Source organism: Oreochromis aureus, linkage group 15 (genome assembly GCF_013358895.1).
Source record: "Oreochromis aureus strain Israel breed Guangdong linkage group 15, ZZ_aureus, whole genome shotgun sequence".
NCBI classification, from domain to species: domain Eukaryota; kingdom Metazoa; phylum Chordata; class Actinopteri; order Cichliformes; family Cichlidae; genus Oreochromis; species Oreochromis aureus.
The window spans coordinates 28,497,510-28,641,688 of record NC_052956.1 but is presented as its reverse complement, the minus strand read 5'-3'; the positions used below and the strand labels follow the sequence as shown (position 1 = coordinate 28,641,688).

General features: G+C 40.1%; 2 protein-coding genes across 5 annotated transcripts; one reads left to right on the top strand and one right to left on the bottom strand.

Annotated features, from left to right (window-relative positions):
• The first annotated feature begins 29,114 nt into the window (after positions 1-29,114).
• Positions 29,115-33,201, top strand: LOC120433112. The gene is made up of 2 exons (XM_039598697.1): positions 29,115-30,619; positions 32,318-33,201. Exons 1-2 carry the CDS (start codon positions 30,239-30,241, stop codon positions 32,813-32,815), a joined length of 879 nt encoding a protein of 292 aa, XP_039454631.1. The 5' UTR covers positions 29,115-30,238; the 3' UTR covers positions 32,816-33,201.
• Positions 33,202-42,295: 9,094 nt separating this feature from the next.
• On the bottom strand, positions 42,296-132,057 carry LOC116314635 (CD2-associated protein). 4 transcript variants are annotated; one of them, XM_039598889.1, is made up of 19 exons: positions 131,633-132,051; positions 108,268-108,425; positions 97,965-98,133; positions 96,311-96,411; positions 95,909-96,038; positions 93,656-93,834; positions 92,018-92,105; positions 88,901-88,995; positions 86,522-86,620; positions 85,399-85,470; positions 79,537-79,573; positions 77,038-77,100; positions 72,595-72,742; positions 71,652-71,752; positions 68,302-68,417; positions 67,314-67,394; positions 62,761-62,972; positions 62,223-62,286; positions 42,296-45,369 (listed from the first exon to the last, which is right to left on the bottom strand). In XM_039598889.1, exons 1-19 carry the CDS (start codon positions 131,634-131,636, stop codon positions 45,328-45,330), a joined length of 1,959 nt encoding a protein of 652 aa, XP_039454823.1. In that variant the 5' UTR covers positions 131,637-132,051; the 3' UTR covers positions 42,296-45,327. The 4 variants fall into 4 exon arrangements, with proteins under 4 accessions (XP_039454823.1, XP_039454824.1, XP_039454825.1 ...); XM_039598890.1 differs by having other exon boundaries at positions 85,399-85,452; positions 131,633-132,047; XM_039598891.1 differs by lacking the exon at positions 77,038-77,100 and having other exon boundaries at positions 131,633-132,057.
• Positions 132,058-144,179: the final 12,122 nt, after the last annotated feature.

Genomic DNA, 144,179 nt, shown 5'->3' with positions numbered 1-144,179 from the left:
ACTCTACCTCAAGAGACAACACAGGTGTAACAGATGACATAGTCATAGCTCAATATGTATAGAAAATACTTTTATGAAGCGGTTTCAGTATAGAATAAGCAGTGAATGGATTTAAATTGCTATCTTGACTACTTACTTTTCAGGTATTCAGACAATGTTAAATAGCACACACTGTTGTGTAGACCACTTGCTAGCTGTTACATACATAAAGTAGTTCATCTTCAGACTGAGTGCAAAAACTAATTATAGGTTATTAAAAATAATTTTAGGCAACTCATGATTTATTTTTATGTGTGCCTATGCCAAGAGGCACACATATTACTATTCCTCGGATTTATTATTATTATTATTATTATGTGTGTGCCTATGCCAAGAGGCACACATATTACTATTCCTCGGATTTATTATTATTATTATGTGTGCCTATGCCAAGAGGCACACATATTACTATTCGTCGGATTTATTATGTGTGCCTATGCCAAGAGGCACACATATTACTATTCGTCGGATTTATTGTGTGGATGCTGGAGGCATCCACACTATTGAGTTCCTGTTTCTCTTTATTCTTTATTGTGTGGATGCCCTAAAGGGCTTCCACACTATTGAGTTCCTGTTTCTCTTTATTGTGTGGATGCCCTAAAAGGGCTTCCACACTATTGAGTTCCTGTTTCTCTTTATTCTTTATTATACTTTATTCTGGTTGCTTCCGTACGTTTTTTGTCGTCTAACTACTCCTTCAGTTTTCAGCCGATTTTCTCAGTTCAAACTTTAAAAAATTCTGCTCTTTCTGCTAATGTTTGCTATGACTTTTGGTGCTCATAACTTCTATACTTTTTGAGATATTGAATTTTTTTGCAATATTTTTGCCCATTTTGCACATTATCAGTGGCCTCACTAGTTTTCCTTGCCGGTTGAGCCGTGTTTTAGCTCAGTGAGATAAGCAGCCGTTCTCAGACTGGGAGGCCGGGTTCAAATCCCGCTTATGGCAACATTTCTTTCAGTTAACACTTAAACTTTTTAACTCAATTTCAGCTTTTCACCCTTTTCAGCTAAATTTTCAGTTTTTTCACCACTTTTCAGCACAAATCCCAGCTTGTTCAGCTATTTTCAGCAAAAACATCTTTTCAGCAGAATTCTGAAAAGAGTTCTGCAGAACTCTTTTCAGCAGAAATTCTGCTGATTGAACTCTTTTCAGCAGAATTTGCACTTCTTTTCAGGCCAAATTCTGCTTATTCACCTCTTCTGCAAAATTTTCAGCCTTTTCGTCACCTCTTATTAGCACAAATCTCAGCTGTTTTCAGAAAAAACAGTTTTGAGCAGAAATTCTGCTGATTCACCTCTTTTCAGCACAACTTTCTGCTTCTTGACCTATTTTCAGCAGAAATTCTGCTGATTCACCTATTTTCTGCAAAATTTTCAGCCTTTTCACCTCTTATCAGCACAATTCTCAGCAGCTTCTGCTAATTTCAGCAGAATTGTCCGTCTCTCCACCTCTTCTTTGTGAGAATGAGTTTGGATCAGTGAGATGAGTAGCTGCCTTGAGTCCAGGAGGGCCAGGTTCAAATCCTGCTCAGCGCAATTTTTTTTTTTCACCACCATGCAACTTTTCATCTTTTTCATCTTTTCAGCAGACAGCTTCAGCGTAAAGGCATCCACACAGCATTTTCGCAGGAAATGCAAATTTTTCTAGTTCTTTATTATGTGTGCCTATGACAAGAGGCACACATATTACTATTCGTCGGATTTATTATGTGTGCCTATGCCAAGAGGCACACATATTACTATTCCTCGGATTTATTATTATTATTATTATTATTATGTGTGCCTATGCCAAGAGGCACACATATTACTATTCCTCGGATTTATTATTATTATTATTCTCCAGTTTCCGCCTGAAATTTTGCAGCGCGAATCTCGCCCGCAGTTTTGAGACAAGCTTCATATATGTTACCTCATTTTGTGCGGCGGATCTGGAATGGTGTGCTATGACTTTTGGTGTTTATGAATTTTATAGTTTTTTAAATATTAATATTTTAGTGAAAATTTTCCCACGCTCCTCTGCCAAACAGTTTTGACATTAGGGTTACATATGTTAGATCATTTTGTGCGGCTGGAGCTGGACTATTATGTTATGACTTTTGGTGTTTATAACTTTTATAGTTTTTAAATATTAATATTTTAGTGCAAATTTAGGCCAATTCATCTTTTGGCGCCAAATAAACAGACTTCATTTGTGGTGTCTTGGCTCTCTCTAGTGGTATACCGGGAGTAGTACAGCCGAAAAGATTTATCCTTGTGTTGAAAACTCCATATCCCACAATTCATAGCACGCCTCTACAGAGTGAACAATGGCGCCACCACTTCGCTTTTATATGTCTTTTATTCGTGTTTCTAGGTCACAAAATAAGCTTTTAAGATATTTTCAGGCGAGAATGTAGGTGTGTAAACTTCAAATATCTGCTTGTTTTATCAAGACATCCCATATTTAGCGACAGTGCTCTGACTACGTCGGTCCTGCCTGACAGCTAGCCGGCTACCTAGCTAGCTGCCGCGCTTGGCTGCAAATGGATAGCGAGGGACTCTCTCTGTCGTTTCACCTCCCGGTCTCTCGCAAATGCTCGCATAGAATCGGAGTTACAGCTGGATGTGGAAAAAATAACTGAGTTGTTTGGTGGTGCTATAACGCCGAGCTACAACAGTGGGCAGCTATCCACCGGTGTATGACAGAAAGGACATGCCGCGAATGAGACATATGAGGCAGGCGACCGGTGTTTGCTAACGCGAGGTCAATCGTGGATCAGGAAAGCGAAGGCAGGAGCGTGAGGTGAACTGAATTTGAGGTAAGAAGTTATGACCTGCACTCTATTTGGGTCAGATATAAACCGAGTTTAGGTGTAGTTTATTTAGCAACAGTTCTCTTACGTGTTGCTGATAGCCGGCTAGCTAGCTAGCGCTGCTAGCTTAGCTAGCTAGCGCCGCTAGTGAGCCTTCGTGAAAAACCACCCAGGCTTGGCTGATAGTGAGGTAGCTAAAATTTGTTTCATCGCCCGATCGCCGGGCAAGGGTCTGTGTCTTAGCTGGACTTATTTTTCATTTATATGGGCCGATGATGCTGGTCGATGTGGAAAAAATAACTGAGTTGTTTGGTGGTGGATCTACAACAGAGGGCAGCTATCCACCGGTGTGTGACAGAAAGGACATGCCGCCAACGAGACATATGAGGCCGGGCAGGCGATTGCTAACGCGGTGGTCAATCATGGATCAGGAAAGCGAAGGCAGGGCGTGAGGTGAACTGAATTTCTGGTAAGAAGTTATGAACTGCACTCTATTTCGGTCAGATATAAACCGAGTTTAGGTGTAGTTTATTTTCGTTGTGCTGACTTTTTCAATCACTTACAATAACTCGTACTGCGTTCTAGCTAGCACGACGGAGTTTCTATACAGCTGTGTGCGCATGTTGAACTTTATGACAGCCTCCCCTGTCATTCTCTCGCCTGTTGAAACTTCAGTCATGAAACTGATCAATGATCGGCGTTTCTCTCTTGTTTGTTTATCGCGCAAAACAACAGCAGCACGTTTAAGCTTGATCAGCTGTTGTTCGAATTCATTTCCTTTTAATTTCTGGTATCAGCTGATGTTTGCTGGAGCTACAGCTGTAAAAACGGCACATGTCCTTACTGAATCATCGGAGCTGAACTGGTGATGGAGAAACAGGTTTACTCTTTAGGTGACATGAATAAGTTGAAGGGAAGTTATGAACTATTTTTGAGAGACAAATACAGGGAGTGCAGAATTATTAGGCAAGTTGTATTTTTGAGGAATAATTTTATTATTGAACAACAACCATGTTCTCAATGAACCCAAAAAAACTCAATATCAAAGCTGAAAGTTTTTGGAAGTAGTTTTTAGTTTTAGCTATTTTAGGGGGATATCTGTGTGTGCAGGTGACTATTACTGTGCATAATTATTAGGCAACTTAACAAAAAACAAATATATACCCATTTCAATTATTTATTTTTACCAGTGAAACCAATATAACATCTCCACATTCACAAATATACATTTCTGACATTCAAAAACAAAACCAAAACAAATCAGCGACCAATATAGCCACCTTTCTTTGCAAGGACACTCAAAAGCCTGCCATCCATGGATTCTGTCAGTGTTTTGATCTGTTCACCATCAACATTGCGTGCAGCAGCAACCACAGCCTCCCAGACACTGTTCAGAGAGGTGTACTGTTTTCCCTCCTTGTAAATCTCACATTTGATGATGGACCACAGGTTCTCAATGGGTTCAGATCAGGTGAACAAGGAGGCCATGTCATTAGTTTTTCTTCTTTTATACCCTTTCTTGCCAGCCACGCTGTGGAGTACTTGGGCGTGTGTGATGGAGCATTGTCCTGCATGAAAATCATGTTTTTCTTGAAGGATGCAGACTTCTTCCTGTACCACTGCTTGAAGAAGGTGTCTTCCAGAAACTGGCAGTAGGACTGGGAGTTGAGCTTGACTCCATCCTCAACCCGAAAAGGCCCCACAAGCTCATCTTTGATGATACCGGCCCAAACCAGTACTCCACCTCCACCTTGCTGGCGTCTGAGTCGGACTGGAGCTCTCTGCCCTTTACCAATCCAGCCACGGGCCCATCCATCTGGCCCATCAAGACTCACTCTCATTTCATCAGTCCATAAAACCTTAGAAAAATCAGTCTTGAGATATTTCTTGGCCCAGTCTTGACGTTTCAGCTTGTGTGTCTTGTTCAGTGGTGGTCGTCTTTCAGCCTTTCTTACCTTGGCCATGTCTCTGAGTATTGCACACCTTGTGCTTTTGGGCACTCAGTGATGTTGCAGCTCTGAAATATGGCCAAACTGGTGGCAAGTGGCATCTTGGCAGCTGCACACTTGACTTTTCTCAGTTCATGGGCAGTTATTTTGCGCCTTGGTTTTTCCACACGCTTCTTGCGACCCTGTTGACTATTTTGAATGAAACGCTTGATTGTTCGATGATCACGCTTCAGAAGCTTTGCAATTTTAAGACTGCTGCATCCCTCTGCAAGATATCTCACTATTTTTGACTTTTCTGAGCCTGTCAAGTCCTTCTTTTGACCCATTTTGCCAAAGGAAAGGAGGTTGCCTAATAATTATGCACACCTGATATAGGGTGTTGATGTCATTAGACCACACCCTTCTCATTACAGAGATGCACATCACCTAATATGCTTAATTGGTAGTAGGCTTTCGAGCCTATACAGCTTGGAGTAAGACAACATGCATGAAGAGGATGATGTGGACAAAATACTCATTTGCCTAATAATTCTGCACTCCTGTAAACACCAAGCTCCTTTTTTTGTGTAGCTGACAGCTGGTAACTGTGCAGGGGCGGATCGAGCAAAGCTTTTGCCAGGGGGCCAGGTAGGGCATTAACAGAGAAAGGTGGACATAAAGATATACTTTTCTTTCTTACTCTCATATAAAATATTTAGCTTTTATTAAATACTTATCTGAATCTTACAACCAAAGTTTGTATAATAATACACAAGATTGGCTGTAGACCATTGTTCATCATTCAGAACACTGTGTAAAAATAACAAAAACAAAAAGTGAATGCATGTGTGAAAAGTGGTCCATAATGTAATGCTTCAAAGCGTGTTCATGCAAACATTGTCGGGTCTGCCGTGGTACAATGGGACTTCTGCTCATGAACCTGTGTGCACAGGCGTCTGCAAATCGGCGCTGTAATGGTAACTTCATCTTTACACAAAACTGTAAGCTGTCATCTGTGAAGCGTGAGCGGTGTTTGTTTTACCATAGTTCATGGTGGAGAATGGCTGCTCTTCTGAGTTTTGCTCTCTGTAGCCGTATGAATGGCAAACTACAGTGATTAGCAGCGGCATAGGCACACACATAAATTTCTTCTGAAATTTTCGCTTTCTAGTTATGTGTGCCTATGACAAGAGGCACACATATTACTATTCGTCGGATTTATTATTATTATTATTATTATTATTATTATTCTCGTCGGATTTATTATTATTATGTGTGCCTATGACAAGAGGCACACATATTACTATTCCTCGGATTTATTATTATTATTATTATTCTCCAGTTTCCGCCTGAAATTTTGCAGCGAAACTCGCCCCGCAGTTTTGAGACAAACTTCATATATGTTACCTCATTTTGTGCGGCTGGATCTGGAATGGTGTGCTATGACTTTTGGTGTTTATGACTCTTATAGTTTTTTAAATATTAATATTTTAGTGAAAATTTTCCCGCGCTCCTCTGCCAAACAGTTTTGACAATAGGGTTACATATGTTAGCTCATTTTGTGCGGCTGGAGCTGGACTACTATGGTATACACTTTTGGTGTTTATGACTTTTATAGTTTTTTAAATATTAATATTTTAGTGCAAATTTAGGCCAATTCATCTTTTGGAGCCAAATAAACAGACTTCATTTGTGGTGTGTTGGCTCTCTCTAGTGGTATGCCGGGAGTGGTACAGCCTGTCTACCCTTATTTGGATTACCGTAATGATGACAATTTCAACGGTGCGCACAGTCGCTGCTTTTCAGGAGCCATTGGAATTTTTAAGGTTGCGCAAATCATTCAAAAGTTACGGTAATGCTTGGTGGAAAACTCAATATCCCACAATTCATAGCACACCTCTGCCGAGTTAAACAATGGCGGCCACCACTTCGTTTTATATGTCTTTTATTAGTGTTTCTAGGTCACAAAATAAACTTTTAAGATATTTTCAGGCGAGAATGTAGGTGTGTAAACTTCAAATATCTGCTTGTTTTATCAAGACATCCCATATTAGCGACAATGCTCTGACGACCTCGGTCCTGCCTGACAGCTAGCCGGCTACCTAGCTAGCTGCCGCACTTGGCTGCAAATGGACAGCGAGGGGACTCTCTCTCTCCTTTCACCTCCCCGGTCTCTCGCAAATGCTCGCACAGAATCGGAGTTACAGCTGGATGTGGAAAAAATAACTGAGTTGTTTGGTGGTGCTATAATGCGGAGCTACAACAGTGGGCAGCTATCCACGGTGTATGACAGAAAGGACATGCCGCGACCGCCGATCGACCGGTGTTTGCTAACGCGGAGGTCAATCGTGGATCAGGAAAGCGAAGGCAGGAGCGTGAGGTGAACTGAATTTCAGGTAAGAAGTTATGACCTGCACTCTATTTGGGTCAGATATAAACCGAGTTTAGGTGTAGTTTATTTAGCAGCAGTTCTCTTATGTGTTGCTGATAGCTGGCTAGCTAGCTAGCGCCGCTAGCATAGTTAGCTCGCGCCGCTAGCGACCCTTCCGTGAAAAAAGCACCCAGGCTTGGCTTATATTGAGGCGGGTGAAACTCGTGTCAGCACCCGGTCGCTCGCCGACAGTATGTGTTTTACCTGGACTTATTTTTCGTTAAAACCGAGTATAAACCGAGTTTAGGTGTAATTTATTTTCGTTGACCTTTTACAATCATAATGCCACGGGAGTTTATATACAGCTGTGTGCGCACTAAGTTACTGACGTTGGACTTTATTTTATTCATTAGGGTTAGTTCATAGAGTTGCCGTGCCGCACAAAACGGAATCGTCCCACATTCAGAGAAAACATTATGATTTATTCTGTCGTTACTGAAGCCTCCCTGTCATTTTCTCGCGTTTGAAACGTCAATCATGAAACTGATCAATGATCGGCTGTTCGCTCTTATTTATCGCGCTAAACAACAGCAGCACGTTTAAAAGCTTGATCAGCTGTTGTTAGAATTCATTTGCTTTTAATTTCTAGTATCAGCTGATGTCGATGTGGAAAAAATAACTGAGTTGTTTGGTGGTGGAGCTACAACATAGGGCAGCTATCCACCGGTGTGTGACAGAAAGGACATGCCGCGAACGAGACATACAAGGCGGTGAGGCTACCGCCGATCGACCGGTGTTTGCTAACGCGGAGGTCAATCATGGATCAGGGAAAGCGAAGGCAGGGCGTGAGGTGAACTGAATTTCAGGTAAGAAGTTATGACCTGCACTCTATTTGGGTCAGATATAAACCGAGTTTAGGTGTAGTTTATTTTCGTTGTGCTGACTTTTTCAATCACTTACAATAACTCGTACTGCGTGCTAGCTAGCACTACGGAGTTTGTATACAGCTGTGTGCGCGCTAAGTTACCGATGTTACCGATGTTGAACTTTATGACAGCCTCCCTGTCATTCTCTCGCCTGTTGAAACTTCAGTCATGAAACTGATCAATGATCGGCTTTTCTCTCTTGTTTGTTTATCGCGCTAAACAACAGCAGCACGTTTAAGCTTGATCAGCTGTTGTTAGAATTCTTTTGATTTTAATTTCTAGTATCAGCTGATGTTTGCTGGAGCATGAAGATGAAATCAGGAGATGTCCTTACTGAATCATCAGAGCTGAACTGGTGATGGAGAAACAGGTTTACCCTTAGGTGACATGAATGAGTTGAAGGGAAGTTATGAGTTGTTTCTGACAGACAAATATACACCAAGCTCCTTTTTTTGTGTAGCTGACAGCTGGTAACTGTGCAGGGGCGGATCTAGCAAAGCTTTTGCCAGGGGGCCAGGTAGGGCATTAACAGAGAAAGGTGGACACAAAGATATACTTTTCTTTCTTACTCTCATATAAAATATTTAGCTTTAATTAAATAGTTATCTGAATCTTACAACCAAAGTTTGTATAATAATACACAAGATTGGCTGTAGACCATTGTTCATCATTCAGAACACTGTGTAAAAATAACAAAAACAAAAAGTGAATGCAAAAGTGCATAAATATTTATTTTACGTATTTGATGTGTGTGGCGGGCGTGGTCTGCAGTGCCGCTGCAGGGAGGTGGACCCACCTGAGCGGCACCTGCAATCACGCCTCTCGGGCGTAGTCTGTGCTCTCTCGGCTGTTTTTGGGTGTGTGTCGGGCTGTGAGTTGAAAAGCTATAGCTGGCTGTTTGGGTACACCAACCATGTGTGAAAAGTGGTCCATAACGTAATGCTTCAAAGCGTGTTCATGCAAACATTGTCGGATCTGCCGTGGTACAATGGGACTTCTGCTCATGAACCTGTGTGCACAGCGTCTGCAAATCGGCGCTGTACGAAGTAACTTCATCTTTACACAAAACTGTAAGCTGTTATCTGTGAAGCGTGAGCGGTGTTTGTTTTTACCATAGTTCATGGTGGAGAATGGGTGCTCTTCTGAGTTTTGCTCTCTGTAGCTATATGAATGGCAAACTACACTGAATAGCAGCGGCATAGGCACACATAAAATTTCTTCTGAAATTTTCGCTTTCTAGTTATTATTATTATTATTATTCTCCAGTTTCCGCCTGAAATTTTGCAGCGAATCTCGCCTCGCAGTTTTGAGACAAGCTTCATATATGTTACCTCATTTTGTGCGGCCGGATCTGGAATGGTGTGCTATGACTTTTGGTGTTTATGAATTTTATAGTTTTTTAAATATTAATATTTTAGTGAAAATTTTCCGCGCTCCTCTGCCAAACAGTTTTGACATTAGGGTTACATATGTTAGATCATTTTGTGCGGCTGGAGCTGGACTATTATGTTATGACTTTTGGTGTTTATAACTTTTATAGTTTTTAAATATTAATATTTTAGTGCAAATTTAGGCCAATTCATCTTTTGGCGCCAAATAAACAGACTTCATTTGTGGTGTCTTGGCTCTCTCTAGTGGTATGCCGGGAGTGGTACAGCCTGTGTACCCTTATTTGGATTACCGTAATGATGACAATTTCAACGGTGCGCACAGCGTCGCTGCTTTCAGGAGCCCTTGGAATTTTTAAGGTTGCGCAAATCATTCAAAAGTTATGGTAATGCTTGGTGGAAAACTCAATATCCCACAATTCATAGCACGCCTCTACAGAGTGAACAATGGCGGCCACCACTTCGTTTTTATGTCTTTTATTCGTGTTTCTAGGTCACAAAATAAGCTTTTAAGATATTTTCAGGCGAGAATGTAGGTGTGTAAACTTCAAATATCTGCTTGTTTTATCAAGACATCCCATATTTAGCGACAGTGCTCTGACTACGTCGGTCCTGCCTGACAGCTAGCCGGCTACCTAGCTGGCTACCTAGCTAGCTGCCGCACTTGGCTGCAAATGGATAGCGAGGGACTCTCTCTGTCGTTTCACCTCCCTGGTCTCTCGCAAATGCTCGCATAGAATCGGAGTTACAGCTGGATGTGGAAAAAATAACTGAGTTGTTTGGTGGTGGAGCTACAACAGAGGGCAGCTACCCACGGTGTGTGACAGAAAGGACATGCCGCCAACGAGACATATGAGGCCGGGCAGGCGATTGCTAACGCGGGTGGTCAATCATGGATCAGGGAAAGCGAAGGCAGGAGCGTGAGGTGAACTGAATTTCAGGTAAGAAGTTATGAACTGCACTCTATTTGGGTCAGATATAAACAGAGTTTAGGTGTAGTTTATTTTCGTTGTGCTGACTTTTTACAATCGTGCATGAAACTGCGTGCGTAGCTAGCACGAGGGAGTTTATATACAGCTGTGTGCGCAGCTAAGTTACTGACGTTGGACTTTATTTTATTCATAATGGTTAGTTCGTAGAGTTGCCGCACAAATTTTATTCATAAATCGCGCCACATTCAGAGAAAATATTACGATTTATTCTGTCGTTACTGAAGCCTCCCTGTCATTCTCTCGCCTGTTGAAACTTCAGTCATGAAACTGATCAATGATCGGCTTTTCTCTCTTGTTTGTTTATCGCGCTAAACAACAGCAGCACGTTTAAGCTTGATCAGCTGTTGTTAGAATTCATTTGCTTTTAATTTCTAGTATCAGCTGATGTTTGCTGCAGCCACAGCTGTAAAACGGCTGTTCCAAACCAGATATCCTTACTGAATCATCAGAGCTGAACAGGTGATGGAGAAACAGGTTTACCCTTAGGTGACATGAATGAGTTGAAGGAAGTTATGAACTGTTTCTGAGAGACAAACACCAAGCTCATTTTTTTTTGTGTAGCTGACAGCTGGTAACTGTGCAGGGGCGGATCTAGCAAAGCTTTTGCCAGGGGCCAGGTAGGGCATTAACAGAGAAAGGTGGACACAAAGATATACTTTTCTTTCTTACTCTCATACAGGAGTGCAGAATTATTAGGCAAGTTGTATTTTTGAGGAATAATTTTATTATTGAACAACAACCATGTTCTCAATGAACCCAAAAACTCATTAATATCAAAGCTGAATGTTTTTGGAAGTAGTTTATAGTTTTAGCTATTTTAGGGGATATCTGTGTGTGCAGGTGACACTTCCTGTGCATAATTATTAGGCAACTTAACAAAAACAAATATATACCCATTTCAATTATTTATTTTTACCAGTGAAACCAATATAACATCTCCACATTCACAAATATACATTTCTGACATTCAAAGACAAAACAAAAACAAATCGGCGACCAATATAACCACCTTTCTTTGCAAGGACGCTCAAAAGCCTGCCATCCATGGATTCTGTCAGTGTTTTGATCTGTTCACCATCAACATTGCATGCAGCAGCAACCACAGCCTCCCAGACACTGTTCAGAGAGGTGTACTGTTTTCCTCCTTGTAAATCTCACATTTGATGATGGACCACAGGTTCTCAATGGGGTTCAGATCAGGTGAACAAGGAGGCCATGTCATTAGTTTTTCCTTCTTTTATACCCTTTCTTGCCAGCCACGCTGTGGAGTACTTGGACGCGTGTGATGGAGCATTGTCCTGCATGAAAATCATGTTTTTCTTGAAGGATGCAGACTTCTTCCTGTACCACTGCTTGAAGAAGGTGTCTTCCAGAAACTGGCAGTAGGACTGGGAGTTGAGCTTGACTCCATCCTCAACCCGAAAAGGCCCCACAAGCTCATCTTTGATGATACCAGCCCAAACCAGTACTCCACCTCCACCTTGCTGGCGCCTGAGTCGGACTGGAGCTCTCTGCCCTTTACCAATCCAGCCACGGGCCCATCCATCTGGCCCATCAAGACTCACTCTCATTTCATCAGTCCATAAAACCTTAGAAAAATCAGTCTTGAGATATTTCTTGGCCCAGTCTTGACGTTTCAGCTTGTGTGTCTTGTTCAGTGGTGGTCATCTTTCAGCCTTTCTTACCTTGGCCGTGTCTCTGAGTATTGCACACCTTGTGCTTTTGGGCACTCCAGTGATGTTGCAGCTCTGAAATATGGCCAAACTGGTGGCAAGTGGCATCTTGGCAGCTGCACGCTTGACTTTTCTCAGTTCATGGGCAGTTATTTTGCGCCTTGGTTTTTCCACACGCTTCTTGCGACCCTGTTGACTATTTTGAATGAAACGCTTGATTGTTCGATGGTCACGCTTCAGAAGCTTTGCAATTTTAAGACTGCTGCATCCCTCTGCAAGATATCTCACTATTTTTGACTTTTCTGAGCCTGTCAAGTCCTTCTTTTGACCCATTTTGCCAAAGGAAAGGAGGTTGCCTAATAATTATGCACACCTGATATAGGGTGTTGATGTCATTAGACCACACCCCTTCTCATTACAGAGATTCACATCACCTAATATGCTTAATTGGTAGTAGGCTTTCGAGCCTATACAGCTTGGAGTAAGACAACATGCATGAAGAGGATGATGTGGACAAAATACTCATTTGCCTAATAATTCTGCACTCCTGTAAACACCAAGCTCCTTTTTTGTGTAGCTGACAGCTGGTAACTGTGCAGGGGCGGATCTAGCAAAGCTTTTGCCAGGGGCCAGGTAGGGCATTAACAGAGAAAGGTGGACATAAAGATATACTTTTCTTTCTTACTCTCATATAAAATATTTAGCTTTTATTAAATAGTTATCTGAATCTCACAACCAAAGTTTGTATAATAATACACAAGATTGGCTGTAGACCATTGTTCATAATTCAGAACACTGTGTAGAAATAACAAAACAAAAAGTGAATGCATGTGTGAAAAGTGGTCTATAATGTAATGCTTCAAAGCGTGTTCATGCAAACATTGTCGGGTCTGCCGTGGTACAATGGGACTTCTGCTCATGAACCTGTGTGCACAGCGTCTGCAAATCGGCGTTGTGCTGAAGTAACTTCATCTTTACACAAAACTGTAAGCTGTCATCTGTGAAGCGTGAGCGGTGTTTGTTTTACCATAGTTCATGGTGGAGAATGGCTGCTCTTCTGAGTTTTGCTGTCTGTAGCCGTATGAATGGCAACTACAGTGATTAGCAGCGGCATAGGCACACATAAAATTTCTTCTGAAATTTTCGCTTTCTAGTTATTATTATTATTATTCTCCAGTTTCCGCCTGAAATTTTGCAGCGAATCTCGCCCGCAGTTTTGAGACAAGCTTCATATATGTTACCTCATTTTGTGCGGCGGATCTGGAATGGTGTGCTATGACTTTTGGTCTTTATGAATTTTATAGTTTTTAAATATTAATATTTTAGTGAAAATTTTCCCGCGCTCCTCTGCCAAACAGTTTTGACAATAGGGTTACATATGTTAGATCATTTTGTGCGGCTGGAGCTGGACTATTATGTCATGACTTTTGGTGTTCATGACTTTTATAGTTTTTAAATATTAATATTTTAGTGCAAATTTAGGCCAATTCATCTTTTGGCGCCAAATAAACAGACTTCATTTGTGGTGTGTTGGCTCTCTCTAGTGGTATGCCGGGAGTGGTACAGCCTGTCTACCCTTATTTGGATTACCGTAATGATGACAATTTCAACGGTGCGCACAGCGTCGCTGCTTTCAGGAGCCATTGGAATTTTTAAGGTTGCGCAAATCATTCAAAAGTTACGGTAATGCTTGGTGGAAAACTCAATATCCCACAATTCATAGCACACCTCTGCCGAGTTAAACAATGGCGGCCACCACTTCGTTTTATATGTCTTTTATTAGTGTTTCTAGGTCACAAAATAAACTTTTAAGATATTTTCAGGCGAGAATGTAGGTGTGTAAACTTCAAATATCTGCTTGTTTTATCAAGACATCCCATATTAGCGACAATGCTCTGACGACCTCGGTCCTGCCTGACAGCTAGCCGGGCTACCTAGCTAGCTGCCGCGCCTTGGCTGCAAATGGACAGCAAGGGACTCTCTCTCCCTTTCACCTCCCGGTCTCTCGCAAATGCTCGCACAGAATCGGAGTTACAGCTGGATGTGGAAAAAATAACTGAGTTGTTTGGTGGTGCTATAATGCGGAGCTACAACAGTGGGCAGCTATCCACCGTGTATGACAGAAAGGACATGCCAGCGACCGCAGATCGACCGGTGTTTGCTAACGCGGTGGTCAATCATGGATCAGGGAAAGCGAAGGCAGGAGCGTGAGGTGAACTGAATTTCAGGTAAGAAGTTATGACCTGCACTCTATTTGGGTCAGATATAAACCGAGTTTAGGTGTAGTTTATTTAGCAGCAGTTCTCTTATGTGTTGCTGATAGCTGGCTAGCTAGCTAGCGCCGCTAGCATAGTTAGCTCGCTACCGCTAGCGAACCTTCGTGAAAAAGCACCCAGGCTTGGCTTATATTGAGGCGGGTGAAACTCGTGTCAGCACCCGGTCGCTCGCCGACAGTATGTGTTTTAGCTGGACTTATTTTTCGTTAAAACCGGTATAAACCGAGATTAGGTGTAATTTATTTTCGTTGACCTTTTACAATCGTAATGCCACGGGGAGTTATATACAGCTGTGTGCGCACTAAGTTACTGACGTTGGACTTTATTTTATTCATTAGGGTTAGTTCATAGAGTTGCCGTGCCGTACAAACGGAATCGTCCCACATTCAGAGAAAACATTATGATTTATTCTGTCGTTACGAAGCCTCCCCTGTCATTCTCTCGCGTGTTGAAACGTCAATCATGAAACTGATCAATGATCGGCTGTTCGCTCTTATTTATCGCGCTAAACAACAGCAGCACGCGTTAAGCTTGATCAGCTGTTGTTAGAATTCTTTTGATTTTAATTTCTAGTATCAGCTGATGTTTGCTGGAGCATGAAGATGAAATCAGGAGATGTCCTTACTGAATCATCAGAGCTGAACTGGTGATGGAGAAACAGGTTTACACTTTAGGTGACATGAATGAGTTGAAGGGAAGTTATGAGTTGTTTCTGAGAGACAAAGACCAAGCTCCTTTTTGTGTAGCTGACAGCTGGTAACTGTGCAGGGGCAGCTAGGGCATTAACAGAGAAAGGTGGACACAAAGATATACTTTTCTTTCTTACTCTCATATAAAATATTTAGCTTTTATTAAATAGTTATCTGAATCTCACAACCAAAGTTTGTATAATAATACACAAGATTGGCTGTAGACCATTGTTCATAATTCAGAACACTGTGTAAAAATAACAAAAACAAAAAGTGAATGCATGTGTGAAAAGTGGTCCATAATGTAATGCTTCAAAGCGTGTTCATGCAAACATTGTCGGGTCTGCCGTGGTACAATGGGACTTCTGCTCATGAACCTGTGTGCACAGCGTCTGCAAATCGGCGCTGTCTGAAGTAACTTCATCTTTACACAAAACTGTAAGCTGTCATCTGTGAAGCGTGAGCGGTGTTTGTTTTACCATAGTTCATGGTGGAGAATGGCTGCTCTTCTGAGTTTTGCTCTCTGTAGCCGTATGACTGGCAAACTACAGTGATTAGCAGCGGCATAGGCACACATAAAATTTCTTCTGAAATTTTCGCTTTCTAGTTATTATTATTATTATTCTTCAGTTTCCGCCTGAAATTTTGCAGCGAATCTCGCCCCGCAGTTTTGAGAAAAGCTTCATATATGTTACCTCATTTTGTGCGGCTGGATCTGGAATGGTGTGCTATGACTTTTGGTCTTTATGAATTTTATAGTTTTTTAAATATTAATATTTTAGTGAAAATTTTCCCGCGCTCCTCTGCCGAACAGTTTTGACATTAGGGTTACATATGTTAGATCATTTTGTGCGGCTGGAGCTGGACTATTATGTTATGACTTTTGGTGTTTATAACTTTTATAGTTTTTTAAATATTAATATTTTAGTGCAAATTTAGGCCAATTCATCCTTTGGCGCCAAATAAACAGACTTCATTTGTGGTGTCTTGGCTCTCTCTAGTGGTATACCGGGAGTAGTACAGCCGAAAAGATTTATCCTTGTGTTGAAAACTCCATATCCCACAATTCATAGCACGCCTCTACAGAGTGAACAATGGCGGCCACCACTTCGTTTTATATGTCTTTTATTCGTGTTTCTAGGTCACAAAATAAGCTTTTAAGATATTTTCAGGCGAGAATGTAGGTGTGTAAACTTCAAATATCTGCTTGTTTTATCAAGACATCCCATATTTAGCGACAGTGCTCTGACTACGTCGGTCCTGCCTGACAGCTAGCCGGCTACCTAGCTAGCTGCCGCACTTGGCTGCAAATGGATAGCGAGGGGACTCTCTCTGTCGTTTCACCTTCCCGGTCTCTCGCAAATGCTCGCATAGAATCGGAGTTACAGCTGGATGTGGAAAAAATAACTGAGTTGTTTGGTGGTGCTATAACGCGGAGCTACAACAGTGGGCAGCTATCCACGGTGTATGACAGAAAGGACATGCCGCGAATGAGACATACGAGGCAGGCGACCGTGTTTGCTAACGCAGAGGTCAATCGTGGATCAGGGAAAGCGAAGGCAGGAGCGTGAGGTGAACTGAATTTCAGGTAAGAAGTTATGACCTGCACTCTATTTGGGTCAGATATAAACCGAGTTTAGGTGTAGTTTGTTTTCATTGTGCTGACTTTTTACAATCGTACTGCGTGCTAGCTAGCACGACGGGAGTTTGTATACAGCTGTGTCTTGGCGCTAAGTTACTGACGTTGGACTTTATTTTATTCATAAGGGTTCGTTCGTAGAGTTGCCGTACAAACGGAATCGTGCCACATTCAGAGAAAATATTACGATTTATTCTGTCGTTACGAAGCCTCCCTGTCATTCTCTGCCTGTTGCAACTTCAATCATGAAACTGATCAATGATCGGCTTTTCGCTCTTGTTTGTTTATCGCCTAAACAACAGCTGCACGTTTAAGCTTGATCAGCTGTTGTTAGAATTCATTTGCTTCTAATTTCTAGTATCAGCTGATGTCGATGTGGAAAAAATAACTGAGTTGTTTGGTGGTGGAGCTACAACAGAGGGCAGCTATCCACCGGTGTGTGACAGAAAGGACATGCCGCGAACGAGACATAAAAAGGCGGTGAGGCTACCGCCGATCGACCGGTGTTTGCTAACGCGGAGGTCAATCGTGGATCAGGGAAAGTGAAGGCAGGAGCGTGAGGTGAACTGAATTTCAGGTAAGAAGTTATGACCTGCACTCTATTTGGGTCAGATATAAACCGAGTTTAGGTGTAGTTTATTTTCGTTGTGCTGACTTTTTCAATCACTTACAATAACTTGTACTGCGTGCTAGCTAGCACGAGGGAGTTTATATACAGCTGTGTGGGCGCTAAGTTACCGATGTTACCGATGTTGAACTTTATGACAGCCTCCCTGTCATTCTCTCGCCTGTTGAAACTTCAGTCATGAAACTGATCAATGATCGGCTTTTCTCTCTTGTTTGTTTATCGCGCTAAACAACAGCAGCATGTTTAAGCTTGATCAGCTGTTGTTAGAATTCATTTGCTTTTAATTTCTAGTATCAGCTGATGTTTGCTGCAGCCACAGCTGTAAAAACGGCTGTTCCAAACCAGATGTCCTTACTGAATCATCAGAGCTGAACAGGTGATGGAGAAACAGGTTTACCCTTAGGTGACATGAATGAGTTGAAGGAAGTTATGAACTGTTTCTGAGAGACAAATATACACCAAGCCCCTTTTTTGTGTAGCTGACAGCTGGTAACTGTGCAGGGGCGGATCTAGCAAAGCTTTTGCCAGGGGGCCAGGTAGGGCATTAACAGAGAAAGGTGGACACAAAGATATACTTTTCTTTCTTACTCTCATATAAAATATTTAGCTTTTATTAAATAGTTATCTGAATCTTACAACCAAAGTTTGTATAATAATACACAAGATTGGCTGTAGACCATTGTTCATCATTCAGAACACTGTGTAAAAATAACAAAAACAAAAAGTGAATGCAAAAGTGCATAAATATTTATTTTACGTGTTTCATGTGTGTGGCGGGCGTGGTCTGCAGTGCCGCTGCAGGGAGGTGGACCCACCTGAGCGGCACCTGCAATCACGCCTCTCGGGCGTAGTCTGTGCTCTCTCGGCTGTTTTTTTGGGTGTGTGTCGGGCTGTGAGTTGAAAAGCTACAGCCGGCTGTTTGGGTACACCAACCATGTGTGAAAAGTGGTCCATAACGTAATGCTTCAAAGCGTGTTCATGCAAACATTGTCGGATCTGCTGTGGTACAATGGGACTTCTGCTCATGAACCTGTGCACAGCGTCTGCAAATCGGCGCTGTACGAAGTCACTTCATCTTTACCCAAAACTGTAAGCTGTCATCTGTGAGGCGCGAGCGGTGTTTGTTTTTACCATAGTTCATGGTGGAGAATGGCTGCTCTGCTGAGTTTTGCTCTCTGTAGCTGTATGAATGGCAAACTACACTGATTACCAGCGGCATAGGCACACATAAAATTTCTTCTGAAATTTTCCCTTTCTAGTTATTATGTGTGCCTATGCCAAGAGGCACACATATTACTATTCGTCGGATTTATTATTCTTATTATTATTATTCTCCATCTTCCGCCTAAATTTCGGCACGTATCACGCCCCGCAGTTTTGAGAAAAGCTTCATATATGTTACCTCATTTTGTGCGACTGGATCTGGAATGGTGTGCTATGACTTTTGGTGTTTATGACTATTATAGTTTTTAAATATTAATATTTTAGTGAAAATTTTCCCGCTCCTCTGCCAAACAGTTTTGACAATAGGGGTACATATGTTACATCATTTTGTGCGGCTGGAGCTGGGCTAGTATGTGTGACTTTTGGTGTTTATAACTTTTATAGTTTTTGAAATATTTAGATTTTAGTGCAAATTTAGGCGAATTTCTAGGCTCCTGAGAAAGATTCTGCTTTTGGCACCATAGAAAGAGACTTCATTTGTGGTGTGTTGGCTCTCTCTAGTGGTATTCCGGGAGAAGTACGGCCTAAAGGGTGCCATGCTTGGTGAAAACTACATATCCCACAATTCATAGCATGCCTCTACCGAGTCAAACAATGGCGGACACCACTTCATTTTATATGTCTTTTATTCGTGTTTCTAGGTCACAAAATACACTTTTAAGATATTTTCAGGCGAGAATGTAGGTGTGTAAACTTCAAATATCTGCTCGTTTTATCAAGACATCCCATATTAGCGACAATTCTTTTAAGTGTTGCTGATAGCGGCTTAACTAGCTAGCGCCGCTAGCTTAGCTAGCTAGCGCCTTCGTGAAAAACCACCCAGGCTTGGCTGATAGTGAGGTGGCTAAAATTTGTTTAATCGCCCGATCGCTCGGCAAAGGTCTGTGTCTTAGCTGGACTTATTTTTCGTTTATATGGGCCGATGATGCTGGTCGATGTGGAAAAAATAACTGAGTTGTTTGGTGGTGGAGCTACAACAGAGGGCAGCTATCCACCGGTGTGTGACAGAAAGGACATGCCGCGAACGAGACATACAAGGCGGTGAGGCTACCGCCGATCGTCCGGTGTTTGCTAACGCGGAGGTCAATCGTGGATCAGGGAAAGCGAAGGCAGGAGCGTGAGGTGAACTGAATTTCAGGTAAGAAGTTATGAACTGCACTCTATTTGGGTCAGATATAAACCGAGTTTAGGTGTAATTTATTTTCGTTGACCTTTTACAATCGTACTGCCACGGGAGTTTATATACAGCTGTGTGCGCACTAAGTTACTGACGTTGGACTTTATTTTATTCATTAGGGTTAGTTCATAGAGTTGCCGTGCCGTACAAACGGAATCGTCCCACATTCAGAGAAAACATTATGATTTATTCTGTCGTTACGAAGCCTCCCCTGTCATTCTCTCGCGTGTTGAAACGTCAATCATGAAACTGATCAATGATCGGCTGTTCGCTCTTATTTATCGCGCTAAACAACAGCAGCACGTTTAAGCTTGATCAGCTGTTGTTAGAATTCTTTTGATTTTAATTTCTAGTATCAGCTGATGCTTTGCTGGAGCATGAAGATGAAATCAGGTGATGTCCTTACTGAATCATCAGAGCTGAACTGGTGATGGAGAAACAGGTTTACACTTTAGGTGACATGAATGAGTTGAAGGAAGTTATGAGTTGTTTCTGAGAGACAAAGACCAAGCTCCTTTTTGTGTAGCTGACAGCTGGTAACTGTGCAGGGGCGGATCTAGCAAAGCTTTTACGGGGGGCAGCTAGGGCATTAACAGAGAAAGGTGGACACAAAGATATACTTTTCTTTCTTACTCTCATATAAAATATTTAGCTTTTATTAAATACTTATCTGAATCTCACAACCAAAGTTTGTATAATAATACACAAGATTGGCTGTAGACCATTGTTCATAATTCAGAACACTGTGTAAAAATAACAAAAACAAAAAAAGTGAATGCATGTGTGAAAAGTGGTCCATAATGTAATGCTTCAAAGCGTGTTCATGCAAACATTGTCGGGTCTGCCGTGGTACAATGGGACTTCTGCTCATGAACCTGTGTGCACAGCGTCTGCAAATCGGCGCTGTACGTAGTAACTTCATCTTTACACAAAACTGTAAGCTGTCATCTGTGAAGCGTGAGTGGTGTTTGTTTTTACCATAGTTCATGGTGGAGAATGGCTGCTCTTCTGAGTTTTGCTCTCTGTAGCCGTATGAATGGCAACTACAGTGATTAGCAGCGGCATAGGCACACATAAAATTTCTTCTGAAATTTTCGCTTTCTAGTTTCAACATCAAATATCAGCTTGGTGAGTGAACTCAGGTTTGTCTTAATTAGGTATGAGCATGTTCACCTAAAAGTGTTGGTAATGGCAACATCTGATTCACAGTCACATTGATCAGTGCACCAGAAACTGAGTAGATGATTGTAGACATGGACAGTGAACTGTAATACTAGAAAGTTATTAATGTTTTACACACATCATTCAGGATGCAAGTAAAACTGCTGCTGCAGACAAATCAGAGGTGAGAGAGAGAAGAAGAGAAAAAAAACTCTGTACTCTAGTTTAGTGTTAAAAATACTGTTTCCCTTCCTCTGATGTGTTCTCATGCAGTTTCTGCTCTGAAAATAAAAAATGTCCATGTCTCTGTGTAACTGCCTACAAGTGATCATAGATTAAATTCAGCTTCTCCATTTTCCATCTAGTGGCTTTAGCTATTGTACACAGGGTTTACCATATTAGTTGTTTGTATAGGTTTACTCTATATTTCAACAATGTCTCATCTAGGACGGCAGGTTTTCAAGCAGGTCAAGTGCCTCTATGCACTCAATTAGTTTAGATATTTTCCTTCTTTACTTCATCTCATATGTCATTTTACTTAATTTGAGCTACCATAAGCTTGATGCAGACTACTTTTAACAATTATCCACCTCATGTCATAACCAACTAAGGTGCCTCTTCATATTATTATTATTTCGTTATTATTGTTATTATATATTCATATAACAGCAATAATGTATTACAATATTTTATTTATATTTTATTTTGTATCCACCAAGGGCTGCGGGTGATCTGCAGTTTCATCCTTTCCCAAGTTGGAGACATTTTCCTTGGCTGAGTGATGACACAACCTTAATATGCCTTATGCATCTCTCAATTTCATTTACTTTGTTTCATCCTAGTCATTGTAGGCTTAGTTTTCATCCCAGCCATGCTTCATTATTAAAACCAGTTTATGGTTGCTATTCTTGCTATTATCAGTTTAGATAAATTACAGTTAAGCTCTAGTTTAATTTAGGTTTTTGTTTATTTTACTTTATTCCTCTTGTACTTATATTCATTCAATTCAATCGGGTCTGTTTCCAACCTTTAGTTTTACTTTTATTAGCCTGATAATACAATTCTCTTATACTTGATTTTTACCAACAATTTTTCACTTTGCCTTTTGCACACGTTGCACTTTTTTTAAAAATATGTTTATTAAGATTTTTGATATAAAGAAAACAAAACAAAACAGACAACACAACAGCAAGGGCAAAAAATACTACTTCAGCACTGGCAAGAAACAAAAATAAAACGCTAGGGTGGTAGACTGAATTATCAGTCAAAGAGGACTTAATTTTAACAAATGATCTAAAAATGGCTGCCACATATTAAAAAACCTTAAACGTTTGTCCTTTAATGTATACCTAATTCTCTCCATATGCAGTAGTGCAGTCAGTTCTGTCAGCCACATTTTGAATTGTCAGACTTCCAGAGAGTCAAGATAATTTTCTTAGCAATTACCATTCCAAACAGAATTGTAGTTTGTGCAGCAGAGCTGAGGTGTAAAAGGAAAGAGGAAGATCCAAACAATGCAGTTATTGGGTCTGGCTCTAATGTGCAGCTGTACATATCAGAAAAACATTTAAAGATGTCCAGCCAATAGTTATGCAATTTGGGACAAGTCCAGAATAAATGGGTAAGAGAGCCTTCCCCAAGTTTACAACAATCACATGTAGGACTAATAGAAGGAAAAATTCTGTGCAATTTAGTTTTTGAGTAATGAACTCTGTGAAGCACTTTGAATTGAATTAATTGATGCCTTGCATTTATAGAACAAGAATGGATCCTAAACAGACTTCTCTCCCACACCTCATCTCCAATTAGCAAACCAAGCTCTTCCTCCCATGCTGTCTTCAAAAAGTCAGATTTAAAAGTGAAATACTCTGGTTTTGTGAACACTTTTTCAGAGACCAACTTTTTAGAAGCCTGGGAACTAAGAAGGAGCTTAAAAATTGGCTCCTCTTCCAGAAGAAATGGAAAGTTGAGGATATTCTGACGAACATAGTTTCTTATCAGTAAATAATGGAAAAAATGTGATGCAGGGAGAGAGAACTTGTTCTGCAACTGGGTAAATGATGCAAATTGCCTGTCAATATATAAGTCTTTAAGAGTAAATATACCTTTCTGTGTCCAGACCTCAAAAGAGGCATCTAAACATGAGGGTGGAAATGCGTGATTACGATATATTGGAGTATGGATCGAAGTGTCTGGTAGTGCACAACTTTTTTTGATCTGACTAAAGATTTTAACACAGTTTGAAACTATAAAATTATTGACCTTGGTTCGCGGATTAGAAGACGAAAAAAGCAGAGCAGGAAGGGAGCTATTGTCAACCCCATCACTCTCTGCAACCACCCAGGGGAGGGGGGGGTATTAGCAGACATGACCTTTTTGTACCCTTCCTGCCAGTAAGCAAGAGTTCTAGCATTTGCAGCCCAATAATAAAACTGAAAACGTGGTAGACCAAATCCCCCCTCAAGTTTGGATTTACATAGATGAACTTTTGATATCCTGTGAGTTTTAAAGCCCCAAACAAATGGTAATACTACTGAGTCGATCGATTTGAAAAATTGCTTATTCAAAATGATAGGCAAATTTAAAATTAGATACAAGAATTTAGGGAGAGAAACCATTTTGATTACATTAATGCGACCTACCATGGAAATAGGGAGAGCCCTCCATTTCTTAATGTCCTTTTTCAGTTTTTCAACTTGTGCAGAATAATCCAGCTTAAAGATCAATTTAGGATCCTTAGGCAAAGTAACACCCAAGTATTTCAATCAATATGTAATTTTAAAAGGCAAAGTTTTCAAAAACTCAACTTCCAGGTTTGCAGTCAAAGCCAAATTGATATTCCCCAATCGGACAGGGTTAATGGAGGGCTCATTCCTAATGGCTACTGCAAGAGGTTCAATAGCAATTGCGAAGAGCAAAGGGCTCAAAGGGCAGCCTTGTCGTGTCCCGCGGTGTAAAAAAAAAGGCGCTGATCTATCTTGGTTAGTAAGAATGGAAGAAGTGGGATGCCTATATATCCCAGCGTACGGGGAAATATTTGAGTTTGGAAAGAATGCTTAAACATTCTCAATAAAAGCGAAGCCACCTTATCAGAATATTTTTAATAGAATTCAATGCCAAGCCCATCTGGGCCTGCGGACTTTCCATTGGGGAATGATCTAATGGCTTTTGAAACTTCTTCAATAGTAATATCTAAGTTTAAAGCCTCTTGTGCAGCTTCATTGATTTTTGGGAGATCCAGCTTTCCTAGCCAGTCAGAAATGTTACCCCAAGATTCTGACATATAGAGCTCTTCATAAAATTCTCTAAATCGTTCATTAATGGCTTTAGGACTGATTAAAATATCGCCTGATTTTGATTTAATTTTGTATATAGCCTACTGGCCTGTAAACCTCTCAGCTGCCGAGAAAGTAGCTTGTGGGGCTTATCTCCAAACTCAAAATGCTTCTGTCTGATCCTAAATAGCTGATCTGTTACTTGACTAGATAAGATTGTATTATACTCAAACTTCCTTTTGATGATTTCTTGAAATAAAGAAGGGCAAGTGGAAGCCTTGTGGTCATGTTCTAATTGTGTTAATTCAGTTTCTATTTCTAACAGACGTTTCTGACGTTCTTTTTTTAACAAAGATTCAAAAGAAATAATTTATCCTCGCATTACCACTTTAAATGTTTCCCATGAAATCGAATCGGAAACATCTTGTTTATCATTAGTTTCCAAGAATTCTGATATTTTTGCTGTCATAAATTGGCAAAAGGATGCCTCAGACAGGAATGGTGAAAACGCCAGTTACCCTGTTGTTTCGTAACACAGAAGTCCAGAACTAAAGAGGCTGGAGAGTGATCCGAGATCAAGATGTTGTGATAAGTTGAAATCTTTAGAAATCAATTTGGAATCAAGCAAAAAATAATCTATTCTGAGTACGATTTGTGCACTTGTGAAAAATAAGAATAATCTCTACCAGTAGGGTTTCACAGTCTCCAAACATCAACTAGATTAGTAAGACTCAACATATTATTCAGAACAGTCGAAGAGTTAAACAACTGAGAGGTTTCAGTAGATCTGTCCAAGTGTTTATCAAGTACACAATTAAAATCGCCTCCTAAAATGACATGAGTATCAGAAAGATTAGGTAATAAATTAAATATTTGTCGAGAGAAAGCTAGGCTATCAAACTTAGGACCACATAAATTCAATAGAGTAACATGAGTGGCATGAATATGGCCTGTCACCAAAACAAATCGACCATTCGGATCACTAACCGTGGACTCGTGTCTAAATGGAACTGTTCTACGGATCAATATAGCCACTTCACGGGCTTTGCTGGAAAACTTCGACTGATAAATCTGATGAGCCCAGGAGCACCTGAGCAGCCTCTCTTTAGTGGGTTTCATATGCGTTTCCAGAGGATACACAACATCATCAGCTAGCAATTTTAAGTGAGAAAAAACCTTAGCTCGTTTGTGTACATGCCCAATTCCAGCTCTCAAATCTAATGCCACCACTTAGCGATGATGAATTAGGATTCAGAAAAAATAGCAGTGTACACATAAATTGCCCTTGTATTGCCCATACAAAAAATAAACCCCGCATACTTTGCATGACGATTACGAACTAAACGGTCCAAGGTGATGAACTCTCCAACCTCCCCCCACAGAAAAAAATAATAATAATTATACCCTCAATGTCAACATAGTTGAGAGAAAAATGAAATAGTCATATACATCCCAATGCAAGGAGTTCCAAATGAAATATCAGCAATAATAAATTAGTTACTGTCTTCCTTTATAGTTCCCAAAAAATCCTCAGCCTCACATGGCATAGAGAACACTTTGACCATGGAGCCATCTGTTACTCGTAAACGAGCTGGATAATAGAAACTACACCGAGCTCCAGCATCCATTAGGCGTTTACGCATGTCCTGGAAAACCTGGCACTGTTTCACCACCTCTGTCGGGTAGTTAGGGAAGATGTGAATCGCCTTGCCATTATAGTTCAAGGGAGTATCTTCTCTCTCACTTGGAAGTGGTGAATCCGCGCTATAGTTACCCGAGGACGGCCAACTAAGCGGTGTGCTCGGTCAATATCCAAAGGCTTGTCAAAATTGTCCGTGCCCAAAAGTTTCGGGAGAAACTTGGACAAAAACTCCACCATACGTCCATTTTCAATTTTTTCCGGCAGGCCAACAATTTTAATATTCTGCCGTCTGGACCGACCCTCCAGATCTAATACTTTCAGACGAAGCACCTCGTTATCTGCTTTCAATTTAGAACATGTTTTCTCAACAAATGAAAGACGATGGTCATGATCAGAGCTAGCGTTTTCAACCTCCTGAAGCCGACTGCAGATATTTATCAAAGATGCCGGTGCTGTAGCCAGAGACGCTTCAAGACCGTCAAACCTTTCAGTCATCGTGATATTCATTTTCTGAATTTCAGAAAGAACCTTAGAAAAAGTTTTATCACCATTATCCGCGTCTTTAGCAGGCTCCGAGATTGGCTCAGCTTCGTCAACTGGTTCAAGGAAAGCTGTGTCGATCCCGTTCGGAGACTTATCCTGCTTTTTAGCTTTTTCAGCCTTTGATTTGGGCATCCTGTTCGAATTAGGAAACAAGTGTTCTTCAAAGAAAACCGGGAGTTGTGAAGTATGAGGCAATAAATGTCCAAAATGTGAAGAGAGTATGAGGAGCTCCACAGAAACACGTCTACTCCATTCGGTGCTCACTAGCGCCCCCGCACACGCTGCACTTACTGTCAACTTGTCCACTAACATTTGACATTTTCCTGCAACCAGTTTTCCTTCAAAATTATATTATTTATGCCAATGTCCTAAATACTTTGTGCTGCCGGGAGCGAACTTTTCCATGAATTTCTCGTCTCCCTCTGAGGCAGTTTTACTTGCTTGATTACCCATTATAATAACAATTAGTGCCACAGACTACATGTCTGTTCTGCACTCACTCACACAAACACACTTAACATAAAATAGGCCTACACAGACTCCACAATGTGTCACCCCAGGTGACGAGCCTCTTTTACGTGTCCCGGACACAAGGCTCTGCACAGTCCCGGACTGTGGCTTTACCCTACACAGCGGTAAAGACTTCGTTCGTCACCCCAGGTGACAGGCCCCTCTTACGTGTCCCGGACACAGGGCCTCACAATCCTGGATCGTGGCTCTCCCAGAGAGACTTCCAGTAGTTCCAACTACCTTTGCGTATACGTCAACACGGTTTATAGGGCTGTCCCCTTTGTACTTACGTGAAGTCGTTCCCGTGTGGTTTCAGTCTCGAATCCGTAGATCCGTGCCCGTCGAGGGGAAGGGCTACTCAGCCGGCCTGGCTGACGTCAGACTTCAGCCCATTGTTCTCCTCTTCAGCGAACTAGGATCTCGGATCCGGCTTGAAGGACCAATTTAATGTCAGAGTTTCACCTCTGATACTGCTGGATAAACAGAAACTCACTCAGGAACGAGATCACTCAGTGCTCAACTTAGTCAAGTTGTTGCCTCCAACACACTTCAACTTCCTTTCCTCTGCAAGCTGCTTTTATTGTTTACACTCAGCAATATTCATAACACTTGTTGCTATGTTAGCTAAGGCAGATTACTATAAATGGTTACAAAACATGGAGTGAGTGCAGCACTCCCAGGGTGTTCGTCGTTATCTTATCATGCTAGGTGGTTACCTTCATCGGGTGCAGTTTCTTCTTGTTCCCTTTATGAAGGTCGTGCACGCACTCACAGCATGGGTTACTCAGGGAGCCTTCCAAGCCATTTTAGCTTTTTAAATGGCAACCTATAACATATTAACTCTAACAGACAACATCCCAGGATGGGTTCTGAAAGGCTGTGGGCACTAACTGTCAGTGGTGCTTCCTGACATTTACAACATCAAAGCTAAGGTACCATCATGCTTTAAATCTGCCACTATCATCCCCTCTAAAGACTTAAGCAGTAACCAGCCTCACTGTCCACAGTGAAGTGAGGTTTACATCACTATGGACTGAGAAGGTGCCAACTAAGAAGGTTCTCTAAGCCGCCACTCCAAAATCAACACATTCAGCCTTGAATGAAATTTCCAGCTCCCCCACATGGGCATAAATGGACATATTGTCTTCTGGAGAGAGGTTTTATGGTCAGATGAGACAAATATTGAGCTAATCATTGAGCTGTTATACAAAAGGTATGTTAATGTGAGGACTTCAAACCTAAGAACACTGTACCAGCTGCAGTGTTCGGGACTAACAGAATACATGTACCAGCGTTGCTCATATTTTGTATTTTAAATACGTAACGCCGGTACATGTATTCCGTTACTCCCCAACACTGATTCTGAATACCACCTTTTTAAACGGTAACTGTAATGGAATACAGTTACTCATATTTTGTATTTTAAATACGTAAGTATATTCAATTACAGTTACCGTTTAAAAAGGTGGTATTCAGAATACAGTTACTTTGTTGAAATAAATGGATTACACGGCGGTCTTTTCCTGTTAGGCTATGCCCTGTCTATTTTTGGTAATTCCACGCCGGTGGAAATCCAAACGAAACAAGCATTAAGAGGCTCTAGTGCCTGTGTCTCAATCTCGCGGCCCATGTCACCTCTACTTGCAGCCGCATAATGACGTGAAGAAATATTTTTAAAAATTATTATTCAAAAAATGACTGACCTGAAACGGGAGATGGAAGCATGTAAATATAATAATAACCACTGCAGCAGAAAAGAGTGCCTGACAAGCCCAGTTGTAAGTAAGCTATTAAGACTCGACTGTACACTGTTCGCGTTTTTCTCCAAAACAATAAGTTCCGTTCGAGCAGCCTTTCAACACCTCTCTCTGTCTCTCGCTAGCAAAGTTGACCCAGACAACAAAGCAAAGCCCGACAGGGAACCCGACGTATTAGCCAGAGGTCCCTTTACTACAGTTCGGAGCCGTGGACCTCTTTTATATATGCGCAGAATAGTTTTCTAAACGAGATCGCTGCAAAAAGTGCAGCCTTACTCAATGTCCACCCTACTGTTACTCATTTGCAGTGTTGGGTGTAATACGTTACTAAGTAACGCGTTACTGTATTTAAATTACTTTTCCACTGAAAAAGTAGAGTAACTAATTACTGTTCATTTTTAGGTATTTTAATTACAGTTACTTACAATGTACTTGCGTTACATTGTAAAATAACTAAACTCGCTGAAAATCATTATTTAATTTTAATAATTTATCTTCTAAAGGTAAAAATGAACTCTGCCGCTTTAACATCGCTGTAGTGCAGCTGTACGTCATTTCGCGCCAGTTTGCTGCATAGTCGTATTCTACAGCGGAAGATGTCGGACTCGGCTGAAGCGAGGGCCTGTTTTATGAAATGGGAATATTCCCGTCACTTCACTTTTCTAAAACAAGCAGACAAGAACATTACGGTAATATGTAAGCTATGTCCTGGGGAGAAAAAATTATCGGCCGCTGTCAATAGCACGAGTAATCTGCTGAAGCACCTGACACGGCAGCACAGACAAAGCCTTCTAAGTGAGCCATCTTCATCATCCATGGATAACACCGCGGCAACTCCTGCTAAGCAGACGAAACTTGATTTCTCTTCAGCAACACAGAAAGTGTCTGAAGGTGAGCTTAAGAAAATGATTGCAGGCTATGTTGTGGAAGAGATGCTACACTGTAATGTAGTGTAGCATCTCAAGAGATGCTGTACTGTAGAGTCTCCGTCTTTTAGGTGCATATTAAACAAAATACCTGTGTGTGGCAAAAAAGCAGCACCGCCTGATCGAAAAACGTTTTCTACTGACTTAGATAAGTGTTATGCTGACATGGAAATGGAGCTTAAAGAGACATTCGAGAGTTTGGAATATATTTCCACGACTGCTGACATTTGGACCAGCCATAACAAAAGTTTTCTCGAAATGACGGCACACTGGATTGATCCTTCTACTTTTGTACGAGGACATGCAGCGCTAGCATGTAAAAGAGTTCGAGGGAGACACACATATGATGTCATCGGCAATAAAATCGAGCAAGTACATTCGGCTTATGGACTGAACTCTAAAGTGACAGCCACTGTGACAGACAACGGGTCCAATTTTATCAAAGCTTTTAGAATGTTCCAAAAATCAGACTGATGAAGAATCGGAAGAAGATGAAGAGGTGACATTTACTGATGTTGAGCAGACCCTCTCCACAGAATCTGAAGGACAGTTTTCCCTCCTTCCACACTTAAGGTGTGCATCACACACACTGAACTTAATTTTTCATGATGTTGAGAAATGGCTTCAAGCAAATGAGGCAAAATTCATCTACAGAAGTGCAACTTCAAAGTGTTCTGCAATGTGGACAAAAGCAAACTGTTCTTCTGTTGCTTCAGAGTTGGTAGATAATTTTTTCAAGAAAAAACTCATAGTACCTGTTTCAACACGATGGAATTCATTTCACAACGCTCTGTCCAGGATCACTGACATTACCCTTGCTGAATTAAATACTGTCTGCACTCAGTTTGGAATCAAATGCTTCACTGATTGGGATTATCTGTTCCTAAAGGAGTATTGTATCGTGTTGAAGCCACTCACTGTTGCGCTACACATATTGCAAGGAGAAGAGAACTGCTATTTTGGAATCCTTCTTCCAACTCTGGAGATTCTAATGTCCAGGATGCTGGCACTGCAGGACAAGCTTAAGCTGACAGCATCCCTCCCTGACATCATTGTTAAGGTAATCTACAGTTAAGCCCATAATTATTCATACCCCTGCCAAATTTTGACTTAAAGTTACTTTTGTTCAACAAGCAAGTTCTTTTTTGAGCAGAAATGACACAGGTGTCTCCCCAAAGATAATAAGACGATGTACAAGAGGCATCATTGTGGAAAAAAAATATTTCTCAGGTTTTATTTATATTTTAGCAAAAAGTATCATGTCCAGAATTATTCATACCCTTCTCAATAATCAATAGAAAAAAGCCTTTATTGGCTATTACAGCAATCAAACGTTTCCTATAATTGCAGACCAGCTTTTTGCATGTCTCCACAGGCATTTTTGCCCATTCATCTTTAGCAATGAGCTCCAAATCTTTCAGGTTGGAGGGTCTTCTCGCCATCACCCTGATCTTTAGCTCCCTCCACAGATTCTCAATTGGATTCAAGTCAGCACTCTGGCTAGGCCACTGCAAAACGTTAATGTTGTTGTCTGCTAACCATTTCTTCACCACGTTTGCTGTATGTTTTGAGTCATTGTCGTGCTAAAATGTCCACGGGTTCCCAAGGCCAAGTTTTTCTGCAGACTGCCTGATGTTGTTGTTGACAATCTTCATGTATTGCTCTTTTTTCATGGTGCTGTTTATTGTGATTAGGTTCCCTGGTCCATTGGCTAAAAAAACACCCCCAAAGCATTAGGTTCCCACCACCATGTTTGACAGTGGGGATGGTGTTCTTTGGGTTGAAGGCTTCTCCATTTTTATGCCAAATGAAGGCAACATCATTGTGACCAAATAATTCAATTTTGTTTTCATCTGACCGTAACACTGAAGACCAGAAATCTTCTTCTTTGTCCAGATGGCCAAATGAGCTTTTGCATGCCTTAGAAGTGCCTGGAGAAGTGGCGTTTTCCTTGGTCTGCATCCGTGGAACCCAACAGTGTCCGTTGGACTGTCTGCCTTGAGACATTGCCACCAGCAGAGCCCAGATTCACCAGAATGGCCTTGGTGGTGATCCTTGGATTCTTTTTCACCTCTCTCACTATTCTCCTGGCCAGCACAGGTTTCACTTTTGGCCTCCGACAACGTCCTCTGAGATTTTCCACAGTGCGGAACATCTTGTATTTTTAATAATACTTTGCACTGTAGCCACTGGAACTTGAAAACATTTGGATATGGCCTTGTAGCCCATTCCTCACTTGTGAGCAGCCACAATGCACAGCTGCAGGTCCTCACTGAGTTCCTTTGTCTTAGCCATGAATGTCCACAGACCACCTGCAGAGAGCTGCTGTTTTTCACCTGTTGAGTTGATTAAAACAGCTATTTCCAATTAATCAGGGTAATTAGGATGCTTTAGAACAGCTTTGACTATTTGGAATGGTATGGAACTTTGGATTTTCCCAGAGACTGTGACAGTTTGTAAAGGGTATGAATAATTCTGGACATGATACTTTTTGCTCAAATGTAAATAAAAGCTGAGAAATATTTTTCTCCACAATGATGCGTCTTGTACATCATCTTATTATCTTTTGTGAGACGCCTGTGTCATTTCCAGTCAAAAAATAACTTGCTAGTTGAATAAAAGTAACTTTAAGTCAAAATTTGCCAGGGGTATGAATAATTTTGGGCTTAACTGTATATATAGCCTTACCCTAAAATAAACTTTTGTTTCATTTATCATGCTCTTATGTGAAGTGTCTGATGTATTTTTTTTCTCATAGACGATCAAGGTGCGCTTTTCCTCAATGATGGACAATAAAGAAGCTCTCCTGGCTGCAGTCACTTTGCCTAAATTTAAGTTACGCTGGATCAGAGAAGAAGAGAAAAAAGACATGGTTAGGGCAATGCTTACTACAGAGTGCTGTGGGTTGTCTCTTGAAGACCAACAACCTGCTCAAGATCACAAGAACCCTGCTAACTCCACTGATGACATTTTTTCATTTGAGGAGGACGACTGTACCTACTCTGCTGAAACAGAGGTGATGGAATATTTGAAATCTGCTGGGTCTGAGCTGGGTGTTCTTAGCCAGTTTCCCAGGATTAAGGCCATTTCACTGAGGTACAACACAGCCACACCATCAAGCGCACCAGTCGAAAGGCTTTTTAGCCTCGGCAATCTTGTGCTTACACCCAGAAGGAACAGACTGTCAAGTGAACGCTTTGAGAGACTTACATTAATGACATACAAAAACTTTTTCAAAAACAACACAGCTAAGTAGTACAAAAAATGTTTTGGAAAACATGAGTGCATAAAGCATGCAAGAAATATGGTGCTCATTGGTTTGAGGAAGTTTCAGAGGAATTCTGTTTGTTAACCAAAGTTCAGAGTTAACTTCACTTTGTTGAATCACATGACATGATTACATACATTATGTATCAATATATTACTCATTGCTTTGAAAATTTAAAAATTTTAATGTTTACTGCGTGAAATATGTCATGTTTAACATTTCTTAAGTTAAGCTTTTTTGTTATTCAGATATGTTGCAGAAAAATATATTTGTTATTCTGGAATTGTGTTTCTTAGCTAAAGAAAGTTACATTCCTTACTAAAAAATGTAATTATTAAAGAATGTTTTTTTTATAGAATGTAATAAAGATGATTCAGGAAGCAAAAAGGCTAAACTATTTCATGTTGACTCGTATTTTTTTTTTAAATTATTTATTATTTAAAGACAGCACGGTGGCACGGTGGTTAGCACTGTTGCCGCACAGCAAGAAGGTCCTGAGTTCAATTCCAACATCAGGCCGGGGTCTTTCTGTGTGGAGTTTGCATGTTCTCCCGTGTTTGCGTGGGTTCTCTCCGGTACTCGGCTTCCTCCCACCGTCCAAAGACATGCAACTTGTGGGGATAGGTTAATTGAAAATCCAAATTGCCACTAGGTGTGAATGTGCGAGTGAATGGTTGTTTGTCCCTGTGTGTTGGCCCTCGGAAGACTGGCGGCCTGTCCAGGGTGTACCCCGCCTCTCGCCCCTATGACAGCTGGGATAGGCTCCAGCGCCCCCCGTGACCCTGAAAAGGATAAGCGGAAGCGAATGGATGGATGGATGGATGGATATTATTTAAAGAGTTTAATTTCTATTGTTTGTCCACTCAAGGTTTATGGGGATTTTAATAAGTATTTAGTTAAATTACTTATTGAGTAATTAAGTTACTTTTCAGACACAGTAATTAGATAAGTATTTTATATACAATATTGATTGAGTAATTAGTAATAGTAATTAATTACTTTTTTAAAGTAACTTACCCAACACTGCTCATTTGATATTAAGATTTAAAAATCTAGTTGCTATTGGTATGGCGAGTAGCCTTCAGTAATAGTAATAAATCACACAGCAATAGTACATTCAGGTAGTTCTAAAAAGGACGACAATATATTAAGTAATCCAAAGTATTCAGAATACGTTACACTCATTGAGTAACGTAATGGAATACGTTACAAAATATATTTTGGGGCATGTATTTTATTATCTGTAGTGGAATACATTTTAAAAGTAACCTTCCCAACACTGACCAGCTGTCACGCATGGATGTGGTAGCATCATGCTCTAGGCTGTTTTGCTACCAGGGGTACTGGTACTTTGCACAGAATGTGGTGAATAATAAAACAGGATGACAATCTTCAGATTCTTCCATTTAATCTCAAAGCAACAGCTAGATGATTATACACAACTTATACACAATTGTTGTGTACAGTTGTACACAAGACCCAACAGGACCATAATTCCTAATCAAAACTTGTTCTGGAATAGATAAAGCAGGCTAACGTTAAGCTTCTAGAATAGTCTTCCCAAACCCCTTCAACCCGATTGAAAATTTTAGGACTAAACTGAATCTACACCAGGAAACCAATTTAAATAAACTCTAACAATTCTGCCAATTTAACATGTCAAATATGCAGCGAGAATTATAATAGAATCTTAATGATAGCTACCAAAAACGAATGGCTGATGTGCATTTTGCTTAGGGACATTTGATTAAATGTTAGTGGGGGAGTATGTATATATGTATATGTTTGAGACTATATGTATGTTCAGAGAAATCATTAAAAGTGTCAAAAATTACCACAATTTATATATATATTCAATATATACAATAAGTGTATATAAACTTATGACAACAACAGTTGGCAAAAAAAAGTAACACATCATGAGACAATATAAAGAAACTCAAGAATAGATGAGAAACAAAGTCACTGGCATTCAAAGGCATTTCTAAGGCTTTTGGACTCCAACGAACCACACTGAGAGTCATGGCAGAAATAGGGTGCCTGGTGCTAAAATTAGGGGTAAAACTTTAGCACCAGCATGGCAAAAGTTACTGGGAAATATCCTACATGAGACGTCCATAAATGAGTTGGAGGCTTTTCTTCCACATAGTGATGCTGCATGGATGATAAGTCTATCCAGGAATACATTATGAATGTTTGACTGACATATTCACCAGTGGCACTGACTGCCCTGTGAATCTAAACAATGAAATCAACAAATAGATTCCACCTGACAACCATGTATCAAGTTCTTGCTGCAGGAAGAAGATGCCCAAACACCGGAGGATGCAATTACACAGGCAGAGGGAGAGGTAGCTCCAGAATATGACAATATAATTCAAACATTTGTAGTCCATGCAATCAATGAGGACAACATAACTGGGTGATGGGTAATGCCTTGCAGAAGAGGTCCTTCTGACTCAACTGACTCCTGAGGTTGAAGGCATCACACCTACAGCACACATAATAGTGTACAGCCTACGCTCACATAGTGATTTTCTATTTTGAAGATAAATAAAGATAAAGATAAAGGCGCTTTCAAAAGGTTCAAGTGAAGGGGACTTCCGGTTTTGACAAGCATGGGGTAGTCACACTTTCCCTTAGCTCCTGCAACTTTTAGTTATTTGAGCGAACCCACCTAACTTATCTTTTGAGACAAACGTCTTGGTGATTTGGTGAAGCTGTCGGAACATTTGATGCTCTGTCATGTTGCCTAAACCTGCGAAGTCGAATGGTAAAACAACCGAATGCGCGGCTGCTAGCGCTCCTGTGAATGTTAGCAAAGCCGACATAACAGCACTGCTAGCTGAGCACCGTACAGCTTTACTGGCGGAGCTAAAAATCGGCTTTTTTGATGATGTGAATAAAAAGCTGGACGGACTACAGAAGGCATCAGACAACAATCTTTGGAGGAAAACGCCGAGACGCTCGACCAGCGCCTTGCTAAAGTGGAAGATAGCTGTGAGACACTACTGGTTGCTAATGCACACCGCATTTCGACCCCCAAACCGGCCCCCGGAGGCAGGCCACGGCCCGTCATTGTCTGCTTTCACCGCTACCAAAACAAGGAGCTGCTAATACAAGAGGCTAGGAGGAGGAACGACCTGAAGTATATGGATAAACCATTCCGGGTCTACGAAGACTACAGCCCTGAGGTGGTGAGCCAACGGAGAGAATACAGGTCGGTGATGTCAAGCCTGTACAAGATGGGCCTGAAACGGTCACTGCTATACCCGGCGCGACTACGCATCGTTAAAACAGATGGTGTGTGCCTCACATTTGGCTCTGTGGCTGAGGCCGAAAGGTTTGTGCAAGACTCCATGGTGGACTGAACTGCTTTGAGGCGCATGGAGCATGGGACTACTCCTGATTGTCATGCTTCCTATGTTGATCTCCAGACCGTATAACTTCACTTCTTTTTCTTTATTATTTTTCGTCGTGACAGTGCAATTATTTACACATATTTTGAATGGTGGACTTCACTGGCGCACACTTGGTGGGTCTTATTCCAACCTTTACATTATGCGGGCTTAAGGAGCTTTAGGTAGGATAGTTATGGAAGTTTTTCAGTTAGATTGGGTAGGTGTGCTGTTTGTTCTGACAGCTAGTGTCACCTGGGGGTTCAGGGGGTTTCTGGGGGGGTTTCTATGTTCGACTGTCCAAGTTAAGAACCAAGTGTTTTATGTTTCTTATCTGAGCAACCAGCTAAAATTTTTGATATATTTTTAATGGTTACCTCTATTGACTTAGTGACCTGGAATGTTAAAGGCCTGAACCACCCTATTAAAAGAAAGAAGGTTCTCACTCACTTGAAAAATATGGGTGCTGATATAGCTTTTATCCAAGAAACCCATCTTAAAATGTCAGATAATACTCGTTTAAAATGTAGTTGGGTGGGGCAGCTCTTCCACTCATATTTTACAGCGAAGGCAAGAGGTGTAGCAATATTGGTAAATAAAAGGGTTCCTTTTACCCCTTCTTTGACTCTGGCTGATTCAAATGGACGATATGCTATAGTAACTGGATCAATTTTTAATATTAATATTACATTAGCAAATATATATGCCCCAAACTGTGACGACCCTAATTTTTTCTCACGCGTCTTTGGCCTCCTGCCTTGTTTGAATACCCATTTACTTATTATGGGAGGTGACTTTAATTTGTGCTTGGACCCTGGGATGGATAGATCGTCTGTAAGAACTGGATACTCGATAACAAAATCAGCTTCTTATTTACAGTCCTTTTTTTCAACCTATGGCATTTCAGATATTTGGCGTTTTTTACACCCACAAGACAGACAGTATTCCTTTTTTTCAAATGCTCATCAAACCTACAATAGAATTGACTATTTTTTTACTGATAATAATCTAACTTCTCTTGTTCAGTCATGTGATTATCAGCCTATTGTAATATCTGACCATGCGCCCCTATTATTGACACTGAACATACCCGGTATGGAGTCTCCTAAACAGATGTGGAGATTCAACTCTCTTTTGTTAAGTGATGAAAACTTTATAGAATTTATTTCGGATCAAATTACCTGTTTTTTAAAATTTAATTTAACTCCAGATATTTCCATCTCATCAGTCTGGGAGGCTCTTAAGGCTTATCTTCGCGGCCAGATTATATCATTTACAGCTAATAAGAAACATGCTTCTACTTCTAAACTAAAGGATTTGGAAAAGCAAATAGCAGACCTGGATAATAGGAATTCTCAGAACCCCTCACCAAATTTATACAAAGAACGTTTGAAATTGGGTGCAGAATATGACATGCTCACCTCACATTCTATAGAATATTTATTGTTAAAGAACCGGAGTGATACCTATGAACACGGAGATAAGGCGGGAGAGATTTTAGCAAGACAGTTGAAATGTGCAAGAGCCAGGCAAACTATTAATGGGGTTGCAACCCGAGATGGTGGGTCTATTACAGATCAACAGGGGATAAATGATGCTTTTCAGCATTATTATTATAAGCTGTATAGCTCCGATAATACCAATGATTCTAACCTTCCTTCTGATTTTTCTAGAGACCTAAAGATTCCAACATTGTCCCCAGACGAAGTTTCCACCCTGGATGCACCTCTGCAGCAGCAGGAGATCATAATGGCAATAAAATCATTACAGTCTCGCCGATCACCAGGCCCTGATGGCTTACCAAACGAGTTTTATGCCACCTTTGCTGGAAAACTAGCCCCTGTGTTAGCTACATTATATACTGACTCTCTTGCCAAAGGTGTTTTGCCTGATAGTCTAAATCAAGCTTGTATAACATTACTTCCCAAAAAAGATAAAAACCCTTTGGAATGTGGGTCCTATAGGCCAATTTCACTCCTGAATTCAGACTATAAAATACTAGTGAAGGTTTTGGCCAACCGATTGGAAAAAGTTTTACCCAACATAATCTCTTCAGACCAGACTGGTTTTATTAAAAATAGGCACTCCTTTTTTAGTATTCGCCGACTACTTAATATAATGTACACCCCCAGCCAAGCTGCTTCCGAATGCCTTCTCTCCATGGATGCGGAGAAGGCTTTCGATAGAGTAGAATGGGAATATCTATTCGAGGCCTTGCAAAGGTTTGGGTTTGGAAGTTCCTTTTTATCCTGGGTGAAATTACTCTATGCCTGTCCTTCAGCTATGGTACTCACTAATAACCATTATTCCAAACCATTCCGCTTACATCGTGGAACCCGTCAGGGCTGCCCCTTCAGCCCCCTTCTTTTCGTATTAGCTATTGAGCCGTTGGCAATAGCTATAGGAAGTAATCATGCTATTCAAGGCATTTCGCGATATGGCACTGAGCATGAATTATCTCTCTATGCCGATGATCTCCTGCTGTTTGTATCCAAGGCTGAGGTAACAATTCCCTCTATTCTTGAACTTTTTAATACATTTGGGCTTGTGTCTGGCTATACACTGAACCTACACAAGAGTGAATTACTGCCTCTAAATATGCCTCTCTCCACATTAGCAAACATTACTGTTCCCTTCAAGATTGCAACACACAGCTTTGTCTATCTAGGCATAACTGTGACAAAAAACTTCAGTGATCTCTTTAAAGAAAATTTTACTAAGTTACACCTCAGTATGCAGCAAGACTTGTCAAAATGGTCGCCGCTTCCCCTCTCGTGAGTTGGGAGAGTGAATGTGGTTAAAATGTCTGGATTACCCAGATATCTTTACTTGTTTCAAAGCCTTCCTATATACATTCTGAATACTTATTTTAAGAAATTGGACTCTGTAATTACATCATACCTTTGGAACAATAAGAAACCACGTTTGCGTAAAACACATCTGCAAAAGTCAAAGCAAGATGGAGGCCTGGCTCTACCAAATTTCCGTTATTATTACTGGGCCTCCAATTTACACTGTCTGACCTACTGGATGCACTATCAGCATGACTGCAGCGGACCCGTATGGGTAGAAATGGAGAAGCTTTCTTCTGGTTCTTTCTTGCTATCATCTGTCGTAGGTGCATCTATCCCATTACCCCAAAGCCTGAAAATTGAGAATCCCATAGTTAATAATACTATCCAAATTTGCTTTCAGTTTAGAAAACATTTTAATCTTCTGAAGATATGTTTAGGCAGCCCAGTAGCTTCCAACTATGTTTTTTCTCCTTCACTGCATGATGCCACATTTCAGGGCTGGCAGAGGCGAGGGCTAAGATCTTTAAAAGAACTATTCATTGACGGCACGTTTGCCTCATTTGAACAGCTGACTAATAAATACAACTTACCTAAAAAAATGAGAGGGGGGTATCTACAAATACGACACTTTCTTTCAGGTTCTATCCCAGGGTTTCCGAATAAACCCCCTAATGATGTAATGGATAACATTATGTGTTTTAACCCAGTTAAGAAAAAGGCCATATCATCAATACTTGTTCTGATTTCGTGCCTGGGTTCTTCTTCCATGTCTGCAATTAAGCGATCCTGGGAAGAGGATCTTAAAATCTGTATTACTGAAGCAGACTGGGGCAATGTTCTAGGTAATATTCACTCGTCCTCCATGTGTGCAAGACATTGCCTTCTGCAGTTTAAAATAGTGCATAGAGTGCATCTCAGCAAATCAAAATTGGCAAAGATGTATCCTCAGATTGACCCAACGTGCGAAAGATGTAAATTGACAGAGGCCACCTTGATTCATATGTTTTGGTCCTGTCCCAAAATACAAAAGTTCTGGGTGGATGTCTGTGAGGCTTTGTCATGCATATTTGGAATGAGAATAACATTTAATCCGCTTTTATTTTTATTTGGGGTCAACTCCGACGGTCTGGCACTACCGGCAGGGGGTCAAAGACTTATTGCCTTCTCTACACCATTGGCAAGACGTCTAATACTTTTGAAGTGGAAGGACGCAGCCCCGCCCACGGTTTCACATTGGGTTAAGGATGTATTATTTCATCTTAAATTAGAGAAAATTAGGTTCGTTTTGAGAGGCTCTGTAAATAAATTTAATAAAGTCTGGAAACCCTCTTTGATATTTTTTGACCAACCATCTACACAGGCTCAGGAGTGACCTTTATTTATTTATTTTTAAATATATTTGTTTACTTATTTTTCTTCCTTCTTATTCTGTATACCTTGGCTGGTGTTATTTTGCGTTGATGTGAATTGTTTTTCCTTTTAAACTTTTGATTGCTTGACAGTGAACAGGGGTGTTGTTTGTTAGGGTGGGTTTTTATTTTAATTTTTCTCTCCTTTTTTATTTTTTGCTTTATACTTTTGTATTTCATTGTGAAAAATAATAAATATATTAAACACCGAAAAGGTTCAAGTGAAGGATGCACACGCTGCTCCAGCTGACCACCCACTGCACGACTTCAAACCAGGAGACTGCGTGGTGGTTAGCGACCTGCCGAGGAAGCATTGGGAGATCCAAACAGTGGAGCGGCCCATTCAAGGTGCCTCTAATGACACACACAGTGGTGACAGTGCAAAAAGGGAAATGTGGGTGCATGCAAGTTGTTGGCAATGGATTCCATTAGCAAGGGTGGATGAAGTAAAATTGCTTTGCTCCACTAAACACCAGGTTAGGAAGGAAAATCTCACCTCAGCCTTGTTGCTTCAGCAGTGATGGGAAATGGACTGGTTCTTATATAGCGCTTTACACAACTTGCCTCATTTTCCCATTTGCATAACCACTTTCATCTATGCTCTAAGTGCTTTCTATCTAATATTCACACACATTAATACTCCAATAGATGCATCGGAGAGCAACTGTGAGTTATTATCTTGCCCAAAGATATTTTGCATGCAGACTGGGATTGAACCGCCAACCTTCTGATTAGTAGGTGGCCTGCTCTACCACCCAGCAAGGAGGAGTGCTGACTGAGCTCTCATACACCCATGTTCCAGCCACTAGCCATCTCTAGGACAACACTGCAGTAAGGTGTGATGGACTAAAGGTGCCAGTATACCAGCCATAATGGTTGCTTTGCTCACCACCGCAACCTTGTCAGTCACTTATATGTATATCCGTTGTTAAGGTGCAGGAAGCCACTGCAGTGTTCTCCTGTATGATAGATATCACCACTCAGATAATACAGCCAAATAAGCCCTGATATAGAAGTGTGAATGCAAACCAAACCAGGGCTGAAAGATTAGGTGTTATTAGGTGTCTCATTATGCTGTTTTTTTTCTCTGTCGTGCAGTTCTGTCTCAAAGGATGACAATTCAACCCTATCAGTAGCCGTTTGGTCACTTGGTTCAGTGTACACCGATAGCCTCAGAGTGACTTGTCCTCAGGTCCTGAACAGCAGTATGTTGCCTATATGACACAGTAATGACCTGAATTAAACCTTTTTGTTTTTTTTGGTCTGATGATTGTGTGATAAATGTGATATACTGGTGTCAGATTGGATGGATGAACAAAAATAAGAAATGTAATGGAAATGTTTAAGCGTCTGGTACTTTTCTGAATCAAGCTGGCCTTAATGAATTAAAGACAGTCAGGTCGTGTGCACCTGGATTTCTAGATTTTCGCAACAGCAAAAGGACAGCAGCCGTAAACTAACATAAACACGAACTTGTGCCGGAGTTCAGAGTCGATGTCTTGAGGCAACATTAGAAATTTAAATTTTTATCCTGTGTCTCCAAACTCCACACTTATGTCTACAATATCCTATTATTTAAACCCACCAAGAGCACACTTGCATATTTAAACGCACACACTCAATAGTAGACCTACTATTATAGACAGAATCTGTCAGCTGAGGATAATTTCACTGGGAGCTGCATTTCCTCAGAAAACTCACCGACTCTCTCTCAGTGAGCGGTCAATATTTTCCACTCAATATTTCCCAGAATGTTTTAAAGAACTCAAGCATGAAAAGGTCTCAGGGTTGTTGTGGGTCCATGCAAACTTTTAAGTGAAATACGATTTCAAAAGCAGAGACAAAAAAAGAAAAGGGAAGAATCTGTGACAGTAAATAAAGATGATGTTTATTCATTTTTGCAAAGAATCTCAGCTCATGCAAGGATACAGCTCTTGTAAACAAAATCACTTGAAAATATGTTATAAATGTGCACAGATTTCTTATTTTCTTGTTGTCAAACTCTGGAATGTAAAATATGCATAAGTCATATTACAGATGTTGCGTAAAGAGCCATCACCTAAAACGTCTCCTCTTGTTTCCCACATTAGCCTATTGCCTGGCCACACTGCATTAAGAGCCACGCTTGTTCAAAGTCAGGCATCCATGTATTGTGTGAGTGGATGACCACTGAGGTCAGATGCAAAGCATCAAAATGGCTACTGTGGGGCTTAGATTTTTCTCCTACACAATCATGGACAGTTACAGTCGAGCATTTGCACACAGAATCAGGCCCGGCAAAGACTTCAAAGTACAAAGAGATGCTTTTTTAAGACATTTGTGAGATAAGTACAACAACATTAAGACAAAGATACAAACAACAGTAACAGGTTTTTGTCCTTGTGGTAGCACAATGTGGAACATCTAACCTGGAAACAAAACTTATGAGTGTCAGGATTTAAACATCCCTGTAACTTGCAGTGAAGCCAGAGGTGGATGCACTTGGTACTGTGCTGCTCTCTGTTTCTCAGATAAGCTGTTGAACATTGTGAGAGTCAGGGCTACAGAATGGAGCTAGAGCGTAAGCAGTATGATGACAGACATCAGCCCGACTGCTCAAAACACCTCAACTGCCTACTTTCTGCTTGGAGCAGTGCGCCCTCTCAAATGATTGAGCTCCTTATCCTACCTCTACCTTATTAATCTCCATTCATGAATAAGACCCCGAGTTACAAAGGCACACTCATTCCCAAACTGGAGCTGGACATCCCCCACCTTTTCCAGCTGAGAACCATTGCCTCAATCTTTGAAGGTGCCAATATTTATCACAGCCAATTTGAACTCAGCTGCAAACAGTTCAAACAATATAATACATGAAATGTTAAAACTGAGAAATCTGGGTTTTTTTTTTTAATTACAAGCTCCTTTTAAATTTGATACCAGCAATGAATTTTAAATAAGCTGAGAAAGGGCCATGTTTGTCACTGGGTTGCATTACCTCTTCTTCTTTGATCAGTGCACAGTGTACGGGAGTTGACATGGCTAGTAGCTGTATATGTAAACTTTACTTCATAGAAATTCCAATTAAGCCAAAACTCTTGTTAAAAAACTTTATTAATTGATTTAAAATCCACTGTGATAGTGTACAGAGGCAAAACTACAAGAAGTACTCATGGACATAAAGTACTTTTAAAAAAGGTTCTCAGTTTCAACATTTGATGCTGTTTTTGCGCTCTTCTGCATTTTGTTTTTAATTTCCATTTCACACAGTGTGCAAAGGTTTCATGACTCAGATGATTTCTGTACTCAAACATTCAGTGAATCATGAAACTATGGATGGTGCACCTCCCAACTCCACAAAAATGTTTTGTTATAATGATCCCTGCAGGGACAAGTGGACCCAAATTATGGAAGAAATATACTCCTATGAATAAATAAATTCAACTTCCAGTTAGAACTGACTGAGTTTGGCCTTTTGGCCTCCAACTACTAGTTCAAATCATGGTAGTGCAAATCTGGTGGAATCAATGCATGTAACTTTTAGTCTGCTGAAACATTACAGATCAAGCTGCATGACACTTATCGCCATCATCCATGCTAACATGGCTAAAAACACACTAGGTGACACATATCGCACCAGTTTCCACCAGGATAATCTCATTCTTCAGCGGTGTTTTATCATCAGACGATTAAAAAAAACAAAAAAACCCCCCCCAAAAAACAAAACAAAACGGATGTGAGTGAATTTCGCCGCTTCATTATGTTCTTCCAGTTAGTTTAACCCATGTATCTGGAATGTGGAGTTGTAGATTAAACATAAGAGGGAGGGGGTAGTCGGCTGAGCAAAAAGACACCAGACGATTCAGCAGGAAACAAAGATGGATGAGAGTAAGGAAGCCAGAGGTAGAAATGACAGGGATGGGAGAGAACTATGAACAGACAAGCGAGTGAGTAGCAGAGATGATCGTAATGAGGCGACCTTTTCAGAAGACTGCAGTCCCTCCTTCCTCGCTCTTGCATTTTATGACTCTGGGTTTCTGAATTTCTGAGAACATTCCCAAAAGCTGAAAACAGTCTCACAAAAATAGAAGAGCCAGCATAGAAGAGGCCCTCAACTTAATATTTGACTAGGCGTGTCAGTAGATTTAAAAATATAGATATACAATATCATGATGCAAATATTCCAGGTCCCATTACAAACATTTAATATTGTTTTGTTGTTTGTTTTTTTCTGAAACAGGCACAGTAGTGTTACCCTGGGTAGGAATGCTAGAAAACATCAAAAGACAACAAAAAAAGGAAAGCGAGAGCTTGCTATGACACGCTGCAGCCATGTGGTGGCGCTGTGCTGACGCGCACCGTGCATGAAAGAAAAACGCATTTTAATCTGAAGATGAAAACTCAAATAATCAAATCTGTTTAAAATCAATTTTTGTGCACTATAAAAAAACAAGAAATTAGGCGAGGAAAACGAGCACCCTCTGCTTTACACAAAGTCAGTAGTACTGAGAGCATCCCTGAGGAGTTCAAGGAACGCCGGAGTGATTGGGAAAGAGCCAGAGCAGCAGAGTTGTGAGTCCAGCGCAGTAGTTTGAAGGCCTCAGTTTTTTTTTTCTTTTTGTATTGGCAAAATAAAAAAAAAAAAAAGTAAGAAAAGAGAGAGAAACATATACATCTGTAACTTACACCTAGCTTGAAAAAAATCTTATGTGCAAAATGTGAATCTTACAAATATGGAGAGTGAGTTTGTTTGTTTTTGTAGATCACTGAACAAGGATTGTGCTTGAGGTGGGTGCATTTCTCCACCCTCTCTCCGTCCATTCGACCATCCGTACGTCGCTGCCCTCCTGCTTTCCTGTTGGTCGACAAGCAGGCCAGCAGCTGACCCTGAGGACTGCCGTTGATTAGATCAAGGAGTTTCACGTCGAGTGGATGGTTCGCTTCAGCTTCTCGATCTCCATCTGTGAAGAAAAAATAAACTTCTTACAGTTGGTGTGTAGGGTGGGGATGCTTGGAGCTACACTGTGTCCACTGAAGTAGCTGTTTGGCTATGCAGAGAGAGGAACTATGGAACAACACTGTGCACAGCTCTCCAACAAGGCCAAAAACATGTTACCAATGCTACAAATGTAGCACCATGTTTGTACTGTTGGAGAAAGAGGCAGGGTCATCTGATTTCAAATTGGTTCAATTCCACAGCCGTTCACCGGGAACACTCCTTACTGTTAGAGCAGATTTGTGACTTTCACAATGATTTCTCCCATTTTATGGCTCATGCTCTGCAGGACTTTACATGACATGCTGCGAATGAGCCGATACCAGAGACCTCCTGAGGTCACGCAGAGTGCAGGTATTCAAAATAACTTGAAATTAAGTGATTGGTCATAATGTTTCGCCCCGTATCGCACTGAAAAGGCGCTGCAGCCATATTCGATTTGCCAGAGTAGATTGAGCTCGTGAGTCAGTCATTATGATTATCCCTGCTGTGAGGTACAGTGGCATCCTGTTGTGGGGCTTTTCCACTGGTGGGGATTAGGAGAATTGAATGACAATGAAAGCACGAGCCGGAGGACAACCTGAGCCGCACGGCTAACGTCTTTGACGAGAATGAGGAAGCTGAGGTGGAAGCTGAAGTTAACTGCAGGGGACCTTAAACTAATCTGCAGTTATGTTTCTCTGTATGGAAGTCTGAGCCTGCGTGGGGCTCTCTGCGGGGGACTCCTCCTGTGATGCGATTTATATTGGTGCCCTGTTGAAGACGGAAAGGTCGGCCGGGCAGAGTGGACCCACTTTAAACCTCTCAGTTTAACATGAGCAGCACACGGACGCTGAATCTGTTCACAACAGTCAGGGAGCGTAGTTAGCCTAGAGGCTTATCCTCGGTCATCAGTTTTCTTTCTTCGATTTTAAGTGAATGATTTAAACATTCATTCTTGACCTTCTGCACAGAACTTGTTTTTAAGAAAAAAAAAAAAAAAAAGGATCCATCAGGTAGCTGCTCACCTGGTGAAACATCAGCCTGAAATTTATAATGAAACCAGCTAACAGAAAGACCATCTCTACTACTGTCTCTCTCATGCTTAGATGAGACATCATGCTCAGAGAGCATGATGTCTGTTTAAGACAGAATTCCTGACAGGATCGGGGAAAAACCCAGAATTCATTAAACTGGCAAACTACTAGCAATGAGCTCTGACCATTGTTGCTCCCCATCATCTATTTGCACCATCCTCCTGTACTGACATGAAAGCACAATGTGTGGGATTAAACACCACGCAAGTTACACTAGACACAAGTTTCACCTCCAACATCCTGGATCCCACAGTTCCTACGATGCAACTTAAACGTGTTCGCTGAATAACCGACCTGTTTTAACGATAAACATTGTCCGTTGCAGGTGCTTTTTGTCATTAGCACTGAAAAAAAGGCCCAAATGATGATGATCCATCCCAAACACTTACTTTCATTATCTGAAGCTCAAACTGGAGCCGAGAAGAATTGTTCTGGCTCCTTAAGAGTCACCTCTCATGTTATGTAGTGTTATATAAGTTCATGCAATCTTTATTTGTTTCTGGTACACTGTTCATTTTATTTTGACATCCTACCGGAAGTGCTACTTCTCATTACTTCCTGTCTAACGGGAGGACGGTTTGCTACTCCTGTGCCTGCCTATGCTGCCTCTTAAGCCAGCACAGTCTGTAAGTTGGCAGTAATGTTATGTTTTACCAGTGAATGTTCAGCACTAACTGCCGTGAGTTGTTTGTGATATTTTGACAGAGTAAATTCACTCAATAATGTGCTTTATTAGTCATTAGCCTAGATGCTAATTAGTGCTAGCTAACCGCTAACGTTAGCTTGTTAGCTTGTTTCGTTCTGCTTTGCATAGTAACAGGTCATAGCATCTTCCAATTGTAAGAATGTTTGCTTATGTCAGCTCACACGTGATATTTTGTGTTTGTTTACAGTTTTACCATTCATCCATTCATGTATTTCAACAAAGCCATGCTATGCATCCAATCAAATAAATCCACCAGAAAGGAACAACGGTGTGGTTTTTCTACATGGGATGATGGTTGTCTGTCTGCCTAGTTAAGTGCGAGGGCAGAATAAGAATCATAAACACAACTCTGAATAATCTGAGCTTAGAGTTAGCAAACACATTACACAACACTCATGCTTTTACGAGCTGATGGGACAACTCAGGACAGACAGTAACTGTTATGTGTATAGCTGGTGTAGTGTGTCCCTTAAGGGCTTAATGTGTTATTAAACAGTTACTTTTCTTTACATGTGTAGAGGGGAAAAAAACAGCCTTCTGTTTTTTTCCCCTCTACACATGTAAAGAAAAGTAACTGCAACTAGAAAGTGCATTTTCTGAAGAAACTGCAGTGTGAATGCTTGAATCTGAATAAATGCACTGGAATAAATTAATTGCTGAATTTTAAGTTAAAAATGTTGAATGAGATGAAAAGTACAGAAATTTTAACCTGAAAACAAAAGTGCTGAACTGCTAAAAGCTGACATCCACACAGAACAAGTTGGAAAAGAGCTGAAAATGTTTAAAATGTAAATTAGAAAAACCTAATGAGAAAAGAAAATTTAGAGTCAGAAAACATCTGAATGAATAATAAAAGTTCATATTCTTTGAATCACTGAATGACTAAAATGTGATCCCTCCACTTGGAACCACACAGTTTAAAAACTTTACATCTCTGAGCTTTGAAAGACACAGTGTTGGAAAGAGAAGAACGATGGCTACGTTTTGAGGGTAAAATGATGGCTGTAGAGCAAACACTGTGGACACAGCAGCAGTTGAAAGAGAAGTGTTTAAGATGAATCTTGGCAGAGTGAGAGACAGAGCTCGTTAGGCAGGCAGGTGTGAGCCTGGTTGCTATAGTGACTGCACCCAATGGCTCCATACACACGCACACAGACATGCACCTCACTTTTGCTGCTTAAAATGAACAGAAAACTCAGCTCAAAACAAATCGTTCCCAAAAGAAAACGACAACTTGTATTGACAAAATTCTTTCACTGTGAGCGACAGCACTGTCCAGTCTACCAAATTCTCAGTTTTCATGCCTGTGGAGTTTATTATCGGACGTGGTGACAGTGGAAAGACAGCCTGCTCTTCTGATTTTCAAACAAACTTTCTGAGCCATTTTAACATTGGAGTCTATGGAGGAGTTGGAGGAGGAGGCTCTGCATTGGTGACATTTATGAAAGAACCATAACACCTAGTACAATAGTAAACACATTGGATGAAGGAGGACAGCGATGGCTACGTTTTGAGGTTAAAATCATACCTGTAGAGCAAACGCTGCGGACACAGCAGCAGTTTTAAAAAAAGATTTTACGATTAATTTTTTGCTCCTCTCACTCTAGCAGTTGAGCTGTCTCACTCTAGCCCCAACATTCCGTCCCATACACACCCATTATAAACTCTGAAACGGGTGAAAAACATCATGAAACTTAAACTGGAACTGAAGAAAAGTATAATAGATATTGAAAAGATAAATACAAGTTGAATAGTTGAATGTATTGACTTCGTTTTAAAGTTTGAATGGTGGCTCTATGTCAACGTATGTGGAAGTAATACGAGTTTAAAAATGAGTAAGTTGAAGGAGAATTTGAAGGGTCTCCACATTGAAATACATGGGAAATTTTTGTTGAAAAAAGTTGAATAATTTTAAAAATATAAATGTTAAAAATGAGAAAAATAGAAGCAGTCATGTCCAAAACAAGAGGAATCTAACGGTGTTTGAATGGTTTTTCTAAGTTGAGCGGTTTTGAAGGAATTAGATGCCAAAAAACGTACGGAATATATAATAATAATAAAGATTAGAAGAACAATACTGTGAATGCTTTTACAAGCATTCACACTAATAATAACTAGAAAGTGCATTTTCTGAAGAAACTGCAGTGTGAATGCTTGAATCTGAATGTATGCACTGAAACGAAATAATTGCTGAATTTAAGTTAATAATTTTGAATGAGACAAAAAAACTGAATTTTTAAACTGAAAACAAAAGTGCTGAACTGCTAAAAGCTGACAATCACACAGAAGAAGTTAGAAAATAGCTGAAAAGTTTTTCAATAAAAATTAGAATAACCTAAGAAATGAGAAAAGAAAATTTAGTGTCAGAAAACATCTGAATGAATATTAAAAGTTCATATTCTTTGAATCACTGAATGACTAAAATGTGATCCCTCCACTTGGATCCACTCAGTTTAAAAAGTTTGTATCTATGAGCTTTGAAAGACACAGTGTTAGAAAGAGAACAACGATGGCTTCGTTTTGAGGGTAAAATGATGGCTGTAGAGCAAACACTGTGGACACAGCAGCAGTTGAAAGAGAAGTGTTTAAGATGAATCTTGGCACAGTGAGAGACAGAGCTCGTCAGGCAGGCAGGTGTGAGCCTGGTTGCTATAGTGACTGCACCCAACAGCTCCATACACACGCACACAGACATGCACCTCACTTTTGCTGCTTAAAATGAACAGAAAAGTCAGGCCCAAACAAATCCTTCCCAAATGAAAAGTACAGGTCCTATTGACGAAATTCTTTCACCGTGAGCGGCAGCAATGTCCAGTCTACCTAATTCTCAGTTTTCATGCCTGTGGAGTTTATTATATGGACGTGGTAACAGTGTAAAAACACCATGCTCTTCTGGTTTTCAAACGAACCTTCTGAGCCATTTTAACATTAGAGTCTATGGAGGAGTTGGAGGAAGGAGGCTGTGCTTTGGTGACATTTATGAAAGAACCATAACACCTAGTACAATAGTAAACACATTGGATGAAAGAGGACAGCGATGGCTACGTTTTGAGGGTAAAATCATACCTGTAGACCAAACACCGTGGACACAGCAGCAGTTTTAAAAAATATTTTAAGATTTATTTTTTTGCTCCTCTCACTCTAGCAGTTCAGCTGTCTCACTCTAGCCCCAACATTCCGTCCCATACACACCCATTATAAACTCTGAAACGGCTGAAAAAACATCATGAAACTTAAACTGGAACTGAAGAAAAAGTATAACAGATATTGAAAAGATAAATACAAGTTGAATAGTTGAATGTCTTGTCTTCGCTTTTAAAGTTTGAATGGTGGCTCTATGTCAACGTATGTGGAAGTAATAAGAGTTTAAAATGAGTAAGTTGAAGGAGAATTTGAAGGGTCTCCCCATTGAAATACATGGGAAATTTTTGTTGAAAAAAGTTGAATAATTTTAAAAATATAAATGTTATAAATGAGAAAAGTAGAAGCAGTCATGTCCAAAAGAAGAGGAATCTAACGGTGTTTGAATGGTTTTTCTAAGTTGAACGGTTTTGAAGGAGATAGATGCCAAAAAACGTACGGAATATATAATAAAATATAACTAGAAAGTGCATTTTCTGAAGAAACTGCAGTGTGAATGCTTGAATCTGAATATATGCGCTGAAATGAATTAATTGCTGAATTTTAAGTTAAAAATGTTGAATGAGATGAAAAATACAGAAATTTGAACCTAAAAACAAAAAAGCTGAACTGCTAAAAGCTGACATCCACAGAGAAGAAGTTAGAAAAGAGCTAAAAATGTTTTAAATGTAAATTAGAAAAACCTAAAAAATGAGAAAAGAAAATTTAGAGTCAGAAAGCATCTGAATGAATATTAAAAGTTCATATTCTTTGAATAACTGAATGACTAAAATGTGATCCCTCCACTTGGATCCACACAGTTTAAAAAGTTTGTATGTATGAGCTTTGAAAGACACTGTGTTGGAAAGAGAAGAACGATGGCAGCGTTTTGAGGGTAAAATGATGGCTGTAGAGCAAACACTGTGGACACAGCAGCAGTTGAAAGAGAAGTGTTTAAGATGAATCTTGGCACAGTGAGAGACAGAGCTCGTTAGGCAGGCAGGTGTGAGCCTGGTTGCTATAGTTACTGCACCCAATGGGTCCATACACACGCACACAGACATGCACCTCACTTTTGCTGCTTAAAATGAACAGAAAAGTCAGGCCAAAACAAATCGTTCCCAAATGAAAAGTACAGGTCGTATTGACAAAATTCTTTCACCGTGAGCGCCAGCAATGTCTAGTCTACCTAATTCTCAGTTTTCATGCCTGTGGAGTTTATTACATGGACGTGGTGACAGTGTAAAGACACCATGCTCTTCTGATTTTCAAACGAACTTTCTGAGCCATTTTAACATTGGAGTCTATGGAAGAGTTGGAGGGAGGAGCCTGCGCATTGGTGACATTTATGAAAGAACCATAACACCTAGTACAATAATAAACACATTGGATGAAAGAGGACAGCGATGGCTACGTTTTGAGGGTAAAATCATGCCTGTAGAGCAAACGCTGTGGACACAGCAGGAGTTTTAAAAAAAGATTTTAAGATTAATTTTCGACCTGCTTCCACTCTAGCAGTTCAGCTGTCTCACTCTAGCGGCAACATTCCGTCCCATACACACCCATTATAAACTCTGAAACGGGTGAAAAATCATCATGAAACTTAAACTGGAACTGAAGAAAAAGTATAATAGATATTGAAAAGATAAATACAAGTTGAATAGTTGAATGTCTTGTCTTCGTTTTAAAGTTTGAATGGTGGCTCTATGTCAATGTATGTGGAAGTAGATACAGTTTAAAGAGGAGTAAGTTGAATGAGGATTTGAAGGGTCTCCCCATTGAAATACATGGGAAATTTTTGTTGAAAAAAGTTGAATAATTTTAAAAATATAAATGTTATAAATGAGAAAAGTAGAAGCAGTCATGTCCAAAAGAAGAGGAATCTAACGGTGTTTGAATGGTTTTTCTAAGTTGAACGGTTTTGAAGGAGATACAGTACAAAAAACGTCTTTGAATATATAATAAAAAATAGATAATAAAATAGAACTAGAAAGTGCATTTTCTGAAGAAACTGCAGTGTGAATGCTTGAATCTGAATGTATGCACTGAAATGAATTAATTGCTGAATTTTAAGTTAAAAATAAAAATGTTGAATGAGCCTGAAAATACAGAGTTTTTAACCTGAAAACAAAAGTGCAGAACTTTTGAAAGCTGATGTTCACACAGAAGAAGTTGGAAAATAGCTGAAAAGTTTTTAAATTAAAATTTGGAAAACCTAAGAAATGAGAACAGAAAATTTAGAGTCAGAAAACATCTGAATGAATATTAAAAGTTCATATTCTTTGAATCACTGAATGACTAAAGTGTGATCCCTCCACTTGGATCCACACACTTTTAAAGGTTTACATCTCTGAGCTTTCAAAGACACGGTGTTGGAAAGAGAACAACGATGGCGACATTTTGAGGGTAAAATGATGGCTGTAGAGCAAACACTGTGGACACAGCAGCAGTTGAAAGAGAAGTGTTTAAGATGAATCTTGGCAGAGTGAGAGACAGAGCTCGTTAGGCAGGCAGGTGTGAGCCTGGTTGCTATAGTGACTGCACCCAATGGCTCCATACACACGCACACAGACATGCACCTCACTTTTGCTGCTTAAAATGAACAGAAAACTCAGCTCAAAACAAATCGTTCCCAAAAGAAAACGACAACTTGTATTGACAAAATTCTTTCACTGTGAGCGACAGCACTGTCCAGTCTACCAAATTCTCAGTTTTCATGCCTGTGGAGTTTATTATACGGACGTGGTGACAGTGGAAAGACAGCCTGCTCTTCTGATTTTCAAACAAACTTTCTGAGCCATTTTAACATTGGAGTCTATGGAGGAGTTGGAGGGAGGAGGCTCTGCATTGGTGACATTTATGAAAGAACCATAACACCTAGTACAATAGTAAACACATTGGATGAAGGAGGACAGCGATGGCTACGTTTTGAGGTTAAAATCATACCTGTAGAGCAAACGCTGCGGACACAGCAGCAGTTTTAAAAAAAGATTTTAAGATTAATTTTTTTGCTCCTCTCACTCTAGCAGTTGAGCTGTCTCACTCTAGCCCCAACATTCCGTCCCATACACACCCATTATAAACTCTGAAACGGGTGAAAAAACATCATGAAACTTAAACTGGAACTGAAGAAAAAGTATAATAGATATTGAAAAGATAAATACAAGTTGAATAGTTAAATGTCTTGTCTTCGTTTTAAAGTTTGAATGGTGGCTCTATGTCAATGTATGTGGAAGTAGATACAGTTTAAAGAGGAGTAAGTTGAAGGAGAATTTGAAGGGTCTCCCCATTGAAATACATGGGAAATTTTTGTTGGAAAAAGTTGAATAATTTTAAAAATATAAATGTTATAAATGAGAAAAATAGAAGCAGTCATGTCCAAAAGAAGAGGAATCTAACGGTGTTTGAATGGTTTTTCTAAGTTGAACGGTTTTGAAGGAGATAGAGTACAAAAAACGTACGGAATATATAAAAATAATAATAAAATAGAAGAATAAAGATTAGAAGAACAATACTGTGAATGCTTTTAAAGGAGATAGAGTACAAAAAACGTACGGAATATATAAAAATAATAATAAAATAGAAGAATAAAGATTAGAAGAACAATACTGTGAATGCTTTTACAAGCATTCACACTAATAATGATTACAACAACAATACTGTGAATGCTTTTACAAGCATTCACACTAACTAGAAAGTGCATTTTCTGAAGAAACTGCAGTGTGAATGCTTGAATCTGAATATATGCACTGAAAAGAATTCATTGCTGAATTTTAAGTTAAAAATGTTGAATGAGATGAAAAATACAGAAATTTTCACATGAAAACAAAAGTGCTGAACTGCTAAAAGCTGACAAGCACAGAGAAGAAGTTGGAAAATAGCTGAAAATGTTTTAAATGTAAATTAGAAAAACCTAAGTAATGAGAAAAGAAAATTTAGAGTCAGAAAACACCTGAATGAATATTAAAAGTTCATATTCTTTGAATCACTGAATGACTAAAATGTGATCACTCCACTTGGAACCACACAGTTTAAAAACTTTACATCTCTGAGCTTTGAAAGACACAGTGTTGGAAAGAGAAGAACGATGGCTACGTTTTGAGGGTAAAATGATGGCTGTAGAGCAAACACTGTGGACACAGCAGCAGTTGAAAGAGAAGTGTTTAAGATGAATCTTGGCAGAGTGAGAGACAGAGCTCGTTAGGCAGGCAGGTGTGAGCCTGGTTGCTATAGTGACTGCACCCAATGGCTCCATACACACGCACACAGACATGCACCTCACTTTTGCTGCTTAAAATGAACAGAAAAGTCAGGCCCAAACAAATCGTTCCCAAATGAAAAGTACAAGTCATATTGACAAAATTCTTTCACCATGAGCGACAGCAATGTCCAGTCTACCTAATTCTCAGTTTTCATGCCTGTGGAGTTTATTATATGGACGTGGTGACAGTGGAAAGACACCATGCTCTTCTGATTTTCAAACGAACCTTCTGAGCCCTTTTAACATTGGAGTCTATGGAGGAGTTGGAGGGAGTAGGCTGTGCTTTGGTGACATTTATGAAAGAACCATAACACCTAGTACAATAGTAAACACATTGGATGAAAGAGGACAGCGATGGCTACGTTTTGAGGGTAAAATTATACCTACACAGCAGCAGTTTTAAAAAAGATTTTAAGATTAATTTTTTCGCTCCTCTCACTCTAGCAGTTCAGCTGTCTCACTCTAGCCCCAACATTCCGTCCCATACACACCCATTATAAACTCTGAAACGGCTGAAAAGACATCATGAAACTTAAACTGGAACTGAAGAAAAAGTATAATAGATATTGAAAAGATGAATACAAGTTGAATAGTTGAATGTCTTGTCTTCATTTTAAAGTTTGAATGGTGGCTCTATGTGAATGTATATGGAAGTAGTAAGAGTTTAAAAATGAGTAAGTTGAAGGAGAATTTGAAGGGTCTCCCCATTGAAATACATGGGAAATTTTTGTTGAAAAAAGTTGAATAAAATTAAAAATATAAATGTTAAAAATGAGAAAAATACAAGCAGTCATGTCCAAAAGAAGAGGAATCTAATGGTGTTTGAATGGTTTTTCTAAGTTGAACGGTTTTGAAGGAGATAGATGCACAAAAACGTACGGAATATGATATAATAATAATAATAATAATAATAATAAAGATTACAACAACAATACTGTGAATGCTTTTACAAGCATTCACACTAATAAAGAAACAGAAGAACAATACTGTGAATGCTTTTACAAGCATTCACACTAATAAAGATTTGAAGAACAATACTGTGAATGCTTTTACAAGCATTCACACTAATAACTGTGCGAATGATGCTGCAGGGATGAAATCTTCAAAACTAATAAATGCAGCCAGTTTTTTTTTAACGTCTTTCATTAACGTGTGAGTGTTAGCCAGGAAGGAAGGGGAAATAATCTGCTGCTGGTAATACACCAAGGACACTTGAAACACATGCCAACGCATAGGCTGCGAAATGAAACACTGCCTCAGGGCTGAATGTGCAAAAAGAGCATTATGTGCTTTGAGCAAAAATATTCAATTGGTACTGATGTTTAATGAAGACGGCACAGACTGGAGTGCTTTGGTGTTTTACCATCAGCAGGACTTGACATTAATAAACAACTAGAAAAATTTGCATTTCCTGCAAAAATGCTGTGTGGATGCTGTGACGCTGAAGCTGTCTGCTGAAAATAGCTAAATAAGCTGAGAAGTTGTAAAAATTGTAATAACTTTGCAGAAGCATAAGAACTTAGCAAAAATGTAATTACTTAGCAGAACTGCAATAACTTAGAGGAAACATAATACTTGGCAGAAATACAATAACATAGCTGAGCTTAGCAGAAATATTGTAACTTAGCAGAAACATGATAACTTCTCAGAAATGCAAGAATTAAGGAGAAATACTATAAGATAACTGAAATACTATATTTAGCAAAAAACACTTAAACATTACAGAAATACTATGATTTAGAAAAAATACTACAATATACCAGAAATACTCTGATTGAGCAGAAATACTATAATTTGGCACAAAAACTATGATTGAGCAGAAATACTATGATTTACCACAAATACTATGATTTGCACAAATAATATGACTTAGCAGAAATACTGATTTAGCAGAAATACTGATTTAGCACAAATACTATGTTTTAGCAGAAATACTATAATTTGGTTAAAATATTTTCATTTTGCAGAAATACTATGATTTATCAGTAATACTATAAAATAGTAGAAATAGTATGATTTAGCAGAAATACTGTATTGAACACAAATACTGAAAAGTAGCAGAAATATTATGATTTAGCAGAATAGTAATAGCTTAAGTAGAAATATTGGAAAAGCAAAATGGACAGCTGAAAAAATGCTGAACATGGTTAAGTTCCTCAAATGTACTTGTTCAATTGTGAAAAATTGGCTGAAATTTTAAAAAGAGAAATAACAGGCAGCAGATACACACAATTACAAATATGGACACATATGGAAACACAAATGCACAGAGGGACACACACACACACACACACACGACCTATTCCAGTCAACCAGTCTGAATATATTTAATTTAAATCCTACAATGACATGCTCCCAAAAAAGGGTCTCTTTCTCTTTCTCTCTCTCTCTCACACACACACACACACACACACACACACACACACACACACACACACACACACACACACACACACACACAGCAGCAGCAGCAGCAGCACATGAACAAACAGGGGCTGTACATACAGTGTTTCCTGTATGTTTCTAGGTCAGTCAAACAGCCTGGAGCTGCTCAATTTGAATCCACCAATCAGAGAGTCTGTGTACTTTTTCCTGCCAAAACAGGTGCAGGCTTTTACACACACAGCACACACAGAGAGAGACCGGCTTTTTGCAGTCTATTTCTCATATTGAGGATTCCCCTCAAACAAATGACCATAATTTCCTAACCGTAGGGGTTAGGAAAGAACTGTCATTCTTAGACCGTTTTGTTCAGAAGAGATGGGGGAATCGTCAAGTGTTGTCCATTTAAAATAAAAATATGACTTATTAGAGATATATGACTTAGCTGATTGGTTGGCTTCGAAGCCATGAAGGCCCCAATATGCAAATTTATATGTACCAGCTCTCACAGATGATTGGCTGGTTGGGAAGCCGTGAAGGCCCCGATATGCAAATTTGAATGTCCCAGCCCTCAGATATAATTGGCTGGCTGGGAAGCCATGAAGGCCCAGATATATGTTACAGTCCTCACAGAGGATTGGCTGCCTGGGGAGCTGGCAGAAATATATAGAAATACTATGATTAAGCAAAAATACTTTATTTAGTAGAAATACTATGTTTTAGCAGAAATACTATAATTAAGCAGAAATACTATATTTAGCACAAATCCTATAAAATAGCAGAAATGGCATGATTTAGCAAAAAAACTGTATTTATCACAAATACTGAAAAGTAGCAGAAATACTATGATTTAGCAGAACAGTAATAACTTAAGTAGAAATATTGGAAAAGCAAAATGGACAGCTGAAAAAATGCTGAACATTGCTAAATTCCCCCAAATGTACTTGCTCAATTGTGAAAGATTAGCCAAAAAAACATAATAATAACAACAACAGCCAGGAGATACACACAATTAAAAATATGGACACATATGGAAACAAATGCACAGAGACATACACACAGGATCTAATCCAGTCAACCAGTCTAACTATATTCAATTTAAATCCTACAACGAGATGCTGCCAAAAAAGGGTCTCTCTCTCCCTCTCTCTCTCTCTCTCTCTCACACACACACACACACACACACACACACACACACACACACACACACAGAAAGAGCAGGAAGTGAACAGGGGCCCTTAATCCGGTTGTTCAGTCTGACGTCACTGGCCGTGTCTGGGCCTAAACTCCGCTGCAGGTCCATATATCAAACGATCACAGTGGCATTACTGAGAGTTGAAAAACTGTCTAAAGTCTTTCATCTTTAATAAAATGATCAGTGTTCTGCTCTACCAGGTGTAACAATTGAGTTTAACATCCAGGCATCCATGAAAATGGAATTTATGACATTTAACGGTGTTAGAAGTTAGCAGGAAGTTAGCTCGCTAGCTTCTATCTAAATACAATATAGCATGTCCTGACTGCGGGTTTTGGAAAAAATTCAAACGTGCAGCTCTGCTATAACTTCCAACATAAATGAAGACAGAAAACTAAACAGCAGTGACGTTTGTAGGGTTACTGAAGTTTGGCTAGCTGGTATATAATGATGTGCTATGTGACCGCTAGCGACACAGCTATGTTAGCATAACATAAACAAGCTAACTTTTTTTCCACTCGATAAAAGTTAACATGAGTGTTCTCGGTGGTCAGGAACAAATGTAATCGCATGGCAGGATGCTGTAAAAGGACTAAACTTCAGCCAGGAGAACAAGTGAGATAATCCATCCACAATACGAGGTTAGTCATTCATATACTGCTGCATGGGCTGTGCTGTAGTTACATTGTAAGGTTTTAAAAACTGAGCTTAAATAAATGATTAGCAGTAATAAAAGCCGAGGGAGGTCAACAGTGATCACTGACTGTTTTAGGAGCTTTTTGAGATTAAATAGAAGAAAATACAAAACATTAAACATGTTAACAACACAAAAGCCATATTAAACGCAGACTACTTTAGGCCCGGAAGTAGGATTCGTCACGTCATCCCGGATAGTGTTGCCTGCATGTTTCTAGGTCAAACAGCCTGGAGCTGCTCCATTTGAATCCACCAATCAGAGAGGCTGTGTACTTTTTCCCGCCAAAACAGGTGCACCTGTTTTTACACACACGCAGCACAGAGAGAGACAGGATTTTTGCAGTCTATTTTTCATAATGAGGATTCCCCTCAAACAAATTGCCATAATTTCTTAACCGTAGGGGCTAGAACTGTTATTCTTAGACCGTTTTGTTCAGAAGACATGGGGGAATCTTCAAATGTTGACCATTTATAATTAAAATATGAATTATTAAAGATATATGACTTGTAATGTACTGTAACTGGGTAGAGGAGAAGCGAAAACTGCCTTGACTTGCCCTCAAACAAAGCTTTCTAGCTCTAAATCTATATGGAGCATCAATATCATTGTTTCACCGTAAGATACAGCAGGCTTTGGTGGACAATCATGGAAGTTTTCAGGTCTCTGTGGAAATCCATCAAAAAGATATGACGAAAGAAAAAGTTGCTTCATTTTTAGAGTTTGAAATCTTAAGAAATCTGAGCGAGGGACGAATTTCCTACACTCAAACAAACGTAATTCATGGCCAAATGGTAATAGGTGAGAAAACAATTCTTGAATTGTGAGCGTCAGCAGTGTCTGAAGATATATTGGCATATGCCTCATGTCTCAACTTCTCTTCGTTAAGGAGATATGGCGATTCGAAAAAGCGCCTCATTAGAGAAATCCAGCGGTGATTTTGAACAAAGTCCCCATTGACTTTCTATGGAGAGTTTTCAGACTTTGTGTTGCTCTGAGGAGATTTGCCAAAATTCTGTAACTCCCACAACAATGATAGTAACTAGGGCTGCACAATTAATCATTAGAAAATCGCGATCTCAATTCATACTTATGTGCGATCTCATTTCCAAATGACAACAATTTTAAAAAAAGAAAAGAAAAAAAAGCGCTCACTCTTCCTGCGCAACAAATGACAAGGGCGGAGCCTTATACCACGTGATACAGAAGCCGGCTGGTTGCTAAAATTGGCAGGGATAAAACAACGAGGGGGACGTGAGAGATGACGAAGCTGTAAAGGCCAAGAAAGTGACAGGAGAAAATCCGTCCCGGTCAACCACCCAAACATCAATAATGGGAACCTTATACAGCGCTTCCCCATACCCGTCGAACTCCCGCAAGCACAAAAAAATTACAGAGGCTATCACTTATCACCTGGCTAAAGATATGGCTCCCATCAACACTGTGAAACGAGGGATTTAGGAAAATGATCAACACCCTAGACAAACGCTACACAGTGCCATCCCGCAACTATTTTTCAAATGTTGCACTACCTGCTCTATACACGCAGTGTCGAGCAACGGTGGAGACGGAATTACAAGCAGTACAACGTTTTGCGGCAACGACAAAATGTGAGACATGTATTGTTTTTATGTTCATTTATTGTTTTTATATTCAGTCTCAACTGTTACGAAGTTGATGTGCAGTTAATAAGTGCAATAAATATTTATATTGGAAAAGAAAATCGTGAGAGAATTGTGATCTCAATTCTAAGCAAAAAAATCGTGATTCTCATTTTATGCAAAATCGTGCAGCCCTAATAGTGACATTTTCTGAAAGCCAGCAAAAATACCTACGTTTTGATGTATAATTTGTGGAGATTGAGTGGAAATTGAGCGTGTAGCAAGAAGTTGTTCGGACATGAAGAGAAGATTGCGAAAGGACGAAGAAGATATGAAAAAGCTGAATCATACATGAATAGCCCAATAAGTTGAGAACGTTTTAAAGTTTGAATGGAGTTTCTACGTGAAAGTATGAGGAAGTTGTGAGGTTTCAAAAACAAGCAAGTTTTAGCAGAATTGTGGAAGTTTCCCATTCATTTCAACGGGACAAATTAAAGGAAAAAAAGCTTAATATTTTAATAAGTATAATAGTAATAAACACCAAAAGATATAGCCGGCATTAGCAGAAAGAGCAGAACAGTTTAGAATTTGAACTGAGAAAATCGGCTGAAAACTGAGGGAGTAGTTCCACGGCGAAAAACGTACGGAAGCAACTAGAATAATAAAGAACTAGAAAAATTTGCATTTCCTGCGAAAATGCTGTGTGGATGCCTTAACGCTGAAGCTGTCTGCTGAAAAGCTGAAAAAGATGAAAAGTTGCAAAAAGTTGTATAGTGGTGAAGAAACTGAAAATTCTGCTGAAAACAGGTGAAGAAGCACGAATTTGTGCTGAAAAGTGGTGAAAAGCAAAGAATTCTACTGAAAAGGGGTAAAGACGGAGAAATTTTTGCTGAAAAGTGGTGAAACCTGGCCCTCCTGGTCTCAAGGCGGCTACTCATCTCACTGAGCCAAACACCTCACAAAAAAAGTTCTGCAGAAAAGAGAGAAAGAAGCAGAACGTTGCGCTGAAAAGCGGTGAATGAGCAGAATTTCTGCTGAAAAGTTTCTTTCTGAAAACAGCAGAAAAAACTGAAAATTTTGCTGAAAGGGGGTGAAGATGCTTAAATTTGTGTTTAAAAGAGTTAAAAAAAGTTTAACTATGAACTGAAAAAACTGTTGTCCTAAGCGGGATTTGAACCCGGGCCTTCCAGTCTGAGAACGGCTGCTCATCTCACTGAGCTAAAACACAGGTCAGCCCGGCGAGCAGAAATAAGTGACCACATTGATAATGTGTTCCATTTATTTCAATGGGCAAAAATATTGCAAAAAAAATTCAATATCTTAAAAAGTATAGAAGTTATGAGCACCAAAAGTCATAGCCGGCATTAGCAGAAATAGCAGAATTTTTTAAGATTTGAACGGCGAAAACTGTGGGACTTTCAGCATCCACACAATAAAGAGAAACAGGAACTCAATAGTGTGAATGCCCTTCGAGGCATTCACACAATAAAGAATAAAGAGAAACAGGAACTCAATAGTGTGGATGCCTTAAAGCATCCACACAATGACTAATTACTGCATGCATTCATGTGTTCACTCATTATTTAGTGGATCTAATCAGTTACATTTAGACGGTCCCAGCTGTGATCACATAGAACTTCTATTTCTGAGTCAGTAGAAAGTCACTAGTGTACAAAGATGGATGCTGTTCATATGTGCACAAAAAGCATCAATATTTGTCTAAACTAATGGGTCTAATGAATGTGGACAGCTCAGCGTGCGTTTCAGTTGCGAGCCATACTACCTGCAGGGACACACGCTTTTGCCTTTCTTCATCCAGCTCTCCTCGAAGCTCAGCGATCTCCTTCCTGGAAATAAACGAGCAGAGATGTGCAACCTTAGCATGTGGCTACCTTTGCAGCAAAAATCATAAATATCTAAACACTTTCTTCCTTTAAACACACCTCATAACCATTTTCAGTGCCTTAAGTGAACTTGGAGTTAATGTGGTCCGAATCCAAAAGACGCATATTATAATACTTATTATAACAAGCCAGGATGGTTTTAAAGGGAATGATGGTTGGAAAATGCTTGAGGCGATAAATCGACTCAACAGAAACGGTAGCTATTGCTAATTCAGAGAGACAGGAGTACGCATTACCATTTCAGTGGTATATTGGGTTTGGCAGTGCTGTAATAAATTGATGTAAATCATACATTTATGTGTGTTTTATTTATAATAACAATGTTTTATTATTTTATAAGGTCAGAACCTTGAAGAACAATTTTAGCTTTCCATTCCTGTCCTGCCCTCAAACCTTATCAGGGTCATGTGTCCTTACATTTGCTGGGACTTGAGCAGCTCCACCGTGAGCTGCAGCTCCTTCATCTGGCTCCTCAGCTCCTCCAGCTGGGAGCTCGACTCCTCATGCTCCACCTTCGCCTTGCTGCCCAGAGAGGCTCCGAAGTCTGAGCTCGGTGTCGCCGTGTGGCTTGGCTTGGCTTCGGCAGGCTTGTGGAACGACGGTGACTGGGATAAGGTGTTTGTGGAAGGCTATTAAGACATAAGAGGAGAAAAATGTAAGACGAGAATTTTCTGCAATAATTCTTTTTTTGTGTCTGTTTTGACCTCCAATCTAAAACTAAATTTAACTGGATGTTTTTATCTTGTCATTATAATACCTGCACCCTTAGAGAAAAGTATCTGTGATGCAAGTTTAATGGTGAGGCTCCAATTAAATCCACTGTGACAGCAGAGCAGATGAGGAATTTAAATCCAATGCTACAGTGTAGGAAGAAAAACACTGGGCTGATTTACACAATGTGATTATGAGCCCGTTTTCCAGTGAAAGGGCATATTCAGTCTTTATCAGCCCATCGCACAACCGTGTCTTCATGTAGGTAAACAACACTGAATTAAAGGTTCAAGGTTCTTTAATCGTCACATGCATAGTTATACAAGTATAACACACAGTGAAATATAACCTGACACGCTCCTCGACTTGTGCAAGGAGGGGTGGGGTGGGGGGGCATTATATATAATATACACAGGGTGGGCCATTTATATGGATACACCATAATAAAATGGGAATGGTTGGTGATATTAAAGTCCTGTTTGTGGCACATTAGTATATGTGAGGGGGCAAACTCCTCAAGATGGGTGGTGACCATGGTGGCCATTTAGAAGTCGGCCATCTTGGACACAACTTTTGTTTTTTCAATAGGAAGAGGGCCATGCGACACATCAAACTTATTGGTAATGTCACAAGAAAAACAATGGTGTGCTTGGTTTCAACATAACTTTATTCTTTCATGAGTTATTTACAAGTTTCTGACCACTTATAAAATGTGTTCAATGTGCTGCCCATTGTGTTGGATTGTCAATGCAACCCTCTTCTCCCACTCTTCACACACTGATAGCAACACATGGAGAAATGCCAGCACAGGCATCCAGTATCCGTAGTTTCAGGTGCTGCACATCTCATATCTTTACACCATAGACAATTGCCTTCAGATGACCCCAAAGATAAAAGTCCAAGGGGGTCAGATCGGGAGACCTTGGGGGCCATTCAACTGGCCCACAACGACCAATCCACTTTCCAGGAAACTGTTCATCTAGGAATGCTCGGACCTGGCACCCATAATGTGGTGGTGCACCATCTTGCTGGAAAAACTCAGGGAACGTGCCAGCTTCAGTGCATAAAGAGGGAAACACATCATCATGTAGCAATTTCAAATATCCAGTGGCCTTGAGGTTTCCATTGATGAAGAATGGACCCATTATCGTTGTACCCCATATACCACACCAAACCATCACTTTTGTTATTCCAACAGTCTTGGAGGGATCCATCCAATGTGGGTTAGTGTCAGACCAATAGCGGTGGTTTTGTTTGTTAACTTCACCATTCACATAAAAGTTTGCAAGATGGCTTGGGGGTAGAAGCTCCTCTTGAGTCTCTCTGTCCTTGCCAGGATGATGCGGAACGTTCTACCGGATTGCAGAAGTTGGAACAGTTTGTTGCCGGGATGGGTCCTTCAGTATCTGCGCTGCTCAAGTCCAGCATCTCCTGGTGTAGGTGTCCTGAAGCGGGGGGAGAGCAATCCTGCAGCAGCGTTCTGCTGTACGGATCACTCTCTGAAGAGCTTTTTGGTCTTTAACACAGCTGTTCCCAAACCAGGATGTGATGTTCTGTGTGAGGATGCTCTCCACAGGGCCTGTATAGAAAATCCTGAGGATCTCTGGAGAGACCCTGAACTTCCTCAGTTGTTGTAGGTGGTACAGGCGCTGCCTAGCCTTTTTGGTCTGGACCTGAATGTGGGCAGACCATGTCAGGTCTGAGGAGATGTGGACACCGAGATACTTGAAGGACTGCACCCTCTCCACTAGAGCTCCATTGATGATAATGGGCTTGTAGTCTCTGTGCTGACTCCTTCTGAAGTCCACCACTAGCTCCTTGGTCTTGCCAACGCTGAAGTGTAATCAACAAACAGCATTCTCACAGTTACCCTGTTTCTTGTCCACGTGGCTGAGGGTGGTGTGCAGGACGTGGGCGATGGCATCCTCTGTGGATCTGTTGGGTCACTAGGTGAACTGGAGCGGATCTCTGGTGTCTGGGATGGAGGAGGAGATGATGTTCTTCAGCAGCCTCTCGCACACCTTCATTACTACCGAGGTCAGTGCAACTGGCCGGTAATCGTCAGGGATGAGGGTTTGCTGTTCTTGGGCACAGGGATGACGGTGGATCTTTTGAAGCATGTGGGGACCACAGACCTCGCCAGGGACTTGTTGAAAATGGAAGTGAACACACCTGCTAGCTGGTCAGCACAGCAGCGCAGCAGACAGCCGGTGATGCCGTCTGGCCCCGCCGCTTTCCTTGTGTTCACTCTCCTCAATGCTGCTCGGACGTTGTGCTCCGCGATGCTGAATTAAAGCAAAATAACCTAAAGTGCTGCTTTTGTAGCTCCTTGTATTCAGTGAGCGTTTGGCATCATTTCCACAGAAAGTTGAGTGTTTTCAGAAAAAGTGATGTAATGCTAACAGGACTGTGTGACATGCCAAACTTTCCCTAAAAAGCCAACTTGAGGATAACTTTAGCTTTTAATTAGACAAATCTGAAAGCACAGGACTTGAAAGGAACCAATCAGATGGAAGCCTCGAGATGAACAAATAGACTGTAGGAATAGACTCAGGAAATAATCGGAGTACGTGAACTGTAAATGTGTGATTGTGAGAAATAGGAGTAGCAGGGGCTGCGCGACAGCTTGTTTGACACGGGTGTCACAACTTCCACTCTGGTGGTTTATTCTGACCATACAATCAAGACATTGTTTTCACTGTTACACTTAAAAGAATCTGTATGTAGCTGTGTACTCCAGATGTGCTGATGTGAGGCTTGCATTGGGTATTGGTCAGATACTGAGCCACAAAAGCTGGACTGGGTATTGGTGGTGACGAGCCAATCCACGTTCCAATCACAAACAGCTTCTACTCGTTTTTTGTTGTTTTTTTTTTCCCAAAGGTTTTTTATCTAACTGCAAACTGTGGTCAAAGTGAGCCAACATGACTGAAAAGGGAAGACAACAATGATGTTCCTCTTTCTTTCGATTGTGCACTCGATTGCTTTCACTCTCATTGTGCTCGGTCAGAGACTTTATCTGAGAAGCTAAAAGCAGTAATAACACATAGTAATACACTGTGACTGAATATCATACACTTCAGCTCTTTACTGCCAGCTGCCCATCTGTGTGCGAGCAGGAAAAATGAAAAACATTAATTTATTTTACTGTATTTATTCTGGGCCTGTTTTCATTTATCACTTCACTAACAAAGCACACAAAGCTGTGAGGATTCCTGACACATTCAATTCTCTTACTCACAGTGAGAGGTGCAGATTATTAATTCAACACTGGCATCAGTAATGGAGCAAGACCAGAGTGGAGTTCCAAGTTATCACCTAACGTTTGCAACCTTGACTGTGAAGCAGTATCTATGAACCAAGGAACCAAATACCACAAACATGACTGAGAAGTCCAGTTGGTATGAAGGTTTATAGGATGCATCGAAAAACACCTTTTTGTACCAGGCTGAAAGAGCCGTGTTATGGTTTTGCAGACATGTCAGCTTTAACCATGTGATGTTGGCTTATCTGCTAGTTTGGATGTGTGACATTCATGGTGACAACATAGTGAATAAAAGGCTAGTCACCAAAGCCTACAGAGTGGTCACCACCAGTTCCTAGGAAAAAATATATAGAAAGCTCCTTATGATTGCTTTGGACCCTAGAATCTTGTTGCAGCTGTGGTTTGATTAGAAGTCTTTGATTTGTGCACAAACATTATCCACCTGCTCTCTGAGCTGTAGGGAAACTGAAAAGTGTGACACAAACCAAGAATGGAGACAGTCTGCCTTAAAAAATGAAATGGCTAAAGAAAGAAAAAGACAAGCCCTTTTCATTTCATTTTTGGTGCAGCATCTTCTCTGCAACTGATTTACTCAGCAACCTCAAACTACTGCCAATGAGATGGCGACGACATGCTTCCCTAACAACCAGCAGTTGCATCACATCCAATATGGCGGACAACTTTTGACCAATGTCCACAATGTCACATTAGAAGCCTCAATGTGGACTGGAGTACCATGCTGACTTAATTTTAACATAAGCAGGCAGTGTGCTATAATGTTTAGTTCCTACCAGATTCACACAACACAAACCATCACTGCTGTGCTACCATCAGCAACCCGCGGGCAACAGCTGCCATCACTTTCACACGCTTATACCCACAGATCTGCTAAGACCATTCAATCTTTGCTTGATTTCATGAGGCAGTTATGTCACTAGCGGGCACCCGTTATTAAACTAAAGGTTTCCTCTAAACAGACATGAAATTAAATTACCTTTCTGGTTTCCGTTAGCTTTGGTTTGGCATCTTCTTCATCAATCTTAAAGGTTTTCTCCACACTCACTTCCTTGTTGGGCTGCAATGGAAAAGATTAATGATGATTAAATTCTGACTGACTGTCTTGACTGTGAAACTAAACTAAACTAAACTAAAAAAACTTGACAAGACTCTGAAGGACGCGCTCATTATCAATGGTTGAGCAAGTTGATCTTTTAAAATTACATCAACATGAGTAGCTGACTGACGTTTTGACACAAGCGTCTGATCTGAAAGATGACTGGAGGAAACGTTAGCCGGAGCTGAGACGTCTGTGTGGAGGTCTAATGGGGTCAAGACACAGTTACCAAAGTGCAAACAGTGGATTCATGTTGGGATAAAATGTACTGCTCGTGACAGGGAAAACAGGAAAAGCTGCAGAGTCCTGAAACGACTGCATCCGTCAATGACAGTTAACAGCTACACTATTAGCTCTAGCATCATGGTAGAATTTGTATAAAGAAGGTAAGGTAAGGTATAAAGAAGTTACATTTAAAACATACAAAAACAAGGACTGCTGTTCTAAAGCCATTTGTCTTTGTTTTCATGAAATCTCTTTAACTATCAGGTGAAGGCTTGTATACTAAAACGTGGCGAGAGTTGTCAGGGAAAAGATGTTTTATACACCGCGTGGAGCAACTCTCACTAGTGAAAACACGACAGACTTTTAACTTTGCATTTAAGTCAACTGGATCTTGTAGCTTAACAAAAAACAGCAGAACAATATATCAGAGAGATTTCTTCTGTCACATAAATAATAACTAGGAACAAATATAGAGACCAACTTGCAGAAAGTATATTACCAGAGGTCAGCCAAACTTTTAACATGAGATGGTAAGAATGATGAGAGTAAGAGAGATGGCTTTTCATAATAACCATCAAAAGAAAAAAGGGCAGTGTCAGCTTAAAGGGAGTGGGGGATTGTTAGCGCTTGAGTACACTCTCACCGATTGTCCTCCGCCAAACTGCGTGGGCAGCCTCCTGCCAGTCATCTTTGGTCGGTTGGTTGTTAGGTGAGAGAGCTTCTCCGAGGTAGACGACAAATCATCAAAACTCATCAGATCTGTTGAGGCCAGATGAGAGAGAAAGAGGCAGGGGAAGGGAAATAATAAAATTATTTTTCAGCACAACATTTCAGCTATGACTAAACCCAACATCCACAAGCGAACTGACACTTTCAGTAATTTCCTTTGATTCACTTTGAATGAACTGTAAACAAACAGTTTGGCTTCTGGTTTATTTTCTGCCTCATTAACAACTTTAATACACACACAGAAGCAGGAAATCAGCCAAACACAGGCACAAGGCTAAACAAACACCTAAAATATAAAAAGAATATATAAAAACTAGTGCTGTCAATAGATTTTAAAAAATTTACAAATTAATCTCACAATTTTCTGTAAGTAATCACGATTAATCGCAATTACTTGATCAATAGCCTGGATGCAATTACATTTTTTAAACTTTATATTTAAGCTTGTAACTGACATTCATGCAATATAATGAAGTAAATGCAGAATAAACACAAAGAATGTATGCTTAAATTCAAAGAGAATTGGAATAGTTTTCTTCAATCTTTTAACACAGGTTTACTGATGTGAAATACAACTTTTTTTTAAAACCTATATACTAATAGGTAAGTATACACTATTATATAAGTGCTGTCAAACATTTAAAATGTTTAATCAGATTCATCACAGGGTTATTGTGGATTAATTTTGATTAATCACAATTAAACATAATTTATTTTTATTCTGTATTAACCACAATTCATTTTGCATGAGCAAACAGACTCGAGAAAAAAGGGAAAATATATGCACTTAACATGTTTATTGAACATCATGAACATTCATGTTAACAAAAAACTCTGTAAACGTTTATCCACTCTCTCTCTGTTACTCTTGGGGAGGCACTTCAAGTAACTGAAATGAGGAACCAAAGCTATGTAAAGCGCGTTCTCAACTATATTAATAGGTCTTCAGTTTGTTGCAGTCCACTTGGCAGTTGTGTCAGTCAATATTTCCGAGGTAGACTCACTGAGTCCCTGCTCCGTGAGTGGTTTGTCGCAAGCTGGGTGACGCGTTAGCCAAAGTCCTAGCAGCATCCCCGACTAACGCATGCTTCGTGTCAATGTGATATTTTAAGCTGGAAGTGCTTCGATGAAAGGAAAATTCCTTCTTGCACCATGTGCATAATACTTTATGTCGGTCAACTGTTCCGTCTTGCTATTTTTTTATTACTCAAATTTCCCATCAGAAGGTCAATGTGCGTTTATCATCTTCCAAACTGAGTTCATTGGTTCAGCTGCCCATCACAACCAGATCAACTGCCCATTTGCGCATGTGACAAGGTAACTTTACTTGGACAAACTGCCCGAAATGTGCTGACAGAAGCATATCAGGGATTTTGAGTCATTCTACACTCTGTTGTAGAATGAGTCGCGTTGACCGTGATGGCGGATTAATTTGCGTTAATGCACTAATTTTGACAGCACTAATAAAAACAGTAAAAAATGTCTTCTTTAAACACTTAAATCTGCTAACACAAGGGGCAGTTTTCATATTTTTGGTTGATGAAGTAACTCCTGTTTGATCCTCCTGTCTGACCCCTGGAGAAACACGTGGAGTGCTTGAGTCAACACTGACCCTAAAATTACAGCTCAGTGCAAGAGAGGGAAACAAAAACTGTGAGGAGCAGATATAACTGAAAGGACTCATAGTTTGATTGCTCATGTCTTGAAAGAGCAGAAGAGACCAGTGTAGTCACTTACAGAGGCACAGAGGAACCGCGAGGGAGGCTGAAAGGTCTCAGAGAAAGGACTCCTGAAATAGATTTAATAGAGCAGACCTGAATGGCTTTCACTCAGGGGTACTGTTTGCTACAGCTGAGGTGCTAAAAGTCGACAAGTCTCCAGAAGCCAGTCTGTCACGCACAGCCATGAAACATGAAATTTCAATCTCAGCTGCAATTCAGGCCAGCAGTTTACCGCTGAGTAGGTGTAAAGTGCTGTTACACAGTACACACTGTTTTTCACCGTTTACTTTAAATGCAGCAATAACTCCATTCTTCCTGGGCTGTAGTTCATTGTGTTGTATGTAAACAACCTCATGTCACGTTAACATACACGTGCAGTTAAATGGATATCAGGCTTTTACTGATAAAACTTTTTGTAAGATCATTTAGTAAAACCTTTTTAACTCCCTGTTTGTGTTGTATTCCTTTTTTTTTTTCCCAGATCTGCTTAGCTGCAGTCACTACACAACCTGAAGGATTGTTTTTAGATTTAAAGCCTCTGATTACATCAAAGCTACTTTCAGCTGCTCCCTTGCTACAAGGGGGTCACCACAGCGGGTAGCTGTGCATGTTTGATCTAGCAGTTTTACACCGGATGTCCTTTCTGCAACAACCCCACAGAACGTTTGTGTCTCTGGCTGAAAGTGAATCAGCAACCTTTTCCTTGCCAAGTGAATGTCTAACCCATGTGACAGATGAAATATACAGATATTCATGAGTTCTTACTAAAACATTAGGACACCTCAGTTTAAAAATAAGCTTATTTTGTTCTCACAGCAAGTCGTGGATTACTTGTTTAAGCTCTCCCCAACTTTGCTAAGATCAGCTGATTGTTGCAAGGCGGCCTCTGGCGGATTCACTATGGAATATCAACACAGAAAATGTGACTGAAGGGTGTTTCTTCAATCTCATCTTTTTAGAAAAAAAATTTTTTATGTGTTGGCCCAAATATTGGCAAATAGCTCATAAAGGTAATATATCGCCTGGAAAAAGCAAGCAAAACAGAAAACGTTTACGACTGGCCTCCTAGCATTCAAGTCTTATACAGACTAACAAGCTTAAGCTGATTAGGTACACATGCCATACATGAGAAAATTATTATCTATAGTTACAATTTTGCACTATACTAACAAATCAGAAATGAACTGAAATTAAATTATTATTTTCCTTTGGTTTAATAAATGGTGTTGGTATTTTGGTGGCACTTTTTTGGTGCCCTTCACGAATTAGTCGTGATTTTCTGACCAAAAATAAAAAATCTGTGTTCAGAAATGTTATTTACTACAGTTACAAAAAAAGACTTACTGTCAAAGCAAAAATCTTCTGGTGAAGTCATTAATTGACCTCTTATAAGCAAACGACAATAATTAAAGTAGGAAACAAAACTATAGATATACTTTAAGGTTTTTTTTGTTTTTTTTTAATGTGGCTACAGTTGAAATAATTTGATACTAGGGGGTTATGACTGTAGCAATCGGACATGCATGTAGTAGTATGGACATACCTGTATCTGACTTCTCCACAGAGTCTGCAGACACCGGTTTGGTGAGAGGTAATGGCTCGGAGTCAGACTTTGGTCGTGTGGATGGCACCTCTCCATTGTGCCTGTGGTTAAAAGAGAAAAACTTCACTTTAGCAATACCAGCTACAATTTAGCTGATATTGTACATTTTATTTTAAACGAATAACAAAATTAATTGTTCTCATCATCCCATATGATTTCTAAAAGTTATTAAAGTCTGTGCTGAAGAACATCACAGTGTGTGTTCTGGGGACCACTTGGTGAGAAGCACTCACTGTGAGGCTGGCCTGTGGAGCTAAACACCTTCCAGCGCATTCACAAATACTCATGGGTAATGTAACAGCTGCCTCTGTGGTTGGCTGGTAATGTCACCTCTTATTGTGTGCAATTAATTTTCTTGTAATTCTGTTCCAGCCTCTTTTTTTTCTCTCTACAAGTAAAAAGCTGAGGGGATACGTGCTCAATACTCAAATCTCATTTCTCTAATTATCTGTTCCATTTTTTAAGGCTAACATTAGGAGCTGTTCGCCCTGCATAGCTTTAGTTTTACCAACTCACATTTTATAAATTTTGTTTTTAAGCATTGGCTTTTTCTGGATGTGCAAGCGTTTGACCAATCACAGTACACCTAGATTTCCCAAAGTCTCTCACTTCCTGAGGAAAAAAAAAAAAAGTACTACAGACGTGTGTGTTTAAGATCCCTCAAATAACAACACAACTTGGAAAAGAAAAAAAAAAACAAAACAAGCATTGGACTCGACTAGATACAATTACATCCTTGTAAATTACATTTGGTGTAAATATGCTACTCAGTATCGACATAAAGCACTGTAAATTAAACTGAATTGTCTTTTTCTTTTTCTTTTTTAACCCAAAGCTGCAATGGAGTTTATCAGTGGTGTTCAAATGATGAACAGATACTTACTTGAAGCTGGGTGAGGAAGCAAGAGGCTTCTCAGGCCTCTTTGGTGGGATCATTCCTGGTCGGCCTTTCCCTGGAGGAGGGACCGGCTTCTTGGGCGGGACTAAGGGCGCAGCTGGTTTAGGTTTAAGATCTGGTATGGGTTTGTCAACTGGAGAGAAAGAAGGGGTCAGGTAGATGTTAGAAAAAAGAAATATGAACCAAAAAGAGGAGAAAAGATGGGCAGAGAAAAGAACAAGAGGGGAAAAAAAACATTTACTGGCTGAATGAACTATTTTACCATCATGTTATGCTGCCTATTCTAGAATTACACACTATAACTTAGAGTAATTGATGGAAATTCAAGCCTCGTTCTTCTGGGGAGCTTAAAGAAGCAGGACAAAATACACAGCTCATCAGCTGATTCTGTTTGCCCTCAGCTGAACTTTAACATGCTGATGACAGAAACGTTAAACTGCCCAACACCCTCACATGGGAAGCATAAGATAGACAAGACTAGATTACATACACAGATAGAAAGATGGGCAAATAATGTGATACACATAGCACGACATGTGTCCTATCTGTTGCTATCGCTTTCCACAAATCTGTTGTCATACTGATTAGAAAACAGTGATGTGCTTGTGTGTCATGTTACCTACCTATTAACCAGGAAAAGCATTTATTGCGTGAGCAATCATCTGTGACAGTGCAACATAATTGAAAGTATCAGCTGTAATGTCAAGCGGCAATGTTTTGTGGAAGACCAATTAGCTTTACTTCCACAACAGCTACTGTGATTAATTCTTTTCCTGTTTGTCTGCTGGTTCCTTCACTATGAACATAAATAACCCTGTGTGATTCTTAGATTTTTCCTTCACCTCCCATGAAGAACCTCTTAGGACACAAGTGGAGAGAAGAAAACAAAAAGAAACAAATACGAAGAAGCACTAGGATGAAAGACAATGTTGAGGGAAAAAGAGATTAGTGTTACAACTTGGGGGGGTCTGACACATAGAAAGTAACCCAGAGTGAGCACACACATACTTTGTGAAGTGAAGACTTGAGGAAGAAATTTAAATATGCAGAAGTTGGGAAAAAAAAATGACAGCAGGAGGTATTGCTGATCCTGCTGACCACCTGCTGTTATTCAGTCACACACTGTTAAAACCCGTATAAATATTTCTAGCACACATGAAGCTGAAACTTCAGTCGACATCATTTTACTGCTTGCACTGCAGATAAAGCCCTTCAAGTCTATATAAACAGAGTTGCATAACAATTCTTTTAATTAATAACTTTTGGTATCACTTGTCCTTGACGTCTACCTCCTGAGAGGCATGCTACAAAGCCAAAGAAGCCTTACTATGTTGAACTGATGATGTAGTATGGACCTTAAAGGCTGTTTTTCACTTTATCATGGAAAGGATCCAGTGATCATCTACCACTACTGTCCTCTACTCTTCCACTCTTTATTTACAGAATGTACTAATATGCCTGAGGCCAAATGAGCTAATATGTGTATCCAGACATTTCCAGATCCAACTGTTTTTGCTCAACTCATTGTCATGAATGAAAACTTTTAAAGTGTTGTTAAACTTTTGTCATTAATTCAATGACAAAGGGTTTTTATTACAGATTTTGGAATCTCTACACAATCACAATGAAGATTATATTCTATCTATAAAGCTTTAATCCTGAACACCTGATTAATTACATCTAAAATGCTTCTAGCAGGGACGCACACACGCGTTCATTTCCTGCATTCAGCTCAGCAAGAGAAACTGCACTGACAGCACTAGAGCTTGCTTCAACATGTACTGTGATTATACCATAAAAATAAACTGACCTCAGGTGTACAGGTGTACAGCAGCCACCACACAAGTAAACTCATTAAATGCATCCACCTCCCCCACAAGTTGTGAAGCTGGCTAATTTTTTACTATAAACATATTTAACTTTAAAAACCATATAAACCTTACCTGAATATTATTTAAAAGAGAGACATTAAACTGAGAAAGTGTTGTTTTGTTGTTGTTTTTTTTTAGCCCATGGGACAGTTTTCCACCTACATACAGTGAGGTCAATAAGTATTTGATCACCCTGTGATTTTGCAAGTTCTCTTACTTAGAAATCATGGAGGGGTCTACAATTTTCAGCATAGGTGCATTTCCACTGTGAGAGACAGAATCTAAAAAGAAAAATCCAGAAATCACATTTTATGATTTTTGAACAATTTATTTGTGAATTACTGTGTCAAATAAGTATTTGATCACTTGCTTATCAGCCAGATTTCTGACCCTCAAAGACCTGTTATTTTGCTTTCAAATAGTCCAGCTACACTCTGCTCATGATTCTAAATTAGCAGCACCTGTTTGAGGTCGTTAGCTGTCATAAAGACACCTGTGCACCCCACAATCAGCCAAAGTCTAAGTAGCAACATGGGCAAAACCAAAGAGCTGTCAAAAGACACAAGAGACAAAATTGTAGACCTTCACAAAGCTGGAAAGGGCTACGGGGCAATTGCCAAGCAGCTTGGTGAAAAAAGAACAACTGTTGGAGCAATTTTCAGGAAATGGAAGAGGCTAATGATGACTGTCAATGTCCCTCGGACTGGGGCCCCACGGAAGATCTCTCCTCGTGGGGTTTCAATGATGCTAAGAATGGTGAAGAATCAGCCCAGAACTACACGGGAGGAGCTGGTCAACACCGTGAAGAGAGCCAGGACCATTGTTTCCAAGGCTACTATCAGTAACACACTAAGACGTCATGGTTTAAAATCTTAAGTCAGCCCATGTCCAGGCCCGTCTGAAGTTCATCTGGATGATCCAGAGGAGTCATGGGAGAAAGTCCTGTGGTCAGATGAGACCAAAGTAGAACTTCTTAGTCTTAACTCCATTCGCCGTGTTTGGAGGAAGAAGAATGATGAGAATCATCCCAATAATACCATACCTACAGTGAAGCATGGGGCTGGAAGCATCGTGCTCTGGGGGCGTTTTTCTGCACAGGGGACCGGACGACTGCAGAGAGGATGAACGGGGCCATGTATTGTGACATTGGGCAAAAACCTCCTTCCCTCAGTCAGAGCATTAAAGATGGGTTGTGGCTGGGTCTTCCAACATGACAATGACCCAAAGCACAGAGCCAGAAAAACCAAGGAGTGGCTCCGTAAGAAGCATATTAAGGTTCTGGAGTGGCCTAGCCAGTCTCCAGACCTAAATCCAATAGAAAATCTTTGGAGGGAGCTGAAACTCCATGTTGCTCAGCGACAGCCCCAAAACCTGACAGATCTAGAGAAGATCTGTATGGAGGAGTGGGCCAAAATCCCTCCTGCAGTATGTGCAAACCTGGTGAAGAACTACAGGAACCGTTTGACCTCTGTAATTGTTAACAAAGGCTTCTGTACCAAATATTATTATTTTTTGACTCAAGTGATCAAATACTTATTTGACACAGTAATTCACAAATAAATTGTTCAAAAATCATAAAATGTGATTTCTGGATTTTTCTTTTTAGATTCTGTCTCTCCCAGTGGAAATGCACCTATGCTGAAAATTGTAGACCCCTCCATGATTTCTAAGTAAGAGAACTTGCAAAATCACAGGGTGATCAAATACTTATTGATCTCACTTTACATCCAAATGAATCTGGACCCAGGACCTGGATCTTGGGTCATATCGTTTTTTTGTCTATGGCAGGTTTTATTTATATTAACAACATGGTTTTCTGACCTTAAACATACACTGAGATTTTACACAATTCTTCCAGTCTTCTTTAAACACGAACCAAAATAGTGTTTGGATATTTAATACGTTGCATTTGCAACTTTAGGTTTAATATAAGATTTAAATGCAAATCACTGCTTTCTGTTCATCTTCAAATTGTGCAAGTGTTTTAGTCTTTTCTAGAACCAGTACTTTTTAGAAGGGAAAAAAAACAAAAACAAAAAGAACCAGTGTCTTTTGAAACCTAATTTCCATCGATGAAGGAAAAACATTCAAACGAATAAAAAAGTAAAACTGTAAGTGAAAAGTAGAAGGCAGACAGAATATATAAGACCTCACTAATTGTGAAGCTGAAGAAAAGTCAGAGAACAAAGGCTTTGAGAAATGAAGGCAGTGAAGAAAGTGAAGACTCAAGACAAAAACAGCAACAACAAAACAGACAAAGGAACCAAAGGAACCAAACACCACTTGTGTTTTCTTCAATTTAAACCAAGCAGAGAGGAAGGCTGCTTATCCAACAGTATGCTGAGTAAAATGCAATGTGGCAGAAGTAGGACGGATTTATGCACCGAGCGAAAAGGCCATAACGGGAAAATAATATCGGATGGAGATCTGTGTTCAGTGCCAAATTTGGAGGGAAATGTCAGAAAAAATATATTCTGATATGTGGAGCAAAGCTGTGAGCAATGGGGGAAATGGGAAGATAAAGAAGGATGCGAGCAAAGACGGAGTACAACCGTACCTCTGTCCTCTGGCCTGACCAGATGAGGCTTCTTGTCAGCACTCGGGATCTCCGGCTTAAGAGCTGAAAAACGAAACATGGTCCGCACAAGAGTCACCTCGTCTGTCTGACACGACTGACTTGAGACTCAGACAACAGAAAGGAAGACACTTTCTCAAGTAAACACAACAAAGCACTGACACAAATACACTATCCTCTTGCCACATGACTATTACACTGTGTATGTATTGGTGGGTGCACACCAGTGTGGTTTGGTTATGTTTGACATCTACACATGAAGAAAAAAAATAAATAAATAAAAAAATCTCAACACAGACAGGAACTTATGCGCGCACACGCACGCACACACACACACACACACACACACGAAAGTGTAGTTCTAGCAGGATATGAATGCAAACCCTGTGGTAAAAAATGATGCAAGTGTGCATTTTGCAAACTGTAGATGCTGCTGCTGATACCAGGGACTGCTGTCTCTATACCCAAACTCAGTCACCACGTGGCCTTCTACTTGAAGTAGAAGTAGATCACACACTTTGGGCTTTCATGGATGTTTCCTCAATCAGTCAAATGTAAACAAAGAGTACATGGCAGAGGATCCAATCCTTTTTGATTTTTAATCTACTTTCTACTAGAGATGGCACGATACCACTTTTTTATGTCCGATACCGATACCGATATCATAAATTTGGATATCTGCCGATACCGATATGAATCCGATATTGTGTTTTTTAATCAATAAAACTGTTTTTTTTTTTATTTCTTGCTGCATTTTGTATAAGTTCATACTCAAGTTTAAATAAACAACAACACTAAAGCTATTCTGTTATACCTGTATGTAAAAAATACACTGCACCCAAAATATTTCATAATTCAGCAACACTGATCAATCTAATAAACCTTACCTAACTTAAAACCTAACTTAAACCTACTCCATCCTCCCTATTCTGGTATTTTAAAGAGTACTTAGCAGAAATATTAAGCAACCTAACTAATAGGGTTGCAAACTCCCAGCAAAAACAAAAAAATAGGGAACCACCCACCCTCCACCTCATGATGCTTAATCGACGTAATCAACTTTAATTTGATGCAGGGTGAAAAAAAATGCACAGAAACAAATTATTTTTCAAGAATAATTAAATAGATTCAACATCTTTCTTCAACAGAATTGCAGAATTCACAGATGGTATCTTCCCAAAGGAAAAAGTACTATAGCTTACTAGGGTATATTAGACTTAACAGTTACTATATACAGTAATGGACTTCTATACATTTTACATCAGATTAAAACTTTGGGTGTAAGATTCAGATAATTATTTATTAAAAGCTACATATTTTAAATGAGAATAAGAAAGAAAAGTATGTCTTTGTGCCCCTTTTCCCTGTTCATGCCCTATCGGCCCCCTGGCTAAACTTTGCTAGATCCGCCCCTGCACAGTTACCAGCCGTCAGCTAAAAGGATCCTGGTGTAGAAAGTAATATTAAATAAATTCTAACAACAGCTTATCAAGCTTAAACGTGCTGCTGTTGTTCCGCTGCTGGTTTCCTCTTTCTGGTGCAAAGTGGGCCAAAAACAAAGAAGAGAGACGGACTCGCGACAGAAAACCCGATCAGCTGATCGTTAAGCAGTTTCACAATTGAAGTAGCGGCAGGAAGGTGAGGGAGAGAGAGGCAGTCGCTCCATATATCGGTTGTTAAGCTTAACGCTGGAATGCTTTACAAACATTCAGAGATGAACTTACACACTTGCTTTACTTCACTCTGGGATAACTTCCTCGGAGATGAAATGCTGGTTTGGTAGCAAGGCTACAAATACACACAGCCGCTCTATCACGTGAGGCATACTGCTGCAACGTGCTACAGTTATGAGCCGAGTTACGCCGTGTTCCAAGTTTTGTGAGATGCTTTTTTGATATTTAATGGATCGGATTACATTTTTTATTTTTCGCCGATATCCGATCCAGTAATTTACGTCAGTATCGGACCGATACCGATACGTAATATCGGATCGGTCCATCTCTACTTTCTACCATGTGTATATATACTGTATATATATACACAGGTGCACTCAGTGGGACATGATGATGGAAAGATCCTGAGTACACAGTTGTTTCTTTTGCTTCCTTGAGGATATTTCAGCAATGAAGCAGCACAGATGCTGGGTATAAAGAAATTACCACCCAAATAATTAGAAACTCTTTCTGTCAAATCATGTTGACATAGCACTTAAAGACTGTATCTAAAATCTGGAGAAATATGATCTGGGATTGAAACCAAAAAATTAACAGATTACTCTGACAATAATATATATATTTTTTCCAAACAGTAATTTTAATGCACTTGATATTTTTGAGGCGGTGTAGAATAAATGTAAACACCTACTAATTCTACTTAAGAAATGAGCTGCTCAATAGCAAGACATTTAAAGTAAGAAGCCTGTTTTCACACTTCCCACTGACTTGAGAGCAGATAAGACAAAGAGGTAAAACTGCTCCTTACCCGTGCTTTTAGATGGTGGAGGCGGTTTCTTCGGTTTCTGACAGGAAGAGAAAAGTAGAGAGATAATAAATGTTAGTGTGACAAAGGATGACACAAGAAAGTGATTATCTTTATTTTTTTTAAAAAAAGAAAAAAAAAAAGCAGGAGTTAAGGAGAAAGGTACAAATTTGGTTTGGTCTAAACAAAGATAATTGAATTTGTTGCACTAGATTCAGTCCTGCAGTGAAATGTTGTGATTGCCTTCTTATATTAGGAGAGCAACACAGGCAGTTTAAATATTTTGTCATTTTACAGCATAACCGTCTTCAATTACAACTCAATATATTAATTCAGTGAAGATTAACCACAAGTCTTATTGTCTAACATGATTAACGCCAACACAAGTCAATATATAAGAGCTAAATCTTAAAGACCTTACAACGCTGGTTTCAACCATTACTAACAGACGTATTGCACAAAGTATTGCACTAATTAAAAATTAAAAAAAAATAAATAAAATGACGAGGTTCCATCTGCTGTGAAACGGGGTGAAATAAGGGTGGGAGGAGAGGCAAAGTACAGCAAGTGTCACCCAAAACCAACCCGGTTACTGCAGTATCACACTGGACGGATTTAGCACTTAGCAAGTTTACTTGCTCAGACATGTAGGTGTTGGCTGCTACTTTCACAATGCTAAAGGTTACGGGTGTTTTAAAATACAGACACAGACTTAAAAAAGTTTCTCTTTATATTAATACTGTGTCTCTCATCTAACTGTTCCCAACAATAAATTTTGGCATAATTATGACAATAATGCCTGGGAACCAAAAAGATTATGTCTGAGTACGGGCAATATTTCAGTACAAGATTCGCCAGCTGACTTGTGTTGCATTAGTTAGACTGCCGCTTTGTGACATTTAATAGCTTAGGCACTGGTATCCTAATACCCATTAATAAAATCTATTTCCATAAAAATATAATAATAATAATAATAATAATAATAATAATAATAATAATAATACATTTTATTTGAAAGCGCCTTTCAAAACACTCAAGGTCGCTGTACACAGTAGAGTAAAAAGCAACATAAAAGCAAAGAGTTTACACAATCATAAAACATAAACAAATTTAAAATAGCAAAGTGGAGAGGTTATGTGGGATAAGCTATTTTGAACAAGTGGGCTTTGAGTTCGGACTTAAAGAGAGAGAAGGTAGAGATATTTCTTAAATCAGGAGGTAGGGAATTCCAGAGTCGTGGAGCAGAGCAGCTGAAAGCCCTGCTCCCCATGGTGACAAGGCGGGGAGGGGACGGAGAGTGAAAGGAAGAAGAAGATCTGAGACAACGAGATGGGGCGGTGATGTTAACCAGATCAGAGAGATATGGAGGAGAGAGATGATGAATAGCTTTAAATGCGTACAAGAGTATTTTGAAATTGATACGATACTTGACCGGGAGCCAATTATGGCACTGGAGGCTAAGCAGTCAGCAGTGATGGGCTTACAGCATTCATTGAGTGAGTCATTTACAGTCCAGTCATGTTATATAACCCTAACATGACAAACACAAAAGTAGTTCTCAAAATGAATGGGGTATATATCTTTTTTTTCCTCTTTCTTTTTTTTTTTTTGCAAATAAATGCCCACATCTCTGGAAAACACTTTTAATTACTCATCAGCATTACAGTAAATCTTATATACAAAGGTGTATATGTATTGTATTGTTCCAGTTGACATTACAGTGTGCACCTTGAGAGCAGATGGTTGAAATGTGTTCAGGACTTCTCTTGTCGTTTTATTTCAACATGTGCAGTTAAAGAGGATTCTACCTACCAAACATGGAAAATCTCCCATAAATTAAATAAAAACTGATTTCATCCGAGCAATTCACATCTAAAGTAAGAGTCAAATATGGAAGCTGAGAAGGGATTATGCGGGGATCTGAGGGCATGCATGTTACATGTCAATGATAAAAGTCACACAGTGGCTCTTTTCCCAAGATTTTTATAGATTCAGTGGACATAACAGGCTTATGTGTGTGTCAGATCAGTCATGTTAAAAAAAGAAAGAAGAGTTTTTCAATAAAAAAATTTAGCACAGTAGAAATAAATGATATTTAATCAGCCTTTCACATTGCTGCAGATGAATTCTGCCCTGTTCGTCTTTACAATGTTGCATGGACATTAGTTAATGTGCAGCTCTCTTAAGATTCTCTCCCCCCCACCCCCCACAAAAAAATAAATAAATCTCAACACAGACAGGAACTCATGCGCCCACACACACACACACCCTGAGCATTTCAGTCAGATTGAGATCTGGACTTTGGGCCACTGCAACACCTGGAGTCTTTCCTTTCCGTTATAGATTTGCTGCTGTGCTTGGGATTATTGTTCCTGTGCATAGCAAAGCTTTAACTGTCAGATGACTTCACTCACTCTTTTCATCAACATTTAACACACTAAGGCCTGATTTAGATCTGTGCAGGGAATCTTTTTAATTGTTGCAGGCTGCATTGACCCGATATGTAGTTACATTTCTTGGTGTGTGACATAGGTTTGCTGCTGAAGCATAAATCAGGTGTAACAGAGGCCTGTAGAGTCTGAGCTGTAACTTTTGGTCGCTCTTGTTTCACATGATTGTATATCTAAAGATATGGTTCAATCATCAGCATGATCCATGATTATAACTCACCTTTATGTGTATTTAAGAAAAACAAAACACAAGTGATAAGTGCAATAAAATAATCTATTAAGTGGGGAAAAAAATCCCGCCTGCAAGAGCAAGCAAACAAACCAAGTCTATCTTTTTATAGATCAACGTTGTTCATGTGAACAAAAAGGTAAAGATGTCATTTTAATGCAACAATGCATAGCAGTGACTTTTTCCTGTGCATATATGCATTTTCACTTGTGCTGAGCAAACAGGCTTTGTGGTACAGATCATGCAGCGACAAGCAGCACACAGCAACAGTTTGAAATGTAAAATAGAAATAGCTTTGAATATATCAGTGCAGTTCTGCTATTTCACTTCTGCTTTCCTCTGTGCCTGCGATTCAAGATTTGGATAGTTGTGCGGGGCCTTTGAATTTAAAATGTGCTCCACAAAGCAGGAGCCAGAAGGTGGTGCCACAAAATGTAAGGGCATAATGTAAATGAACAAAACACCAATGAGCACCAAAATACAAGAATAAAACAGTAAAGAATAATAAAAGCCACAAGTTGAAACCAGTAAATAACAAGGAATTAAAATTAAATAATAAAGGTTAGCAGCAGACCTGTGAGTGAGAAAACACCAAAACTGAAAGCAAAAATTAAACCAAATGACTCAAAACAATTCAAATTTTCACTGTTTGATCTCCTATCGTAATCACTGAATTTGGCCATGGACGATAAACATAGTGTCATTTAAATAGCACCAATTCACAACAACAGAAAAATTTGATGTGAATTCCTCAAGAAAGTGTATCTCAGAATGTTGACCCCTGCAGTATTAGACAGACATACAGATCTAAAAATCTCTCATCAGCAAGCACTGTCAACAGTGGGGAGTAGGGCTGCTCAATTAATCGAATTTTAATCTCGATTACGATCTGGGTTTTCAACGATCATTAAAGATGACTGAGCCGATTATTAGCACCTCCCTCGTGCTTTACTCTCGCGCTGCTCCGTGTGGCAAATCGAGCGCACCTCTCTGCGTTTCGACCACGCGTCACAAGAGGACCCGAGGGAAGCTCGGAAAGCTAAGCAGAAGTTATTTGGAGAGGAGAGGATAATGGCTGCTGAAGAAAGAATGCCGTTGGTTGAAAAGAGAGGTAAAACGACTTCAGTGGTGTGGAAACCAATGTTCCTCTAAGCTGCGCACGTGCGCAATTGCGCACTGCTGGCACGGTCTCTGCGCACAGAAAATCTGCGTTGCGCACAAAAAAAAATAACCTGAATTGAAATTAAAATTAAAACTTTAACAATTCTGTTTTGCAGTGTTAGTCAGTAAGTGACTGGCTGCTCCTGTATGGGATTAGAACGATGCCACCTTATCCTATAGTCCAGCCAATAATGATTCACATTCGTATATACGCAGCCAATCAATGTCGCTGACAGGCTATGACAGCGTCCTTATGTGCCGACACCGGTGTTTTAGCTAGCAAAGCGGCGTGGCTGATGTGGAGTGAAGCCACATTAATGACAACGTGTACAACCATTGGAGATGTGAGCAGGACAGACGGAACAATTGACGGAAAAAGTGTGGACTTTATACCAGTTTTTAAATTGTGTTGATAGGCCACGTAAAACCAGAGTTATGATAAAAATATATGCAATGTTTGGTTTTCTTCCTGAATACTGTCGTTATTTATATTTACTGCGGGAAGAAACGGTAAAAACGTTGTTTTATAAGGAAAACGCTCGAAAGCACTCTCCACCTGTGAGCACAAACAAAACCAAAAAAAACCCCCACCCTTTCCTATTGGTCGAAAAAAGTACCGTGTCCACCAATCAAAAAATTATATGGCAACGTGGCATCTAGTTGTTAAGAAAAGGGGGGAAGTTTTAGGAGTGACGGCGGTGTTCTGAGATGTGAGAGATTTGAGACGTTTAGCGCAAATCTTGTGTAGTTAGTGTGTAGTGCAGTCAATAGTTTTGTTGTGTGTGTCAGAACAACGAGGCGACTGCTGAATGTTACAGGTGTTACAGCAGTGATACATCTCCTGTTGTCACACCTGCAGGTATCAGGCTGTTGTTCTCCTTTATCTCATAGTGGACAGAAATTATTTTTTGGAGTGGCACAAATAATTTGTGTGGCATCAGATTTGATGCAGAACAGCTGATTGTTCTGTAAATAGTTTGAAATGTTTATTTAAAAAATGCTTTGGCTGCATTAAAAAAAATAAATAGCTACAAAAAACTTTGTTGTTTGCCAAACTGAGTTACTTTTTTGAAGTAGTAACTATATAATTAATTGCCCAACATTGGTCATTATATACTGTATTTTGCAGACAGAGTTATAGGACTCTCCCAGACCACAGACTCATACTCATAATACAAGTCAGAGCTTTATGAAAAAAAAAGAAAAGAAAGAAAGTTGTGTTTTCAAAATTGGAGTTCAAGTTATTTTTACTTCCAATAGTGTTAACATACTACGCTGGTCATGAACAGGATTTTTTAAATTTTCATTGCAAGTGGGCTAAAGCAGTTAATTAAAAGTAGTCTAACATAAATGTAAATGCTGTAATTTGATTATTTTAATAAACCATGTAACTTGGATGTATTAGATGCTGGCGTGACCACAGTGCACACGTCTGATGTCTCTCACAGTGGTCCAAGGGATCGCTCAGGGAGTTTGTGTGTTCGCTCAGACACATGAAAAATTAGAGGGAACATTGGTGGAAACATTATGGGTTCATGGAGTCAGGCGTGGATCAAATATTGTGCAGTATTTTGAAGTTCACTAAACATAGATGTTTACATTTTCATTTATTTTTTTATATTGCAAACATTTGCACTGTAATCAGTATTTGCACACTATTTTATATTATTTTTTGACAATCTTTAAAGCCATTATTCAATACATTGTTATTGTTAAATAAATATCGTCAAATAATCGAGATCTCAATTTCAGTGAAAATAATCGTGATTATCATTTTTGCCATAATCGAGCAGCCCTAGTGGGGAGGAAGACCACCCTTTCAACAAGAAGAGACCTCCAGCAGAAACAGTAGTAGCCACCTGCTGTGACTGTTTGGGATGGTGAGAGGAAGGTTAAGAGAAAAGGAGGAACATAATCCTGTTTTCCATCACAGGAACCATGATAGCTGCACCCATTTTTTACATACAGGCAGCTGAGGATAAAAAGAAGTGTTTGTGAATAGTTCGGGGTACTCTGGATGCTTACCTCTTCTGCCTCTGGCTTTGGTGATGATTTGATGGACCCTCTTGATGTGGGAGCCTGAACAAGAACAGAAATCTGCTAGAAAGTCACTCCAACAGCTTTCTCTGATGAAACTTTAAAGAGCTTTAGTACAGTAGGAGTCATCAATCAGTCAGACTTTCACACTATTTTACACAACAAGGACTGTTTAAAAACTGATCCACTGATCTCAAAAGGCTCCTTTGTACTGTAAAAAGCATTTGAACAATCACCAACAGTTACTTGCTGCATTTGGGACGTGGGAAATTTAATCCAACTTCGAGCTCCATAAAACTAATTGGTAGATGTAAGACACAGTCAAAGCTGGGATTGAGTAAACACCACAGAGCTACATCCCTGTGGGGCTCATTCTCATGCGCAGCATTAATGTGCTGTCAGTCACCAGAATGTGATTTTCCTAAGAGTGCCCTGATAAGCTGATGAAGAGATGAGAGTTTGAATGACATCATATTTACTCCTCCTGATTGGTCTGTGTGAACACAAAACAAACCAGAACTAAAACATAGTACTGCATAATTTCTTTTTCATTGGTCCAAATCAAATTGAGTTCAGGTTAAAAAACTGAATTAATTTATTGACGTTTGGTTTTAATTTATAAGCACAGTATATCCACTGTGACTGGTTAATGGATGAGGGGAATGGAAAGACACAAGAACACACAGACTACAAACAGCAAACTATAGAAGAAAGCAGAAAGCTAACACGATTTTATAGTATATAAACACATGGGGAAGTACAGCAAAAGGACTGAGTGCATCATGGGAAGTCCCCCAGCAGTCTAAGCCGATAGCAGCATTACTAAGGGATGGCTAAGTGTTAACTGCTCCAGCCTGAAGAGAATGAAGTAGCCTCTAAGGATCACTCTGGATGTTTCTAAATTTAGGATCACTGCAAATACAAAGAACATATCCTTGTATCTTGTTTACTCTCATATTTTGCACCATGAACACCACCCACCACACCCTCCTGAGTCTCACAAGTCCCTCGGTTAACTTAAAGAACCTATAACAGATGATCTAGTAACGAATGACTGGGAACGTTGACTGTAGGCCATAATGAGTTAATTCTGTTCTTTTTCCAATCCCACCTCTTTCTCTGTGTCAGAAATCATGACGACGAAGTTGTCAGGGAAGACGCCTTCTTTGCCTCCGACTTCGCCTCGCCACCAGCCCGGTTCTCCTGTGTCCTGTGACAGAGGCAACAGAAAACGATGAGTGGAGGCTGGCATGACATCACACGTATGTCCAATAAGTCTGTTGTTTTTATTTAAAACTAATGCAATTTCCTTTTTGAAAAAGAAAAAAAAAGTTTTTTATTACTTTGAAAACTACATAGCCTGAACCCTGACCCTACGCTATCAGAAGTCTTGGCAATCAAGGAGTCAAAGAAAATATGTAAAACAGGACAGGGAAAAACAAAAAGACCAGCTTTAAAAAAAACAAACAAACAAAAACCTTAACTCCCTCTACAAATATGTCAACACTTGTTTTCATTTGAATGTACTTTTCTTGTTTCACCACTAGATGGCGGCAGCTTCCCAAGAATTACAAAAGGCAGTGAAGGTGGAGAAGTTGTGGTTAGGTGTCACTGCTCTCCTGCTGCTAATTAGCATGTGGAGTGTGGATCACTCTGCTCAGTTAGAACAGTTACCTCAGGTGACTGAAGAGGCTGTGAAAAAATAACTACATGTCCAACTTCAGGAATTTTCAGGGACACTCATAATGGTGTGATACATGTAAAAGGAGGTGCAGAGTTGAGTTAGGCCACCTGGTGGCTAAACAAACTCTCACATACTGTAAACGATGTGCAGTGAGCAGAGTGAGTACTGGACCTCTGCTGTCTGTCTGGAAGGGCTAAAATAATAAGGTACCTTACCTCTGGACAGGAACACAGTAACTGTCTAAAGCCACAACAAAGCCTCAACTACGGATTTCCTTTTTTTACATCCCACATTTCACTGTGTTCCTTCTTATGATCACAACATAAAACCTATTCATTTCTTCTCTCACTGCCAACACTCAAAGTACTGCTTGCTGCTGATAAGATACTGACATCATCTTATAGAATCTGACTTATGCCCAGGCACAGCCTCTACTTTGTGTGTTTGAGCTCTTTTTCGTAATTTATGCACATAAAACTAAAGACAAGCAAAAGGATTCAATTTATTTATTTATTTATTCTTATTAATTTATTTATCCAAAAGGACCCTGGAAAAAAAGAGTCTGGGAACACAAAATACTAAACGCTAATGTTCAGTTTGTTTAACAGAAACTGAGACACTGGCCAATCAGGAGTGGAGTGGTAAAAGACCTAACGGGGTACTCATGAACAGCATTATGTGTTTTATTTAATGTAGATAGATCTCGCTTAACAAAGTCTCTTATTGTCATTTTAAATCCAAACATCACCTGAGTTATTACTAAGTTATTATACTGTGTTGTGTTGTTTGTGTTGCGTTGTGATGTGTCGTATCGTGTCGTGTTACATGTAGTGCCGACGTAGGACAGTTTTCCAATTTCATTGTACCATTGTACTATGTATGACTGTGCAATGACAAAGAGTTATCTTATCTATCTTATCTTATCTTAGTTTGAGCTGGGTTTTTTTGTTTTGTTTCTTCTTTTTTTTTTTTTTTTTAAATCTAGATCATCTTGTCTTCATAAAATGAAATGAATTGCTACATCCATTTCCTTTAAATAAGCATGATTGTGAAAAATCTATTGGAGATCTCAGAGCATCTGTACTATCCAGCTAACAGCAGCACCCAGTCTGTGCACTGAATCTGAAACGTGTTGCTTCCACTTTTCTCTCTTGCAATGCAGCTATAGAGCTGCTATGAACTCCCCAAAAACACACATAAATAATTACATCCAGTTCTGAGAGATAGGTTATAAGAGTGTAACTGGTTTGGTACATGCCCATGCTACAGTATTGTTTGTACTGTTGGCTGCAAAATGAAAACAGTACAATGTTCATGTTGTAGTTGCGTAAATGGTAAAAATGGGTGATTTCAGGCAGCATAATGATTTTATATTGTTGATGTGAAACGATAACTTGTATGAGGTGTTGAAAACAAAAGCAAAGAACAGTTGGTTTTTTGCCAGGCAACATAACGGTATCATCATACAACAAGCAGAAATGAAATGTTATTATTGCTAAATTACAGTGATATAATGCTTTTATACAGTGTTATATGTGTGCTAAGCACAAGCTATTTTAGCCTGTTGCCACATGGCTGCTAGGCAACATTATGACATTATGATATCAGATGATACACGTTTAGCTGCTCAACTCCTTCATCATGTGAGAGGAGTTGGTGCACACCATGTAACAGAATTGCACATTTCCTTTTTGCTCAAGTTCCCTTGTTCTTTACCTGTTCTTCTGCTTCACATGTTGGGTTGTGACACAGACGAAAAGGTATTTCATTACACAAGTTTACAGCATGAGTCACCTGGAAGCTTACCTTGCTCAGCACGTGGACAACATCGCCTTCGTTCAGGGTGAGCTCGTCCTCATTCGTGGCTTTGTAAGCGTACGCCACCTTACAGTACTCTTTAGCTGTGGAAACCAAAAAATTGGCTTCTATTATAGATTGAAGACACAAAGAAAAATCACCAGTACACTACTTTATTCACCTTGTCACCACGTTTCTTTCTTTGCTAAAAGATGAAAAATATTAAACAGTATCTATATTTCAAGAGCAACCTCGGGTATGTTTTCATGTTGCTCAGCCAGATACTGTGATGTGAGAAGCACGGGTAGTCTCCCCAGTGTTCTATATCAATTTCTCACTCATCTCCAAGTGAGTTACATATAAAACAAAAAAATATAAACATATAAACAAAAGCAACATGCATCAGCTAGTAGCAAACAATTGCTATCATTTTTTTTATTCATATTTTATTCAAATTGTGGTGCTAAGCAAACATCATGTTGAATACGTAAAGGTAAAAAAGGAGCACATAAAAACCTTCAATAATCTCATTTACACTTATCCAGACCAACAAATATGCTAACCCTTCACCCAAAAGGCAATCGACTTTTAATCATTCATCAATCAATCATCAATTGATCTATGACAATATCTGGGGCAGGTCTGCAGGGGCAGCAAGATGAGCAGTGACCTCCCTTTCTCCACCTGCTTCCTCCAACTTTCAGACATTAACAGGCCAGCTGAGAGATACAACCTCTCTAGTTTGTCCTAGGACCTCCTCCCTGTAGGATAACACCTCGGCCTGGAGGCGTCCATCCCATCCCATCCCATCCCATCCCATCCCAGCTAACTCTTTTTTGACGTGGAGGAGTAGGAGCTCCACTCCAAGCCCCTCCTGAAAGACCAAGATCGCCGCCCGTCAGGAAAGCAGAGCCTAGCCACAATTCAGAAAAGGCTAATTTCCGCCTCTTCTATCCATGACCTCAAGCCAGCACCTGTCTAACTGCTGTATATGAATGACCTGGCCAAGACAAACAGCTGAATTTGAGATTCATCACCTTTTTCCTCTCAGGTTTTGTGCAAGTCTCTTTTTACCTTTACTTCTTCAACAATGGGATTCTAATCATACCTGCTTTTATTGGACACACCCGTTAAAAATTCCCAGTGCCGACTGTAAAAGAATGCTCGGCTTTAATGAGCTGTCAAACATTTCCAGTAGCACAAACAAATTCCCAGCAGCTACAGATCAGGCAAGCAGAAACCTCGAAAAGGAAGTTTAGCCCATTCTTGTGAGAACTGTTTCAGCTCAGTCACATTCTCGGGATATCAAGTGTAAACAGCTACTGAGGTCAATCCAGAGGATCTCTACAGGGTTTGGGCTCCAACTGAATCGCCTTGACCGGTGAAGGTTGTCAGTGATGTCATTCAGTGCTCTTACTTAGATATTTAGGGTCACTGTCCTGCTCACCTTTTAAGCCTATAAAGGATCATTCACAACAGGAAAAAACAAAACAAAAAGAAAAACAGCAGAGAGCACAAAACTTCAATGAAACTCTGTAATTTGTACTTGAATGACAGGGGGAATACCTGGTAGGATTGCTAAGTGACTAGAACGCTGAACGACCAAGCAGCTACTAGCAATAACTGTTACTTACAAAGCAGTGTATGACAAAGCCGAGTACTACCAAGTGTAAATGTGTGAACGTTGGACAGAAAGCACTGACATGTAGAAAAAGTGCTTATGAATATTATAGAAAGTGCTTTGAGCGCTATAAAACAACATGACTATTTACCATTTAACATGTTTATTAGACACAAATATTTTAGAAAAATGCCAAAAACGTGTTTAAAACTATAAACACTATTTTGACATTTTTGGGCAATTAACACATTGAAACAAATAAAGAGTCCTCCTTCACACAGTGTGACCATAAAAATATTTTCATACAACTTCCTCTGGCCTTGATAACATCTGGTATTCTGGCATTGTTTTTATGCACTTTGACAGTTTCTTTTATTAGTTCCCACAGGCTAGCTGTCTGATTATCTTTGAATCCACTAAATCCCAAATCTGTTTAATAGGATTCAAGTCCGGACTTTGACCTGGCTGGCCATCAGCTCCAGCACTACAGATTCCTGGGTCTCTGCACAGCTTTGAAGCATGCTTGGGTCATTGTCTTATTGGTATATGAACCGACAACCGATCTGATCCTTCTGTGTCTAGTACTTAAAGCTTAAGTACATTTAATCAAAAAGAATATTCAAACACTAAGGCTATACTTTCTGTCCAAGAATGCAAGAAAATAACTAATTTGGCATCTGAATCAAAAAATAATCATGTGCTTCACTATTTACTCTGTAAATTCATGAATAATAATTATACTTATTATACTTTAGCATAGAAAAATATTCAGATGAAAGCACCTGTGCATACTGGTGGATTGACCATGACAGAAGAATAAAAGGGATTTCTTACCAATACTATTAATGTGGGACAGCTGTGGCCCAAACAAATATAAACATGCACAGGTGACTGGGGGGCAGACTAATACATCTATCAGGTACTGCGCGTGGCCAGGTTTACTCTAGGCTTAATGAGCATGTACACTTAGATTCCTTTTCGTAGAAAGTTGAGAACCCACTGCCACCGAGAAACAAACTCAGCGCTACCAGATTTGCTGCAGGTTTGCTGCTCGTTAACTTTCCGAACAAATCTACAGAGGGTTACTGCATGTGACAAATAGTTCCAATCAGATCCACCAATATACCAGCAGCTCACAGATATACTGAACGCTTTAACAACATCACCAGTAATGCACTAATGCTTCATTTAGGTTCATTAATATAAACACGCACAGGTGACTCTTTTTGCATGGTGGCAGCTCATTGGTCAGTGCTGCTCCATACTCCTCCATAACCCATACTCCTTAGCAGTAAAGGGACGCATGTAGATCATACTTCAGATTTTACAGTACATTTTAAGGCTTGCAATTCCACTCTGTGGACAGTTTTGAACCAAGGATTTCAGTATTTAAAATCAATAAATCTCACAACAAGATAAACAAAAAGACGAACATCACTCTCATACAGATCTATAGACTGGTGACAGAAACTACACTAATGCACCTGAAGTATGTAATGTGTTACCTTTGGATTTGCTGTCTCCATCCACTTTCTGTGAATCTGTCGTGTTGGGAGGAGCGGGCTTTGCAGCAAGGGGTATTGATGGGATTGGCTAAAATGAAGCAAACCATACAGATGGGAATGATTTATCAGACATGAGTGGACAGTGTTTGGAGGCGTGTTGTCTGTTGGACAGTGTGTCTGAACTGAAATGAGTGGAATAATCCAAACAGCTTCTTTTTTTTTTTTCTTTTTTTTTTTTTTTTTAAATGACATCGGATGGACTGTGTTGTTACTTATGAGGTTAGTAGTTACGGATCATAGGACGTAGCAGGAAAGAAGAAAGTGTGAAACACAGAAAGCTGGAACCCATTCTTCCCTGCCCTGTGATGTAATTTGATGACAAGTGCTTCAGTCACAGGCAAGAAAAACAGAGCATGAAGATAAAGAATCCTGAGAAATGTTTGAAAGCCGGCAACAATGAGGCGCTAAAAGGAATAGGTATGAATCCCACCTATTCAGTTTTTAAGGTTTTGGGTTTTTTTTGTTTTTTTTTAAGTGGGTGGGGGAGGCGGGGGGTGTCCCCTAAAAGGTGCAATAAGTCAAAGTCAGACAGCAGTGTATGAGGGATGATGAAGGTCACATGAAGATACCTGAAGCTGCTGAAGCTGTGAAGAAGACTGTGGGAGAACATGTGAAATGTGGTATGTAAGGAGTGGAGGAGAGTGAGGGAAGCTGAGCTAGTGATAAAGAAAGAGTGTGAAAGCTGTTGTGAAGAAGAGAGAGAGAAGAGGCACAGTTTCAGAAAAACAATAAACGCTATACTAATTACTCACTGAGCTTATGCATCAACTTGTTTATCAGGAGCCGGCTGAGATTTACTCTTTCCACATTTGAGAAAATTATACTTAACACAAGCTGTGGCTTAAAACAGTGTCAGGTGAAGGTGAAAGTTCTGGCTTGGCTTTACTGTGATGATAGCAACGAGTGTGTTCATTAAAATAAACATTAATGTAGGTATGGTCCTTCAGTGTCCACAGTAACATATTAGGCTTCATGAGTGTTAGACTGAACAGAAGAGCTGACAGGCTAACATAGAAATAATCATTACAGATATGACTTGAGTCACACATGGGGTGTCAACCAACAGTAACATACAACACACTAAGATCATGTAATAATACTGTCCTAATATAATTCTATCATGGTCTGATGTTGTCAAGATATGATACGATATTTTTTACAATGTGATACTTTTAGGATAGTATCATGTTGTCACAATATTCTATCATAATAGGACATGATACTATTATAGTACAATACTGTCACAATATCAAGATGTGATATTATCACAGTAATATAAGGATTCAATGTTGTTACGATATGGTTACCAGAACGAAATCAAATAACATAAGGATGCGAAACTAAACCACTTGGATGCTGTCATGTCACAATAATATTATGACACACTGCCCTCAGTAATGCATGGTATTAATTAAACACTGATTCTGTGATGCTTGATACAAGGAAATCCCCAATCAATTTGGGGATTTCACGATTTCTATAACTGCAGGAGAAAAAGCAGAAATGTGTGGCAGTTTGATTTATGGTGAGCAGCCTTTGTATGATTTCTGCCATTACTGTGGTGTAAATCGCACTTACATTATCATTCTTCTCCTCTTTGTCAGGGGTTTGCACTGAGTGCCGTTTTTTGTACGAAGCATCTTTGAAAATATCTCCGAAGCCGACTCCTTTGATCTTCTTGGGCTGGGCAATGCCTCCGTTCCCCGGAGTGGGCAATGGTGAGGTGGGTGTGCCAATGCTTTCTGCTCCATTTCCATCTGATTGAGACAGAGCTTGAGTTAACGGGTTCATTTTACTATTACTGTAGTACTTTATAAGCAGGGGTGCACATAAGTGGTCCGCAGGTGCGCATTCACTGTCAAAATAAAAGACGCGCACCAGATAAGAAGTTGCAACGCGCGTTTGCGTACATAAGATTTTCTGGAGGAGGACAGACATTTGTTTAGAACTCCTAAAGATGTCGAAGAAGCAAGCTCCTTTAAGCAATTACTTTGGTTTTCCTCCACCTCCAAAGAAAGGGCAAAAGGAGTCCAAACCGCAAAAGAAGTGCGTATTCTCGGAAAAGTGGTTGCACGAGGTGAGTTGGCTTCAAACAAATGATGAACGCACAGAGATGTGGTGCAGAATATGCCGTGAAAATCCCAATCTAGCGGACAAAAACTGTGCCTTTTATATGTATGCAAACGCACGTTGCAACTTCTTATCTGGTGCGCGTCTTTTATTTTCACAGCGAATACGCACCTGCAGACCACTTATGTGCACCCCTGTTTATAAGACACCAGAAGAGTCTGTTTTCAGCTGCCAGTCTGCTGCAACTGTGATTTACTTCTTAAACAGGGTATTTCATCTCAAATCATAGTAGGGCTTCTGCTTGACCATCACAATAATAATACTTTTGAAGTGAAATTCTTAGTTACAAAGTCAAGGAAATGCTGTTTTCATTCAACATTCATGGTGAATTAAGCACCTATGACAAGCGGTACCATAAAAACAAAAATATCAGTCAGTGGTCTAATCCAAAGCCAGGGAAGATTAAAATCAGTCTCAGCTGACCATCTGATTCATTTAGGAAGTGTTCAGATTACAACTGGTCCTGACCTCTTCTCTGTTCTCTGGTCACAAATCTAACAATTGCATGCAGTGTAGATCAGTCATAGTTAGCTGGATAGTCATTTGTTCGGCTTCATTGCTAACATTATCACTAGCAAAGTCATATCTCGGTGGAAATGCTAGTTTACCAGCTTGCCAAATTACTGCAGCAGCTAACGTGATCCATGTTATTAAATTCTGTACAATATGAAATGGTGTTGATAGTTGAGCTAAGCAGCTCTGTCAGTAAAGCAAAGATTTACATTTCACAGTGACAATCAACATAAAAGGTAGTCACCCAGCTAGCTGTGGTTTAGCTACACAACATATCTGGCATTTATCAGTTCATAACTAACGTGTCGAGTCTGCTGTCATTGTCCTACAGTACACACACACACACACACACACACACACACAGATAGAACTTTCCTCTAACATGCTCTCATATGAAATACTTGTTTACTACTGACTGCTAACAATCTGTGGATCCTAAAATGACTTTTTTTTAAAGAGTTGCTGTATCTCTCAGTCATAGAAGAAGAAGGCAGAAGGCTTAAAAACATACAGCTGTAGACTAAACAACTTAGCCTACTGGCTTGTTGAGGCTTGTTTCAGCTGGACTGCATTCTAAGCTGAACGGCTTCATTAACTGTACTTAATTCTACTAACAATGAAGTAATGACCTTTAAATACAGAAACAACACAGCTCAACTAACATGCTCTAGATTCAGAAAATAACCAGTAGTGTTCACTCTGTCTGATCAATGTTTGCTGATGGCCAGCTGTTTGGTTTGTTTCTTTACGTCCCCTTCATTCATTACACTTCGGTTCACCTCACTGTTGCTAAATTGCAGTGTTTTGCTGTGTAGCGGTGTACAAAACAGCGAAAATCGAGTGATCTCCTGTTGCTTCCAACTTTCTCTGATCATTTTATTGTAGTTAAAATCATATCACACTCTTACCACCAGAGCTCTGAGGTATTTGTACCATAAACACTATTGTATAAGTGGTATTTATGGTTTATTAAATGATTAGCACACTGACTAAAGACAAATTACACAAAGTTAGTAAATTCAAGACAAAACACTCTCAAACTAACTCAACACAGCTTTGCTCAACTCTGCAAAAACCCACCTTTCCAGCTTTCTTTCATGTCCTATTGCCCAACTTGCCTAACCAAACATAAAATACCAGCACGCCTAATGTTTTTAAACTCAGCTGCACCCTTTTTTTTATTTTTACCAGTGTCATCAGCTCTGCTGGTGTCATTGGACTCTCCGACGTCTCCCATGGGCTCCAGCTCTTTGACAAAGTTGGAGGGAAACAGGCCCGATTTACCATTCAAGGTGCCGCTCCACCAGCCCTCTTCTACCTGTGCACATGTCAAATAAAGCAATCAGACCTGATTGTGTAGAGAGATTGAGAGGTTCAGTCAGAACATTCTGATACGGTGAGGGCAAAAAGAAAGGTCCAAACCAAAAGGAAAAGTGAAAAACTTTTCCCACAGCACAGCCACTCACATCTCTCACTTGCCAAAACCTGTCTGCACTGCAAAACCATAACATGCATGTAACACTACACCTATACACAAGGAAGCAGTTAGACTAGAAAGTGTTTTCAATAGGGCCTGGTTTTTCACAGTACCTCTTCAGTGATCTCTACGATGTCTCCAACTTTCAGCTCCAGCTCGTCTTCGTTCTGCGGTTGATACTCAAATAGCACCTTGCACTGTCTCTTCTTAGGCTCTGAGGAGAAGAAAAAAAAAAAGCAGACCTGCGTTCACTGTTTGTAAACCTGTGTGTCTGCAAAGTAAAAGTAAGCAGTGTGGGAAAGCAACAGAGGTGTGGACCCAGCCAGTGGGATGGCCGTCAATGAAAAGCTCGCCCATAAGGAACTCTTCTACAAGGTGATCATACAGCATGAAGTAGCCCCGCCCTATTGAACAAGCAGAGCTGTGCAGAATATTCAAAGTATATGGATATTCACATAGGTCATTCAGTGAAATGTTTTTAATCAATCTTAAAATTCTTATTTTTTTCCTAGAAAATATCACTTCTAATAGAAGTGCTGCTAATAGCATTAGCCTTTATTGAATAAGTGAATGGTTTAACCCACTTACTGGCAGTATGCAACATTTTAGAGTCATAATAACCGTTTATGATTACACATTTACGTCTTTTACAATGCCAAGTAATCATTGATTCAAATAGTCCAATACATTGGCCAATATTTTATATGAGACTTTCCTCATAACGGTTGTATTTGTTTGTTCTGCTTTGATTTACTTGTTTACGCTCTTGATTAACTGTCTTCTGTGTTTGTGACTTCATTTATATGTTGTAAATGCAGCTCAGCGAACAGCCAATATTGGCCAATAACAACCACCCATGGATAAAGAAATCAGTCAAGCTCCAAACGAAACGTTTTGTGTTCTTGGCATCACAAAAAGTATCAAAACTATACAGTCCAAAGACTGTATATCAAAGACAATGTAGCGACTGTGACCTCACACACTGGGTTTCAATTTTTCTTTTTTTAAAGCTGGAGCCTTCTACATTTTCTCCAGGCATGACAAGGGGAGGATCGCACTGAGAAGCCAAAGGACATGGCACACTCAGCTAGTCAACTCAATCAGAAGGTAGGTCTGTCCTATGCTTTTTATGATAAATAGGATCATGATTACAAAATGAACGTCACATTTAATACAATAAGGCCATACCGGTAAGTGGTCATTCAAGCCCCCTTTTCTAAAGAGACGTGTCACAGACGAACCTGTGACGTCTCACCAGCACCGACCCACTCAGATTGATTTCAGCATGTTGGTAATCTAAATCTAAATGAAACCTTGAAACGAATAATCAGTCTGATGGGTCAGTTGGCACAAGCCTTTCAGCTTTACTTAAACCACTTCAAGGTTTTCAATATCAGTGTCTTAGGGCCTTTTTGAAACAATGACCTAAACAGGTGGATGCATCGACGCAGTCTCTTCTTAATGCTCTGAAGCTGCCTTTACCTGCCTGTAACATGGACACATTGAGCTCTCCACTCAGAAGAATAGATACATACATGCAGAAGACAAAGATCTGTATTCAGTTAAAGACCTTTGAGCGAAACGAGACACGGTGAAGATGTGGAACGTCCAGCTGAAATAATGAAAGGAAGCGTCAACTTCTCTTAAACTGCCAGATGCTACATGAACAAGTTTTACCAGAAGTCCACGTTGCACTCATCCTGGACACCAAGCACTTTAAAGTCTCATTCCCTCCAAACATGCAAACACCAAACTCGGGCTCCTTACTCTTTGAAGCTGCGGGCACTGGTGGCTGGAAGGCACCGGTCGGGATGCCAAGAGTGCTTATTCTCTGGACCAGGCCGGCCACGTTCCCCACCTTCTCTCTCTTCTGAGGCTGCTCTTCCTTTGGCTCATCTGCTGTTTGACTCCCTTCTTTAGGGTCCTTTTTCAGTTCCTATGAATACATATACAAACACATACATACATACATACATTAGAGCTGGGCGATAGAACGATAACGATATGTATTGCGAAATAACTTTTTCTCAATAGAAAAATAAAACTATTGCGATAGACCTCATCTCTCTCTCTTCCTCTCTTAAAAAAAATAAATAAAAAAATTAAATAAAAAAAAGAACAGCCAATCCAAATTAAGTATTGCAGAGCCGAACCAATCACAGCCGCAGCGTCACGTCACGTGACTTGTTATGTACAGCACAAGTGCCAAGCCGCACATGTGTATTTGTTTGGGAATCAGCCAGCTGCCGTGCCGGCCGGGTAATGGAGGAAATGAGTGTACCGGCTAGAGAAAAATCAACCGACAGCTTGGGTGACCAGGTTACCGAAGAGAACACAGATGACGGTTCCAATGCCGGAGAGATTGTCGAAAGGAAGGGCCAGAGAAGTTCCGTAGTGTGGAGGTATTTCGGCTATTTGAAGTCTGACAAAAAACAGAGTAGCGCGCACTGTAAATTGTGCCGAAAGCATGTTCCCACAAAGGCTTTTGTCAGACTAAAGTTTTATATAGATGTATATATATAGTTGCACCTTGGATGTGCACCTAGGATTTAAAGAATGTTCTGTTAGCATCTTTATTTTAAAATTGTTTGAAAAGCTAAGCTATACAACAAGGAGAGATTGAGAATTTCCTTTTAGCTATCAGTTTATTTGATATTGACAAAAGTTAGCCAATTTTGTCTGTTCTCCTGTAAAACAAACTAAGATTTATTTTTAGAATTAATATTTTGTTTCTAAGTGGAATTGACAATTTAGTAGTCTGTTTTGTTTGTTCTATTTTGAAACTTAAACGCTTTAGCGGCTACCTTTTGTGTAGTTTGCAATATTTGCCTTTATTTATCTGAAACTGAAGTCTCATGTTCCTTAAGTACATCTGCCCTGTTGAACTTATTATGGGAAATAAATATTTAAATCAAAACAAGCTGCTGATTATTTCACATTTTACTTGTGAGCAACGGCACATTTAAATCTTACAAATATAGTTATTTGGCTTATATCGTGATATATATTGTTATCGCCTGAAATGAAAAAAAACATAACGTGATATGAAAAAATCTTATACCGCCCAGCTCTAACATACATACATAAATGAGTAACAACCACACAACAAGCAGCTGGTAGTAAGTGGGCAGCATTTCTTCACACCAAGTTTAAGCAATAATCTAGTACTCCACTACTTAGAGATCAACAAACTGAAGCCATTTTGTAGGTGTCTGCTTATGAATTTTACAACAATCCACTGTTTATTAAAGGGAACTTCTTGAGCTTTTCTTCATTTCCTGTTAAATAAATGTTGTTACGTTGGTAAACGTTGTTGTTGTAGATGGCCAAAGTTTCAAATAATGAGGTCAGCATATGAACAAGTAAATTCTGTGAGCCAAGACCGCAGGCCAAACACAGAGTTTCGCACAGTTTTTTTTCCTGCTATGGGAAGCGTACAATATTAGTGTGAGCAGGTATTGCTAATATGATCTCCTCACAGATGTGCCACCCATGTTCTATTCAAATCAGTTAACAACTTTACAAGGGGCAGCCAATCAGAAAAAAAATATGAAGGAAGGGAACTAAACAGCTTCTTATATCACTATTAGTGCTGTCAGCATTAATCTCGTTGATACGACGTTAAGGCCATAACCGCATCAGCGCGGCAAATCCCCGTTAGTGAGTTAATGCGGACCGGCCCATGCGAGGGCTGCACGGTGCTAATGCATTAACGAGCTAACCGGACTAACGTTTTGGCGCCGTGCATCCCTCGCATGCAAATAATCCTCATTTGGCACTGTGAATCAAACAAAGCTACCCTACTAGAGTCCAAACAGTAAATAAATAGCAAACAATCAGGCAATTTTTATCTGGGACATTTTTGTCCCCATGTTTGGGTGGGTTCCCTCCGGGTACTCCAGCTTCCTCCCACCATCCAAAGACATGCAGTTTGTGAGGATAGGTTAATTGATTAATCCAAATTGCCCATAGGTGTGAATGTGGGAGTGAATGTGAGCACGAATGGTTGTCCATCTCTGTGTGTTAGCCCTGCGACAGACTGGCGACCTGTCCAGGGTGTACACCGCCTCTCGCCCTATGACAGCTGGGATAGGCTCCAGCACCCCCTGCGACCCTGAAAAGGACAAGCGGAAGCGAATGCATTGATGGATGGACATTTTTATTGTATATTTCACAACACATTCCGTTTTTTGTTTTTTGTTTTTTTAGACTACTACCTTCTGTGACAACTCTCCTGTTGTCTTGGAGGTGGTCCAAAACTACATATAATGAATTTCCTGGCTAACAATCAAGTCAATGCAGTACATCTGGGCATCCAAATTACAGCCTGACATGTCCAATATATGGCTATATTAGCCATTTGCTGTATGTGCTACATATCACCTCAGTATCTGCATTTAAAACGGCCAATAGATGAAAATCATTCACCCTTCAACGATGTTGTGACTGTGTTGTACAGTTTGTATAGTGCCTTCTAGTAGACAACTTCCAGACTTGAGTTTGGAAAGCCATAAACAACAACCGGCTGATTCGAGCAGAGTCGGGCAGAGCGCCAAAAGTAACCCACAACTTGTTGTGACAATCAAATTGTTTTTAAAACATATCGTGATATTAAGGTACCAATCTGAAAATCCTAGGCGATTTCCTTGAAGTGAAGTTATCGCTTTCACAAGATTTTCAGAAAACTTGACCCCTGACCTTGAACTGAGATTCCAACTGGTCCAAGGTTTTTAGTAGATACACATATGGAATCAATCTGAAGCTCCTACCCTATGCCTCGTTTTCAAGTTATTGTTTTCACAAACTTAGGTGTCCTTGCTCCCTGCCTGGTGGGGTGCCAACAATGCTCCCTCAGCTTTTTATGGCTGAGAGGTAAATGGTAAATGGCCTGTATTTGTATTGCGCTTTACTAGTCCCTAAGGACCCCAAAGCGCTTTACACACACACACACACACACACACACACACACACACACACACACACACAGTTTTATCAACATACTGGTTTGCATGTCACTTTCAATCAAATGAAAATGTACTCTTGCTCTCAAGGCCAAGATTGTTTTGTTTTGTTTTTTTAAATTGTATTTTTTATTTTTTTCCCCCACATTGCAACATTTACTAATATAGAAGTTTAAAATCTGAACTCAGGGGAAATCTCCTCATTTCTTTTCTTCCCCTTCTTACTGCAGCGGGGGAAAAAAAGCAAAAACAAAACAAACAAAAGACAAAAAACAAAACAGAGTTTGGCCATTTAAACAACTTCTGAATGTGTTCTGAAAAACTCTCAACATACAGAACCCGTGGATGTAAGCCACGCAGGATGAAGGCGTCTGAGACAGTTCCAATGTCACCGAAAGGGACATTAGGTTCCATTAGGTGGAAATAAGAAAAAAAACCAAAAAAAAAAAACCAGTGTGTGTCAGTTTCACACAACATAAGGGGAACTGAAACGTTGTAATCTAAAAAGATTCAACGTGAAACCATAACTATGGAAACCAGCATCAGCCTGCAGAGTAAGACTGTACTACTTGCAGCTGAACGTAGCTATTGCTAATGATCCCAACCAAGCCACACAGTCGGGCTGTAAAACAGCTGCCACATTCTGCCTGCCTGGGAAACTCCCTGACAATAGCACAAAGTCCACGTCACACCTTCACTAAATACTGTTACGAGTGCACAGATGAAGGGACACTAGCCAGGATGCTGAGTAACATTGCTTAGAGGTTTCAATGTATTGTACCATTTATCACAAGAAGTACTGAGGTGTAAACTGCTAACAAGTCTGACTACTAACATCATGACATGTTTGTGAGAAACAGACCGTTTTAACGGTCACCACCAAACAACTGCTACTGCACCAACAACAGATGCACCAACAAAGACTTTTGTTTTACTAAAGCATACTGAATCTCTGATCCACCTCTTAGTGTGTGTACATGTGGCATTATTTCAAATGACAGCATCTGGGCCTTAAAACTGAAGCCAGCATAGAAACGCAGAGAGGAGGCAGCGGATCCAAAAGCAGCTCAATTCCCAAACACTTAGTAAACTTAAAACTTTACAACATTAAAAAGCATGGCACCAGTCACAGCTTCTCTATATAATCAAGTCTATGCATGAAGTATGTCAGGCCTGTTGATTGTGCAGCAAATACAAACAGAGGACTAAATGATTGCAAAATTTGACTCTGTGCTGCAGTTGATGAAAACAATTCCGTTTTTCTTCTTCTCTCTTGGTGCTTACATTTGAACCATTGAGTGTTTCACAGAAAAACCCCTCAACAGAAGCTTAGGTGTGATCACACTTTTAAAGTTCCTCAAAACTTCAGTGCACCAACTTCCCACATTTAACATAAATGAAAGCAACTTAACTGTTCGGAGGAGTTTGGACTGTCCTTGGTGGGACTGATCTGGAGACCGCCACCCCACAGGACTTTAAAGCTGTGCTGATTAAAGAGTGAGCAGTTCACCACATGCTTCCTGGTGCACAGACACTCAACTTTACTATTCTGCTGAAGAGGAAGCCCAGCTGTGTGTCTGTGTCAAAATATATTTTTTTTAAAAAGTTCTGCTTCAGCAAGCTGAGATATGACAAATGGAAGAAATGAACACGCAACATGCACGCTGCTTCAACAACACCTCACATCTGACCTCTGCTGAGAACTTAAAACATGTGACCTCACACAGCCACAGTATTAATTTGAGGGGGGGTTTTTACATTCACTGTATGAACAAACGTCTCCCTCCAGCAAAATCAGCCATCCAGGCAGCCGTCTCTGTGCACTTTGGTCTACTCAACAACTCTTACAGATGCTGCACTGAGTGCACAAGTTTGAATTTATTTAGGATTTTCTCTAATCCACAAAGGGTCACAATTATGGGGTGGCTGTGGCTCAGGAGGTAGAGAGGTAGACAATCAAATCGGAAGATGGTTTGATCTCCGGCTCCCGTAGTCTTGCATGGCCAAGTATCCTTGGTCAAAATACTAAACCCTAAGTTGTCCCCATCAATCATTGTGTGAGTGCATGAGTCAATTCATGGATGCATCTAGGCGTAAAAGGAAGTGCTTGTATAAATGTGTGAATGAGGCATGTAGCAGAAAGCGAGTAGAGAGTAGAAAAGTGCTATAAAAGTACAGTCCATTCAACATTATACATAGTTTCAGTAATATGCATACATCCACACAAATATTTAGTTTGACCAAAGGCTTTTGCTAAGCATCAAGTTTCTGACACAATTCAGGCTGGATATCTGAGCACTCTCCTTGGCTGCACTCATTTAAATTGGAGGCCTGGACCCAATTTGTAAGTATAGGACACAAATTTTCAAAAAGGTTGAGGTCGGGGCTTTGGGAAGATGATTCTAGAAACCAGTTTCGATATGTGTTTGGAATCATTGTTGTGTTGGAATGTCCCAGTTATGTTCAAGTTTCAACCACCCCTCTGTTAATTTCAAACAAAGTTGAAAAATTGGAAGGTAGTCCTTCATTATTCCATCCACTCCGTGCAAAGCAAAACAGCCCGAGAGCATAATCCTACCACCTCCATACTTGACAGTAGGTACAGTGTTCTTAGGTCTGAAACTCTCTTATCATTGTTGCCAAATAGCTCGATCTTTGTCTTGTCTGACCATAAAACATTTCTCGAGAAGGCATTTGTCTGTCTATGTGGGAAATTGCAAATTTCAATCAAGGTTAAAGGTGTTGATTTTGGAGTAGAGGCTTCCTTCCTGGACGGCAACCCTCAGTCCATGGCTATGAAAAGCTTGCTGAATATGCGAACCAATTTCCTCTCATCTGAGGGTGACAGTTTTCCAAAAGTCTACAAGAAGACCCAAACAAACTTTTACTTATGTCCAGTTGTTTGAACGAATAATCTTGAGTCTGCAGTTATTAGAAAATGCCCAATAAGCCTTTGAAATGGCTGTCCAAAAGCCCCAACCTCAACCCTATTGAATATTTCTATGCCACCAAATAGTGGTGCAACGGATCAAAAATCTCACGGTTCGGATCGGATCACGGTTTTAAGTCACGGATCGGATCAATTTTCGGATCAGCAAAAAAAGAAAAAAAAAAGACAAAATTTGAACATTTACTTATTAACTTATTTAAGTATTTTTTGCCTATTAAATACATTCAACTCAAGACTCATTCCACGCAATTATATAAAAACAAATTAAGGTGCAATATAGGGCAGTACAGGGCTTTGTATCTACCACTCCGCCGTGATATAATGAGCGGTCACGGTCACGTAGCTTTCCGTTGACCTGGAGGTCCACCCATTTGTAGTTGGGCAACAGAAGATGCCTGGGACAGTTCAGCCATAACTTTTCCTGCTCATACATGCCTGGGTACGATCTTGTCACTTAAGTGGACGCGCAACGGGATATCATAGCGTGGCTCAAGCACATTCATCATAGTTTAAACCCCTTGTTTTGCACAAGGGAATACGGCCTCCCGTCTGCAGCTAAACATCCCAGTAGCTTTTGTAATAGCTTTAGCCCGGTCGGATTGGGGAGCAAAGGGCTGCTTGAATGCCGCAAACTCCTCTGCGCCTCCACTCGCTAGCGCTGACCATAACTATCACTTGACAGACTGACCACGCGCACCATACACATACTTTTTTTCCTTCTTTTTCGAATCTTCAGATCACATGCGTGCCAAACCATGGAGTGGGATCGGTTCGGATTACGGATCAACCGTGATCCATTGCACCACTACCACCAAACCAACCAATTTAAATGAACTGCATTAATTTTTCCCAAAATGAGTAGTTAAATATCCAGCCAGCATTATGTCAAAAGCTTGTTGATGGCATCTGATCAAGTTGCAACTTGCAAAGGGACATTAAACCAAATATTACTGGGATGTAAGTATATATTTGACCCTCTGCAATAAATAAATTGTAAGCTGTGAACCCACTTCTTGGGTTTTAAAATCATTAAACATGTATACTGTACAATTAATCCAGCCTGAGGGGGGGAAAAAAGGTCAAAGAAATCATTAAAACCCCCAAATTTCTATGGCATTCATGCCTGTGATGAGTGTACAGAGTTTTGAACTTTAATTCTCAGCTGTAGACTGTCAACAAATATTTTACATTTCCTTATACAATTGACTTAAAAACAAAAAGAATGCAAAGATTGATTTTAACTAGAAAAGTTGTGTCCAGTATCAGGAAGCCCTTTTTTGTTTATATATATTTTTGTCAATCTTTTCCTTTTGGACTATACTCCTAAGAAAGCTCCTACCTTACCCACACAAACAGAGCTTACACTGCAGATTTCCTGATTGTGAAATTCATAGATTATGTTAACATTTTAAAAAGAAAAAAAAAGGAATCAATGAGTCCATTTGTTATAAGTAATCGTTTTTGTGTCAGGAAAACAGTGTTTTCAATCTATGAGCTGAATTTAAATGACTTTCAGCTCATTATCAGACAGTCTTAACGCATTTATCCAAAATGAAGCCATTGCCATCAGTAAATGTTGCAGACACTTATGACCATAACTTGCTGTCAGTAAGTCCTACCCAATGAAGACAATGAGTTTCAAAACAGTTCCTATTGCGAGAAGCTGCCAACAGACAGCTATCAGCCAGCTAGTACAGTGTAATCTAAAAGTCTGAGACCATACAGTTGTATTCCATTTACAAAAACACAAACACTTTCAGAGCCTGAAACATTTAAACCAGCAAAACCAGGAGAAAGTGAATGACTGGGAGAGAGAAACCTCCAAACCCTCCACTACCCATACGCAAAAATGATCAATTACAAAATTCCTTAAAGCATTCCCATCATCGTGAGAGTCTTTCATTTAGCCAGCTTCCTTACCATGCCTCAGTTTCACGTCCCTCCGATCACACAAGTATGACTCCAATTAAAGGGAGGAGGAAGAAGAAATACAATAAGTCATACCACTGTTATGTCATAAGGAGCAAAGTTCAACAGCCAGCAGGCTCCTTAGAGGATTAAATATCTGAGCACTGTGACTAGACCAGGCTGATTAGCAGATTACCTATCACTACATAGGATTGTGTGATGGTGGGGAGAGGAGAGAAGAGAGCAGCAGTTCAGGGACTCATTTTCAGTGCATTAGCTGTGCAGAAGGAGAAGCAGTCAGATGCAGACAGCACGAATAAGTAATAAAAAGTGAGTGAGCTACATTAAAACCACAGAGCTGCATGACAGCTAATCCACAGCTGTTACTATTAGTAGCAACATCACCCAAATCCAACAGCAAAAAGGTTGACCACTAGCATTAAGCAACCAATTTTAGCACTCGCTAAATCAGAGGCCATTTTCATCATTCACAGTCCAAGCTCATTCATAATGACAAGCCACAATAAGAAATTCTCTATTGGAAACCGACTGTATCCAGGCTGAGCACCCTAATTTGATTCAACAATGTAAAGTGTGCCAAAAATTGGCTCAAAAAGGAAGTTATCACAATCTGTAGTAGGTGGGCAGAAAACAATACTCGTGGCTCTCCAGCCATCCTTTGAACGCCTCTGAGTTTATCTTAGCCAAAATGCCAGAAAGTTGCTGTGCTATCAAATGCACTATGAAGCACTTGTTTACTGCTGCCAAATTGGCGGCTGTAAACTCATTCGCTCATTCAAACTCTGGGAATGATTTACCTGACCACTGGAGAAATACTCAGTGAGCTTTACTATTATGGTGCGACATTAATGTAATAAATAAACACTAGTGGAACTTTCCAGACACTACACTGTGAAAACCCAAGTCAAAGAAAATGTAAGATTATTATGTGGCAATTTGTTTAAGCTAGCTATATAGCACTTTTGCTTTATTTCTATATTAAAATGTCCAGTTTTACTGCATTAAGAAGCATCTTTATAGCCAAGTTTTAGCCTCCAGGGGGAGTCCCTGGCCCCATTAGCAGTTGTATGAGTACATTTTTTAATTTATTATTTACCTTAAGATTAAGCATTTTGACAGGATCAAAATTAAAGGCAAGGGCAGAGCCGTTTAGAGTGACAGGATTGCTAGTGCAGGCCCAGATAACAGTTAGCCGTTAACTGGACAACTTAACTGTGTTCGACCCATTGGTACTTTCTATTAATGGCAATATCTTAGAAATATTATGGCTACATACTATTTTATATTGCAGTATTACAACTATCCGATAAACACCACTAATTAGCAGACATGAGTAATGTTGTGTTACAGAAACGGTTTGGAAAATGGTTGAGGCTGACAAACTGGTTACATTGCATCTTTTATATACAGGTTCTACTGTGTTATCAGTGTGTGCTTTAGATCTGAAGTGGTGTTTACGCTTTAAGAATGACTTTGCAAATGGCAGTTCCTACATTTCACTGTTAAAGCGGCACAAAATTATCTTTCAAAGAAAGGTCATCATAGCCTGCACAGCTCTGCAGACGACAGTTTAATAATCAGTTTCACTCCAGAAAAAGAAAAAAAAGTCAACACCCTAATCCTGATACTGCTCCTCTGCATTTGTTTCTATATCAGACTGTTTGGTGACAGACTGAAGTACTTCTCAGTCTTACTTTTGACTTTTCATCTAAAAAGGAACCTTTGTAAGGGTTACAAATTATTAAATTAGTATTGCGGTGTCAATAGCAATGCTTTCAGCTCAGTCGTATCTGTTCCTTAGAGGCTAAGGCCAGACACATAAGGTAGAGGACAGATGTGCTTTTAAATACAAGACACCTCATGTCTCTAAAATAATCCATCAAAATGATACCAGGTCAAGTTACCCCTTTAAACCTTCATTCCAATAAAAAGTTTAAAAATAAAAAGTTTCTGCTTTTCCAAAACACAAATCTAACTTCGCAAAAGGAATTCTGTAAATACTTTCTGATCTTTAGTTCTATCCTTTCTATTCTAAAATGTTTAGATATAATATTAAATATAAAGCACAGAAATTCATCTGTGTAGCAGACTGCTATACTCTGATAATGCTCCCAGTTTCAATAGGATTATAACTAACGGTATGATAGACAACATAGTTAGCTCTACTCCAACAAACAAGCTGCAATTGGATATAAGCCAGTTGACAGATGAACACTAATCCATCTCTCACCTTGACAAAGTTGTCGGGAAAGAGGCCCCTTTTCCCATTGAGGTCCCCCTCCATCCAACCATCCTCCTCTATGTAGCGCACGTTTTTGATGATGTCACCAGGTCGCAGGGTCAGCTCGTCATCATGGAGCGCGTCATAATCATACTCCACCACAACCTCTATTCCAGACAAGGATGATGAAATGATAAAGAGGGGGGAAAGGCAGGAGGGAAAAAAATGGATGAGACAAGATGAAGTCCAAATTTAGTTTAAATAAAATGGTAAAAGTCGCAATTATTAGCTAAATGTTCTCATTTGAAAAGGGAAAAAAAGGGTCCAAAGTTCATGATTTTTACATCATTTGGGAAAACAAAAAAAACAAACACCCACACTGGCACAAATGGGCTTCCATAATAATTCAGAAAGAATGTGATTATATGAATGTCTCGTCCTACCAACAATCAGTTTAACTGGCAAACTAAATAATTTATGCAACTTCAATGTTTCTATCTACATCTACAATTGCAGGATAAGCAAGATTTTTCAACAGAAAAATACAATACATTAAAAAGTTTAGTCTGAGAACAAACTAAAATATATGAAATATGCTCCACGCACCACAAAATAGAAGAAAAAAAACAATAGCCACAGACTGTACAGACTTCTACTGCATAGTGCAGCGTAATTACTGAAAAGAAAAAGAAAAAAAAAAAAAAAAACACTCATGCTGACACATGAATACATGTTTGACTATACTGACTACAGTGAAAAGAGTGCTCTTTCATAGTCAAAACCAAGACCTTTAACAACTTGCCTTACAAAGCAATTACTTTTTATAATATGGAACAAAAATATGGAAAATATGGTGCTGATAACTGAGCTTCCAACATCTGTGCACAACTAAGCTAACAGAGTTTTTCACAGATGTAGATTCTAGTTGTGGTAGATGAAAAAAAAAAGACAATCATTGGCACCCTTTGGTTAGTTAGGTCTTGTTGTGAAGCCTTGAGCTGAGCAGATGCAACACTCAAGGGGTGGATCTGACATACTTTACACTCATAGGTTGGTAACCTGTATGTCCATTATAGCATACAATGCTTCATCCCCCTTATTGACTCTCACAGGATTGTGTTTTACTAAATAACACAACAATGTTTCCACTAAGAACAGAAACTAGCAACTGAGCCCATGAACTCATCAGAAACATTTACCCAGGAATGCCATTTATAAGTCAGCCAAAGGCCATCACTCGTATGTAACCAGGTTTCTTTATATAACCAGGGGGATCTCCTCCTTTCTGGCCACACAGAAAGAATGCAGATTTGCCCATCTTTTATATACAGTCTAATTAGTTCAAAACGTCATACATAACCGTTACAGTTAATGTTTCTCCTCTGCAAATATTTTATTGGCTATATAACATTTAATATCTGAGTAAAATAATTAGCTCAGTTTCCCATCTCATTGATTAACTCCAACTTCACAATCATCTGCTAAAGATGGTGATGAAAGTAGTTAGATGGAGATATTAGTCCTCTGGATATCTGCTACAAGCTGAAGAACCACTCCAAGTCCATCAGAACACAGGAGGACATCGTCAGTGACGCAGGTCCACAAAAACCACAACCAGTGACCCAACCAGGGGGCAAAAATTCAGGGCTAGCAACTGAATTTTAATGAAGTTCTATTAAAATATGAGTGTACAGTAAGGTTTAAAGGTAGACGTGTGGCCACTCTGACGCTGCCGTTAGTTTCAGCCTCTGAAGTAGACCTCTTGATGGCAGACACTATGGCTTGCTGTGCAGCACAGACTGTACAGGAGGTTACACTGCCCTTAATAACAGATATGTGGGTCTATTTATAGCACTTCTACAGTTTGTATGCAATATTTTTGTATTAGTTTTGGACATAGCTTGTCACCATTAGACTATAATTTAACGCTTGTCAAGATACAGTCACCTCTGGCCCCAAAATATCAACATGGCAGCAACCAAAACACTAATACTAAAATACCAAGTTTCATTGCAGAAACCAATGATGGATATCACAGTGGTTACAGACATCTTTTATCTTTTACGTACATGCTATGACTAGTCCCTCCAATTGCAGTATTTAGCAACAAACTGACACGAAAATGCACAATAAGTAAAAGGAGGTCAAAAAAAAACAGATACCGAGAGGCTGCCTGACTGATTCCAGTACAGCAGGTTGAACTGCTTCCGACAGTAAACAGTCTGAAGAGGACTGACAGGTTGTGAGGTATTCCACCACACAGGGTGGCCTTTTAACTCATGACTCATAGCGGAAAGGCTCCGCTGACACGGCTGGGTTCGCACCAAGCAGAAACAAAAACATGCAGAATAAGTCGAGTTTCTGCTCACACACACACACACGCACACACAAAGAAAAAAAGCCAACGAGGTGCAAGCGCAGGTGCACACCTGAGCAGAGTCATTCAGCACTGCAAGAGGAACTGTTATAAAACTTGGCTCAGCCTCAGTTGTTGGTACATGTACAAGCCTGCAGCTCTACTCTGCCTCTGACATCACAATCCCTGGTAGCCTGGGCCCAGACCCAAGAAGAAACTGGCCCTGACCAATGATCTCACAGCAGCTTTCCCCTCAGCATCAAACACCGAGCAGAAGAGGAGGAGCAACGAGGTAGGTGGGATCTTCTTAAACGCCTGCTGGACAGCCTCACTGATGGAAACACTTACATTGCACCACAGAAACCTTAACAGGAAATTTTAAGGCTGATCACCAACAGATATGAGTTGGTTGTCCATTTACTGTCATGGAAAATAGTCAGACAAATGCCAGATTCACATCAGCCTCCTACTGATTTGACTAAAAACAGCAGGGACCATACTGGTAGATTGATGTTCACTATCCCCAGTTAGAAGTAGTAAGTTTATTTCCTGTTAGGCCTGCTCTGCTGACACTGCTAGAATGACACTAGAAAGGCTGATGAGACTTATTTCATGAGACTGCAGTAGGGCTGGGCCATATTATACCGTTCACGGTAATACCGGAACAATGCTAGGCAACGATAAGAAAATGAAATATCGTGATAGAATATGGGTAAAACGCGCATGCGCAGTGCCGAAAAAGCACGGCGGTAATGGAGAATGAGAATGGGGAAAGCAGATTGTTGAGTGAAATGGATGAACCAGAATTGGTTTGTAAAAATGGTGCAGCTTAACTGGTTTGGTGTTTGTCTGTCAGATACACAACAAAGCACATTTTTTTTGTAGAACATGTCGTTATTGCCGTATTTGTCGGACTAAGGTGCTTGTAAATCTGGGACTAATCTGGGTCCTAAACTCCGTCCTTTAAGGTACTGAGGTCAAACGAACATCACTGAGAGTTAAAAACTGTCTAAATTCTTTCATCTTTAATAAAACGATCAGCATTGCTGCTTTACCAGGTGTAACTATGATGTTTAACATCCAGGCATCCATGAAAACAGAATTCATTACATTTAACGGAGTTAGAAGTTAGCAGGAAGTTAGCTCGCTATTTTCGCTAGTTACCCAAGCATGATATAGCATGTTCTGACTGAGAGATTTCTGAAAAAATTCAAACATACAGCTCTTCTATCACTTCCAACATAAATGAAGACAGGAAACTAAACAGCAGTGACGTTTGTAGGGTTACTGAAGTTGGGCTAGGTGGTATATAATGATGCGCTACGTGATCGCAAGCGACACAGCTGTGTTAGCATAAAATAAACAGTAAAGCTGGAGGATGAAGGCTAACACTTTTCCACTCGATAAAAGTTAACGTGAAGGTTCTTGATGGTTAGAGACAAATGCAATCTCATGACAGGATGCTGTAAACGGACCAAACTTCAGTCAGGAGAACAACTGAGAAAATCCATCCACAATACGAGGTTAGTCATTAATATACTGCAACATCATGGGAATAGAGCAGCTGTGATAGAATACAGCATTAATGAATCAATGGTACAGAAGTGGAGGAAGCAAGAAGAATGAGTTGAATAAAGTTTGATTTATCTGACTGCTTTGTTTCGCTTAATGTGCCTTATAATCATAAGGCACATTAAGCGAAACAAAGCAGTCAAATAAATCACCTGTGCACCTTATGGTCAGAAAAATACATATTTGACTTTTTTTATTTGGCACACTGCAGTTTCATGTTGCAAAGCACCTCTTTTCTACTTCAGTGGATACTATACATGGTTATGCTCAGGATATGTCAGCCCATTTCTACTGGAAATGCCTTTTGGTTAAACTTTCAGCAAGGAATTTGCATTTGCACTGTTAAATGTTTATATAGCTTTAATGCACATAAAAAAACAGCTGCTTGTTTAAGTAAAATAAATGGATGGGGGGGGCGAGACAAAATACGTCAGTTATATCGTTATCGCAAATTTTCAAATATATATCGTGATATATATTTTTGGCCATATCGCCCTGCCCTAGACGGCAGTATGTCTCCACGCTACATCTTATTTAGTCACAAGAACAGCTGTAGGCCACACCACCCAAACTAATTATTGCTGCAGTTACCTCGCTGCATTTTCTGTTTTGTTAAAACCCAAATAGTTTACTACCATGCATTCCATGTGGGTCTGTTTTGTTTTTTTCCACATCACTTCATGCTGCATTCCTATTTGCTGGCTAACAAAAGTGTGTCTACCAGCATTAACCATGTGTGATTGTTATCATAAGTTTCTGGCATTACAATTCTTCTATTGTACATTTAGAGTGCCCCAATTACCTGCTGACCTCTCACTGTATTACATGGCAGCACAGTTTTTGAGCCACATCCAAAAATGTTAACAGTGATTAACATCAACCAACACCAGAGTCACATCAGCGTTTTCCACACATAGAACTTACTTGAGCAGGAAACACTGATGTGCATCTTTAACTTTAGCATCTTTTAGAGATGGCACGATACCACTTTTTTATGTCCGATACCGATACCGATATCATAAATTTGGATATCTGCCGATACCGATATGAATCCGATATCGTGTGTTTTTTAATCAATAAAACTGTTTTTTTAATATCTTGCTGCATTTTGTATAAGTTCATACTCAAGTTTAAATAAACAACAACACTAAAGCTATTCTGTTATACCTGTATGTAAAAAATACACTGCACCCAAAATATTTCATAGTTCAGCAATACTGATCAATCTAATAAACTTAAACCTACTCCATCCTCCCTATTCTGGTATTTTAAAGTGTACTTAGCAGAAATATTAAACAACCTAACTAATAGGGTTGCAAACTCCCAGCAAAAAAAAAGATAGGGAACCACCCCCCCCCACCCTCCACCTCATGATGCTTAATCGACGTAATCAACTTTAATTTGATGCAGTGTGAAAAAAAAAATGCACAGAAATAAATTATTTTTCAAGAATAATTAAATAGATTCAACATCTTTCTTCAACAGAATTGCAGACTGCACAGATGGTACTTTCCCAAAGGAAAAAGTACTAACTTACTATGGTATATTAGACTTAACTGTTACTATATACAGTAATGGACTTCTATACATTTTACATCAGATTAAAACTTTGGGTGTAAGATTCAGATAATTATTTATTAAAAGCTAGACATTTTAAATGAGAATAAGAAAGAAAAGTATGTCTTTGTGCCCCCCTTTCCCCTGTTAATGCCCTATCGGCCCCCCTGGCTAAACTTTGCTAGATCCGCCCCGGCACAGTTACCAGCCGTCAGCTACGTAGAAAAGGATCCTGGTCTAGAAAGTAATATTAAATAAATTCTAACAACAGCTTATCAAGGTTAAACGTGCTGCTGTTGTTCCGCCGCTGGTTTCCTCTTTCTGGTGCAAAGTGGGCCAAAAACAAAGAAGAGAGACGGACTCACGACAGACAAGCCGATCAGCTGATCATTAAACAGTTTCACGATTGAAGTAGCAGCAGGAGAGGGAGAGAGAGAGAGAAGAGGCAGTCGCTCCATATATCGGTTGTTAAGCTTAACGCGGGTATGCTTTACAAACATTCAGAGATGAACTTACACACTTGCTTTACTTCTCTCTGGGATAACTTCCTCGGAGATGAAATGCCGGATTGCTAGTGAGGCTACAAATACACACAGCCGCTCTATCACGTGAGCACACTGCTCCTACGTGCTACGGTTATGAGCCGAGTTACGCCGTGTTGCAAGTTTTGTGAGGTGCTTTTTTGATATTTAATGGATCGGATTACATTTTTTATTTCTCTCCGATATCCGATCCAGTAATTTACGTCAGTATCGGACCGATACCGATACGTAATATCGGATCGGTCCATCTCTAGCATCTTTTTAATCTACTCAGGAGGACAACATCATCCACAACTTACTAGGGGAATATCCCTGTCCTTTTAATTTGATATTTCAGATGTTCCACCCCTCTGTGGGTTCTTTCCTCTAGCCAGCTCATTGGCCACATTGCTGTCGAGTCACTCAGCCGTTCCAGGTAGGATCTCTCACTGTGGTTGGCATACTCCAGCTCCACTGTCTCTGCCACCTTTACTAAATAATCAGTTTACTTGTAAATACAATAAGGATTGCAGTTACACTGAGTTTCTGTCGATTTCTAACCCACCAAAGAGCCGTCATGTATGCATTCACACAACAGAACCTCACTCATATAAGCATAGCTGAGACTACTCGTACTGCTGAAACCGTACTTCTTTTTCTTATAATAAATAATGTCAGGAAGTAAATACGTAGATATACATATACTATACACTGAGAGAAAGGCACTGGTTTGGCACACTTCAGATCAAAGTGGGCGCACGATGTAAAATTAGTTTAATGTTCCTGGCTGAGGGTGGTTAGGAGGTAACCATACCACCAGCTAGCAGATGCCCTCGTGTGAAAGGGATGCGATGAAAGTATCACTGGGCTCATGCTGTCACTGTGTTAGTGTTTTCACCAGCAAAGCTGGATCTGACTGTGAAATCACATGCTAAATGGGTAACAAATTGTCAGCTACAAAGCAGTTATTAAAGCCCATTACACTCATCAGGAAAGAGTTTATAGATGACAGACTTCTATAAGGCTAGAAGTATTTTTGCAACAATCGGCATCCCTCATTTAAAAGCCACACTAGCTTTACTTTCAGATCTGGAAGCTACATGAAGCCTTTATACAACACAGTTATTATGACAGTGGTGCATCTGATATCTGATGTTAGGGTTTATATAAAACTTCCGGAACAAATGGTCACCATTTTTAGCATTTTCTTTATTAATTTAACAAATATATCATCAAATTAGGTTTGCTATTAGCCAATTTCAGGTTTCTCATGCGGGTTTTTAATGGCATTAGCTAACTTCTCGGCTAATGATAGCTGATTGCTCAGACAGCATCAGTTGCAGCATTGATCCTTGATTAGCTTGAATAACGGGGTATTGATTCATTAAATCCTGAATCAATTTTTAAAAATAACCCTTTCATGCATGAATTATGACAACCTCAATCAGGATTTTTTTCTTAAGTATTTTTATTTATCTTTAGGCATGAAACAAAAAAAAAATACTTTTCAAAGATTTTTTTTTTTTTCCCCCCACATGTCCACTTAGGTGGACAATAGACGTTTTGACTGATGAATTTGTTCTGGAGTGTCACATCAGTGTCCAATGTAGAGATTTATATGCAAGTATACTATTAACACTGACACAAATACAGGAAAATAGCCTTTGAATAGCTGCCCATATGGAAAAGATATATATAAATCTTATAAAGTTTGTATCTGTCTTGTGTGAAACTTGTATGAAAAGCATACAAGAGTGAAAACAGATATAAGATCCCTTGAAAAATTATATAAATGAAACTTGTATGTTTTGGATACTTCCTAAAACAATATATGAAAGCAATGAGAAAGTGGCCACTTTCATGAGTAAATCATATAAGCCTTATATTATTCACTATATGAAGCAAGCTAAAGCTGATGCAAGTCTTTTATAAGGTTTTCCTATTTCTTTTCCATATGGGTGTCCACTGTAGTGACCACTATGCGTGAAAGGGATAAATGTATTTTGCCAGAAACGCCAGAATCTCAGGTTAAACCTCACAAAACTATTTCAACAACCACTAAACAGCTAAAACAGCAAATGAGAGCAGATAAACGGATTCCGCACAAAGACAACACAAAGTAAACACAAAGCACAGACCCGACGCATCAGAATCTATGAGATGTCAGCTTTCTCACTCGAAGTCACGTGCACGGACACGCCGTCGAGGTTGAAAGCCGACAGTTCACAGATTCTGAATCTGCAGGTTTTGTCTTTCTCCAACCAAAATTCACTGAACCAGCAGTAAAAGAAGATCAAAACCACGCTTCAAACTTGATAAACATCGTCATTAATTCCCTCTTACTTTCGCCGTTTTGCTTCCACCACGATAACAAAAAAAAAAAAAAAAAAAAAAAAAAAAATCACACTTGCTGCACAACTCTCTCCCTCTCTCTCTCTCAGTGTACTTCAAGAACAGTTTCCCATCTCAAGTCTCTGTTTTCTGCATTATTCGTTCGCTTATTAATTACGCACAAGTCGTGTACAGTGCTGTCGGCCGCTGTTTTTTTGGGGGGGTTTTTTTTTTTTTTTTTTCAAAAACGTCCTCAAACAAGAAAGCCTAATTTCTGCTGTTTAATACTGAAGAAATTTAAACTTCTTAAAATTATGCCAAACTGCAAAACGCTTAGCTGTGTCTCTAATAAAACCTCGGTGCTCAGTGACTTTGCTCTGCTCTACTTCAGCAGTATCAGGTAATGTTCATATGTTGATTCATGGTTTTCTTCAGTTTTTGTTCTACTGCAGAATATTTTTAAGGCGGTTATCTGCTATAAAAAGCCAGGCCAGGAAAAGCTCCTTCATGTTTTTCTTGTTTTATCCTTAGTTACTTTGACACAAAGGCATCTGCTGTAATGCTTACACCTCTCACAAGTGTCAGTACTGATGAGTGATTAGAATTATAGTATTTTTTTACTGTCTGAGTCAAAACTGAATTGAAGTGCCAAAGCACTTTAAGCACAAGCACTTTTTCAGTAACTTATCTTTCTTGTAGAACTGTGCTCCAAATAAAGAACTTAGTGTTGTTAATCATTTACAAATAAATATTGTCTGTATGGTCAGCAATTTCCCAAAAAAAAAAAAAAAAAAAAAAAAAAAAAAAAAAAAAAAAAGTGAACATGTAAAACTGTGGTATTAAGCGATGCGGTTGAATAATTTGGGTGCACCTAAGAAAAAAAAAAAAGTTAGGCGCACCAGTGCAACCGTGGCAAGAAGTTAGTCTGGAGCCCTGGCACGGCTGTGACTTTATGCAGTTTACCTTTGGCTGTTCAGGTGATATCCTTTCACACATGTTAGCTAATTATATTCCTTCCTTTTCATGGAACTAGAACCATACAGTGTTGGCTTTTATCAACATTTTTAATTTAACAAAAGCCTATAAGAAATCTAGTCTGCATTTACACTGTAAACGACAGTCTAGACACATTAAGTGCATAAAAGAAGCACAAGCCAAGCAACACAAAAATAAACAGCTTAGCCGAGGCCCCAGACCATAATTTAGGAATATCTGTCTGTGTAACCACAGGAAGAGATACAAACTCTGGTAGTAAACAAACAATGGAGAGCTCTGATAGGCAGAATCACACTCTCAGTTAATTCAACACACAGGGCACAAGACTAGATGTGGACCAAGGGGACTTTAAAACAGCCCCTCAGTGATCACAGAAATACACCCTGGCTGATTGAGCAGCACAGCTCCTCAATCAGTCTGACTCAAATCTCTTCCTAACACCACTTATATGCCAACGGAAGTCAGCTTAAGATAATTATTGCTTTCATAGTCTTTAGTGGAGAGAAGGCAACCAAGAAACTGTTTTATGTTGCATTTTCTTTTTAAATGTGTGTTACTGTAGGGTGAGATCAACAAAACACAGGGCTATCAGGTTGTGAGTTAAGCCCAGAATACAAGTTGACAAGCTGTCAGATGACCAAACACGTAAAAGTTAGGACGTAAATTTAGCCTGTGAGAACAACCACTCACTTCCAAGCTGTTCCTGTGCACTGCTAAAAGACTGAGAATCCTCACAGCATGGAAATATCAGCAGGAGTCCCAATTTAAAGGGTTTTTCCTGCGCAGAAGACAGACTGCTTTTTTCATCAGACAAATGTAAGAGAACATAATAGTGTTCTAAAAAAAAAAAAAAATGGCCACACACAAACAGCGTTTGAAGTCAGTATGTCCACTAACAGGAATATACTTAAAGTTACTGGGTCTGTGTTTGCTTTGGAGCAGACAGTTGTTTAGAGGGCTACACTGGTTCTACACACTGCTGGGTTTACAGGCATACAAGCATATCTGAAAATCATTTTAGCACTTCTTTTGTTTTGTTTTGTTTTTGTACTACAACCATCTGAGAATGTCTATGTGTGACCTTTTTACTAGTCTACAGTTTGCTTGCTTTAATTTCTAAGGTTTAATCCCTGATGACCAACTAGCTGCAGCCCTGCCCACCTTGTATTTCACTACAGCAGAGGTTCCCAAAGTGTGGGGCCCGCCATGCAGGGGGGGCGCGGTATGAAAAGAAAAAAAAAAAAAAAAAAAAAGAAAGCTTGGACACTGCTAGCATAATGGACAGGTTTTTGACGGGGCTCCCACACAAACGCAAAGCAGGAGATGAAGCATCGCCAAATATGTTTCCAAACCAACTTCCTTCCAAGCCAAAGACTAGAAAATATGGTGAAGCATATCTTTCCTTTGGCTTAACCTGCACGAGTGCCAAGGTAGGTCTCCCCTGCAAAATTAGTTTTCCCTGCGTCGGGAGCACACGCTTGGCTCTCCAAATCACGGACAAACAGTATCCCACATTCTTGATTTTTAGTTCACAAACACTTCTTGTAATGACTACTCCTGACATTTTGGACATGTTAGCTCTTTATACAGTAAAGTTACAGCGGGATACAAATAATATCAGGCTGATCCTGCCGTAATTTGTTCCCCCCGGTTCAAATCACGGACTAACAGTATCCCACAGCTGTTTTTGTTTTTGAAACCATTTTGCACAGAGAGACATTTTTTGAAAAATGTATTGATAGCAATGTTGAACATTATTACACAGGAAAAAAAAAAACAACTACACGTAAAATAATCACACCATGACGCCTCTGCCTTTCTAAATGGAGGGACAGTAACTGCGTGTGTATATGTAAGCGTGTAAAACCTGAAGATACTCATATTAACAGTAACAGTATTTTGTCTCCATCTGCCATTCTGCAATTCATCTCACATAAACAATAACGTGGCGCACAGCGTGACGTGAAAAGAGGCACATACCTTTGTCGTTGCGTGACGAACTCTGTATTCCTCGTCCACACATAAACGCAAAAAAGGAGTTTTAAATAATCTCCGTTTTCGGTGAATCGCAACGCCGTTTACGTGTGGACGAAAGACCCAAACGCATATGCTGCGTTTTCAAAAATACCCATGTAGGTGTGGACGCAGCGTAAAAGAGTTAGTAGTATATTTTATTACTACCTGTAATTTATTGCCGTTTACTTGTATTTGCTTAATTGTTTAGTAAATGTTTGAGGTGTGAAATAAACCGCAATGGAGCAAAATATGGGTGTGTGTGTTTGGAGGATGTGTTTAGGTGGTGGGGGGGGCGCGAACATTTTTCTTGTAAAACAAAGGGGGACCTGGCAAAAAAAGTTTGGGAACCACTGCACTACAGGATGACCCAAAGCCCAATTCTCACAGTCCACCATCATTCAACTGCTCGTACAGCGAAGATGCCATCCTACAATCGGACTGCCTCCATCTTCACCACCTCTGACTACAGCTTATAACAGCTCGTTCTGATCAAACCCTGCAGCAGGTGTCGATCATACTACACAGCAGAACGATGACTGTCATCACAAACTAGAGCTGAAGTCTGTGAATTCAGAGCTAATGCACATGGTGTAATGGCCATATAAATGGCAATGATATCAGCTATACAAATACTATAGCATAGGATAGTGGAGGACTACCGCTACCATCAAGATTACAGCTATTTCTAAAATGTACCGTCTATTATTAGACGGTACATATTATACCGTTCACGGTAATACGGGTATAATGTTAGGCAATGATAAGAAAATGAAATATCGCGATAGAATATGGGTAAAACGCGCATGCGCAGTGCCTTTGTTTTCATTAGGCACATGGCGGAAAAAGGATGGCGGCAACGGAGAATGAGAAGGACAAAAGCGGATCGTCAAATGAACCAGATGAACCAGAATTGGTTTGTAAAAATGGTGCAACTTCAGTGATGTGGAACTGGTATGGATTTTGTCCGTCAGATAGGCACCGATTGTCGGAGCATTACGGCTACCATAGTCAGGAGCCTCGAGGAGTAATACGTACTGTGCTTCAACATAATATTACTGTATTTTGTGTGTATAAGGACCCCAAAATAGCACCTGTTAAGAGACATGCTTATGAAGCTGATTTTAAACTCAAGGCTATCAGTCACGCAGTAGAACATGGGAATAGAGCAGCTGCGACAGATTCAGCATTAATGAATAAATGGTATGGAAGTGGAGGAAGCAAGAAGAATGAGTTGAGTAAAGTTTGACTTATCTGTTTTGTTTTGCTTAATGCGCCCAAAAAGTATGCACAGTGGAACCCCGACTTACGAATACCCCATTTAACGAAAAATTCAAGTTACGAAGGCACTGAACGGCAATATTTCTGCCCGTGTAACGGCAAAATGCCCGTGTAACGAAATCCGCTGGCTCTGATTGGCTGTGCCTACAACGCCCACAATGCCTTCCGAATCATGTGACAACCCCTTGGCTTTCATAATTGCGCTTCGCTGTTCCACTTGAACAACGTATTGTTGTTCTAGTTTAACAATATATATATAGCCTATCGTTCAGCATCGCCTCACTCAAAAGACGCGATGGGTGCTTCGACTTACAAAATTTTTGACTTACGAAAGACCCTCGGGAACGAATTAATTTCGTAAGTCGGGGTTCCACTAGGGCTGCACGATTTTGCATAAAATGAGAATCACGATTTTTTTGCTTAGAATTGAGATCACAATTCTCTCACGATTTTCTTTTCCAATATAAATATTTATTGCACTTATTAACTGCACATCAACTTCGTAACAGTTGAGACTGAATATAAAAACAATAAATGAACATAAAAACAATACATGTCTCACATTTTGTCGTTGCCGCAAAACGTTGTACTGCTTGTAATTCCGTCTCCACCGTTGCTCGACACTGCGTGTATAGAGCAGGTAGTGCAACATTTGAAAAATAGTTGCGGGATGGCACTGTGTAGCGTTTGTCTAGGGTGTTGATCATTTTCCTAAATCCCTCGTTTCACAGTGTTGATGGGAGCCATATCTTTAGCCAGGTGATAAGTGATAGCCTCTGTAATTTTTTTGTGCCTGCGGGAGTTCAACGGGTATGGGGAAGCGCTGTATAAGGTTCCCATTATTGATGTTTGGGTGGTTGACCGGGACGGATTTTCTCCTGTCACTTTCTTGGCCTTTACAGCTTCGTCATCTCTCACGTCCCCCTCGTTGTTTTATCCCTGCCAATTTTAGCAACCAGCCGGCTTCTGTATCACGTGGTATAAGGCTCCGCCCTTGTCATTTGTTCCGCAGGAAGAGTGAGCGCTTTTTTTCTTTTCTTTTTTTAAAATTGTTGTCATTTGGAAATGAGATCGCACATAAGTATGAATTTTCTAATGATTAATTGTGCAGCCCTAGGTTCCACTGTATTTGACTTATTTATTGGGCACACTACAGTTTCATGTTGCAAAGCACCTCTTTTTAACTTTTGTGGATATTATACATGGTTATGCTCAGGATATGTCAGCCCATTTCCACTGGAAATGCCTTTTGGTTAAACTGTCAGCAAGGAATTTGCATTTTCGCTGTAAAATTTTTATATAGCTTTAATTCCACATAAAAAACAGCTGCTTGTTTAAGTTAAAATAAATTGATGGGGGGTTTTTGCACTAATAAAGTTGTGGAGATGTAAAGTATTTTGTCTTATATCGTCAGTTATATCATTATCGCAAATTTTCAAATATATATCGTGATAAATATTTTTGGCCATATTGCCCTGCCCTAGTACCGTCTCTTTCTTGCTATAAAGAGGTCTAGGCTATACTCAGAAAATGTAACTTAAATGGATCTGTTTACCGAAAGCAGGATGAATGCCTCCTTGTTTCTATCAATAACGCTAAAGTTAAACTTATTTTTTTAGGATCTAAATAGCTCAGCAACACTTGAATGCACAGAAAAATGCAAGCCGTTTCATTGGAATAAGATAGTAACTTTGTTCTGGAGGGCAGACTGTGAGTCATTTATGGCTGTACTAAATGTCTCACGGTGTTCAGCTGAACTTGGATCGTCACCTCTGTAGGAGCCGGTCCCTTTTATCAAACAAAAAAAACCCTCAGCAGCTGCTCCTGAACGGGTGCGGTCAGTGATAGGTGTTGGCCTGTGAAATACCAGAGGTGTAGCAGTGGACAAAGTCCTCTTGGTTTGTTCCTTGGAGGAAATGCCTTTCCAAATATGGTAAGCATGGGCGAATTAAAAGACGGTGTACAGGTGCTGTGTGTGCGTGGCATGAGCAAACTTCCTGCCTGATTCCACTGGAGTCAGGCCACGGGGCAGCAAGACTGAGGCTGAAACAGCTGCAACCTATGAAGTAACATTGAGAGTGAAAGTTAGAGTTTCATGAGAACTGAAAGTGAGGAAAAGTCTCCAAACAGCCTAAGCTGGACAAGCTCAGATCAAGCAGCGACTTTCAGACAAGACATATCCTCAAGTTCTCTAGTCCTGGCCTCTGCCCCAGAAACAGCTACACTGCTTTACAGTTTATATTCATAACACCTCATAACTGGGCTCTGCCATACAGCACATCTGAACATACACTCGCTGTTTGCCAGGCGTTGACAAACAACTTTCAGCACCAAAGCAGGAAGCTAACGAGCCTACAGGTGCCTCGCCATCTTTGTATTGCTGTGTAGATGTAGGTCAGCAGGTCTGCTCGTCCTTCATGGCCAGGTGCCACCAGACTACAACAGATTAGCTCCGTTACTGGTGCACAGCTATTCTACTGCGTCAATGATGTGAAATTAACTGGACCTTAGTTTCATTCATTTACCAAACTAATGTGAACACAGCATCGATGGTGGTGGTGATGGGGGTGGGGGTAAAAGCACCTCGAGCTTTTATAACACATCAATAATGTGGCCAACGGCAGCCACATCCCTGCTGCAGGAGTGCTACTCTACTGTCCTGCTCTAAATGCACAACTGGGACAGAAAGACAAGCGCTCCCAGAAGCACAGCAATTAAATGGTAGGAATAGTCAAAACAGAGGAGCTCCAGCTGATGACAGAGAGGGCATCCTGCACCCAGCACCTCCTGTTTAGTGCCACAGCTCATAACAGTGTTCATCTCCTCTTAACCACCAATTCCATAACCCTAACCTGTTTCCATTAATTGGGTGTCCATCCCAAACCCCCTGCAGAGTGACCACAATACCCACAATACCAGTGTCGTATTTGGATTCTGCACATCAAAATCCATAAGAAACAAATCCATTTCATCTCCAAAACAGACAACCACGAGCGTAGTCTATGTGTGGGAAACTGTATGTGTGTACTGATATGGGCAACTGCACACTGTCACCCCACCTCTCAGCATTCTGTATGATACAGTGACTTGCAAAAGTATTCGGCCCCCTTGAACTTTTCCACATTTTGTCACATTACAGCCACAAACATGAATCAATTTTATTGGAATTCCACGTGAAAGACCAATACAAAGTGGTGTACACGTGAGAAGTGGAACGAAAATCATACATGATTCCAAACATTTTTTACAAATAAATAACTGAAAAGTGGGGTGTGTGTAATTATTCAGCCCCCTGAGTCAATACTTTGTAGAACCACCTTTTGCTGCAATTACAGCTGCCAGTCTTTTAGGGTATGTCTCTACCAGCTTTACACATCTAGAGACTGAAATCCTTGCCCATTCTTCTTTGCAAAACAGCTCCAGCTCAGTCAGATTAGATGGACAGCGTTTGTGAACAGCAGTTTTCAGATCTTGCCACAGATTCTTGATTGGATTTAGATCTGGACTTTGACTGGGTCATTCTAACACATGGATATGTTTTGTTTTAAACCATTCCATTGTTGCCCTGGCTTTATGTTAAGGGTCGTTGTCCTGCTGGAAGGTGAACCTCCGCCCCAGTCTCAAGTCTTTTGCAGACTCCAAGAGGTTTTCTTCCAAGATTGCCCTGTATTTGGCTCCATCCATCTTCCCATCAACTCTGACCAGCTTCCCTGTCCCTGCTGAAGAGAAGCACCCCCAGAGCATGATGCTGCCACCACCATATTTGAAAGTGGGGATGGTGTGTTCAGAGTGATGTGCAGTGTTAGTTTTTCCGCCACACATAGCGTTTTGCATTTTGACCAAAAAGTTCAATTTTGGTCTCATCTGGTCTCATCTGACCAGAGCACCTTCTTCCACATGTTTGCTATGTGCAAAGCTGGTAGAGACATACCCTAAAAGACTGGCAGCTGTAATTGCAGCAAAAGGTGGTTCCACAAAGTATTGACTCAGGGGGCTGAATAATTACGCACACCCCACTTTTCAGTTATTTATTTGTAAAAAATGTTTGGAATCATGTATGATTTTCGTTCCACTTCTCACGTGTACACCACTTTGTATTGGTCTTTCATGTGTAATTCCAATAAAATTGATTCATGTTTGTGGCTGTAATGTGACAAAATGTGGAAAAGTTCAAGGGGGCCAAATACTTTTGCAAGCCACTGTATCTGGGTGGGTGAAAACAAAGTGTATAAATGCAGCAGGATGTGTCTGGATGAGCCAGACTGCACTTGTTAAGCCAGGTGTAAATCCAAGACAAAACAGCAGGTCCAGCTGCTGCTGACTCACCGCGCGGACACATGTCCGTAAGGCCTGAGGGAAAGCCCTTTCCCTTAGGCCTTTTCTCATCTGTAATAGATATGGATCATGATACGGAATGGCTGGAAACATTAACATTTGCAAACCACTTAATGCTGCTTGGCTGTACAACAGCCTCACGGAGCCTCACTCTCACAGCCAACAGACGGCATTTCTATGGAGATGCAACCACATCTCTGAATGGATACAAAGCACACAGCCATGCTGCTGCCCTACTGACTAGTGAGCACGGCCACACAGGGAAAGCAAAGTCAGCTGTCTCTGACGTGGGTGTGAAAAAACTAGCAAAAATAATGTTAGGACAGAAACTTTACAAAAAAAAAAAAAAAGTGACAGTAACAGTGTGATGACACCTAGGCGGATTCTTGACCTTTTTCCTGCTGCTGTGACATTAGTGAGAGAGGGAGAAGGCTTATGTTTGAGGAGTTGATCCACTTTGGAAACACGCACACGGCAGAGTTTGGGACTGCGATATAAAAGAAACGCTGCCTCAGCAGGTCCCCTTTATAATTCACTGCACTCAGCTCTGATCTGGGTCTTTAAATATTCACCAATACGTGAAACGACTCCACTTCATTCAAATGTAGCTCTGCTGTATTTGGATCATTTGCTACAACAACTAATCCAGCTGAAAACTAAACCTAGACTTGCATTAACAAACATGCATTTTTCAAAATCTGAATATTAACTCAAACAGCTGCTTCTTGTTTGTCTGTCATGTGTATTCAGAGGTTATACTGGAATGCAAAAATTGTACATCTGCACACCAAAGTGTGGAAGTGGGTCAGGCTTTACAGAGCCAATGGCAGATAGATGGCATTAATGAATATTGACACCTTAAAACTGAATCCAATGATGATCTAAAGGCCTTGAATGTTACCGCAGTTAACAAGAGCTTTTTATACTGTCTAAGTTTCTATCTTCTATTCAAATCTTCTCATATCAAGAGACAAGAGCAGCACTTCCTGATGGACTAACTGAATGGCTGCTTTGATACTGGCCTGATCATTTAAAGTATTTAGTCCCAGCAAGACAGCTCTGAGTAACTAGTAGTCCTGTAAGCTAGTCCAGTGTTGCTCTTTAAACCTCCAGATACCCCATTGAAGTGTTCAGAAGGTATCAAGGAGTGTTCACACAGGAAGAGACCAATGCAGATTTAGCAACAAGGGGCCGTGCAATATCAATGAAATGCAGCAAAGCACAGTAGGTGGGTTCAGAGCTCAAGTTCTTCAACACAGGAAAATGACTGAAGCGATTACCACTGGTTGTAAAGTGGTTGCCTATACAACCAGACACTGATACATCCAACTGTCATTTAGGCCTATATTTAACCATCTTTCCTATGTATGAAGACTTGTGATTGGCTGTATTACCGTCACCAATATTTTATTGGGTAAACAAAGTGGTGTTCATTGGACAAACGGATCAGCAAATGTCTAAAAATATCATAATCAAGACAGCCAAATGAATTCCAACTCAAGTCTATGGCAACAGTAACAATTCTGCTCTGAAGATCTGCTGCAAGCTCCATATTACAATAATACTTCCACAAATCCAGTCTAACGCTGTAGGATAAACTGCATTTAACCTCTGTCAGGGTACAGGGAACTGTACCATGACACACTGCAGGTGGCATGAGCTAACACAAATAGGATATTTGTTTTCTATTCAATCAGGAAGCTGTCCATTTTGCTGTACCTCTAGCAATTTCCAGTTATAGAAGAAGAAACATCTACTGGCCACAGCAGGTATATCTGCATGTTTTGTTTGACAGAGTTTTTATGGCGGATGTTCTTCCTTACGCAACCCCAAAGGGGATTTCTATCTCCGGCTGGAATAGAACCAGTGACCTTTTGCTTACCAAGCAAAAGTACTGACTTGCAGACTAAAAAAAATAAATAAATAAATTGAAGTTGAACTAAATTAATTAACTGAAATTAAACCACACTACTTCATCATACTTATTAAAACATTCATTACAAGGTTTTAAAACATACATAAGGAAAATCATCCCTTAACCCTCCAAACTCAACATGGGTGATAACTGTTACCTGTATATTTTAGAGAAGGCAAAACAGACTGAATAGTTTTCACATTTCACATGGCACGGTGGTTAGCACTGTTGCCGCACAGCAAGAAGGTCCTGAGTTCAATTCCACCATCAGGCCGGGGTCTTTCTGTGTGGAGTTTGCATGTTCTCCCGTGTTTGCGTGGGTTCCTCCGGTACTCCGGCTTCCTCCCACCGTCCAAAGACATGCAACTTGTGGGGATAGGTTAATTGGATAATTCAAATTGCCACTAGGTGTGAATGTGCGAGTGAATGTGAGTGCGAATGGTTGTCTGTCCCTGTGTGTTGGCCCTGCGACAGACTGGCGACCTGTCCAGGGTGTACCCCGCCTCTCGCCCTATGAGAGCTGGGATAGGCTCCAGCGCCCCCCGCGACCCTTAAAAGGATAAGCGGAAGTGAATGGATGGATGGATAGTTTTCACATGTGCATGTGTCAGAATTATTATTGTCTTTGTTCTTTGTGCCAAGAGAACAATTAAGAAAAAAAAAGAAAAGAAAAGAACCCAGACCAGGTAAAGCGTCCGTCCACCTCTGCAGCAACTCTGGTCAGTCACTGCGCATTCTGATTCAACTCAGCTGGGGAAAAAAATGAGTCAATCTAAATATACATATCCCAACTACACTCATAGCTATCAAATTCCTAAATGCAAAGAGCAGCAAATTCCCACCATATGTCCTGTCTGTGTGCTCACAATCAATAGACGAGCTATACTGTTTTGACTCTCCTTGCACGGCGCAGGTGAAGAGTTTGGGACCTTATATAAGCTGATGACAGGGGAGAGAGAAAAGGGGGGAAAGGAAGGAAGGAGCGAGGGGTGTTGGGGGGTACACAAGGCCATGCAAGCGAGCCGACTGCCAGGCAGGCTGCGTGCTTCTATCAGTCACTCACACACAATCAGTAAGGAGGAAACTCATAACTGCATTCCTTCCCCCCCGATCTGAGAGGTGGCTGATACAAAGAGCAGTGTGCTGCCAGGAGAAAAGACACTCACTGCCTGGATTCTCTCCCCATTTAACAGCTCAATGGGTTGTTTTACCGACGCCCTAACACACATTAAACACAACTGGAGTTTAAGTTTCAGTCAACTACTCAAACTCACCCTCAGTGGGATCCCTGTTTTAAGCTAATATTTAAACAGGCCCTGCTCTACTAAGGACTTAACCAGTAGTTTTATAAGCAAACAGCAGGTATGCGTGTCAAACAGGTCCCGGCAGTCTGAGATGGCTTACATCAATGCTAACTATTGATGTTACAGTGACACATGCTGAAAAAGGACTATTTAAACACAATGTAGGAGAGCTTGTTCCATCAGAAACTCCCAATACTGGATTAGAAGCTGATTGTTAAGTCTAAAAGACAACCAATAAGATTACCTCAGGTCTTTCCAACTCTTCCACGTTAAGATGCTCCTCTTCCACAGCAAGCCCCACTATTCAACACTGGTTAGGTTTTTTGGCTCCCAACAAATTAGGCTCAGTAAAATGTGGGGCTTGGCTGAATAACCAAAGCTTTTCTTAGGGGATGGGAGCGGTCACAACAACAACTTAAATCTTATAACTACAACAAAGTCCCCATAAATATGAGCAGAAGACAATGGCTGTGCTATGTGTCTCCAGCTATATTTACATACAACGTTTGCACTCAAACAGAAGAGCTCTTTTGTTTTTTACTCTCTCTCTCTCTCTCCCTGGCTTTTTCTCTGCATGGACGGCAAGACACTGTCTTGAGGATAGAGGATGTACCACACAGAGTTTTTTGATAAACCTTAAAAAACAAACAAATCTATTCATCTATTTATTTAAGAAAGTGCTTAAATCCAGCAGCTTCAACCAGCAGCAGAGGGGTTTAATATTACACACATGTGATGCATATATCATACAGATATATTATTTCCATAACAAACGGGCATCATTAGCCATTTCTGAGTCCAAATGTTGCTTTAGTTCTCAAAAAGCACACAAGCACTGAGGCACCACTAAAATCTTGTACTTCAAATCCAATAAAATGACGAGTGTGGCTCTTTTCCCCAATGTTACAACAAGGTGTAATGTTCAGGCATCCATGGAAAAAGAGGCTTTAATGCAGTTAGAATTTTGCAGTAAGTTAGCTAGCTAACTGATAAACCATACTATGCCTGATTTGTTTCCTAAAGGGAAAAAAAGGCAGAGCACTGCTGTGTATTAAACATCTGCAACATCTGGAGGATCAGTGAAGTTGGACTTCACAGTGATGTGCTACATTGCTAGCCAAACAGATAACATTAGAATAGAATACACACCTATTAGCACAGAGAAGGAATAGTACTTCACCCAAGAGGAAATCTGAACCCACGTCTACAAGACAAGTGCAGTCATTTTGTATACTGCCTCATGGTTTGAATTACCCGCTGTGAAAACGTCATCACTGTGAGCTACATGGCTACACTGAAGAGAACCTTACCTAATTTTATCAAATATTTTGTACCTAAGACACTGGGAGCTTTTAAAACTACCTTTAAAGCTAAACTAAAGATGCCTCACGCATGAACAGTGCTAACACAGGTGTAAAGACTGAGGACAACATTGGAACAGGGACGCATGTGTCAATTTAGAAATCAGGAGACCCACAGCATGGCAGCACAGTAAAAAGACAAGAGTTTCATCCAACGCTCAGAGCCAAAAACAAGTGGATACCAGTGAAAGAGCACTGACACAGTCTACGCTTTCCATATGGCCATGAATGACCCAGTCTACCTTAATCCCTTACTTGTGACAGATATCAGCTAACAGGTGACAGCATTTACATCTGTCTTTAGATGTTTTCAAAGGCTGACAACAACAGCAACATATTTGGACACGGCCCTAGAGAAATGATCGTTCCCAACGCCACCAACGCCAGGGTGGGAGGTCAACACTGACGACAGACTGTTAAATACTGGTTGAGGCCAGCAGAGATTGGGTTTAATATTAAATCAAACAGTTTGGCCCGTGTCCAGACTTATTTAGGCTCTGCTGTGGAATCCACATCCTGCTGCTCTGATTATGTGTGTAATGAAAAGTTCCGTGCTCATATCCGGGGACCGCTTTTTCTTTGTCATCTTAGGCAACCTTGAGGCTGACCGCTTGTAGCCTAAACTAAGCACAGGGAAAGCAAACAGTGTGAGTGAGGGGGCTCACTCACATAGCTGGGACATGTTCAAACGCAGCTATGAATGAGCCACCTGATCAAAGGCATAGCAAAGCCAGACACAGTGACTCTAAGCTAGTTAAAAGCCCTGTGGCTGTGGGTCTTTTTAAGCATCTCTGTCACTTGAAAATCCCCAAAAAGTCCCATATGCAACCCAAACACCCAAAGCTGCAAAAGCCTGAGCTTAAAACCTGTTTTACAGCATAGTAAGTAAGTAAAATTTCACACAGAGATAACAAGTGCAGACCGCTACACTAACCACAGCCTACAGAGAGCTGCAGTCTGATGATACAACAGGGGAGGTCTGCACTGTACACATACACACACACACACATCAGAGGTTTGCTCTGCATGCTGACAGCAAAAGCAGCATGACGGTCACAACAGCAGCACCACACTCTCCCTGACAGAGACGTGTGCAACATCAAAAGCTGCAGTTACACAGTTGTTTAAGTGTGGAAGAATCCACTCCATTTGTTCTATCATATTGAGTCCACCTTTTTTAAAAAAAGACCCTGGTGTATGATCACGCAAGAGACGAAGCAGAGGAAACTGTAGGATGGCATGCATTAGGGTAGTCAAGGAGAGTATGCCAGGGAAAACTTCCAAATCACGACGCACACTGTCCACAACTACATCACCTACTATTCACATCAGGCTTAGAGCAAACGTCAGAAAAGGGAGTTATTAATAACCTTTCAGAGCCAAAGACGCCAGGTTCACGTCACAAGTTTCCTGTCTGTGCACTTCTATCCTCAGTTTGTATAATTGCCTCTGCCGGGTGGGAATAAAATGGGAATTCCGAGCTGCTACGCTATTTTCAGCACAGTGAGTGTTTTCGAGGAGGCCGTGTGGACTTGAGCTCACTCGGAGCTCCTGGTAACATTAGCTACAACCACAGCCAAATCCGTTGGTGGGATGGAGGTGGCGTTATCCAGCCAGGCAGTCAGCTAGCTGGCTAGGCTAGCTTCCAAGGCTGGCTAACTTTAACTCCCTGCTGGTATAAAAAAAGGGGGGGGGGGCACTGACAGCGTGACTTAAGACCCTTAATTTGAAGCTCAGTCCGGGTTACGATAGCGGGCTGGGTGGGGAAATAAAAAGCCGTTAACGTATGAACACAAACAGAGACACACAAGCGCCACATCATGGAAACTCACCCATTCCTGTCCTTCTCGGCGCCTCGCGATCAAATGCTGGGATTCTGTCGTCCAGCAACCTCGCTGCTAGCTAACTACTACCCAGGTAGACGAGCACAGCCAACCGCCAAGAGTTTTCTAGTCGAGTCACTGATGAAAAGGGAGCCAGATGAGGGGTATATCCATTCGTCTTCGCTCCAGCAGCGGCAGCAGCCTCCCTGGTTCTCTCTCTTTGCAGTGCTTCTAGAGTTGAGTGCAGGAAGTTACCCAGGACTCCCCACCTTTCTTGGACTTGCCTCCACGGATCGCTGCTACTCCGATTGCCTGATTCTTGCTGCTACCAAAACACTAAATAGCAGGAAACTTCGCGATGTTTCATTCCCGCGAGAGGAATGGTTAATGGAATGTTGACCCCCCCACCTCCTCCTCCTGCTAAACGTCCCATTCAGCAAGTACAGTAACTGCATTAGTGCGAGCCTGGGAGAGACACCACTCCAGCTCCTTCCACTCTGCTTTAGGGGCTGTCTTTATTACACACTATCAATCTTTAGGCTTTCAGGGACTTAATGGGAAAAAAACTAAAGCCCGTATAAAATGGTTGTACACAGTCTTAGCTTTCACACTGAATATAAAAAATAGTCAGAAAAAAATTGAAAAAGGTTCTTTGAAGTAGTTACAAACATCATATATATATATATATATATATCTGATCATTTATATAACAGATGAGGGGAAATAACTTAAAATAACTATAAGAATAACTATAATAACAATAACTACCCACTACTTCACATTTAGCCTTGGCTGATGTAATTGATTTAACTTGAGTCTGGCTGCCTCAGTTCATCAACAACCACAGAAATAGGCCAGATATCAGATGTCTTGTGACATTTGAGACCACATCTAACCTACACAACATATGCTGTCATGAATGTCAGGCCCATGACTTTTGGGACCGTTTTAACGATAGCACACCTTCCAGTGCCATAACTTAGCAATAAGTGCAAAAAGTAGCACTGATAGACCCACACGTGTCTGATCCGAGTATAATTCTGGGAGACTTAGTAGATTATGTGAACAGAATGAAGTACCAAAGTGAAATATTGTGATAGTGTCTCCCAACAGGAAGTATGAAAACGCAGGCCCCGAGATGGGTATGTCCTACACCCAACAGGAAGTCCGATTTGGAAGTGAAGACGACATTTGGCTCTAATTTTGCCATTTCCATGCCTCGAACTTTTGCGAACATGTGTGCATTAGTTTGCAAGGTGCCACAAAGACATGTAGCATTTCTTGTTTAATTTAGCTTAAATTCAGTGTTGACAATATGTTAAACAACCCAGTACAGCGGTTTCACCATCAGTCCCTCTGTCTTCAGTAGTGCTGGCAATGAAAGATGAGGGCTTTTGAGGGGCTGTTTTTTGTTTTTCTAATGTTTTTCTTTTCTATGTTCATTTTCCTTGAATAAAGATGACTGCTCAGTGCACAAATTTAATTGCACTCATCTCTGAGAACTCAATCACTCACTCTGCTGTAGCTCATCGCCAATATCGTGTCAGATGCTTTAACTAGGTTAGAGCGCCACCTAGTGGGACGACTATAATAATGGTTGAATGAGATGAAATTTTAAAGTCAATTCTCAATGTGACACAAGCAGCAGCTGGAGACCACTTTCTACCAGTCTTGCATACATTTGCTGGTGATCAGCAGCTTTTAGTAATGCAGATTCCTGACTGTACCCGTACCAGGTATTCTCATTTTCTGCTCCAAACCTCTTCCCTCTTCAGAAAAGATCTCTGTATGAAACTGAAGACCTTTGGATGTCAAGTGCGAGGTTCGCAGCGGAGTTTCATGGCAAAAAAGTAACTTATCGCTTCAAAAACACAATCTGCCTCACTAACAGTATGTAAGTCCCAACATTTTCAGGTTCTGACAGTGTCATTTTCCCCAATAGGTCTCTTTTATTACTTTTTTTCAACAGGTTGAATCTTTTCTTCTCATATTATTTTTTTATTCTCTTATTATCTGCTCTGTTTAGCACTGTTTGCTGGTAGATTTACTAGTAGTGTAGCACTTTGGTTAATGTCTGTTGTATTTAAATTTGCTGTGACTTGTCACAGTGTAACAGCACTGTTGTTAGAGGGCAGGTCACACAAACAGGCTGCCACTTTAATGTAAAGAGCAAAAAGCTAGCACAGGAATTAAGTAATGAGGGCAGTGACGGGTCATTTTCACCGGGAACACCAGCAATTAAAGACATGTGCCAAACTAAATGTAAGCACTGAGATAAAATGGAAAAATTAGAATGACGTTAAAAACAGTATAATATACTATGTGTATGTGTGAACACTACTTCACAAGACTGTTAAAAGAAAAAAAAAGGCTATTATTATTATGTGAAGGCAAAACTCTGGGTCAGCGACCCAGGCATCCTAACAATTATATTTACTATACATGTAGGTAATATATTCTAAACAGTTTAATTCAGTTTTATTTATATAACTGCCTCAGGGCGCTTTATATGGTAAGGTAAAGACCCTACAATAATACAGTGAAAAACACTGAACAGTCAGACCAAAAAGGATAACTTCTTACATTTGTTTAAATTTCCTTACTTAAATGTAAGGTTTAGACTGTCTGTTAAATCAGATAGTCTAAGATAAAAGTTATTTTACAACAAATACACTGAAAATTATTTGTATAGCAGTACAGTACCTAACAACATGAATACAGGAACCAATTGTGGGGACTATTGTGGGTAATGCTAAATGTTTGTCTAGATAATGTGTCGACAGATTTACGGTCCTGTGGGCTCAACACCTGCAGGAGTGTTGTAGGGGTTATGTGCACTGGCTGTTGAGCAGCAGTCAGGTAGATGAAGGATGGATGAAGGATGGATGGGTGATGGATTGACAGATGGATGAATAGATGATGGATAGATGACAGATGGATGGATAGATGAATGATCGATGGATGGATGGATGGATGGATGGATGGATGGATGGATGGATGGATGGATGGATGGATGGATGGAAGGATGGATGAATGATTGATGGATGAATGGATGATAGCTGGTGTTGTGTAATGAAGTCTGAGACAAAGGTCAGCGTGAGCATCTGTGGTGGTCTGTGGGTCAGATTGAAACTCAGAGTTGTTATTTTAGTAACCAGCACTAACCAGCTTGTGTTTACTGAAAACTGGACATAACAGCGCCACACCTACTACAGTTGGGAAGGACTATTTACTTCCTTCCACTATTTCAACACATTGTTTCTTTACACATGCACGACAATGACTCATCAGTGCTTCTGCCGTTGATCCCATGTGTTGCAGGAGTTTTGGAAATATCACGGTTTGGCATTTGAGGATGCAATGTGAAATATTCACACCAAAACCCAAACAATGCAGTGAAGGAAATGAAGGGAACATTCTTGGCACAAAGTATCAGTGCGGACTCATTTTACCTTCAGTATGTGCGGGAAGGACAGGAATGTTTACCGCAGGGACTAGGAAATGGGAAACTCTTTAGTTTCATACCTGCAGTTTCTGATAATATGATTATGTTTTTACCTTTATGTTTTAAACTCTGAAGACAAAACTGTTTGCCCTACTCTACAGTCGTTGCCTTTGCCATTCTGAGCCGGGCTGTTGCTCCGCAGCTGTGGCTGCAGTGGGACAGTGGCTTTCGCGGCTTATTGTGACCCCAGAGAATGAACCGTTAGGAGAGGAAGTATTTGAGGGTAAATTCATCCTGACTGGAGCCATTTAAGCAAAACGTCAACAAGTTTTCAAAAGGCAGCACAAAACACAAATGCTATGCAAATGTATCTGACCGCAGAAGCACACACACACACACACACACACACACACACACACACACACACACACACACACACACACACACACACACAGCATATCTCATTGTTGGCTGCAGTTGAATGGGATTATGAGAGCCACAGCCGTCCTCTTTTGTGATCACTGATGTAAATAATTTATAATTTTGGTTTTATTTTCCCCATTAATGGAAAAAACTTTCTCAGAATACGAAAACACTTTTATCAAGCTTAAGATATAAATCTATGTATGCTTCTGAACACATTTTAATGACTACTTACTCACTGTGATTTTTACTTTCCACAATAACACAATAAGTTTTTCTGTGCAACTTGAGACTGTTGTTTTTTGCAGAGCTGGAATGGAAATGTGCCTCTCTTTAAAGCACTTTGGATCCTCCTCTGTTTTTTAAATGGACTGGAGGAGAATATAGACATAACAGTCCACAACTAAGGTTCAGACACTTTTCATAGTGCATATTAAAAGGTATATTTTTCCATTTCCAAAACAACTATTTAACACAGTTCATTGGACTAAATACTGCACTTGGAGAAACAAACAGTAACAATGTATCTAGCATCTAATATTACTCTGATATACTTATACTAGTGCTGGTATCGACACTTTAAAGATGGAGGGCAGAAATGTCAGGTGGCCTCCACCTGTAAAGCCATTTCTGTTTTGGGGGTTTTCTCATTGTTGCCCCTCTACTGCACCTGTTCAGTTCAGTTTATTTACAGTGAGGTTATTAATACAAAAACACAAAAGGGGGGACTACTGCTCCAGGAAGGAAGGGAGTCCAAACATCCAGTAATTCACAACTAACACGCTCGCTCCAACAACACACCAGGGAAGGGAATCCAGGAATCTGAACAGAAGAAGCACATGGTGAGTATCCAGGGAGCACAGAAACAGTGTGGCTACATAGCAACAGTGCAACCAGGGTTTCACTGACTGTAGGTCAACCTTCTTGAAAAGACTGGCTGCCAGCCATTGCCTGAAGAAGTGGCCTTGATGAGCTCATCGGAGACAGGTGTGTGATTACTCCAGGTCTATCAGGCCAGAGGCGGGAACCCAGGATGAATCCCGCCCACAAGCACAGACAACAACAACTGACAGAGGAGAGGAGAGAGAGAAAACCAAAGCAGAGAGACAGATGGAGGCCAAACCTGTTATTAATGTCAGTAACACTAAAGCATTAGAAACTGATTAACAACCCCCTCTGATACTTAACTGACCACATCAATACACTTTTCACGTTTGAACAACATAAAATCGTGTTATTACAATATACATAATTATCACGTTCGTACAATATAATATTTATATTGTAAGAACGTGAAAGGTTTTTTGTTATAATGTGGTAATTATGTATATTGTAACGTGATTTTATGTTGTTCAAACATGAAAAGTATATTGTACTAACATGATGGTATATTGTACAAACATGAAAAGTATATTGTTAGAACAATAAACTTTTCATGTTATAACGTAATATATAACTCTATTTTTCTTTTGCCTGGGTGGCAGCTCTACGCTACTGTAGTTTCCTGTGTCAAATGTTAACAAGTTCTCATTCCTGAGAAAAGGGACCTTGTCCAAACTGTTGTAGTGAGGCTAATCAGTGCCCAGCATGAGTGCAGTGCAGCTAGCAGGTGCTAGGCGTCACGCTGTTGGCTACAAACAAAGCCAAATCAGCTTAAAAATGCATTCTCCTGTAACAATGAGGTTAAAAACCTGTTGTATGACATAGTTTGGCTACACTACTGGGAGACTAGAGCCACCGTGTGGTCAGAATGTATAATTCTACTATTCTTAGACCATAATGTTTTCTGTAGGGGGGATGCCTCTGTATTGCGCATTTGAAATCAGCCTACCAAGCTGTGACTGAAGTTCAGACTTAGAATTTTAAGAAAAGTACCCTATTACCTGTTCAGGAATTACAGACACCTTTATACATATATATTTATCCCTGAGTGGCTGAACAGTTAATGCAGTACTTTTCTGTGGCAAAAATGAACAACTTGGTGGCTCACGGTGAAACCAACTCGCAGTTTGTGTTCAGGAGACAGACACCCTCTCTACTTTCAAGATTAGGGTTCAACTTTCCTTTTTGATAAAGCATATAGTTAGGGATAGATCAGGTTACCCTGAACCCAGACCCGTTGAATGGAAGAGTCACGTCATTTCTAGTCGCCTTTTAAGTTTGGCATCAGTTCCCAAAACTCAAACAAATCCATGAGAGTTAAAAACTGTCTACATTCTTTCATCTTTAATAAAATGATCAGTGTGGCTGCTTACCAGATGTAATAATGAAGTTTAACATCCAGGCATCTATGAAAAACAGGATTTATGAAGTTAGCTCTCTAGTTCTCTAGTTAGCTCTCTAAAGATGATACACCATGTTCTGACTCAGGGATTTCTGAAAACTTTAAATGTACAGCTCTGGTATCACTTCTGACATAAATGAAGACAGACAAAATAAACAACAGCAACATTTGTAGGGTTACTGAAGTTGAGCTAGCTGGTATATAATAGCGTACTATGTGATGGCTAGCTAAAGAGCTATGATTAGAAAAATATAAACACAGCAGATTCACTGAAATGGACAATTGTTTTTTACAGCAATGGCAATGGCAGATACAGAGTCTGGATTCAGAAATAGAGAATAAAAGTTTTAGCTGTGTTTTTGCAAAAAGTTGAAGTTAAAACTGGATAATACATTTTACTGAACGACTCTGGGTAACAGTAACTGTTCAGACAAATCCTCACATATTTTACTGTTAAAATGCATGTATATTGATGTAACTGTATAAACAATTGTATGTGGTATGTAAATATTGAAAATTAATGCATTTATACATTAATAATTCCCATTTACTGAAGGGCTCTGCCCGAACCCTCCCTCAGTTAGGTTGTTATAGGCTCAGCCTGGTTCCACCTGACGTTTCTTCCTGTTAAAAGTGAGTTTTTTTCTTCCTATCATCAACAAGTGTTGCTCATAGTGGATCTTCTGATTCTTGGTTAAAGTTACCATCATAATCTGCTCTTATTACACTTGCTCTTTGCACTTCTGATTAGATGCAAACTTCGTATTTTGTTACCCTGTGCAACTACATGTGTAATGACAATAAAGTTGAATCCTAATTCTAATAAACCACCACTAAACATTAGATAAAACTTTCCAATGTGTACATTATCTCTCTTCAGCCCTTGGCGCATGTTTGCCTCCTAAAGTATTTTTATATGTATGCATGAGGGTTTGAATGCATGTTTGTGTCTGTGTGTACCTGTTTGTCTGTGTCTATATGTCAGGTTGGGTCTTAGACTCCACCTCTCTGGGAATATCTCAGCCCCCCCCAAGTGTGGGAGCCTATCTTCCCCAACCACATTCCCTGCTGGTGGCCTGGCGCCTGTGGCTCGGTCTTTCTTTCTTTCTTTCTTTCTCCTTTTCCTATCCCTCGGTCATGCCAGTAATAACTTCGCATATCCGTTGGGCATCTTTCTTGGCCTTCAGACAAAAACCAAACAGGACAGACAAAAATAATAATAATAATAAAAAATTAAAAAATAAATAAAAATAAAAATAAAGGGGCACTCTGTGTGGAAACCAAAGAAGCACTTGTGAAAATGATAGGTGGGATATTTAAATTGCAATGACAATTTCTGTCCAGTAGATGTCAGGAAAATGTGGCTACTGGAATTTTGCCATTGCAGGAGATCCCGAGCAGGAGAGCAGAGCAGGAGATGAAAGAAAGCTGCTGGTGACAGTTAACAGGAAAACGGGAACACAGAATCTCAAGTGACAAGTTTGGTCTTGCAGTCACTCTGACACATTTTTCTGTCCTAAATGCTAAACTCCTCATTAATCTGCAGTGTGTTTACAGTGTAGGAAGACTGTGTTGTTGTCGATTTAAGTCATCAAAGCAGTTTTTAATTTTTTTTTATTTAAATGCTGTTTCTGTATCCCTTCACAATAACAAATGACTTATTGTGCTCATTAACAAATCCACTGCCATTTGCTGAAGGAACTAACATTTCAAATGCCACATTATATCACAGTAATGACCATAGGCGGAGTGTCTGGCCTTTTACTGGGTATGTCCTTTTTTTTTTTTAACAAAATTATATGATGTTTCATAAAACATTTTAGTTCCATTGTTTATCTCTAATGGGCCTACTGTGATATTTCCATTTGAAATTTCAAGGTTTGTAATTGCCTTTTAGATTCCTGCTGTTTTATACGCCAAGCCTGGAGCATGTCGGATTTTTCACCTTGATCATAGAATTGTTGCTTTAAATTTGCAGCTGCTGTTTCGCTTGTCATTTTGTTATATTGCGTTCTCAATAGTAATAATTCTTTTACCTTGTCCTCCTTATTTTTGCCCGGTTGAAAGCTGGTCTTTTCTAACAGTTTTATTTTTTCTTCCAGATATTATAACTCAAGAAGCTGTTAGTACTGCATCCACTTCAATTGAAACCTCCATTTAATTCGAGTTTTAATCAATTTTGGGTCTAAGGGCTGCATGGTCAGATATTATTATTTCCTTATACTGGCAATCTTTTATAAAAGGAACCAGCTCAGTTGATACCAAAAAGTAGTCTATTCTGGAATACACTTTGTGTGTACCTGACCAGCAAGAATACTGTAATTTGGTTGGATTTTGATCTCGCCTTATGTCAATTATATAACTATGTATATAACTCCTTCATAAATTGTTGGATCACCTTTCGTGTTCTGTTATGAGTGTTATCCATTCCTGATGATTTATTTTTCTGTGGGTTCAGAGCACAATTTAAGTCCCCAGAAATTATAAATTTACCTTGTATATCTGAAATTTTAATTAATTACATGCTCAACATGAAAAGGTATAGATTTGTGTATCATTATCATAACGCCCCTAGAATTGGAGGAGTAAGGAGATGAAAAAAATTTGACCTGGCCATCTATGTTTCATTCTATTTGTCTCACTGTCTAGCTTATGAGTTTCCTGTAGAAACACAATTTTGGCCTTTAATTGCTTGATCCTACTTATGACTTGTTTTATTTTTACTAACTTACGCAGACCTCTACAATTCCAAGAAACACAGTCAATTAATATATAACCACACCCATATATAATCACGTGTTAAAGCTGCACTAGCAAAGAAATAGATATAAAAAAACAAAACAACCCCCCCTTGTACCATGTTGAGAATTTAGCGATTTGAGAGAGCAACCCTTCCCACACCCTTGCCTGTTTAAGAACATACAAGCATCCCTTAACCCCCAAAATACTTCTGCCGACTTCTTGGAACAGGTCCATCCTAAACCGAGGAACTATTCACCCGTGTTTTAGCAACAGTTGTTAAATTGAATAAAAGAATTTTACATAAAGAAAAAAAAATAAAAATATAAATAAATTCACCTTGTCCAATATTTACTCTTACACACTTGACACAATAAATGAAATTACTAGTAGATTTTATTAAACGAACAAAACAGACGATGTCTAACCCAACAAACCTTTAGCGATAAAATAAATAGTTCTGTCTATATATGGTTCATGAACACAGTTCGACCAGGATTAACAGTATACCACTGTGTCATCTTGTACTTGTTTGAGGATCTTAATGTAGGCCTCCACGTCCGCTGGCGTATGGAATACATGCGTGCGTTCCTCGTTGGTCAAAAGCAGCCTCGCTGGATAGATGATCCAATGCTTCGACAGTCCAGTCTCCCGCAGCTTCTTCCTCACACCATCGTACTGTTACTGCTGTCTATACGTCTCTGCAGGCAGGTCCGACAGGAAGCTTATCTTGTTGTCCTTGTATGTCAGCTCTTTTCTTGTCCAAGCGGCTTTCATGATGCGTTCATGATCTCTGTAACTTAAGCACTTAATTATGAAAGTTCTCGATTGGTTTGCAATAGAGCTTTGACTTGTGGTTATCCTGTGCGCTGTCTCAAGGACAGGAGGAGGGATTTTCAAAATGTCCGCTATAAACTTCTCCATGAAAGTACTTGCATCTGTACCTGCTGCTTTCTCAGGGATGGTGTTGATTCGGATGTTATTACGCTGACTTCTTCCCTCCAGGTCTTCCACCTTTTTAGTCAGAAATTTGGACCGTCTTTCAAGGCGTTCCATTTCGTTTTTCAGTGAGGTGATTTCGTCCTCCGCGTTGGAGATTCTTTTTTCAGCCTCGTCAATTTGCCCTCAGGAGCAGCCGGCCTACCAAAATTACTCCAAGAACGGTTCATAGACTAATCCAGGAGGTCATAAAAGAACCCAGAACAACATTTAAAGAACTGCAGGCATCACTTGTCTGCAGTGATGCCTGCAGGGTGAAAGCCACTGCTGATCAAAAGGAACACAAATTCTCATCTCACATTTGGTGTATGTTGATGGTTCTCAAAACTTTCAGGAAAATTATTAACAAGACAAAAGTTAAATGTTTTGGAAGGTTTCAGTCACATTGCATTTGGCATAAAACTAACACAGCATTTCATAAAAACAACATCATAACAACAGTCAAACATAGTGGTGGTAGTGGGATGTCTAGGGCTGCTTTGCTGCTTTAGGACAGCTTAACTGATACTGATAACTGATCTGCACTCTACCAGAAAATCCTGAAGGAGACCATCAGTTCACTTGGATTATGCAGCAGGACAATGACCAAGAAACCCCACCAGCAAGTCCACCTATGAATGGCTAAAAAAAGCCCCAAAATAAAATAAAGGTTCTGGAATAACCTAGTCAGAGTCCGGACTTGAATTTAATTGTGATGCTTCTGCATTCCAATTTTCAATTCATGCAATTTAGCAAAGAAAAGTGGGCCAAAATTCCTCCACAGTCACGTTAAAGACTCATAGCCGCAACCAGTTATTAAGTTTTGGGGGCATTTACTTTTTCATACAGGGCGAGGCAGGTTTAGACAAATTTTTTACCAACCTCCATTACAAATCTACCTCATGGTTTTTCTGAGTGTCAGGGCCAGACATGCCTGATCATTGGCAACAGAATTGATAGTGATAACTTGTTGAACTGCAGCCAGACACTGGGGCTGCTATTAGAGGTGCAACAATACTCTATCGATATTGAACCGTTCGATACAGTGCTTTCGGTTCGGTACGCATATGTATCGAACAATACAAAATTTTTTATTTATTTTATCAACTTTTCTTCTGACGATGTTCAGTGGATCTGCATTTGACTACTCCGCCTAGGCTGCACTGTCGAGTGCAGATCCACTGAGCGCAGCGCAAGCTAGCAAGACAGATGTCGTGTCCAAATTCATGGGCTGCATCCTCCTGAGGACCCGGCCTTCGCGGTCTACGTGGGCCGGGTCCTCAGACGGTCGCGTAGGCCGGAAGTAAACAGCAGTGAAATTGGACGGTCTAGCCTTCTGATTAACGTCACCGCTGGCTCGGTGGAGTTTAATAAACTCAGCCGTCTGCTCCTTGCTATGTAAAATATAACAGGACACTGGCGTAAATTCTTGACCGTCTCACACTTCTGTTTAATCAGTTTTCTGTTTGACGTTTAGTCAGCTGTATAAAAACCAAGGAGGAACCCACTCGGGGGATTAATAAAGTTTTATTTTATCTAATCTAATCTAATAACGTTAATCTCAGCCAAGCCGATTTACTCACGAACAAACAAAACACTGAAAAAGCCCAACAATAACATTTTTAGGTTGTCTCAGGTACTTATACACTACGTTTAACCCGAGTAGCGAAAGTCCGCGGTGATCTGAAAATGATGTGCCGGGAGTTGTGCCGTTCTCAGCGGCTTCAGTGACCCTCGAGCTCCCGGCTCGCTATCGAGCTGGTGGGTAGCAGGCGTCTCCGAAAACGTCGAAGCACTTTTCCAAATATGCGATATCTTGATAAACCGAGCAGATATTTGATGTTTACACAGCTACTTTCTCGCCTGAAAATATGTTAAAAGTTTATTTTGTGACCCAGAAAAATGAATAAGAGTAATTTTAAAATGTAGTACCGGCCGCCATTGCCGGTAACTAGAGTTTGGCTGGGCCGCGCTATGAATTCTGGGATATGGTGGGCAAAGAAGGATACATCAGACCCATCCTCAAATTCGGAGAAAATGAGGACCCATTTGTCGGCTGCATTCGGAGCAGCCTATGAATTTGGACAGCCTTCGGCGCGTCGCTGTGACGTAATCGGTCTACAAATGTGGCCTCAGGAGGATGCAGCCCATGAATTTGGACACGACCAGAAGCTAAGCTCGTTGCAACATGGCAACTGCCTCAACGCTACCCGAAACTGAACCCCCCCCCCCACCACCACCCTCATTCAGATCTGGCCTTTGGAACTATCTTGGTTTTCATGTGAAGCATGACCCTGATGGTAAGCACGTCATGGACAAAAGTAAAACAGTATGTCGGATGTGCCACGCAATGCTCAATTGGTGGGAACTAGTGTATTAGCGCAGTTAGCTTGTTAAGTGTTGACGCCGTCCAGCCCCACGCACGGGGCGATCCGCGGTAACTCGTTAACGGAGATTTGCGGCGTTATGGCGTTAAAGTCATTTTAACGAGATTAACGCTGACAGCACTAGTGGGAACACAACGAATATGACTGCACATTTACGCCGACATCATCCTAGTGCAAAGACAAGTGGAAGCAGACAAAAACAACAAGCACGCATGCTACAAACTTTACCCGAGTCATTTAGACAGCCGTTAGCACATGATTCTCCTTATGGGGACCTGATATGTTTAATATGCTGCTGAG

Bases quoted from the DNA above. Each gene is read 5' to 3' on its own strand.
- LOC120433112 (XM_039598697.1), top strand. From the start codon at position 30,239: ATGTGGACAAAAGCAAACTGTTCTTCTGTTGCTTCAGAGTTGGTAGAT. The intron at 30,620-32,317 runs GTAATCTACAGT...TTTTTCTCATAG, and splicing joins TCCCTGACATCATTGTTAAG to ACGATCAAGGTGCGCTTTTC.
- LOC116314635 (XM_039598889.1), bottom strand. The intron at 92,106-93,655 runs GTAAGTGCGATT...GCTTCATTTTAG, and splicing joins AAGAGGAGAAGAATGATAAT to CCAATCCCATCAATACCCCT. The intron at 67,395-68,301 runs GTGAGAGTGTAC...TTTCCATTGCAG, and splicing joins AGTTTGGCGGAGGACAATCG to CCCAACAAGGAAGTGAGTGT.